Source organism: Vipera berus, assembly GCF_964194415.1.
Source record: "Vipera berus genome assembly, chromosome: Z".
NCBI lineage: Eukaryota > Metazoa > Chordata > Lepidosauria > Squamata > Viperidae > Vipera > Vipera berus.
In genome coordinates this window covers 112607196-112751374 of record NC_138205.1, presented here as the reverse complement: position 1 = coordinate 112751374, position 144179 = coordinate 112607196, and the positions used below count along the sequence as shown (strand labels likewise).

At 39.4% G+C, this 144179-nt stretch overlaps 3 protein-coding genes across 5 annotated transcripts; 1 reads left to right on the top strand and 2 right to left on the bottom strand.

Annotated features, from left to right (window-relative positions):
- Positions 1-34066: 34066 nt before the first annotated feature.
- BAMBI (BMP and activin membrane bound inhibitor) lies at positions 34067-43625 on the bottom strand. Its single transcript, XM_081343008.1, has 3 exons — positions 43204-43625; positions 37418-37705; positions 34067-34861 (listed from the first exon to the last, which is right to left on the bottom strand). The coding sequence occupies exons 1-3, from the start codon at positions 43277-43279 to the stop codon at positions 34443-34445; spliced, it is 783 nt and encodes a 260-aa protein (XP_081199134.1). The 5' UTR covers positions 43280-43625; the 3' UTR covers positions 34067-34442.
- Positions 43626-64248: 20623 nt separating this feature from the next.
- Positions 64249-120298, bottom strand: WAC (WW domain containing adaptor with coiled-coil). 3 transcript variants are annotated; one of them, XM_081345226.1, is made up of 14 exons: positions 120206-120298; positions 119599-119635; positions 117830-118025; positions 94009-94115; positions 92529-92644; positions 92329-92441; positions 90531-90848; positions 87495-87734; positions 76873-76992; positions 70777-70925; positions 69713-69831; positions 67670-67844; positions 65328-65455; positions 64249-64927 (listed from the first exon to the last, which is right to left on the bottom strand). In XM_081345226.1, the coding sequence occupies exons 3-14, from the start codon at positions 117966-117968 to the stop codon at positions 64858-64860; spliced, it is 1794 nt and encodes a 597-aa protein (XP_081201352.1). In that variant the 5' UTR covers positions 117969-118025; positions 119599-119635; positions 120206-120298; the 3' UTR covers positions 64249-64857. The 3 variants fall into 3 exon arrangements, with proteins under 3 accessions (XP_081201352.1, XP_081201351.1, XP_081201353.1); XM_081345225.1 differs by lacking the exon at positions 120206-120298 and adding an exon at positions 119778-120168; XM_081345227.1 differs by lacking the exon at positions 120206-120298 and adding an exon at positions 119816-120168.
- A 3929-nt stretch (positions 120299-124227) lies between these two features.
- LOC308679040 (uncharacterized protein) lies at positions 124228-124572 on the top strand (the record flags this gene model as incomplete). Its single annotated transcript, XM_081346275.1, has 1 exon — positions 124228-124572. The coding sequence occupies one exon, from the start codon at positions 124228-124230 to the stop codon at positions 124570-124572; it is 345 nt and encodes a 114-aa protein (XP_081202401.1).
- Between the last annotated feature and the right edge of the window lie 19607 nt (positions 124573-144179).

Genomic DNA, 144179 nt, shown 5'->3' with positions numbered 1-144179 from the left:
AGAAGACAGCTAATTCTTCTATTCATTAGGCTAGACCACAGGTCTGCAACCCACGGCTCCGGAGCTGCATGCGGCTCTTTCAGCCATCTCCTGCAGCTCCCAGTCTTCTGCCATGTGCAGTCCAAAAAAAAAAAGTGGGACTAAAAAAGTTCAACCAATCAATTAAAATATGCAGGGTAGGTGCATATCTCGCCTTGGCTCCACTCTTCAGTCAAACCCTGTTCTGCACATGCACACATGTACGCGCATGCGCACACGGTTTTTTGCGGCTCCCAGTTTTTCCTTTTGTCAGGGAACCGGTTCTGAGTGGCTCTTTCACTGTTTCAGGTTGCTGACCCCTGGGCTAGACGTACATAGTTCCCTTAACAGTCTCTTGTACAATTTATCCTGCAGACCTCTAATCATCTTAGTTGCTTTTCTCTGCACTCTTTCTATGAACTCAGCATCTTTTTTGTGACCAGAACTGGGTGCAGTATTCCAAGTGTGGCCTCACTAGTGCAGTATAAAGCAGTAGTATGATTTCTTGTTATCTTGATGCTATTCTCTCTGTTGATGCAGCCAAGGATGCATTAGCAGTTTTTGGTAGCTGCAGCACACTGCTAGCTTATAAAGTTATATTTCTTCCACAATTATTATTGTTGAGCCAGGCACTTTCTATTCTATATGCATGCCTTTGATTTTTCCTGCACACATGCAGGACCTTACATTTCTCACCACTGAACTGCATCTAGTTAGCTAGGGCCAGGACTTTTTTTCTCATAGAATGCTCAGAACGGAGTTCTGGTACCTTTTTTGGATGGAACCTTGTAGGGTAGGCAAGCCGGGTTGTATGACATTTGTGAGTTCTGGCACCTTTTTTTTTTTTTACAAAAAAGCACTAAGTAGGGCCCAATGTTCAGTCTGTCAAAATCCTTCTGAATCTTGAGTCTATCCTTCAGTTGTGGGCAATTATCCCCAACTTGATGTTGTCTGCAAATTTGAGCTCTCCTTTTGTCCATTCAACTACTAGATCATTGATGAAGATTGTAATGTATTGGGCTTTGTCTTGTTAAGGGAACACCACGTGGGTTAATTGCTGGAAGGTTGCTTAAGCAGGGAAGCTGGCTAACGGCTCCCAGTTCCTCAGACAACCCGTCTCCAGCGCTGCTATTGGTTGTCTCTTGGGCGGCAATAGGTTGCTTTAAACCTATTGGCCACCACCTAGAGGCCAGGGTATAAATTGCTGCATCTGCAGCCCTGTTTCTCAGTTCAGATCCTGCAAGCAATAAACAATGATCTTTGCTGAACTCACTCGCCTCGCCTCATTATTGAAGCAACAAACCCAGTAAATAACACTGGCGATGAGGATGGGATCCTACTCCTTCAACTGAGCTGAAGAAATCACTAGGGGAGAGGCAGTGCACGCCTGGCAGGAAAAGCAATTCCCCCGCCTATGGTCGGCTAGTACAGCCACGCTAGTGACCACGCTAGGACCAGTCCCTAGGCAACGGAAGAGCAGGATTCAAAAATGCCGAGCACCAGCTCTGAAGACCAGCAGAAATGGCTACGGTCAGAAAGCTGGAAGAATTCAACACAGCTCAGCCAGAAGGGTGTTCTTCATACCTGTCCAGGGACGAGAACTACCTTCGAGCAAACCAGGTCACCAAGAATGGACTGAAGGCCGCCACACTACTTTGTGTGTGCAGCCCAGCAACGTTCGACATAGTGGAGAACCTGTTCGTGCCAATGCCATTGGAGTCCATATCATTCATGGAGTTGAACAAGAAGCTCGAAGACAACTTCCAGCCCAAGCTGTCGATAATCACTTGGCGCTATGCATTCGAGCAAAGAGTCCAGCAACCAGGTGAAACCGCGGCCTAGTACATCACGGCCTTAAGGCAGGCCGCACGCCTGTGCCAGTTCTCCGACGTCGAGGAGAGGCTACGAGACTGGCTTGTTTGTGGTCTCCGCAACCAGAGCTACAGCAGAAGCTGTTCGCCAAAGAGACTCTGTCATTCCCACACACACTGAAGGAAGTCATGATGGATGAAGCCGCTGGCGGAGCCGTATGAGCCATGCAGCCTGCCAAAACTTCACAACATGAAGAAGCCATCCACCACGAGGATGCCAAACACACAGAAGACCCCGAAGACGACACAGAAGTTGACAAGCTACACAGACACCTCGACCAACAGCATCGCAGCAACAAGCAACATGAGGCCACTTACAAGGCAGATCCCTTCCTTAGATGTTCAGGTTGTGGTGGCCACCACCAAGGCTTGGACTGTAGGTTCCAGACAGCCATGTGCCGGGCTTGTGGGAAGATGGGCCACATCGTGTCCGTCTTCAGAGGTCGCCAGAGGAACCGGCCATCGAGTTGCCAGTTGGAAGATCCGACCAGGATAGGTACCAGGGCCCCGGGACTGTATAGCGTGGGGTTTTGCTCCAACCGCAGAAGCATTTGCCGTACCGGGGCTCGTCACCCAATTAAGCCAAAGTATAGACTTCAGGTTGAGCTGCAAATGGTCCCCTGCAAGATGGAACTGGACATGGGCTCTGCTGTTTCTATTATTTCCCTTGAAACATTTAATTTCGTTTGTAGTCACAGTAAGAGATGGGCCAGTCTGAGGCCTTCTGATATTGTACTAACTGATTTTCAAAATGCCAGAGTCGCAATCAAGGGTGAGGCCACACTAGCCGTTAAATTTGAGGGGTTTTCTGGGCACCTGGATGTTGTTGTAGTAGGGGGTCAGCGAACAAGCCTGATCGGGCTCGATTGGTTTGATGCACTAGGCATCCAAGTAACCGGAATCAACCGGACACAAGTCACGAGTCTAGTGACAGTATGCGAGGAATTTGCAGATGTGTTTGATTCAGCTCTGGGGACATACATGGGCCTGCCAATAGCATTTAAACTAGATCCAAATGTAGTGCCAGTCAGGATTAAACCTCGTAGGGTTCTGTTTGTGCTTAAACACAAGATAGACACTGAACTAGATAAACTTGTTGAACAGGGTGTACTGCAGCCAGTAGATGGGGGTGAGTGGGAAACCCCAGTCGTAACACCACTAAAAGCCAATGGGGAAGTTAGAATCTATGCAGATTATAAATGCACGATTAACCGTGCACTCAAACAGCACACATACCCAGTACCACTAGTAAGCCACATCCTGGCATCCTTGCAGGGTGGCACCATTTTTGCAAAATTAGATTTGGCTCAGCCTACCAGCAGCTCCCTGTTGATGAGGCCACAGCCACGGCACAGACAATTGTAACCCACCGGGGGCATTTAAAGTAATGCGCCTGCAGTGTAGCCCTGGGCATTTTTCAGGGCATCATGGAACATACACTCAAGGCATTCCGAGGGTTTGCCCCTATTTTGATGATGTGCTCATCATCGGTGAATCCACTGAGGTGCTAGCAAGGAGGCTCAGAGCCGTCCTGCAAAGGCTGCATGAAGCAGGGCTCAAGCTTAAAAAGATTAAGTGCAGTATTGGAGTTCCCTCAACTGAGTTCTTAGGGTTTCGCATTGATGCTAACGGCATCCACCCTGCTGAATCTAAAGTAAAAGCCATTCAAATAGCACCCAGCCCTAAAACAAAAGGAGAGCTGCAGGCATTCCTAGGCCTCCTAAATTTTTACCACATGTTCCTTCCTAACAAGGCCACAGTGGCAGAGCCGCTACACTGGCTCTTGGATAAAAATGCTACATGGAAGTGGACTAGTGTTCATGAAAAGAGTTTCCAGGAATTGAAGTCCCTTCTATCCATCAGTTCCACTATCACTCATTTCAAAGAGTCAAAGCCCGTTTGCTTAGCATGTGACGCATCCCCGTACAGGGTGGGTGCAGTCTTAAGTCACTTAGAGAGAGATGGAACTCAAGGACGCTGTCCTCCACTGAGTGTAATTATGCTCAAATTGACAAAGAGGCACTGGCCATAGTTGCTGGAGTTAAAAAAATTCCACGACTACTTATATGGCAGGGACTTCATGGTCTTCACAGACCATAAACCGCTATTGGGGTTATTTACTACAGACAGACAGACACCCCACATTTTATCCCCTAGAATGCTTAGATGGTTCATTTTTTAATCAGCCTATACTTTTAAGCTAATTCACAAACCCGACAAGGATATAGGCCATGCAGATGGCCTGAGCAGGCTTCCACTGCCTCAAATTGAACCAGATCTGGCCCCTGCGGCCCATGTTTTGTCCATTCAGGACTTGCTGGAGTTTCCCCTCCACGTGGGGGCAGAATTTCAGGCGTTCCTGAGAGCAAACCTCATTAGGCATGCGACATCAGCTCAATTTCACCCATCTACTAATGGTCAAGCCAAATGTATGGTTCACACCACAAAAGAGTCATTGAGGCATATAGTGACTGGGGACTGGCACCACAGACTGGCCGACTTTTTGCTTTGCCAACATTCCACGCCATGCAGGCTACAGGGAAAAGCCCAGCAGAGCTGCGCTGGGGGAGGCGACTAATCACAAAACTGGACAGGTTGCACCCAGACCGGGTGGCAGCAGAGGCCTCTTGCCCAAAACCCCTGAGGGGGCTGCAAGTGGGTGACAGGGTGTGGGCCAGAAACTACGGGCATGGGAACCTGTGGGTGCCAGGGAAAATCACCAAAACGTCAGGCCCTCTCTCATACCAAGTGGGCCTAGAGGGCGGGTGAGATGTATGTCGCCATATTGATCAGCTTAGGAAGCATTTTCCAGAACGGCCACAAAGCGAGGACTTCATCACAGGTCCTTTTCATGGACCACAAACCAGCAGCCAGGCTGAGCAATTCTTAGACTCTGAGGGCCCAAGCAGCCAGATCAACGAGGAGATAGCCGTAGGGGAGGAAAGCCTGGGAGTGCAACATAGGTCCCCTGAGCAAAAAAGCTGAGCAACAACAAAGCTAGTGGAGGTGACAGTATTCCAGCTGAGCTATTCAAAATCTTAAAAGACGATGCAGTAAAAATGCTACACTCAGTTTGCCAGCAAATTTGGAAAACTCAACAGTCGCCACAGGATTGGAAAAGATCAGTTTACATTCCAATTCCAAAGAAAGGCAGTGCCAAAGAATGTTCAAACTATCACACCATTGCACTCATTTCACATGCTAGTAAATTTATGCTTAAAATCCTACAAGCAGGACTCCAGCGGTATGTGGATCGAGAACTACCAGAAGTACAGGCAGGATTTTGAAGAGGCAGAGGAACTAGAGATCAAATTGCCAACATATGCTGGATCATGGAGAAAGCTAGGGAGTTCCAGAAAAACATCTACTTCTGCTTCATTGACTATGTTAAAGCCTTTCATTGTGTGGATCACAACAAACTGTGGCAAGTTCTTAAAGAGATGGGAGTACCAGACCATCTTATTTGTCTCTTGAGAAACCTATATGCGGGTCAAGAAGCAACAGTGAGAACTGGACATCGAACCACTGATTGGTTCAAAATTGGGAAAGGAGTCCGGCAAGGCTGTATACTGTCGCCCTGCCTATTTAACTTATACGCAGAGCATATCATGAGAAAGGCAGGGCTAAATGAATCAAAAGTTGGAATTAAGATTGCTGGGAGAAATATCAACAACCTAAGATATGCAGATGATACCACTCTAATGGCAGAAAGTGAAGAAGAACTAAAGAGCCTCTTGATGCAGGTGAAGAAGGAGAGTGCAAAACGTGGGTTGAAACTTAACATTAAGAAAACCAAGATCATGGCATCTGGCCCTCTCAATTCCTGGCAAATAGATGGGGAAGAAATGGAGGTAGTGACAGATTTTATTTTCCTGGGCTCCAAGATCACTGCAGATGGGGACTGTAGCCAAGAAATTAAAAGGTGCTTGCTCCTGGGGAAGAAAGCAATGGGAAATCTAGACAGCACACTAAAAAACAGAGACATCACCCTGTCAACAAAAGTGTGTATAGTCAAGGCTATGGTCTTCCCAGTTGCAATGTGTGGCAGTGAAAGTTGGACCTTAAGAAAGGCTGAGCGCCAAAGAATTGAAGCCTTTGAACTATGGTGCTGGAGAAGACTCCTGCGAGTCCCTTGGATTGCAAGGCGATCAAACTAGTCAGTCCTAGAGGAGATCAACCCTGACTGCTCTTTAGAAGGCCAGATCCTGAAGTCAAAACTCAAATACGTTGGCCACCTAATGAGAAGGAAGGACTCACTGGAAAAGAGCCTAATGCTGGGAAAGGTTGAGGGCAAGAGAAGAAGGGGACGACAGAGAATGAGGTGGCTGGGTGGAGTCACTGAAGCAGTAGGCGTGAGCTTAAATGGACCCCAGAAGAAGGTAGATGACAATAAGGCCTGGAGGAACATGGTCCATAGGGTCGCGATGGGTCGTACATGACTTTGCAGCTAACAACAACAACAAGAGTAAAGATGGTGACAGTTCCATAGGTTTATAAGAAAAATAGTACAGGTTGTCCTTGACTTACAACAGTTTGTTTAGTGACTATACCACCCTGAGTCCTTCGGGAGAAGGGCGGTATACAAATTAAATTATTATTATTATTATTATTATTATTATTATTATTATTATTATTATTATTATTATTATTATTATTATTATTATTATTATTATTATTATTATTATTATTATTCAAAGTTACAATGTCACTGAAAAAAGTGACGTATGGCCATTTTTCACACTTAGGACTATTGCAGCATCCCTATGATCATGTGATTTACATTTGGATACTTGACAACTGACTCACAATTTATGCCGGTTGCAGTATTCCAGGCCATGGGATCCCCTTTTGCAACCAAATGACAAGCAGTCAAATTAGTGTGACTAATTTAAGAACTGCAGTGATTCACTTAACAAATGCAACAAGAAAAGTCATAAAATGGGGCAAAGCTCACTTAACAAATTTCTCACTTAGCAACATAAAATTTGGGCTTCATTGTGGTAGTAAGTTGAGGGCTTATACCAAGAAATTACAGGTAGTCCTCAATAATTATGACTAGAGTTTCCATTGCTAACCTAGCTGGTTGTTAAGTGAGTCACCTCTGATTATGCTACCTTTTTTGCTACAGTTGTTAAATGAACCATTGCAGTTCTTAAGTGAATCACATGGTTGTTAAGCGAATCTGGCTACCCCCATTTACTTTGCTTGCCAGAAACTAACAGGGAAGATCACAAGACTGTGAGGCTGTTGCAATCATTGTAAATACATAATGATTGCCAAGTAGCCAAATTTTGATCACCTGATTGTGGGGAATGCTGTGATAGTCAGAAGTGCAAAGGCCAGTCCTAAGCATTTTTTCAGTGCCATTTTAACTTCAATCACTAAATTTATTTTTATTTTTTATTTTAATAATATTTCTATACCGCCCTTCTCCCGCAGGACTCAGGGCGGTGAACAGGGCAAGAATAAAAATACAAATTACAAAAGTTAAAACTAAATTAAATAAATGCCCACATACTAAAATAGATATTTAAAACCTAATAAATAGCCCCCGATCCCCCCATCAGGCCAGGCCAGCTTGTTCAAAAAAGTATGTTTTTAGCTCGCGGCGAAAGGAGCGAAGGTCGGGCGCCGTCCGGAGCTCAACCGGGAGCTGATTCCATAGCTCCGGGGCGCCCACAGAGAAGGATCTCCCCCTGGGGGCCACCAGTCGACATTCTCTGATCTAAATGAATGGTTATAAGTCAAGGAGTACCTGTATTTGTGTGAACAATCAAGAAAATAATTATAAAAGTATTATTTGTCAAAACCAGTCTTGATTTTGTTCCTTTTTGAACAATAATATTGTTGATAGCACACACAGTCAATGAATGAATACAGCAAGCAATTTCCTATTTTCTAGGGAATATTTTCTAGAATATAGTATTTCTATATTCTTGACTTACAGCCACTCTCTTAGCAACTGTTCAAAAGCTACTTACAACCCAGTTCACCCCATAACAAACAATGGGTTTGCTTTATGACTGTAACATTTGTATAATGACCACTGCAAAAAAAATGGTCGTAAAATTGGGGCAATCATGTGATGACCTGCTTTATGACTATCATGACTTATGAACATAATTGGCAGGCTCCATTGCAGTTGTGAGCCAAAGGATACACTAAGTAATCTTCCTGCTTGAAGTGTTAAAATAGGTGTATTATTTGCAAAGCTCCACCCGCTGCCTCGAAGCCTAACCCCAACTGTCTGCAACAGTGTGCCTCTCCAGAGGTTCTGCTGGGACAGAAAGAGTTTGCCTTCAAAGCAGACCTGTGAACCTTGCAAAATATGCTCTTTTTTACATTTCAAAGAAGGAAGATTCACACTGGCACACTTTTCAGAGCCTCTGTTTCACATCGTCCCATCCCTTCCCCTGAGCTTCAGGTGAAATATGGGAAGCTAGGGAAGCTAAGACTGCTGAGATGATGACTGAACAAGAAAGACAGAAAAGTCATGTACACACCCTATAATGAAATCTGTGCATGAACTCCACCTATGAGCATTTCATCAACATTTTCTCCCTTTGGAAATAATTTTTCAGAACAAGTACTTTCAGAAGAATTGGAAGGGTAAAATGTGGAGAATGCATGCATTGCATCAATGATCACCAATTCTCAACATTAGTAACACAATTCACTGTTTTCTCTGTTAACAACACATCGGCAACATGTTTATAATCTTGCTGTTTTATTCAAGATCTCTGACACATAGCCTTTAACATTGCACAGAATTATAGCCAGGAACATGCTATGGGTTATAGCTAAGAGAGTGGAATTGGGACACTGATGGCAGGATGGCATTCTATTGAAAGTTACTCATTCCTTGAGGACTTAGAGATCTTTCTGAATTGGCAGATTGTGGCAGTAAGGAAAGTTGCAATGGGGTTAGAGGCAAAATTCCTCAACTTGACCAGAGGCTCTTTTAACAAATAGCAATCTGGTCTAGCAAAGCTGAATCCATCCAACATTTGGCTTTCAGGTATGTTGTAATAATATGTGAATAATACCTGGTTTCTTGTGAGAAGAATATGTATTTGTGCAAGGTATGGGCTGCTGTGTTTAGTGGTGCAAATACCTCCTCAGTAAGTGAGCACTGAAGCCAGATAGTTCTCCTGCTGGGCTGGTTGCCATCTGTTCATTCATCCAGCTCAAACCCTGAGATTACATCATGCAGCTACTCTAGTATTTCAAAGCAAGCAAAGTTCAAAATCAGATCTGGTTTGCCAGAAGGCACATTTGTGTTCAAAAGTGGGGATTGTTTTTTGTCTCTTTCTTTTCAGAACTTCTGTTGAAAAAGAGGACTTTATTTAGAATAATACATCAGGTCAACACCTGAAAAGCTGATTTAGATGGCTTTTTGACCCAGGAAACTGTTTTGCCATCAGCTTGCAGATCAAAGCAAAACAGACTTTCTGTATTTTCTTCCATGTAGGATTATTGAATTAAAAAGGTTAGATAATGACCATGTGAACTCTTGACTTGGAGAAATTTTGGCAAAGGGAATTGTTCTCAGAAGCAAAACAAAGGACACTTATTTATTTATTAAAAAGGTATACCAAAAAACCGAATAGCCATCCAGATTTTTGCAGATTATTGCATTTAAATTCACCACTCAGATTGAATACCAGAAAAACGTAGGAGGGAGGAGGAAGGACAGAAGGAAGGAAGGAAGGAAGGAAGGAGGGAAGGAAGGAAGGAAGGAAGGAAGGAAGGAAGGAAGGAAGGAAGGAAGGAAGGAAGGAAGGAAGGAAGGAAGGAAGGAAGGAAGGAAGGAAGGAAGGAAGGAAGATACCATTTTTAGCATCTCATATCAATTGGTCAATTACTGCCAGAGCCATAGTATAAACATAAGGATGTGATGCATCTGTTCAGATCACTAAAATCAATATCTTGTTCAAAACACTAATAAATGTAAATATGGTTGCAAACTTCTAAAGAACAAAACCTGAAAGTGTCCCTTGTTTTTACTCTCCTTAAAGCTAGGAAGAGTCCCTTCTGAGACACTTTCTCCACATCAGGCTCAGATTTCATTTATCAAACCATTGTCTAGATTACAGTCTTTCCTCCTGTCTTCCAATGTCAGTTTCCATTACAAAGGGTCAAGCAAGGCAAAGCCAAAAATATTTCTATTTCATTAAAATAGGGTGTCTGCCTATTTCCTGTATATCCCTGCTTTGAGAGATAGTCAAACTTCAGAAAAAGAATGCTGAAAGAATGATGGTTACATGTTATTATTCAGATTTATTTCACATCATTCATCTGAGAACTCACATTAACATACATTGTTGTCTAATTTCATCCTCACAACAATCCTTTCAGCTACAAAGAGATAGCAACTGTCCCTCAGTCACCCAGTGAGGTTCCATGATAGTGAATTGAGTTGTAGGTCTCCCAGTGGTAGTTCATTAATTTAATCTCTAAGCCAAAGAGAAGAAAAACTACCATTAGATAGAATGATACTTTATAGGCTGAACAGTCACATTAAGTAATAGATCTAGGGCAGATTATAGTAGACCAGCATTTATAGATAAAAGAATTGCCATGTATATTTATGGAGGAGGAAAGTTGTGTTGCATGGAAAGCAGGCTGTGTTAAATGAAGATTTACATGCCAGTCTAGTAGGAGAGACAGTTTGTCCTTCGCCTCAGGCAGCAAACTGTCTTCTCCAGCTTAACCAGGAACACGAATGACAGGACTTGTGAACAGACATAAGTTACATAAGTGTAGATTTATGCTAAACATTAGGAAAAGCGTTTTAAGAGTAAGGGCAATTACTTCTGGGAATTCTTCAAGCAGAGCCTGGGAAATCATCTCCTGTAGGGCAAACCTACATGAGAATTTGTAGCAAAATTTGTAGCCAATTTGTTTGGTTAGTTGGAAGGAAGGAAGGAAGGAAGGAAGGAAGGAAGGAAGGAAGGAAGGAAGGAAGGAAGGGGAGGTGATGGCGCAAAGGAAGAAAGGAAAAACTATCATTTTAAGCACCTCTTATGGAAGTATCTGCAGTGTTACTTTCAAGAGGTAAGAATAAGACTATAAAGCATCTACTCAGATCACTATTTTTATTTTTTTTATTTATTTATTTTAATTCCATTTATATCCCGCCCTTCTCCGAAGACTCAGGGCGGCTTACAACTAACATCCCATTCAAAAACTAATAAATTGTAAAGCTAGAAAAATGTTGGAATCACTTAACAAGGGAAAATATTTCCAAATGTTATGCCACATCCCCAAATCCTGGGCACTTTGTATTTTGGCAATAGCATTTCTAGTTCATGCTTTTTGTAAAAATGTGTTTTTTCATACTGGAAGATGGAAATGACTTCTAAGAAACACATCCACATTTTTAAAAGTATGTTATTAGTAGTTCCCCCGTTTATACTTCCAAAAATAGTTTTGCAGCCAAGAAAGCTTCATGCTGTAGGAAATTGCTAATTGCTTGTTGCAAAGCAAGAAAAGGAAAAATCACTGCTATTTTAAATCTAAACAAGCAAAGAAGAAGAAAATCATACACTATAGCAGGGGTGTCAAACTCAATTTCATTGAGGGCCGCATCAGCATTGCGGTTGCCCTCAAGGGGCCAGGTGGGTATGGCCAGGGTGGGCGTGGCCTACTGGGTGGGCATGGCCAGCTCTACATTGTTTGCATCAAGGGCGCCTATGGGGGCCTGGGCAGGAATGGGACAGATCTGAGGGTCTCTGGCAGAAGGAGGGTCTCTGGGCCAGGGCCAAGGCAGTGGGGGCCGTTCCCTCACTGTTTCCAGGATGGCTTCGCAGGCCACATGAAACCACTTCACGAGCCGGATCCGGCCCCCGGGCCTTGTGTTTGACATGTCTGCACTATAGAGATGTTGCCCTAGTGAACTAAGGATCTTGCAGCTTTTTTCTGATTTTTTTTTCACAAATAGTCACTTTACAAGGAAACAAAATCAACAATCAGAACATCAAAATCTTTGAACAGATAGGTTCCAGACAGAGCAAATGTGCAGATTTTCATGTAATTCTAACATTATTAAGTTAGTATTTTATTTATCTTCATACCTGCAGCCACACACATCTCCAAAGACTCTCCAAACTGTGGATATTGGTGCTTCTGAGTTTTAGAAAACAAAGGATGTATATGAATAAGCAGTGGTGTCCACAGGATGGGACCCCAAAAGTCAAGATGGTATCCACACAATGGTGCAATCAAGGCTTCACCTGTATTTTATGTGTATCACATAAAAGAGGTTTTTGTTTTACTATAATCCATAGATGCCTTGGTGGAGATACTAGATATATGTTGCTACACCCAGATATGATAGATGGATCCAGCATTCTCAGTTACACAGATTCTAAAAGGGTTTTTTTGTGGAAGGAAGGAAGGAAGGAAGGAAGGAAGGAAGGAAGGAAGGAAGGAAGGAAGGAAGGAAGGAAGGAAGGAAGGAAGGAAGGAAGGAAGGAAGGAAGGAAAGAAGGAGAGAAAGAAAGAAAGAAAGAAAGAAAGAAAGAAAGAAAGAAAGAAAGAAAGAAAGAAAGAAAGAAAGAAAGAAAGAAAGAAAGAAAGAAAAAGAAAGGAAAGGAAAGGAAAGGAGTTATTATTACCATATACATTGTCATCTTCATATTATACATCTATCTATCTGTCCGTCCGTCTGTCCATCCATCCATCCGTCTCTCCGTCCGTCCGTCTGTCTGTCTGTCTATCTTCAGTTCCTTCTATCCAAGCTATAAGTACTTGGTTATTTGACATTTGCGAATCTTATGTAAGTAGAAAGAAAATAGGAAAGCTGTACAGAAAAGTAGAAAAATTGAAGTTATCATTATCATGTCTATCAGCATCTGCTAATTATCTACACATACACAGGAATACACAGTAATGCGCACTTATATACATCCTCCAACCAGGGTTTGTGTATGTATTTTGACCTATACAATGCCCTCTGTGTCTAAAAGTAGCAAATGTTCTTATTTTCCCTAAAAGCAAATCTTTAAAGTCTAGAGGATCACTGAAAGCCAGATGAAATTGCTCTGGGGGGGATCAGACCAATTAAAACAACTTTTGCCTATGTCAGAGATGGGATTTAGTGCTGGTACAGTTTTAAACACGGCAATTGTTGGTGTGGGGAGGGGAAACCTTCATTCTGCATTTCAGGAACTTGACAGGAGTCTTTGAAGTCTTAAAATTAAAATAGTGAATGTAAAAAAAAATGTTTACGCCATTCCTCCCTTTTCATTTACCTCTCTGAGCTTTTTTTTTTTAAAAAAAAAATTAAGAACCAGTACTTCTTTCTACAGGTTTTCACAAGGAAGATTCTACATTAATTAACTGTAATCTTCAGAGACTGTATTTTCCTCAGAGTTTTAAAAGCTAGCGGGGGGTTGTGCCGAGGCAGAAAGGAGATTATTAAAACTTTAATAATGTGTGCCTTTGAACTTTCCCAAATTCTTTACAATTTTTTCCTCACATCTCTACCCGGGATGTCTGGATTTTTAAAAATACCAATGCCAGTAAATTAAAACTATTTGTTTCTATCTTAAAAGTGGTTGGAAAAAGAGTATCTAGAGTTCCTGAGGATCTTGACAACACTAAGTGCTGCTTCAGACAGCCATATTACATAGCTATGCTCTAGTCCTTGAGTTGGCAGAAAAATATGTCAGTGTAATTGTGCCACCTTATTGCCACTCCTGATGGCAGAACAGCAACATAGCTGTCCTTACAAGCTGATTGGAGACCAGGATAAGGGAAAGGATAGATGGATGGGAAAGCTTTATTTCTTGTACCATCAAACAAGAACAACTGGCAAGAAAACAACCACAGATCACAGGTGCAAAGAAAGAGTTGTGCAGAACAGGGCCATCAGGTGAATTCCATCCTATTTCATCCTATCACCTTCCATTGCCCTTTTGGCCAGAGAGGTAGGTTATGTTTGAGCATGACTTCTGTTCAAAATAACCCCAGTGACAGGTGCGGTGGATGGCACAGAGCGGGGTGTGGTGGAACAAACTGAATCTGAGCAAGTAACAAAGACACAGACTGGTCTAGACTTTCATGGCTGGTATCTGTTGAGCAGTGTTGGCCTTCAAGATTTAGTGACCATTGGGAAATCCTTTGCCTAGACCATGACATAACCGTGAAGTCTAACGCTGCCCAAAATAAATAAATAATGTGAATCATCACTATAGTATATAATGTTGCTAAACTAGCATCTCTCCTAAGTAAGCCAAGTAATTGTAATGCATTATAACAGATACTCATTTGAACTATAGTGATAAGATAGTGGTCCTGGGAGTGTTGGCCAGCAAATGGCAGTTGTATTGTTTGTGGGCAAATCTTCAAACATAAAATTCAAAAACTGAATGAACAGAATGAAAAAAAATATAGCCACATAAAACTTATCAGCCTAAGTAGCAAAAACCATTATTGCAACCAGTGTTGACAAGAACTGGCAACATACATTTGTTAGAACCTGGCTTTTTTTCCTAGCTTATATTGCGTGCAAGCACAGCCCTTGCACCTTTTTGAAAGGTCTAGATCTGTGTTTTAAACATGCCTTTATCACACTTTTGTGTTTAGAAAACATGTCTGCAAGATGTCCACCTAGGAGTTAGTAGGTGCTTTGGAATGATCAGGTATTATGTATGCAGATAATTATTCAGCCAAAATGGTGCTGAGCATCTGTGAGTCTTCCCAGAGGTGCTTTTCCCCCCCCTAAAGACAATTGGACTTTCTTGGGGGGGGGGGTGTTTTCTTTGAAAGTGTTTTGCTTTTCGGTTCAGAACTGAAGACGTTTCTTGGATGAAAAGTAAAATGTTTTAAAGACAAAAATTCAAGAAAGTTCAGTTGCTTTTTCAAAAAACAACAACACCTTTCTAACAACCATGACCTGGATGATTCAGAATCTTCATAGACAACATCTATGTTCTAACAGATCTGGAACACAGGAGGAGAGAGACACATATCTGGGTAGGATCAAACAGTAAAACAGTTCTTTGAATTATGAAACTCCCAAGTAAGTTTCCAAAGGAAGTCCCAAATGTGCTTTTCCAAAAGGCAACTGGAATTTCTTCATTTTTCTCCTTGAAAACAAAAGCGAAATATTTTGAAGGGGAAAAAACCAAGAAAGTCCAGTTGCCTTTTGGAAAAGCACCTTTGGAACAACCATGAACTGGATAATTGAGAATCTCCATAGACATTGAGGATCCTTGTACTGTTTGGTGGTAAATAATAATAATAATAATAATAATAATAATAATAATAATAATAATAACAACAACAACAACAATAACAATAACAACAATAATAATAAAGTTGGAAGGGACCTTGTAGGTCATCTAGTCCAACCGCCTGCTCAGGCAGGTAACCCTATACCATTTCAGACAAATGGTTGTCCAGTCTCTTCTTAAAAACTTCCAGTGTTGGAGCATTCACTGCTTCTGGAGGCAGGTTGTTCCACTGGTTAATTGTTCTAACTGTCAGGAATTTTCTCCTTAGTTCTAGGTTGCTTCTCTCCTTGATTAGTTTCCATCCCTTGTTTCTTGTCCTGCTTTCAGGCACTTTAGAGAATAGCTTAGCTCCCTCTTCTTTGTGGCAGCCCCTGAGATATTGGAACACTGCTATCATGTCCCCCCTCGTTCTTCTCTTCATTAAACTAGACATACCCAATTCCAGCAGCCGTTCCTTATATGTTTTAGCCTCCAGTCCCCTAATCATCTTTGTTGCTCTTCTCTGTACTCTTTCTAGAGTCTCAACATCTTTTTTACATCGTGGTGACCAATTCTATCTAACTGATAGAATTATTATAATGATTTTATAATTTAATACTTGGAGAGAGAAGAAACATGGAATACCATAAAGAGTCCTAAGTTGTTTGGAATAGGACTACTGACCTTTCCAAGCCAGCATGCTTTTACATCATCTCAGTACCCCATTGAAAAAAGTTTTGCAAAATTTTGCCAAGCTCACTATCAGAATCACCAGCTTTGGTTTGGCGCCTTGCCAGCATTCCATCATCAGTGGGAAAGGGAAGGAGGAACAAATAGGCAATTTATTGTATACCTTTATGGCAGGAAATTGGGAGGGGGGAATTGACAGTTGAGGAAGAACAGAGCAGTTTGGAATCCAGTTCGTGCTGGTACACTGGCATCTTCAAGGCCATTTGCCCTAAATGTGTAATTTCACCAGCGCAAACACCTCAGAGTTTCCCATAATATCATGGTGGTGCTGGATTGGCTACACTCAGACGGACCATGGGGAGAGGCTCAGGGAAATCAGGGTTTTAGTTCTGTATTGGCGTGCAGGAATTTTAGATTCCACTTGACTCTTCTGCAATCAGAATCTCTTAGTAAAAGTTCCTTTTCACCTCAAATAGAGGTAAAAGTTTTACTTCCCTAAGAGATCAGACTGGGGCAGGTCTGATACAGTGATTGGAAACATCCAAATTTCCATGTGAAATTTCAAGGTTCTTTCATGAAAACGTGTGAGGTTTTTTCCCCCAAGTATTATTTAAAATTACAATTAGTTTGGGAAAGTGTCCTAATTCTTACCAACACTATGTTTTATGCTCCTGTATTGGAAAGTCTGAGTTTAAATCTGCTACCCATTGCCAACTATAATACATTTAATTGCATCTCCTGACTTCCAAAAGATAGACAACGCCTCACAAGACATCCAGATCATATTGTATGTGTGGTTGCAGAAAGTCTGTTTGAGATCTTCCCCTTTTTTATTTTTAAAAAAGAAATCTTTAAAGAATCTTTAAAATAACCTGATCTCTGTGGCAGCATCCAGAACTGTGCAGTCACTCAAAAGATTGCTGAACCCAGTTTCAGGCACAAAGGTTTTAGAGTATGCTACTTCCTTACTTATTTCATGGTTGTGAAAAATTGAAGCTAGAAAAAGAGAAGACAGTTCCCTGAAATATCTCAGCCATTGGGACAGCACATCACAGACATGTGAAACTCTGTTCACATTCAGACAAGGAGAGGGGAAATGATTGACAGCAGGCGTTCTGTGTTTCATCAGATTTGGGGGGAACTAAACACCATTATGAACAACCATGACGCCAAACTCCCATAACAGCAAACTTGGGAAAATAATCAGGAGATTTAAAATGCTGGTTCTGGAATGTAATTATAGAGTTGGGTTACCACCCATTCATAATTTTTATGCACAGTTCATATTTTGGGAACTCTGCCCAAAGTAAGTAGAAAACTTCATTATAAACAGAGTTTGTTCTCCCTCCTCTCAACCCCCTTCTTGTACATTTTATAGACAGACAACCATTTTTTGGAGAGCTGGAAGTGGTTTGAGAAACATTTCACTTCCTATGGATTAAGATGCATTTCTTTTAGCTAACTGTGGTCTTTGACCAAGCAGGGTTGGCAGGCTTCTCAAGCAATATCTGCAAAATCTATTTACTCAAGCAAAAATGAGATGAGTAAATATTTTATTGTATGTGCTGTGATCTCTCATACCATCTTCAATTCAAAATCTGGAGAGGAAAAAAAGCATTTTCTCTTTCCTTCCAAGTAGTAACTAGCAGGGGAAAAAAGGAAGAGGACAAATGGAATTCTCCTTTATTGGAAGAGGACAATGGAAGGAAAAATTTGCATTGCATAATGCTACAAAATTGTCTGTTGTATTTATAATGGGTTATCACATGTGCTCTAAGATATTGATGATGTTAGACAGAATTCCCCCTTCTATATTTCCATCAGATCTGCTGGCTGTTAAGTTCCATAATTGTAGCCAACCTGGAGAAATTATGACAATTTAAACACATAGGTTGTGAGAAACTGCATGAAACCTTAGCAGCTAGTCTTCCAATACCAATTACAAAATCATCTTGATAATATTTGGCATCAATATAGCATTCAACACTGTATGCATTATCATACAGCACTGCTTGCAACAGCCCAGGAAAGAGCAAATTTAATCTGGCTGTTTGCAGGTATATGAGTCAGCCATAGTGAGTAGATTGCCTTAGGTTACAAACAAGTTCTTAAAAAGGAAACTGGGGGTGTCTTTCTATATAATTTAGATGAGATTTCAGTTTTTGCTCCCTTTATTCAATACCTACTTGAGATGCACATTATCTACTTACTATGGCTAACTCAGACCTATTAAAAAATAGATACTTTTCATTAATATCCCAGCTCTTCTTTTTCTCCTAAAACCTATTCATAGTATTTGTCTCACCACTGAATAAATTTAACAATCATATTGCCAAAATGTTGATTTGCATTGCTAATGCATTTCTTCCTGTATCTCTTCTAAGCCTTATAGAAGACTTATGTAATAGCTTGATAAAATATAAATAAGCTCATAAAAACAATCATATCAAAATCACACAAACAGATAAATATAGCCAGCAGTCTTTTCCTATAATAACCACAATGACTATGGGAATATACCAGCAGATAAGATTCAGTAAAGTTTCTTCTGTTGCTCATCTTGTCCAGCAAGTATTACTCAGAGATATTTTGCTTTTGATTCCGGATGTAATTTATAGCCATCATGATTAGCATTGATTGATTGGTTGGCTGGTTGATTTATGCCCAGAGTTATGCTGCCAAGTGAGATGGGCAGCATATAAAATAAATAAAAAGTCCTAAAATTTTCTATTCAGTTTTTTAATATCATCCAAAGTTGGTGGCCATCATTATATTTAGGGTAGTTACTTCCATAATTTAGACAGAACACTAAAGTGAGAATTTCCCACCATTCCTGATTCTCAATGCAAATTCATGTGGTGGGGGGGGGAGAAAAGGGAGTTTGGGAGTTCTAAGTAGTCCTATCAAACACAGAAATAAATTCCAAATTCATTGCGAAATGGACTGAAAGGCTAAGGAACATAAAGGTCACCTGTACTGAGAATGTGAGAAACTGAAATGAGTATTTTGTGTTAAAAAAAACAAAAACAGAAGGCAGAGAAAGCAAAGGCTTTAGGACAAAAGCTGCCTTGACTTTAATTTTCCTCCAACTGCCTCTAAGATACATGTGTCATCCCATCAGAGGGGAGGGATCTTTAATAAAAGAAATTCTACAGACAACTTTTCTTTGGTCTAGTTGCCAGCAGTCTCCTGGAGGGAATAAATAGGAAGGAAATTAAGACTGATTTCACACTGTTGGAGGAGAATGATCAAACGCAGTAGTGCTCCATTGGTGTGAGCATTGCTTCCTAAATAATTCTTTTGATCCAAAAGTATCCAAAGAAATGGGAGAATTTTTTGGGACTTCCACATGTTAGAAGAATCCATCCAAACATGGTTCTATATTTCAAATGATCAGATAGATCAATAATTGTAACCTAAGGCAAAAAAAAAACCCCTCTTACCTAATTAAGACATAAATCCCCAAAGCTATTCCAAATATAAAGGGTTATGTGGATTAGGGGTTTTTATGCTATGGATTTTTAATGTTGTAAGCTGCCTAGAGACCTTATGTGAGAGCACCCATTTAAATCAGTTTAATAAATAAATAAGATATTTCTTACATAACTCTTGTTTACTGGGCTACTGATTTCAAGGGACAATAAAAACGGAAGAGAAAATACCAATAATAAATTGCAGAAAGAAAGAAAAAAAGATTACTCCTCCCAAGTCTGTTAGGATTTCGAAAGGTCAGACCTGATCCTCTAAGAGAAAGTCAAATTTGAGCATTAGGGATTTAATATTTTCCTTAATGGCAGCACCAATTCCCATGAAGAAGCAATGGTGGTTTTGTCTAGTTCAAAAATGCAAGATGGAGGTGATGCTCATGTCATTATAACTCAGTCAAAGGCTGCTCCATCATCTTTTCACTGGAAGGAAGGGATTTGGGATCTTGAGTTTGTACAACATGCAGAATGCAAGGGTACCACACAGATTCCAATTCTTAAGCTCTTTCTAACTCTTCCTTTCATGTTAATTCACAGTTGGTTGGGGGGTGGGGGTAGGGGGAACCCAACTTCACTGCAGTAATTAAAGGGGAAAACACAACAAACCCAGCTCAAAGATATCAATAAAAGCAGTACATTTTCATTCTAATTGGTGCCCATAGAGGCTTCTAGACCCCTCCTATAACACTCTGCTGGTGTGTGATTTCATTAAATGAATAGCTGACTTGCACAATAATTACAACCTTTCTCTTGCTCAAATTTTCTTTCAAGTTTCCACCTCCCTGGGATGATAGGCTTGTAACCTCTCTCCCACTCAGCCACTCGTCTCCACGTTTCCAATCAAAGGATGCCATGGAGTCATTAAAAACATAGTCTGATGTTATCATGCTCTGAATGGGGGTAATTTGGTACAGAATTAGTAGCTGTGCCTGTCAATTTGAGCTTTATTTCATCTTCCAATCCAGGTGGCAATCTTGATTCCTTAATTTTATGGAAGAAACTCACTCCAAAGGATGAGATGTGAAGTTTCTAATGAATTTTGTTTAAGGAAGAGAAATTAAGCCACCTAAGATAACTACAATTAATGGTATAGCAAATACCAAATGCTATATTTATCTAAAGTCTGTAGACATCATTGCTAAGGTTGCCTTTGCAGGATTAGCCTCCCAGCCAATTTGAAAGAAACAGGATTGTTCCTGCTGCTAGTAAATGTTAACCATTTTCAAAGGCATAAATCTTATTCCTTTTTTGGCTGCTCTGACCATTGACTTCTTCACATGACTTCTTCTCAACCAAATTTTGCTTTCCCCTTTCTCTTTTTACCCTTCTAGTGAAGCCTTCCTTACCCATTGGAACATTTCTCCTTCTGTTTTTCCTTCTTTCTGCCATTTCTACTGGAAGAATGGATGCCGAAAGACGAAATGCCAAACCAAAACAATATCAATTGTGTTTCAGGAATGAGAACAACCATTTTATTTTCTCATGCTGAAGCAAGAGAAGAAGATGCTGAAGTTACCACCATACCTCAAATCAAGCTAATAAAACATTTACAGCAGCTAAACTCACGTGTGTGTATATAGTGTACTCAACAGCATGCATGGGAAGAGAGGTGCAAGAAATCAAGGATGATAAAAGCATCACAAAGCAAGTCACATCATAGTCTACATATAAAAGAAAAACTTCCAGCCCAATGCCACAAGTCCTTTTTTCCCCTTCAAATGAAAGCAACAATTTTGTGCAGAAGTCCACATATGCCTGGCTACAAGTTCTGTCTCCTTCCTATATAAGTTCCTATCCCATATGGCAGTGTTTCCAACCTTGGTCACTTTAAAACATGTGGACTTCAACTCCCAGAAATCCCCAGATCGCCTTGCTGGCTAGAGAATTCTGGGAGGTAGGGTCCACATACCTTCAAGTTGCCACGGTTGAAAAACACTGCAATAGGGACTCATCTAATCTGTTTCTGACTGTAACATCGTAAATCCCAAACAAGCATAGTTGGGGCTATAGATGCCATTCCTGAAAAGTTGGCTTTCAACAAGTAGAGTAAGTTTTCTTAATATTAAGAAAAGACTATCTGATTGATTGATTGATTTGACTGATTGATTGATTGACTTTTGCAGAGAATATTTGAATGTACATTCCAAACTCTGTGAAAAATCAATAGCACATGGTTCTCTGGCATTTTTGAGATTCACTGTCAAGCTGTGTTTTTAGTCTGGGTCCAATGGCTTCTGAATCTTGTTAATATTGCACAGAAAGAAAAGAAATATTTTGCATTGGAATGAGCTTTTGAGGCAATGTAGTAGGTTAATGTAATTTACAGATGCAGGAAATACCAAACCAATACACACACACACACACACACACACACTATATATATATATCACATTGTTTTGGAAATGAAAACGTCTGTTTTATTTTCTAGTACTGAGGCAAAAGAAGGAGATGCTGAAATACATATACACACCAACTCAAGGTGATGCAACAGTGGTAGCAAAAGTAAAGGACAGTGCTGGGAAAAATTTAAACCCAAATTATTATTTTTTTCTGCTTGAACTAACCACTTGCTTCTTTCTAAAACAGTTTCACTTCTGCTGTCATCACTCCCCTCCGCTAATTAGCTTGCATCTGTTTTGCAGTTTGAAATTTACAACACTTGCCTGCTCTAGCTATGGTAGTTTGCATCTAGCACTAAACATGTGTTAGTGTTTACTACAGACAAGGTCTGAATGCTTTTGACTTCCAACAGCATGCCTTTCATGTCCCCAGCAAGAGAACATTTATGAGAAAAGCCTGGGTTTGTTAAAAATGGTGGAAAGTGGATCCATTTAGATGCCATCACATGACTGCAGCTTGGCTACATGTGAGCAACTAACAGCAGTATCTGACTGTTTCATTGCCACTGGAAAGCAAATCTGTAGGAGATTCTGCAAAATATCTTCTGGAAAAATTACAAGAACAAATGATCAAAGTGAGGTATTAAATTCTGAGTTAACACTAGATAAAATAGCCCTGCTCCGAGTTTCTGCACCATTGCTGGAAATGAAGGAGGTACGGTCTGGAGGGCACATGGTTGGGGAACATTGATGTAAGAAAATACAGCCCAATTTTTTGGACAGCTATTGTTATCAGTGTTGTTGGTATTAGTATTATGTGTCTATGGCAAATGATTGTTTTGCTTTACCGATTTCTTAGGACATAGGTCTCCTGATAGAAATACGTATCTAAAATTTCAGGGCCAGATTATGTGGGGAGATTTAGCCACAGTTTTTCCAGTCTTAATCATATAAATGACAATGTGGGTGCAATTTTTTCTATTGGTCTCTCATTTGTAAAGAAGCTGATATTCAGCCTATATAATTTTGTTAAATTAACATTAGATTAAAATTATCATATTTAGAAGTCAGGTTAGCATGTTATATATAATTCATGCCTTGTAACTAAGTCCATCATTATTTAAAACTTACTTCAATGATTTAATAAGTTCTAGTGTTTTGTTGTTGTTTTTTTAAGGGACGCGGTGGCTCAGCGGGTTAGGACGCTGAGCTTGTCGATCAGAAGGTCGGCAGTTTGGCGGGTCGAATCCCGAGTGCCGCATAGCAGAGTGAGCGCCTGTTACTTGTCCCAGCTTCTGCCAACCTAGCAGTTCGAAAGCACGTAAAAATGCAAGTAGAAAAATAGGGACCACTACGGTGGGAAGGTAACAGCGCTCCGTGCGCCTTTGGCGTCTAGTCATGCCGGCCACATGACCACGGAGACGTCCTCGGACAAGCACTGGCTCTTCGGCTTTGAAACGGAGATGAGCACCGGCCCCTAGAGTCGGAAACGACTAGCACGCATGTGCGGGGGAACCTTTACCTTTACCTTTTAGTGTTTTTTTTAAGGAATGAACAAATAAAACCAAACTCCTTCAAATAAAACCAAACTTCTAGTAATCTTATTGAAATATTTGTGTTATTTTCTTAGTCAGCAATGCCTTCTTCTAGAATTTGGATGTCTTGGTCTAACCCACAATCCTGGGATTCCTGGAAAACTCCCACCCAGGTGCTCATCTCTCCCAATCCTGCTTAGCTTTTCAAAGTCAGCAATCCCTCCTCATAACAAACAAACAAAAGTCATAATTTGTGCCTGTGTGTCCCTATCTAAATCAGTCCTTGAGTTCCAACACATTTCAGGATAACTGAGTAGTAGCTTTTGCTTTTAAAAAATGTATTTCTACAAAGGCAAGCTACTTCTACATTTTAGATTTTGGAAGCAGCCGGTTACTTTCTCCAAATCCATCTCCAAATTTCAGGAGATTCAGAGATCAACAGGAAAGTGAGAAGGCTGTTTGTCTTGGGTGGGGCACTTGCTCTCTTTCTTTCCTAGTGGAGTTGCCCCCATCAAGTTCACAGTCAAACTATACATATGGTAGATATGTTGTGAAAGATGCCATGGTGTCACTTCATTTTATCTGAATGAAAGCCAGTTTGGTCTAGTGGTTAAGGCACCAGACTAAAAAGCAGAAGATTCAAGTTCCACGTTAGCGATGAAAAGCCAACTGGGTGACATTGGGCCAGTAGTGTTCCAATATCTCAGGGGCTGCCACAGAGAAGAGGAAGTCAAGCTATTCTCCAAAGCACCTGAAGGCAGGACAAGAAGCAACAGATGGAAACTAATCAAGGAGAGAAGCAACCTAGAAGTAAGGAGAAACTTCCTAACATTTAGAACAATTAATCAGTGGAACAAGCTGCCTCCAGAAGCTGTGAATGCTCCAACATTGGAAGTTTTTAAGAAGAGCCTGAACAGCCACTTGTCTGAAATGGTATAGGGCCGTGGTGGCGAACCTATGGCACGCATGCCACAGGTGGCACACAGAGCCCTCTTTGTGGGCACGCACGTTGTTGCCCCAGTCCTAGGCCTTCAGCTAGTTTTTATAAAACCTTTCCACTTTAGGCTTCCACTACCGTGTGCAAAAAAAAAAAAGGTCCGATCAATTTCAATTTTTCGCGGGGAAAAAAAAGAACTCGCAAAGTTGGAATTGATTGATTGAACTTTTTAGTCCCACCCAGTCTGCCATTACCACCTTAGCCATGCCCCCCATAGGCCACACCCACCCAATGGGCCACGCCCACCTGGCACCCGATGATACATAAGAGGGTTTTGGGTTGCAGTTTGGGCACTTGGTCTCTAAAAGGTTCGCCATCACTGGTATAGGGTTTCCTGCCTGAGCAGAGGGTTGGACTATAAGACTTGCAAGGTCTCTTCAGTTATTTATTCTGTAACTCAGCCCATCTCACCTCACAGGATTGTTCTGTGAAAATAGCAGGAAGGGTGTTAAATATGTTCACCACCTTGAGTTATCTGTAAAAAATAATACAGGCAGGATGCAAACAAACAAAATCTATGGTTTTCCCCCACACGCCCAGAGAAGAGAACCTGCATCAGGTTGTCTGTCCCACGAAAAAAATCCCTCCAAGGAGACCAAAGGTTCATTTAACTACAGAAGACAGGCTGCTCGTGAATTACTCTAGTATGAATAAGATTATATGCTGTGGACAGAAGCTCTTAGAACTAAGTTATTTAATATGTGAATAATTTATTACATGCAGCAAAACCTCTTGCCCTTCATTTGACTATGGTCTTCTCTTGCTTGGTTCTATTTTCAGTTGCCCTCCATCTTTAATGAGTGAATGCCTGGATCCCCCCATTTATTTTTATTTATTTTTACTGGTAGACAAAGAACAGAAATACTCTCAGCAAGAATTGCTGATGTGTCTCTTCAGCTTCCTGTTCTCTCTCTCATTATCCTGTATTTACTTTTTCCATGTTGCTTTATAGAAGCATATTCATTTTCATAATTGCCTTGCCATGCCATTTTTCTCCTCTTTTCCTTAAATAAACATGCAATATTTCATTTTCCTGAAATGATGCTTAACATTTTTAGGAATCTACTTCTAATTTACTTACAACTGGGGTTTGGCCAGATACGGAGCAGGGTGGATATGCCTTTTGGATGATAGAATAGCATTGTTATTTAATCTTCTCAAACATCTTTCTTCTTCATATGAATTTAATGGACTGATTAAATATGCATGTTTTGTTTATGAACAAAGCAGAAACAACTTTTCTTGGGAAGTTTTAAAGGAGACATTCTTTCTCTTCTTTTAAAGTTTTTGCTGGTAGATGGGGACATCCATGGGAAAGGGTCAAAATCTGCACAATGGCAGATGTGATGTTGTGGTTGAATTCTTGTCCCTGCAATCCACGCTGAACTTCTTATCCAGGTAAAACTTCATTCACCATGCTGCGCCTGCCATCTGGCAGATTTTGGCCTCTCCATGGACATCTCTGTAGAAGATACTGAATATATTAAAATTTTAATTTGCAAAATGTTACCTAATTATGAAGAAATATGTTCTCATTGGTCAAAAATATTTATATAGGAAAGAATATGGGAAGATGACATGAACTAGACCAAACTCAATCTACTTGGTGACTTAAGTATAGGTTTGATATATAAATACACATTATTGGAAGTGATCTCTTGTTCTTCATTTTGCCCAGCTAAATTCTTTCATCCACTCTCAGTATCTCCATTCTTTTTTTTTAAGATTTTATTGGTTTTTATAGGGTTGGGAAAAGGGGTGAGAAGGTAGGGATTATGGTTAGGGTACAGGGAAGGTTTGGGTAAGGGTTGGGGTTTCCCCCAATAACACTGAATATTTGGCAAACAGCATATTGTCTCGGTAAATATATATATAAAAATGAGAATAATAAAGCTAATGATTGATAATAATAAGGATAGTAAATTATCATAAACAATGTTAAGTTTTCAATCCATAGGATTTTTCTTACTAAAATGAAATCAAAATTCCATATCACATTCTTTTCTCTGTAATTCGTTCATCTAGCCATTGATAAAATTTATTCCAAGTTCTATAGTAAACTGAATGCTCTTTCTCTTTAATCTCTAAAGTTAATCTATCCATTCTGCACATCTAATATTTTTTTAATTAATACTTCTTCAGTCGGTAAATTTTCATTTTTCCAATATTGGGCATACATAATTCTTACTGCTGTTAGTATATGTAATATTAAATATCCGCTTTCCTTATCATAGTTGGGACCTATCATTCCTAACAAAAAACAATTCTGGCTTAAATTCTATTTGTTTTTAGTCATCTTCTTCAACCATAAATGTATCTTAAGCCAGAACCTTTTAGCTTTAGGACATGTCCACCAGATATGATAATAAGTACCTGGTCTTTGGTTGCATTTCCAACAAACATTTGAAGTATTTTTAAACATTTTCGCTAATCTCACTGGTGTCATGTGCCATCTATAAAACATTTTATACAGATTTTATTTATATGATATTGCTGTAGTTAGTCTAATATTTCTGTCCCATAATTTTTCCCATTCTTCAAGCTCTATAGTATGTCCATTTTTTGCCCATGTTATCATTGTTTCTTTAACTTGTTCTTCCTCCATCTTTAAATTAAGCAGAAATTTATAGAGTTTTTAAATCAGCTTTTCATCTGTTTTTAACAATATAAGATCAAATTCTGTCTGTTCCTTGTAGAGCCCCATTGTTTTCACGTCTTTGTCATATCTTGTTTGGATTTGTAGGTATGACCACCATGCTTGGTCAATACCTTGTTGTTTTAAGTCTTGTCTAGATTTCAATCTTCCTTCATAGTCCAGTAAGTCTTTGTATGTTACGAGTTTATCATAGTTAATTAAGTTTGGGTAAACAAAGGCTTCCCTCTTGAAATGTTCATTATTGTAGTACACTAAATTTACTTTTAAACAATAAAGTTATGCCACTGAGGGATTTCCCATGACAAGAAATATGGGGTTTCCAAACCTTGTGTTTGGACCCTAGTTGGCTAGTCTATGGATCACACCAAATCACATTAGGTTGAGCTCCAAATGATCAAATCAGGATCCAGACAATATTCTAGATCTGTGGTGGCCTATGGCATGCATGCCACAGGTGGCACGCAGAGCCCTCTCTGTGGGCACACACGCCATCGCCCCAGTCCTAGGCTTTCAGTTGGGTTTTATAAAACCTTTTCACTTTAGGCCGCCGCCGCTATGTGCAAAAAAAAAAAGGTTCAATCAATCAATTTCAACTTCTCACGGGGGGGGGGAAAGATCTCGCAAACTTGGAATTGATTGATTGAACTTTTTAGTCCCACCCAGCCTGCCATTACCACCGCAGCCCCGCCCACCCAATGGATCACAACCACCCATTGGGCCACAACCACCAAAGGGCCACACTCACCCGCCACCTGATGATACATAAGTGGGTTTTGGGTCGCAGTTTGGGCACTCAGTCTCTAAAAGGTTCGCCATCACTGTTCTAGATACAGTACACACCTTTCTTACAGTATCTGCCCTGATTCACAAAAGTGCAGTATGACTACAATAGGACATTTGCTACCAGTCCCCTTTAAATGTTGAAATTATCATTGGGGAAAGTGCCTGCAGGTCAGTCCTGACTCCTGACAACTGCATGGATAAGTCCTTGCACGTTTCTTGGCAATATTTTCAGAATTAGCTGCTTTTACCTTTGTGTTCTGGTGGCTGAGAAAGATGGCTGGCCCAAAGTTACCATCATTTGGTTTTGATTCTAAGGCAGGATTAGCACTTGCAACCCCCCAATTTCTAGCTTAGAGCCCTTAACCTAGTGGTTCTTAAACTGGTGGTAATTACCCCCAAGAGGTAATGTAGGCTTATCATGGGGTTAATGGAACAAGTTGTAATTACTTGTCTGTGAGTGCACCAACAAGTCTGAGACTTCAGCTGCTGGGTATAACTACAGAAAATGGGGTAATGATGTTATTCAAGACTGGGGAAAAGGTGTAAACATGTGGTCATTAATATGTAAGCAGTTATGTTTTGATCCTGAATCACATGAGAAATTAAACACTGTAGAATAACCTAATTCTGAAAATAGCAGGAGGAAATGCTTTACTGAAATGTTTGACTAAACAGGAGGCCAATACTTTAGATTGGTTGGTGTTTAATGATTGTTTTAATGCTTTTGAGAAATTGCACACTGAAGATACCTGCCTAGAGTTTGCACTTTACAATATACATCACTGAAATATGTACTATTCAAACGATATGGAACAGATGCTTTTGCATCCCCAGAGAGACTTGTAATGTTAGGATCCTTAAGACCTGTGGTGCTTGAACCGGTACCAATAATTCAATTTTACATTATTATTGATTATGTGCCACCGAGTATTGCTCCTAGCAACACATAAATTTTCCCTGATATGAGTTTCCTAATCTGTTCTTTCAGGTCTTCCAATGATGCACCCTGTACCTGAGTCTATTCACCTGGTTGTCCTCTTCTTCTCTTTCTTTCTATCTTTTCCAGCATTACAGCTTGGATTTCATATGGTAGTTAAATGATGGTTAGTATTAATTACATCTCTGTGAATTCTAGAATGAAAATTTTGAGTATCCAGGCATGAAGAAACAATGTGTTGGGCGTTAAGAACTGTGAAATAACTTAAAATTTTAAAATGAAATTATTTCATCTGGAAATATTTTGTGTTTACCTCCTCCCCAAATAATGTTTAAAAAGGAATGGAGATTGGATTTTTTCCCCCTGTGTGTCAGCATTATAAAAAGTGTGAAGTTTCTGCAATTCATATTACTTAGTCTTGTCCCAGGTTTCCTGGTCAAGTCATGGAGGATGCTGGCATGCCATACAAACAGATCAGTACAATAAGTTTTTGCCTACCTGTGCTGGAAAGTGTTATCAGGGGTGGTTAAAAAAATCAAGGTGGCAGTCAAAATTCATCAATTGAAGCTCTGCCTGTTTCTGATCTTTATTGCACTAATGGTGCCCCATTAAGCTGTCCTGATTTCTTGCACCATCCATTTGATTATCTGTGGGGTCCTTGGTGCTCTCTGAGCTTGACTGTTTTCTTGCAGACATTTCATTACCCAGCTAGCACTGACATTACCTAGTTGGGTAGTGAAATGTCTGCAAGAAAACAACCAAGCACAGACAGATGAAGGACACCACAGTTTAATCCTTAGCTACAGATATTCTCTTGGTAATGGCTTACTTTACAGAGATCTTCAGCTGGCACTTATTTTATTAATCAAATTTATACACACACCCCCATCTCTCTCTATATATATAAAAGATTCCAGGCAATTTACAATTAAAAATCTATAAAATCCACCTAATGGTCCACACAAAAATAAACAAAGTTAAAAACACAGAGAAAAAGCCCCCTATTTAGTTGCTGCCAATTTGGTATGTTACAATCTTTGTATACCAATGGGAAGCAATATACTGGCTAGTAGTCCAACGGGCACAGAGTAATCCACTTTGAATGACTGAAGCAAGAATTGGACACTAGCATTATACACCTCTGCTTGTGAAACGTTTTGGTTCATTAAAAACCTAAGGAGCCTGTTGAGTGGCAATAATTCACTGCCGATAGCCATGGAAAATAGCCAGTAAATCAAAGTTGCATAAATCTTAGGAAGGGCTCTGTGGAAAAGTATACCACTCCACAGATGGTAGTAAGCAAAGTAGCTATTTCAGAGGAAGTTTGAATACATTTAGAGGGGGGAAAGACAACTGACAAGATAGCTGAACTATTAGCTGTGTTAGGTATCCCTTGTTATTCGCAGCGGAGAGGAGAAAGAGGGTTCCCACATGCTTGCTGGGACCACATTTAAAGAAAGCTATTCAAATAAGTATTCCATTAGCATATCTGCTCTCATTTAGTACCTATATACATCCATGTACAGCTCCTATCATTTCATAAGACAAGACAAATACAGGCAATCCTCATTTAGCGGTCATAACTGAGAACAAGTCAGTCATTAAGTGAAGCAATTTCTAAATGAAACTGAAACAGTGCATACTTTAATTTTCTTCATTTTACAGGGCTGAATCCTGAAGTTCAGTTGGAGAAAACCACTGACTACTATTCTTCAACATGAGTTTCAGGACATGAATGTTGGCTTTGGACTATTTTATTGAAGACAATTCTAAGTATTCTCTAATTGTTCTAGTCTTGAGTTTGGCTTTCCAAACTGACAGTTTTACCCACTTTCTTCTAAACAGCACTTGTTTCTAAATGTGTTTTTTTTTAAAAAAAAATTATTAGTCCACACACTGCATAGGTGACACTTCATCTGCTCTTATACCTCTATCCTCTCTTTAATTTGTCCTTCCTTCCTTCCCTTCCTGTTAGCTTACAGCAGATAGTTAAGTATGTACATAGTCTCTACTGTGCCTACACTATTCTAGCACTAGAGCCTGTAAACATTCTCTCTCTCCTTTTTTCTGTGTGTGTTTGTACACTCATACTTGGAACGTAAGTTACCTTGAAATGTTTTATTTTGAATAGCAAGTATAAGTACTTAAAATAAAATTTTACCACTAATAATAATCCTGGAAGATTTATCTAACAAAATGCCTTTCAGTCTACGTTTTGGAGGACAAAGGTTTTGTGTTCAATAGCCTGCAAGAAGGGGAGAGAAAAAAAAACTTAAGCTGGGATGGGGGCAGCTCTCACTCCTTTGTCCTAAAACAAGGAAAAACAGAAACTCCACCTTGAAGCTTTCATGCACTGATGCTGATCCTTTACAAGAGAATTAATCTGGACTGAATTTATTGGCTTTGGCAGCTGTAAACACTGGAATACCAAGAGCCAGCCAGCCCCAGATTCGCCACCCAGATAAGTCTGCCCAGCGCCCCAGCTACCAAAGGAGGCTGGTTATTTTCAACCTCCTTGCTCAGCTTGTAATCACTCAGTGTTGTATTGAAACCAGATTTACTGGCCCTTTTGAGGAGGGGAGCTTTGTGATTTCCACAGCAGACACAGTTGGAATTTTCAGAAGAAGGTCAGCCACCCCCACCTCACCCCACAACATACACAGGATAGGGGCTTTTTAGCAGAACCAGTTAGGCAGGAGTGAAGAAGAGACAGACAATTGCTGAAGAACCTGGAATTGGAAGACACAAGTATTGTTGCTTTGGAAAGGAAAAACACAAAAATGAAAATAAGAGGTAGAATTGAGAAAGGGCCACTAAGAAGACATGCAGTTACGCTCATTTGCAAGCAAGTCACAAGGAGCTCAGTAGGGGGAAAAATGTTTTTCAAGCTCTGGAATGTAGTTTCTTTGCTGAGATACCCAGTTCCTGGATATGAAAATTCACTCATTGCATGCAATGTCTAGCACTGTTATATATCAGTTCAGCTTAACTTTGGGGAAAGTATATAAGAGAGCAATTCAATAGATTAGATCGAACTCATGATTACCTCCCATTTTATGCACTCAGTCTGTATTTAAGAAAAGTTTTGCTGTATACTGTTTTAGACCATAGGACATCTTGTTTGATCTTAGCTTTCCTATGGTAAATTTTTAAATGATTAAAAATCAGCTTCCACGCCTTCTGTGGATCTGCAGAACCCATGGATACAATTATTATCCAAACCACACAATTTGTTTTTTAAGGCCAATGAAAAGCCAGGGAAGCATATGGTATCATTTCCCACCAACCTCTTCTTCATATTGTTATGCAGCCCTTGTGCATAACAGCATAGCTTTTTCAAGCTTCTTTTGATCTAAATGCAGAAACAGGCATTTAGAGATGGACCACAGCACCTGTAAGAGATCTTTGAAGGACTCAGACAAAAATCTGATGGGAGGAATTGCCCAAGATCTGGAAATCTGTGACACTAACAATGTAAACTTCTTGGTACTGTGTTTTTTAAATTTTTCCAAAAACATTTAAAATGACTTAACGTTGCCTCTATGTACTTTGGGATTTTTAATAGGTTGATTCGTCTCATTTTTAATGTTGGTTTATGTTGATTTTACCCATGCCTCTGTATAGTACCTTTCTTTCAAATATATACTGCTCAAAAAAAATAAAGGGAACACTTAAACAACACAATGTACTGTATTTAGTAGTAGGATGTCTTATTTTCTGTTCCCTTTATTTTTTTGAGCAGTATATTTTAAGCAATACTAATAAGTAAAATAAAAAATAAAAATCCACCTCCAGTTCCCAAATTTAATTATTTTCTCCACAGCTGGCAGTTCTGCTCAGGAATTGTAGCAAACCAAAATGATGAGGGCAAAGGCTGCCGCCATTACCTTTCTGGGACAGCTAGGTAAGGCATGGTATTTGGATAGTGAATATTGTCGTACACATTTGATGATTCTCTTCCCCCTCTTTCCCATGCACACTTATGGGGATGGGGAATCTGCGGCCCTCCAAGTATTGCTAAAGTGGGACTCCCAACCGCTCTAATTAGCTCAGCCAAGGAAACCTCTTCAGGATTATCCATTCTCTGGCTGAAAACTGAGTCCCACAGCTAATTCTAGAGCTTTCTCCATGTTCAAAAGATGCAAGATTGTTTGCGTTTCCAGACTACACAGTGACATGATGTTCCAAAAGGCACCTTATTTTATATTCAGTTTTCTACAGGTGCTATTGCTGGTGTCAAAACTGTAGAAAGAATAGCAAGATTGCAATAATCTGCCGACCTATCTAAAAGGAAAAGCCAATGAAATAAGATGGCAGGGCCTGCCCTACTCGGAGCAAAAGATTCTCCTGACTCGAGGCCATGCAGCTCACATAATTTGTCCTGTTCTGCCAAAAGTAAAGTAGGCTTTGAGCCACTTCTACCTATAAACATAGTCAGACCATAAAACCCAGGTTGTATTGTCATAAAACCAAGCAATAAAGCTGTTCCAAGATAAAATCCGGAGCAATTCTCTCTCGTTCTGGGGGTATGAAAAATCCATGAACAACAAGCCTAATTTTCTTCCTGACTTACAGACTTTTTATATACCGTAAGTCTTGACTGATGGCTTGCAAGCCAGATCCTGCCATAGAAATGCTTTTAATAAGTGTTCTTGCATTACAGTAATTGTGTCATCTGTAGTCTGGAAAAAAGGAATCCTGCTCATCTCTCTCTGAACAATCCTTATTTCGGTTTTGGCCCACAATTCATTCAAGGAAGATTATTTTTAGTCTGGTATCATGCAGCAGCTAGGTGCACACAACCATTTTAACATAAAATGGAGTTATGCAGTTTGTGGTTTAGCATGCTATGGAAACTAGGTTATGTTATATATTTGGGTTGGTGAATAGAGCGGTTGTATCAACCTAAATTGTTTCATGGTTGTCTGTGTTAATGCATGGGGGGGGAGAGGAGAAGTTCTATTAGCTTAGTCTTGATCTTACCACACAAGTTACTCTTTAACCATATAGTTATATGTAAACTCACACTAATCATGAGCATTTTTTCCAATATCCATTAACCTTTCCTGAGAAGCATTGCTAAAGATCCAAGACTGTTCAATAACTTGGATTTTTTATTTTATTTTGGAGAGTAGAATCTATCCAATTTAATCCTAGAGATGTCCTAGAAATCTTAGGAATTATATTTCTTCAACATTAGAATGTGCATTCAGTATGATGCAGAAATTGTAATATTTATCTTCCAAGCTATACATAACGTAGTAGAATGAATTCATCCATCTTTATAGCCAGAAAATCAGTGACTGACAGAAGAAAACTCCTTAGATCATTCTAAAAAGAGGATGCACATTAATTTATGTGGTCTTACCAAGTCGAATAGCTGAGTTTATCTGCCACAAACCATATCAAAGATGAGTTGAAAATCTATATGGAAACTGTACGCTCAAGTACCTGTTCCCTAGTGCGATATTTCACCCACAATACTACAAAATAAGTTTCAGGCAAAATATATATCTATATATTTGTGTGGTTTTTTAAAAAAATCTTTACATCAGAATGTGCATACCATTTAATAGTATAATTATTCTCCCATTTCCCTACAGCTCAGACAACGGTGGTAACAGCATGTACAAGTTCTCAAATTGGCTTTCATAATGTTAAAACAATACATCAGGTGTATTTACTCTGTGCAAATAAGATCTCTTTTGGAATCCTTCAGAAGACAAATCCGATGTTCCATCTGCAGACGTCCTTTTTTTCTTCTTTTGACTAATGACTGTAGGCTTCCCTGCCAACCCCATATAAAGTGCTCCTGTCCAGCAGAACCCAACAGCCTTTGAAAAAAAAATTCCTAGTAATTTAAAGGACAACACATACATATTGATATTTTAAAAAAGCAAAAAATAAGTGATCACACAAATTCCAGCTTTCCATGCCCTCCATACATGCCCCAGTGGACTAGTGAAAGTATTCTGTCATTACTGAGATCCGGCTGTCGCATCTTCTCACAGGTCATGCAACAGTTCTCAAGACCAGTGACAGGCACCATGCATTCCAAGTCTAGCTTGGCCATTTGTCCTTTTTTGGAATGATGTCCATGGAAGCTGTAGTGTAACCGTGAGAGCATCTGTTGCCGCTGGTCCTGCAGTTGTTTGTTTTCGCTTCGGAGCATACGCAATGCCAGCATGATGAGAAGCACCAAGATCAGTCCACCTGCGATGGGGACAGCAATGACAGCAGCCCTGAACCACAATTCCTTTGAGGAGGTAAGCTCCTGAACTTTAGTGAGGAGGTTTCGGCTGTTGTCATGTTGGTATCTGCTCCCTTGTCCTGCAAAGAAAGAAGGGGGGGAATTTAAAGATGGGAAATTTAAAAACTAGTAAGCCACATCGTTCAATAAATGTTCTAGAAAAAAATCCATTGTTACTCCCCATCATTTGAAATCATAAGATATTACAGGAGATACTTGATTTATGACAGCAACGGAGCCTACTCACTGCAGCCTCAAGTTTTAAAGCAAGTCATTCCATTTTATGACCCTGTTTTTGCGGCAGTTGTTAAATGAATCACTGTGATTGTTAGACAAATGTTGTGGTCATTAAGTGAACCCATTGTTCTCTATGGGGCATTTTTGCCGAAAACCAGAAGTAATTCATTTTAAAAAAATCATAAACTGCCGTCCCATGAATAAATATGGGCCAGCTATCAAGCACTCAAAATGCAGTCACATGACCACAGGGACATAACTTTGGAATGTGTGAGTATTTTGGGGAAGGGGGCCCATCATAACTTCCACTGGTCGTAACTCAAGGAATACCTGTAAAGATTTCCCTCTATAATTTGTGTACTAACCAAAACTTGATGAACCTAAAGCTTTATTGTACGACTCCAGAAATACTAGTGGGGGGGGGGTGTTTGCTGCATCCCAGGCTGTCCTATTTGAACAACAATGCACCCCTGTAAGCAGAATTATAGCAAATTGAAAGGAGAGGGGACTTCAGTTCCATCCTCTCCAATAAATTATAGATATACCTTACTGAAATTCAAACAAATTATGTACCTAAAACAAATGTGCTTATTAGAGATGCAACAACTAGCTGGAGCAACTTGATCTCTTCTGCACAAGCAAGAAACCCAACATAGTTTAGTGAGTCTGTACAAGTTACCGTCTCAGCCTGATTTGATTAGAATGATAAATTAAATATGTGAAATGCTTTGCAAATTAAGAATGCTTTAGATCGTATTTTAGAAGAACTTGAACATGACACTACAAAGTATTTTAGCAGTGATTCTTTAACTATAAATAATTATATACAGCATAAAAGCACAAAAGGAATTGAAAATCCCTAGAATTATTTGTTTGGAGCTTATAGTAAAGCTTTATAGTAGATTATTACATTTTATTTTCTATAAACTAGCACAAGTATAGATTTGTGTCTCTTCAAAATTAAAAGGTTCAGCATTTTCCTAATTAAATTAAGCTTTTGCTTTATCAGCCCAAAGACAACCAATTATGACTACTGGTATTAAGATTTTTTAAAACAAAAATGAGAGTTTCTATATGATTTATATAGTTCAGGACTGAAATAAAATTAAAGAAGATCTAATTGTCACAGAGAATATCTACAGTATGTGGTTCCTAAGTTGACACCAAATTGATGACAGATGATCAAAATAATAAATATATCACATAATTTAGTTAACAGGAAACAAAAAGCCTCGATTTTGCTGAACTCAGCAGCTCATGGGTACAATATTAAATTCAGTAATATCAAGAATACAGTTTCACACTCTTTTCCCAACCGGATATATTTTAGTTTGTGATTTCCTTCATGATATAAAGTAAAACAACATAATGTAACCCATATGAAAATCCAGACATTTAGAGAACAGAATATGCAATTGAGGAAAATAATCACTAAATTTGAAACAATTAAGAGGCATCCTTGAGGACTGCAGTTCAACTAATGTATTCTTCCATTTATCAAAACATTGCTTATGATGCTGGGGATACAGCATCAATTAAACGGATATCCCAGTAGCTATGAACTTCCTCGGAGGGACGCGGTGGCTCAGTGGGTTAGGACGCTGAGCTTGTCGATCAGAAGGTCGGCAGTTTGGCGGGTCAAATCCCGAGTGCCGCGTAACAGAGTGAGCGCCTGTTACTCATCCCAGCTTCTGCCAACCTAGCAGTTGGAAAGCACGTAAAAGTGCAAGTAGAAAAATAGGGACCACTACGGTGGGAAGGTAACAGCGTTCCGTGCGCCTTTGGTGTCTAGTCATGCCGGCCACATGACCACGGAGACGTCCTCGGACAAGCGCTGGCTCTTCGGCTTTGAAACGGAGATGAGCACCGGCCCCTAGAGTCGGAAACGACTAGCACGCATGTGCGGGGGAACCTTTACCTTTACCTTTTTATGAACTTCCTCAATCTGCAGAGCATCAACAGAGTTGCCCTACAAGGTCTGTTGAGTCAAAGGAATTATTTGTGTATTGTTTTCCTATCTCTGATCTGTTTCAGCACTGATTAGTACAAGGAACTGAGCTTCATCATTATAAAAGTAAAATTTTGGTTATTTCCTTTTCATTAACCTTTACACATACTATAATTAATTTTAGTCTAATAGTTTATTTTACCCAGTCTATAATGCACCACATTGTGATGAAAGCAAGCACTCCACCCAAGACATGGATCCTCTGGCAAAATGCCAGGTGAGATACAAATAAAAAAGCAAGCTTTGTGTCTGATGCAAATGCAGATGTAAAAAAATTTTGGCAAAGGTTTTCCTGCCACATGCTTCCTTCTCCACTTTGCTTAAGCCTAAAATCATTAGTAGGCTAACAAGATCTTGTCTGCTGCCAATACAGGATAAGAATGTGACTTACCCAATGGGTCACCTCTGGAAGTAGACAGAACATCATAGAGGCCTCTGTAATTGCACATATCCTCATGACAACACTCCAGCGTGGGTATGGCAGTGCCAGAGTGGTTTTGGGCTATGTCAACTTGACAAATATCCAGGGTGCTTGCAAAGGAGTCCAAGCAACCATGAGTCAGTGGAGAATGGCTGTTTTGTGGGTCAAGTAGTCTAGAGAAGCAAGCACTGAGCTCCGATTTGCACATATAGCCTGTTGCAACACAATGTGCAGCATCACAGTAGCATCTGATTTCACCTGTTACAAAATAAAAAGCAAAGCTCTTTAGCCAACAGGTATTTGACTTTTATAGAAGTCTTTGCCAGGGATTGAGTATTTATTGCATTCAATGCAGAAATGTTAGGGAAAGTGTGTACAGCAATAGAGTAGCATAATTTGATCATTATGAGCCATCAATCCTAGGACCACATGGATAATAGCAATCTATCCCTAACCAGTTGTTTTAAGTGTCCCAAGGTGAAAGTAGCATAACTGTTCTCTTTGAAACACTTCTGGGTCAATTTATACCAGCATGGTACTTTCTTGGTCAACAAAATTAATGGTTCTGAGAGTTGTAATCCCAGAGCAACTAAAGGGGAAGACTTGTGTGGTTTGAGCAGGATGTTAGAACTTCAAGATACTATAATTAGATTTCAGTTTTTCCACCGTAAAATAAGCCATCTATTATTGGCATACCAGCATGAATTAATGATGGTCAACAATTAGACCATCTGCTAATGGCTGCCAAGTATTTGAGGCATTCTTATGGAGCTCCATGGAAAACAGACTGATACTAATGTGAATTAACATACAAATACTAGGCAAAGTATAAAGAAGCTGATATATCAATAATATTTGCTATTTCCAAACAATAGAATCTGTGACATACAGATAAACCACCCAATCAAACAATGGGACAAAGAACTTGACACAAATAGTGCCAGAATAATGAGGGGCTTTAAGAAAAGAATTTAAGGGTTTCTAATAACACTACAAACATACACATATACTCCAGGTGTTGAACAGCAGTAGCAGCTTAAGCTCTCACGGCAATTACATATAGAGACCAAGTTACTTATAGTATGTCTTACAAAACAGATTCTCCACGTCAAAAAAATCTGTTAAGCAGCCATTTATTAACACTCAGTATTTCTGTCTGAGCATAGGATTGCATTCCGACTGCTTATTATTTCTGTCGCTTTGCTCCATAGCATCCAGCATTAATTCTAAGATCCATTAGATTAATTTCAAATATGACAATATTTTATTACTGAAGGCACCAGGCTAGGAGACCGTACTCCTGTCTTAAGCATAAAAGCCATTTTGGGCCAATCACTTTCTCTTTACCCATCCCATATCACAGGGTGGTTGTTGTTGTTGAAAAAACAGGAAAAGGAAGAATATTAGTTTTAGTTATGTTCTCCACCTTGAGTTATTTATAAAAATAACAAAGGTGGGATTAAAAAATTACATACACACAATGGACACTGCATTCCTCACAACTATATGACAAATGAAAAAATACTAAAATAGAGACAAAACCTACAATCATCTTTCTGCACTTAACTGAGAACTTTGCCCCTAAGGAGATATTGAGAAATTCATCCATGAGACAAAAAGAGAAGCATTAGATTCAGCAGAGAATCTTGTTTTAAAGAGGATTTTCTCATGTAGAAGTGCTTTTTACAACATTTTAAAACAGGAAATTTTGTTTACAATTGTAGTTTCCACTTGCCAAAATCAACTTCCTTCGATGGAAGGAAGGATGCAATGGTAAAATTAAACTTTCCTCTACCGCCACCAGCTCCTCATTCACTCAACCCATCATGTGGTCAAAAAAGGTAAACACTTAACCTGAAAAACCTCTGCTCTTGGACTAAAAGAAAAACGAACAGGAAACCACAAAGATTTCTAAAGGAAGTTAAAAAAGAAGTTTCCTTCATAAAAACATCTTCGTTTCATAGTCTTTAAAAATGAGGTTCATTCTATTACACACAGAAACGTTTCGCTTTTAAAAATATATTAGCTTAAATCTGAAAAAATGTATGAAAGGAAGTTGGAAGGAAACTGGTTTATTCTCAACTTTGAGAAATTATCGTTATAGAAAGAAGTATATGTTTTTCTTAACCTTTAAAATCAACCATAAAGACATCCAATACATTTTATTCAAAAAAAGGTTTAGAATTCTATTTTCCAAAGCAATTTGGAAATTACAATGCACACATCCATGCACATCTTACTAGAGAGAGAGAAAAAATACTTCAGCGGACCTATTCTTTTAGGAGTAGATGTCATATCAAGTCCACTGAGTTTTAAGCATTGTGTACACTTGTGTGTTTCATGCTCCAAAGTTCAAAAACAACTAGCATTTGGAGAGCTATTTTGACAGAAAACATTTCACCTCTCCTTTGCCTGGAAATGTTCATTTGGTAAGCAAAACAAACATTAAGGTTCTTCACTCAAATGGATAAATGTGACAAGAAAAAAAATAGAAAAATGAAAATGGAAGGTTGTATACAACATGGGTGATAGTTAAAATTATCAGATTTTGTTAGTGATGTTCTGAGGCTGAAGTCCAATTTTCCTAAACTTACCTTGATCTTTCTTTCTCTCAAAGTTTTGTTATCCCAATTTTGCATTCCCACTTTTTAAAAGGTCATTGAAGCAAATGTTATCTAACAAGACAACTGAACATCTTACACTGACAATTCATGAATATAACAACATTTGAGAAATTATACAAGAGCCCTCTTCCACAAGCTGTCTCAGAAAGTAACATGCAGACCCCTGTTCCTGTTTTAACAGCTTTTATGACCTTGTTTGAAAATCTTATCTGTTCTCTTGATCCAAAATTGGCTCTTAAACAAAACCTGATAGAGCAGTCATCAAGTTATTACAGTTCCGTTTTAATTAGACTCATGCTTTCACATTTTTTAAAAACCTTAAAACCTTTCCAATAGAAAAGAGCAGAGTTTTGTAATATTGTAATTTTATTTTTATTTTTTATTTTTTTTTTTTGGGGGGGGGTAGTTATTTCTATCAATTCATAAAAATACTTTCTGAAATATGCAAAAGGCCAGAAAGGGTATTTGATATTTTCAAAGTGAACAATGCCTTTCTGTTCACCTCGTCTTTCTTGTTACTGTATGTAGTTATTAAAGAAAAATGTCTGCTTTTAGTCAAGGTGGCTTCAGGAGAGACTGCAGACTTCTCTTAAAAGCGTTTGAAGTCGACAGCAGCCAGAAGTCTGTGATCCCCTAATTATATCATTATCAGGCACATAGTTTCAGTATCTGCAACTGTACATTATTCCCAGTCACTCCATTCTTAGTCTCTCTTTGATGGGGCCAGAAAACTTCCCTCTGCTGGCTTCAAGGGCTGTTATTTGGGGTTAATTACACCCTTCTTTCCAAAATAAATAAATACTATAGCACATCAACCCTGTGCTTGCTTATCCTTTAACCTCCTCTCCATGAAACATGGCAATTATGGGAAACGTCAACTTTCCCATTCTCTCCTCTCCCCAGCTTGAACAGTACCTTTTATTTCTAAAATGGGAGGGAGGAGAGAAAAAACATTTTGTGCTGACTGTAGTAGGAACACCCCAAAAGTCTGAACTTTTGCGATTGTCTAAGAAACAATTTGCCCTTAAATGCTACCAGCATCACAAAATCGCTGAGTGGTGTGCAGTTAATTTGTTTCAAGTTAAGCCTGTGGCTAGCCAACATCAAGGAAACTGGTAAGGGATGGTAGTCTGGAAAAGGCTGGATCTGCACATTGTACTGCTTTGTGGTTGTGCCATAAACAACCATTTATGGCATAAATCCTTGGCAGGCAGGTTTTCCCCTAAGCCAAAAACAAAGCAAATTATGTCTGACTACAAGCCTGGATCTAGGTGGTTTTTAGATGGATCTGCCCTTGGCGCCCCCCACTCTTCCAGAGAAGCCTGAAACAGAAGCGTGCAGGATCGGGCCTTCTCCCCAGCTCCTCCTCAACGGCAGGAATCTCTTGCTCAGCTTGCTTTGGGAGGTGAAAATGGGACTCGCGTCTCAGCTCCAAAGAGCTACTAAAAAAGTTCCAAAGCGCACCAAAGATGGCCTAAGCAAAACATTTTGACAACCGCTTGCCCCGAAGGTTGTTTCGCATCAATGAAGCCGGGGGCGAGGAGGGAGGAAGCCACGCGGGAGGCGGAGAGGGAGCGCAGGAAATCCAAGCCTCGCCACCACTTCCAAGAACAGGCGAGCTTGTTCTGGCCTGCGCGCCTCGGCCCGGGAAGAAACCCGACACCCGCACAAAGCCTTGGCAGCGCTCTTCAAAGGCCCCGCTGGGCCCAGCACATGCAACTCGCCAGCCGGGGAGGGAGAGGCCGGCCAAGGGGAGAGGAACAGCCCCGGGGAAGTGGCGAGGTTGGACGGCTGGCGGGGTGCTACTGGGCTTACCCGCTGCGAAAGCGGCCTACACTGGCAACCCCGCATGGACCGGTAAGAGCCACTGAAGGGCGGCAACGCACTGAGCAGTCCCTTTCGTAAGACCCTTCTCCAGAGCGACCTCTCGCCCTCAACGTTTGTGGCTTGCGAAGGGGAGAGGCGGGAGGCCGGCTCCTCCGGATCTTCCCTGCCTCAGAGCTTTTCAAGTCGCCGCACTGCTCCGCCCGCCACTTAGCAGGACTTCTCGCCAGGGAGCGCGGCTGGGTTCGCCGGGTCCCGCTAGACAAGGCGGCAGTTCTGCAGCCTTGGGGGATCCCGTGGCGCTACACGGTTGCGCGCTTCTTCGCATGCATCCTCGAGAACAAGTCCTGTTGCGCGCCCAGAATTGGAAGTTAAGGCCGCAGCCTTGGAAGCTCTTAGCTGGCTTTAGAAGTCCCCCAAGGTTGGACAGGACTACACAGGAGGCAAGACCAAGACCTTCCCGCACTTAAATTACAACCCAGAACCGGAGATGCGGGTGGAGCCTGATTTCAGATCTCCAGGACTCCTCTCCCTCCGCCCTACATATCAGCGTGGCCAGTTTCTCGGGGACGCCTCTTTGATCGTACTCAAAATGCCCGCCACCTCCCCAGTCAACTCCCTATGATCTTCCCAGTCGCTTTTTGAAGTTCTTCTGTGGAAGCGACCGTCGGGCAAGCGCATCCTAAGCCTTCGCTGTCCATTTCCTTCTCTCTCCAGGGGTTGCCCTACGTCCGAGCGCCTTTTTCAGAATTGCCGCTTTAGAGAGAAAGTACCTGTCATGTGGGCGCGTGCAGAGCGCTTGAAAACCCCCAGTGTTGGGCAGGTTCGTCGGACGAAGGCACCGCCACTGCTCTGGCACGCAGGACCCCGGTTACCTTCACTCATCACAATTAGTCCAATTCTCAGGATTCGCACCGCGCACCAAACTAAATACGAACCATACCGATTGCGTTCCCACCATGCGCTGAACGATGAAAAACCGTAAGTTTAAAAACACGTTGGGCATGGTGGGAAATGCAGACTCCACTCTGGACCGCGATTCACCCGCTGGTCGGCGAGCTACGCACGGCCCCTAAAGACCGAGCGGTACATCGACCCTCAGCCACCCACTTCTCTCGTTAGCACCCAGTCCGCAAGCGCGTTTCTTTCCCCCTGTTCTTTTCGCTCCAAGAACGACCCCGCCACGAACCCTCGACGCTCCGAACCTTGACCCAGACTAGGAAAAATAGGCACCTCCACCCCCGCGCGATCGGGGGAGGTTCCCTTGTACGCCTCGTCCTTCCGAAGTACCCCGGCGCTGGAGCTCACCTTTGGTCAATAGGATGGCCATGGCGCACAGCTCCAGTTGTAGCCAGATGAAGAAGAAACTGGAGTGACGCTCCATTGAAGACCCTTCTGTCTGGCTTTTTTTTTTGCCGCCGGACGTACCGAGATCGCTTCACCTTGCGACACCGCAAGGAAGGGCTCCGATCGGACAACGCATCGACCCTTCCTAAGAACGAACCGCCTTCTCGCGTCGGCCGTCCTGCAGTCCTAGATCCCAGCAGGGCCCGACGGACCCTGGTAATGCCGGACTGGCGAGGAAGCCCCTTCAGCTGCAACCACACCGGGCGCGCGGAGAACCGATCCTCCGGCCGCTGCAGCGCTCTGTCCCGCGCAGACCTTGTTCCTCGCCACTTTCCTAAAGCCAGCGCGCAGGGTAGACAGTACGGCGTCCCCACTCCCCTTTACGCCCGGTTCTTGCTCTGTAAATAATGCGGCCGCCCCGCTGCCTGACCCCACCTCGGTCCGCCCTCGCCCCGCCCACAGCCATTGTCGTAGGCGGGGCCGCGGTGGCGCTCAAACTAGTGGAGCTTGGCGATGGAAGGGTGGAAAGGCTGATTCTGGAAGAAGGACCGTTCTTACTCGCTTTCTTCTGGGTTTTTAGGGTCGGAATTAGCCGTGCAATTTCAACGAACGGTTCGCATTCTGGGAAATGCACGCTGTGTCCTTTTTTTGGTTTGCATTGTTCTTAACTTGGGGGGGGTCAGAATCCCCCTGCGCGCCAAGTTCTGTGCCAGGAATGCCTGCTTCCGACGAAATAAAGCTCGCGGATAGGTTGCTCCTAGGTTTTTATGGCCTAGAAACCCATAAAATGAAATGAGAGATCACAAGGGGGGGGGCTATGTGGCCAAGAGAACTAAAGGGGAGAGGGAGATGGGATGAAGAAGTGGTTTGGCGGGGAGCAGCCACCTTGAGAAGTTCAACCTATGCCTTCCCTTCCCAGGAAAGGCGACAGGAGCTTCCCCTCCGTGCGTCCTTCGCTTAACGATCAATAAAGCCTCGTCAGACGGACTGTTTGACCAGTAGGAGCCTGACCACTCCTTCGGATATAGCTGCTCAGGGAGTAGCCGACAGAAGACAGTTACTGAAAATTAGCAAATGCAAAAGCAGCAGGCGCCAGCAGGGCGACGCAGACAGAGACTGACGCTCAATTATACCTCCAACAGCCCCAGCAAACACGCAGCCTGGGCCTGATCAATATCAGCCCCAAAGCGATCTTCTTACTGAGTTGCTAATTCATGTATTAGAGAACTCTCATGAAACAGGCAGGCGGGATTTTCGGTCTTTCTTTGTGCAATTGTTTCTCTAACAATTTTGGATTTGCAATGTTTCAATAAAGGTAAAGGTAAAGGTTCCCCCGCACATGTGTGCTAGTCGTTTCCGACTCTAGGGGCCGGTGCTCATCTCCGTTTCATAGCCGAAGAGCCAGCGCTTGTCTGAGGACATCTCCGTGGTCATGTGGCCGGCATGACTAGACGCCAAAGGCGCACGGAACGCTGTTACCTTCCCACCGTAGTGGTCCCTATTTTTCTACTTGCATTTTTACATGCTTTCGAACTGCTAGGTGGGCAGAAGCTGGGACGAGTAACAGGCGCTCACTCTGCTACGCGGCACTCGGGATTCGACCCGCCAAACTGCCGACCTTCCGATCGACAAGCTCAGCGTCCTAATTGTGCATAGGCAGGCAAATGTAGGCAAGCACATCTACTTCTGATTTTAAAAAATGAAACAAAATTCTGTATCTCTTTATTGCGCTTATCTTTATGTTTTATTGATTTAATTGCAATTTCTTTGATTATTGTGAACTGGACAGAATCATTTGGTCAGCATATAAAGTTAAATGATTATTATTACGTCTATTGCAATTCTCAGATTTCCCTGAGTTTTATTCCAGAAATGTATTTACCGAGTGTTGGGAATCTCGCTGGGGTACGGTGTGATAGTTATATATATATTTATTAAATTTATATGCTGCCGTCTTGCTATCAAAGTAATAGCGTGGCTTACAAGACAATAAAATCAAAAATATACCAACATTAAAATTAATAGGTATTGGATCAAACTAGGAACTGGTACACGAGAAGTATGGTGATGAGATCTCCTCATTTCATCAAAACAAGACTCTTTTCATTACAGTTACAATGATGGAAGGATCAGTGATCTGATTAATAGAGCATGCAGCTACGTATGTGCTTCCCAGTCAGTTTTTGACTCTTGCTGATTGCCTGGACGAGTCCCTGCAGTTTTCTTGGCAAGTGATTTGCCATCGCCTCCTTCATTAGAATTGGGAGAAAGTGACTGCCCCATGTTCATCCAGCTGTCTTCATGTTCAGGAAACATGGTTCTTGTCGTCTAAGCCAGTGCCTTAACCAGGGGTCGGCAACTTTAAACACTCAAAGAGCCACTTGGACCCATTTCCCAGAGGGGGAAAAAACATGGGAGCTGCAAAACTCTGAGCGCGCGCACGCAAGGGGGAAAACTTGATTGAAGAGTTTAATTAAAAAGAAATAGAGGCTGCTGTGCATGAGTTCTCTCTCTTTCTCCCTCTCCCTCCTTCCCTCCCTCCCCCCCCCCTCTCCAATCTTCTGCTCACCTGGCAAGCTGGCTTCACACTGTTCTGGACAAGCTGACACACATTCTTATTGGGCTGGCTCTCCTGCCCTGCTTTCTGCTGCTTCTGCTTCCTGTGGAGATGCAGCAAAAGCAGGAGACCCGCCCAATAACCTTGTCAGCTTCTCGGAGAACAGCGTGAGTTACAGAGAGAGAGAGAGAGAGAGAGAGAAGGGAAGCACAAGTGCCTCTCTCTCTGTGTGTCTCTCTCTGAAAATGGCTGGGAGCCGCAGGAGAAGGCTGAAAGAGCCGCATGCGGCTCCAGAGCCGCGGGTTGCCAACTCATGACCTTAACCATTATACCAGACCGGCTCTTTCATGATCGACAAAAGGGAAAGGGGTTCTTGGATAGCATGACTGTGACCATCATCTTGACTTTAAATTATCTGTATGGAGGTCCTGATCCTTCCATTCATTCCTTCCCTGCAACCCTCTTATATTCAACGATAAAGAAATCCAAAGTATTTTTATTTATTTATGCAATTTATCTAAATGTAGGATGGGTTTTAGGTGGCTGACAGATATTGGTATTGCATCGAACGTTGTCATAGATGCTTTGGAATATAAGCATTTTTGGGGTGCTTCAAATAAGTTTCTGATGCCCCCATTCTCATCCTGTCCTTGATCTCTGATAGAATACAGTCAAAAGGAAATCAAAACTTCATATGCAAATATTCACTGAGTTAGTGCAATAAAATCTTTGAAAGAGGCTTGCTTCTTCAACTTTTTTTAAAACAACATCTAAACTGAGATTATAATTGTCCATAAAGCTGTGCTGAACAGATCTTAATCCCTACAATGAATCTTATAATCAGTTTCAGGATAAAAGGGAATAAATGTGACATGTCACTGATATACGATGGATTTTCTCTCCACAATATAGACATCCACCAGATAACCAAAAAGGCATTTTTTTACAATAAAATTTTATATTTTTCAAGTTATATTACATTTCACATACATTTTGTCACTTGGGCTCATTTCAGTGTTCTGTCAACTAATCTAGAAGAAAGATACAGGAAATTCCCTTAATGGACCACTGATGTCTCTGTAATGGTGGCCAAGAATAATTATTTAACTTGTTGCCATCCATTATGCATCTTACAGAGACATTTGTTGTATGCTGATGCATCTATTACTATTCATTATTACTGTTACCATTCATTATTTCTTGACAATGAAGTACACCAGCAAGCAGTAAGTTGACTAGAAATATTTAATATTTTTATTTTAAATCTTATTCCCAGGTACCTGAATTGGCTGTTCAAAGCCTTTTTAAGCAATATATGTTAATTGCTTTAATTTGATTAGGTATTGTGATACGGCTCAGATTAGGAAACAAATCAGTTTAATTCCCTTTATTAATTTTGCACATACCTTTTGATGTCATCCCTAAATATTTAAGAATATTGACATTCAATCCATGAGAATATCCCTCAAATCTCTCCTCCTTTGAAATAATTTCTTCCGTGAATTCTTTTTCATCAGTTGTTTTTTAACCTGGCATTAAATCTGATCCATAACCAGAGAAGATCTTGATGGGAAGATCTGTGCAGCACCTGATCTCTAAATCACATGCCACATTATTGCAGCCCATGTTATTGCAGCCCATTCATACTCCCCTTTAAAAATAGAAATCTCTTACAATCTGTCTTGCTTCTACCTGAGGAACAGGTAGAAGATGAAAGAGTAGACCATTTTATCAGCCTTTCTTGATATCAGTTTAGCACTAGGAGAACACAAGTGAAAACTGGAAATTTTGCGTGTACAATATTCTCTTGTATTAGAAGTCCATACCAGCTTCAAAGGGAAAATGAGTAGCTGTCATTGAAAGAGGTATTACATTCCTGGCATTGCCGAGAGGGTCTTTCCTTTGTTTTAACCTCGCTGTATGTTGTATTGCAACATCACACTCAGATTACATCAACTATTGTATCTAGTTGATTCAAATTAGATTTTTTGAAAACAATCGAGTCGACAAATAATGTCCCTTCCACTCTCTGTTCTGAAATTATATTTCTGTAGCCTGTATATTAGACTTAGCATAGATGAACAGTTGATAAGATAAGAAAAAGCATTTCCATACCATTCTTTTTAATCCTTGTTAACCAAACCAGTTTAAAACAATCATCTCCTATAGAGTCTCCCCAGTTGATCTGATCTGATAGGGGTGACATTCTTTGGGTCCAATTAAGCAATGCCATCTCTCAGGACCCCCTTTTCTGTAGCAGTACCCCTGCCGTGTAGAAAGAGGTTCCCTCCGTCTCCCTCCAAAACTGTGTAGACCTGACTTTTCATCCAGGCCTTTGGGGAGGGAGAGTAAGATCTCGTTTCATTCCATCTTGTTTTATTTTCCCCCCTCTTTTATTGGTTTATTGTAATTTCTTTGTTTTGAGTTTCGATTATTGTGAGGCCCCCTAAGAATTTTTATTACTAGTTCTTAAGAAAGCAAATTAGAAATCAGGGTCCAGCACATATCAAACGGATATATCTTGCATTGATAGAAATTGATTCAGAAACAGAACTGGTTAAAGATTGTATGATAAAATGGGCCCAGAACATCCAAGAAGTTATTACAATGGATACGTGGGAAAAGATCTGGGTGAGGAACGTAAAATTTACACAAGCTCAAAACTTAAGAGAGAACTTTTATAAAATGTTTTATAGATGGCATTTAGATCCTAAAAAGCTTGCAAGTATGTATCCGAGCTATCAGCCAAAATGCTGGAGGTGTGGTGGTGAAGATGCAACATATTTTCACATATGGTGGACTTGTAAAAAGGTCAAGGCTTTTTGGATAAAAATTTGGTGGAATATGCAGAAGATCTTCAAGCAAAAGATAAAGTTTTGTCCGCAATTCTTTTTGTTGGGTATAATTACAGATGCTACTGTTGTGGACACTAAGTTGATGTTAAATTTAATTACAGCAGCAAGACTTTTAATAGGTCAGTATTGGAAGAAGGAGGAACTGCCGACTATAGAAGAATGGACTTTAAAGGTTTCTGACCTGGCAGAAATGGCAAAGATCTCGGCTTATTTGAAAGATCATTCGCAAGAACGCTATATTATGGAGTGGAAAAAATGGATTGAATATATCCAGAAGAAATATGGGACTAAAAAGTTTCATTTAGCATTTGAATAAGTCTTCCTTTCTATTTTCTTTTTTTTCTATATGAAATATTAGTATTGTCTGTAGTTATCTTATATGAGCTAGAGAGTGATAGATTTGAGAATTTATTGTTGGTAGCATATGGATGTTTATGATTGTTCTTTGTTTTTATACCCTGTACTTAGCTCTGGGAAGTTGGGGGGGGGAGGGGGGAAAGGGGGGGGGAGGGGTAGGGAGGGATTGGTAGGGGAGGGGGAGGGGGGATTGTTAAAGATAAAATGTATTTTAAAACTTTTCAATAAAAAAAGAATTTTTATTACTTTCCCCAATAGTATGTTATAGTGAATATAAAAAACAGGTGAAGCTGGACTGCACCAATGTGGCTGTCATCTTGAATGTTTTGATCACATCCTACTGATGTCCACACATATCTCATAGAACTTCAAAGGCTATCTAAAGTTTACACTTTTTTCTCCTCTTCCAGGGCCTTGCAAAGTGCCTTACAAGGAACCAGAATTGCATCTAGAATTTTAGCATGGAGAATATACTTGCAAGTTTCCTCCTCCTAAAATCTTTGCAAGCAGACGGATGCTTAGGCATATACACCAATGCAGGGCTTTTCAACCAGTGGTATGGGTACCACCTGTGGTACATTGGCACGTGGCAGGTGGCACGCGAACATCCTAGAAAAGTAGCAGGGGAGGGGAATGAGCTGAACCGGTGGCAGCACCGCACAAGCCTGAGCGAGAGAAGGATGGAGCTGCAGGGTTGTCAGGGCTCAGCGAAAGCACCAGGATCAGTGCTTCTTCAGGGCTGTCAGGGCTCAATGGAAATGCCAGGATCAGCGCCTGGCTCCAGCTGGAGCTCAGCACTGATCCTGGCACTTCTGAGCCCAGAAGAAGCACCGATCTGCTGGAATGTTGCAGCATCTCCAGGGTCTTGTGATTTACATTCAGATGCTTGGCAACTGATTCATATTTATGATGGTTACAGTGTCCCAGGGTCATGTGAAGTGACCAAAACCTGCTGCAACCACCCAGAAGATGGGGGGAATAAAAACCAAACACCCCACCCACCCCACCCCCGCTGCCAATCCTCAACAGAAATGCTCACAAAAATGAAAACCTCGGACAGGAGGAAGAGCACCGCCGGGCGGGCAGGCAGGTGTGTTGCTCGACTGTGGCTTGGGGGGCACTTTTTTCAGTGCCATTGTAACTTCGAACAGTCACGAAGCAAACTGTTGTAAGTCACTTTTTTCCCTTTTTTTGGGTCACCAAGTTTTTGACACCTTGCTAGGCAACTGGTGGTACTCGGATGTTGCCATATCCTAAAAGTGGTCCAATGGGTGAAAAGGTTGAAAAGCCTTACACCAATGCATTTAGATATTTATTTTATCTATGCCTCCTATGATTGAACAATACTGAATTATCTATAAGTTGGTGGCAAAACATTTTGACCCTCCCAGCTTACGTCCATCTCTATTCTGCTTTGGTGGAGCATCTGGTTTTGGGTTAGGTAGCACTTCCCACTGCCAGAAGCCCCTGACTATGGCTTCTCCTTCTTTATTATAGTGGGAAGAGACATGGATTCTCCCAGCTTGAACAATTTATTTAGCAGTAAGCTGAGCCTTATGATAAGATCAGCAATAGATCCACTGATCTACATGTTGCCTGAAGACATTCCTTTCTATGACTCCTCCCAGCAATTTAGTTTTTTTTTTCTTTTAATTCACAGATCTATAAAAGTGTTGCCTTAACATTGATGTGATCCAGGCAAGTTTCCAGGCAAATTCCTGGGTTAGGTTGCCTAGAGCAGTGTTTCTCAATTTAAGCAATTTTAAGAGGTGTTGATTTAAATTCCCAGAATTCCCCAGCTAGAGTGCTATGGAATTCTGGGAGCTGAAGTGCACACATTTTAAAGTTTTCAAAGTTGGGGAACACTGCCCTAGATAATCTTCAAGGCTACATCCAGTCTTTACATCCTATAACCTTATGACTATAGCAGCAGTGCCCAAACTTTCAGGTTCTGCGGCCCAGTGGCAGAGGTGGCATGGGGGGAGGGAATGGTTTCACGTGCACACATTGCTTGTGCAAATGCGGGTTTGCATGCTTCTTGTGCTTGCCCACTGCTTGCATGACACAGTTCCCAACAGGCCGGGTCCCGGCTCCAGGCTGTGGCCTGGGGGTTGGGGACCTCTGGACTAGAGAATGAAGCAAATATATATTTCTATTTGTAGAAATGGAATGAAACAACTTTTAAATATTAACTTTTTTCTTACCATTTGTTTTTCTGATAAGGATCTCCAGGCTTACGAAATACACTGAGCTGCTTTATATATGATAACTAATGCTAGAATAATCTACACTTATTCAAACTTTTCATTAAAGGTTTGGGAGAGTATGCTTAGGAAATATGCATCAGTGTCAAAATTAACTCCCCATCTAAAAAAAGTAAGTCTGATGCTAATTTTAACTTAATTTGGAAACCATTTACTTCATAGACATAAATATCTTTCTCAAAGGTGCTTTTTCAAAAGGCAACTGGACTGCATTCAACCCAACATTCAGTTTCTTTGAATATAAGACTTTAAACTCCAAATTCTGTCTAACTGGTCATAGAGTTAAGGAGGAATATTTCAAATTAAAAACACATTCTTGTCAATTCCTATTATTTTGACTAAAAGTTCTTTTCATTGTATATGTTTTGTGTACCTCTGACTCAACAATATTGGCATTAATTCTTAAAATACCAAATAGATATGTGGTTGTATTTCTTCCCATTTAACACTGCTAGTAACAATAACAGAAGAATGATTTTCCTTCTTTTAACATTATGCAAATTATTGTGCAATTTTGTACAACTTTAATATATTCTCTTTTTATTTTTCCCTTCCACTTTTTCCCCTTTTATTCTTTTATTTTCAGTAGTTTAAAATGCAAACATAAAAAGAGGCCCACTTAGATTTATGGAAAACAAAATTTGAGTTTCTGCCCAGGAACGTTGATAGCCCAAACTCAAGCTGCACAAAAGGCAGAATTTGATACAGCAAAGGCACAAATACAAGATAACATGGGCATCTATGTACCCTTATCCCAGACACATCACAAGCACCAAACTGGAGATGGAGGATAAACAATGAGCACTCTGGCCCTGTTCACCACCTCTCAAAGAAGGCAGATTTCAAGAAGATCCCTGAATGAGCAGGTCTCACCTGGCTGTTGTGTTCTTCCAGCTGAGCGGAGTGTACCCAGAGGCTCTTTGTAGCCACCTGCTCAGCCAGCCTCACAGCAACAAAGCCCTCACCTCTAAGTAGTGAGAACACTTCTTGTTTTTGTCCTTTGAAATCTATTGCAGAGAGGATTTGCTCACTGTTTTATTGCGACTGCCATTACCGTATGGACTACCATTCTGCAGCCAACCCATGGATATAGAAGATAGCAATCAAGTTTATAAACTATTATAAGGACAGCAAATGATTGCTGCTGGCCCCATCCAGTGTGGCATTCTCTGGCACACCCAGGCCAAACAGAGGCCTCTGGGCACTGTGCTGTGGTTCCCTGGTCGGTATTTAAGACACGTTGCCCACAATTCAGTGAGTCACAGATAACCATCAAGACTAGTTACTATTGATAGCCCCGTCTTCCTTGCATTTGACTAATCCTCTTCTAAAACATTCACAGTGTCTGGTGGTAGCAAATCCCACAGTTAAATATGCATTGTGTAAAGATGTTTATCGGATCACTTCTGTCTAGCTATTGAAAAGGGCCATTCAGACTTCCCCTGCAGTGAGGACAGATGCCAATAATCGATCAAACTTTTCTGCAGCTTCTTTGTCTTTCCTGAGTACATGTTTAATGTCCCGTACTTCAACAATCTGAATATCTCCTTGCCTAGCCGGTTTCCTGGTTGAAATATTTCTAAAGCTTCCTTTTTCTTTTTTCTTTTTCTTTTTGTCAAATGCTCCTATGTCTTTCTACATGTTTTACTGTATGCTCTTGTTTCTTTTGTTAGTTTCTGTATGCTCTTTTTTATTATTATTTTTCTGGTTTGTGCAAAGCTTTGAGGGAAGCTGCCCTGCCTCTAATTCAGGTAGTCTCCAACTTTCCACCATGTTTCTATTACTAAGCAAGGCAGTTGTTAACTGAGTTGCTTCCGATTTTAAGACCTTTTATGCCATGGTTTGTAAGCGAATCATTGGAGTTGTTAAGTGAACATGTGATTGTTAAGTAAATCCGACTTCCGTCATTGACCTTGTCAGAAACTGACGGGTAAAGTTGCAAATGATAATCATGACTCTGGTGGACTGCAACTGCCATAAATATATGCTAAATGCCTGAATTTTTACCCTCTGATGGTAGAGTTGCTATGATAGCCATAAGTACAAGAACTGGTCTCATCACTTTTTTAAGTACTGTGTAATTTTAAACAATCACTAAACAGATGGTTGTAAGTTTAGGACTACCGTACAATGTTTCTCAACTTTGGCAGCTTGAAGATGTGTGGCATTCAACTCCCATTCAAATCCTAGCAGGATTTCTGGGTGTTAAAAGTTCATGCAATTTTAAGTTGTCAAGGTTGAGAAACACTGCTATCTAATAGCTTCCCTCTCTTCTCTCTTTTTTAGCAAGGAAATTATACAAAGACATAAGAATGAAAAGGGGCTGATAGATCCACGTTCAGAGCCAATAATCTTTTTAAAGACAATTGGACAAAACTTTACAAATCATTTGATATAGTGTGCTTATAAATGTATGTATAGTCTCAGACAAGACAAAATCTGTAAATAATTTTCTCCATATATTCACCAAAATACATATCCATAGTTGTCTTGTTATTCCACATTGATTAAGGGAGGGGAAGAAATAACACTAACATGATCAAAGCCTACCCTTTGTGTGTGCGGGTGACAACACACAAAACAGGGAGGGCTTCAATTTGCTGCCCTCTGCCATTTTTAGAACAGAGACTCCGCCTGACAGAAGATGCACACCCAAATCCTACAGCTTCTCCCTAAAGGGCATCTCTTCATTTGTGATCGTTGTTGTTATTAGAATCTCTTATTTTACTTCTGTTCTCAAGACAATAGCTTTATCTCCTCCTAGATCTTATTTTTAACCTGCTGCTTTTTGTGCTGCAAAATACCAATGACTTGGAAAAAAATAAAATAACAAACAACTAAAAAAAAAGCCACTGCACAGTTATTCTTTCTATCATAACCCAAGCCAGGTGGCATCTTAGGATACTAAACTGTAATGAACCAGGACTGGGGGCTGGATTAGGGAGAAGAAGAAAAATGTCTTGGAAAAGACAATGGCAAACTATCTCCACAGTTGCTAAGAAAACTACAATGTACCCCCCAAAAAATACCCCACTCAATTTGAAGATTTTACTTTGGTGATGAAATATTTAATACACATCACTGACAGTTGTCACCACATTTTTCCACCTTTCAATGAAGATTATAATAGCAAGATCAACAGACAAAAAAAGGAAAAAGAGAGCCAGCTTGCTTTAGTGGTTAAGGCACCAAGCTAGAAAGAAGGAGACTGTGAGATCACGTTCTTCCTTAAGCCAGGAGTAGATCTCTCTGGACCCAACTCACCTCAAGGGTTGTTGTGGGGAGATAGGAGGAGGAAAGTGTGTTGGATATGTTTGCCGCCTTGAGTTATATTAAAAAATGTTCCCTTTTTTGTTAAGATCATAAGAACACCTTATGACAATTTGCTTACTAGCTACTTCTGAATGCTGCCATTCACCATGTCAGAACTGTGAACACAGACATTTCCTTGCAGTGGTGGTCAAGGATGGGGCTTACTTATTATTTAATTATTATTCATTTTGATTTAGAAATAAACTCCCTTGTTTTGTTATTCATAAATCTGTCCTCACTCTATTCCAGCACCAATCTATTAACAGGGCTACTTCTAGGGCACTTTTCAAAGGACCCTAAACTTTCAGAAGGTGCTATAGAGACCATGTCCTGACTGGCCCACAGACACAGAGCACCTCAATTCGTGAAGGAATTCAGTGAGTGGAGTGGCCCAATCTAAGACACCAGTCAGACCTAAAAGAAAACCTACTTTGAAGGAACCTGGGCAAGGTTTGACTTGAGCATGTTCCAACTAACACAATCCTAGTGCAATGTTACCAAGTTACTCAATGCACCCAGAAACCCAGTATTTTATTTTTCTATAGCCTTCAATATTTCATCCCATAACTGGGGGAAAAGATTAGGACCTTTTCATTGCTCCTCCAGGCAACCTCAGGACAAAAAGAAACTTTTTTTAAGTGAGGGGGAAGGTCTTATTCAACAGGTAATCAGGTAGATAACGTATCCAATGGGAATCTGACCAAAGGACTGAATATGCATAAGTACAATGATTAAAATATATGAATATAAGTAATGCGATTTCCCCGTGGGGGAATCTGCCTCACACAGTAAAACAGTTGCTTTGATAATGATTTATATCTTATCTGGAAGCAAGACTCTTTGTTATTTCGGAACATCTACAGAAACCCTTGTAAAGAAAGGAAGGAATAAATGTTTGTGGAGTCAACAAAGGAAGGATTGTAGTTCTTCAAGAAGAGAAATGGAAATCTCTGGTGCACTTCCGCCATCTAGTGGATTCTAGAAAAAGGTGAACTGATGGCATGGACACAGCAAACTGCTGTAAGAGCTTCTCCTAATAACATCTCTTGTTTTAAATACTAGCCCATTTTTCACACACACAGTTTTATTTCTAACATTACAGCCTTCTGCTACTGGTTAGAGTCTTCAACGTATAGAAAAATCTCTGGGACATCACTAATCAGTACTGTCCACATTCTGTACCACCTTGCATCCCATGAAAAAGCCAAAAGTTTATAGCTATCTATAGATGAATTCATTTCTAAAAATCTTGGGTCTATCAACATAACCTGCTCTCAGCTAAGGCAATACAGATCATCCTCGACCATTCGAGGTTACAACAGAACTGAAAAAAGTGACTTATGACCATCTTCAAACTTACAACTGTTGCAGCACCCCCATGATCAGTTTATCCCCTTTTGCAACCTTCTGACATGCAAAGTCAATGGGGAAGCCGTAACCAAACAGGTTACTGATTTAACAACTGCAGTGATTCGCTTAACAAATATGCTAAGAAAAGTTGTAAAATGGGGCAAAACTCCCTTAACAAATTTTTCATTTAGCAAAATAAATTGTTGTTATTGTTGTTGTTGTTGTTGTTGTTGTTTTGGAATCAGCAAAAATATCTGTACATTTTTTAAAGCAACCATGCAAAAATGGAAAACAGTCCTAGATGGTTACAAATGCCTAGGCATAGTGGAAGCTGATAACATCTTGAATGGAAAAGTCAGAGTCAATGCAAAAGGAATACATCAGGAGAGTCCGCAAAATATTAAAATCAAAGCTGAATGCTGGAAACATAATTAAAGCCATTAATACATGGGCAGTCCCAGTGATACACTACCCAGCTGGAATTATCAACTGGACTTTGGCTGAACTGGAAAACCTAGACCGGAAAACGTGTAAACTTTTGAATATGCACCATGGTCTATACCCAGGAAGTGACATCGACAGGTTGTACCTGCCAAGAAAAATAGGGAGCAAAGGGCTATTGCAAATCCACCAAACCATAGAAGAAGAAAAACGAAGTTTGAGTGACTATATGAATCAAAGTACAGAAAAATTGCTGCAGGCTGTGAAAACAGAGAGCATTATAAAAATAACAGAAATAAAGACAGAATATAAGGAAAAATGGCTGGATGACAGATTAAATAGATGGAAAACCAAAGCTTTGCATGGACAGCATTTGAAAAACATTGAAGGAAAATGTGATAACAACGTGACATGGGCATGGCTTAAGATGAGAACCATCCAGAAAGAAACGGAAGGCTTAATACTGGCTGCTCAAGAAAAAGCACTACAAACTAATGCTATGAAAGCAAAGATACAAAAATCCACTGACAATCCAAACTGCCAACTTTGCAATAACAAAGTTGAAACTGTTTCACATCTAATATGTGAGTGCAGCAAAATCACACAAACTGATTACAAAGCTAGATATGACCAAGTTGCTAAATTAATCCACTGGGCATTGTGTAAAAAATATGACTTGCCTGTGTCCGAAAGGTCGTGGGAACATAGGGTGGGAAAAGTTATTGAGAATGAGAGGGTGAAGATCTTGTGGGACTTTCAAATACAAACAGATCGCCATTTGGAACACAACACGACAGATATCGCAGTTGTAGAGAACCGAAGCGTACAGCTGATTGATATCGCTGTATCAGGAGATGCCAGAGTCAAAGAAAAAGAACTGGAAAAAATTACAAAATATCACTACCTGGCCATCGAAACTGTGTGATTATGGATGAAATGTGTAACAGTGCAAAATTTTGCAAAATACATCAAGAAACTGCAGCTTCCTGTAATAACTCCAGCAATGCTACAAAAAACTGCGCTACTCAGAACATCTTACAATTTAAGGAGGTTGATAAGTAGGATGCTGGCAGCAACCCATGTCAACCATCAGCGCCACTCAGTTTGAATGTTCAGTTGACTGGGGCTCATGTTTAATGAATAAAATAATAATAATAATAAAGTTGAAAGGGACCTTAGAGGTTATCTAGTCCAACCCCCTTCTTAGGAAGGAAACCCTATACCATTTCAAACAAATGGCTGTTCAGTCTCTTCTTTAAAAAGTTCCAGTGTTGGAGCATTCACTGCTTCTGGAGGCAGGTTGTACCACTGGTTAATTGTTCTGTCAGGAAGTTTCTCCTTAGCTCTAGGTTGCTTCTCTCCTTGATTAGTTTCTATCCATTATTTTCCATTGCTTCTTGTCCTGCCTTCAGGCGCTTTGGTGAATAGCTTGACTCGCTCTTCTTTGTGGCAATCCCTGAGATATTGGAACACTGCTATCATGTCACTCCTTGTCCTTCTCTTCATTAAACTAGACATACCTAATTCCAGCAACTGTTCCTTATATATATTTAGCCTCCAGTCCCCTAATCATCTTTGTTGCTCTTCTCTGTACTCTTTCTAGAGTCTCAACATCTTTTTTACATAGTGGTGACCAAAACTGGATGCAGTATTCCAAGTGTGGCCTTACCAAGGCATTGTAAAGTGGTATTAATGCTTCACATGATCTTGATTCTATTCCTCTGTTAATGCAGCCTAGCACTGTGTTGGCTTTTTTGGCAGCTGCAGCACACTGCTGGCTTATATTTAAGTGATTGTCCACTCTCACAGTTACTACTATTGAGCAAGGTACCACCTATGCTATACCTGTACATTTGGTTTTTCTTGCCTATTGTAGAACCTTACTTTTTTCCATCTGTTGCTTCTTGTCCTGCTTTCAGGTGCTTTGGAAAATAGCTTGACTCCTTCTTCTTTGTGGCAGCCCCTGAGATATTGGAACACTGCTATCATGTCACCCCTTGCCCTTCTGTTCATTAAACTTGACATACCCAATTCCAGCAACCATTCCTTATATGTTTTAGCCTCCAGTTCCCTAATCATCTTTGTTGCTCTTCTTTGTACTTTTTCTAGAGCCTCAGCATCTTTTTTACACCGTGGTGACCAAAACTGTATGCAGTATTCCAGGTGTGGCCTTAGCAAGGCATTGTAAAGTGGTATTAATATTTCACGTGATCTTGATTCTTTCCCTGTTAATTCAGCCTAGCACTGTGTTGGCTTTTTTGGCATCTGCAGCACACTGCTGGCTCATATTTAAGTGATTGTTCACTAGGACTCCAAGATCCCTATCACACTTACTACTATTGAGCAAAGTACCACCTATACTATACCTGTACATTTGGTTTTTCTTGCCTATTGTAGAACCTTACTTTTTTCACCACTGAATTTCATTTTGTTAGATAGCGCCCAGTGTTCAAGTCAGTCCAGATCCTCCTGTATCTTAAGCCTATCTTCTGGAGTATTGGCTATTCCTGCCAACTTGGTGTCGTCTGCACATTTGATGAGTTCCCCATCTATCCCCTCATCCAAATCGTTGATGATGATGTTGAAGAGCACTGGGCTTAGAACAGAGTCCTGGAGTACCCCACTACACACTTCCCTCCATAGAGATGCAGTTCCATTGAGGACCACACACTGAGTATGGCCGGTCAGTCAGCTACGAATCCATCTGGTGGATTCATCTAACCCACTTTTTTCTATCTTATCAAATAGTAGGTTGTGATCTACTTTATCAAATGCCTTACTAAACCAACAGTCTCTTGCAAACATCAAATTGCTGAAATGGCTGGGCAAGAATATTTTTAAACAGAAAAATATCCAGCAGGTTTGACTTAGGACCATTGGATAGCCTTTACCAGTGCAAAAATTGAGCAGCTATTTTATGGTTAAATAGGAAGTTCCCTACCTCAAGAGAATGTGTGCATGTAGAACACAGTACAGAAGATACATACCTGATTCAACTGCCAATTATGTCACAATAAGGGCCCAATATTTATACTTTTTTATTGCAGCTGATGCTCATTGTTTTTTTCATATAGTCAACTGAATAATTAATAAAACTATATTGTATGATAGCAGTGCTTTTAACAGACTTCTAATGAATTAATGATTAGTTGTGACCATTGATAGACATAGGAATTAATTAGATATATAGCTCATTTTTCATTCAGGAATGCAAGGTGATACACATAGCTCTTCTATTTCACACACACACACACACACACACACACACACAGTCCTATACAGTACTTGCGTTATGAATGTCCATACTATTGCCTTGGAATCTCCACCTTTTGAACCACTACAGGTCCATCTCTCTGTTGTTACATGCAAAATCATGCAATCAATTATAAACCAATTGATTATTCACCTTACTCAAATTTACAGCTTTTTCATTATAAAAATATTGGGACTACATGAACAAAAGTAATCGTGTGTCCTCTTTGCTGATTATGTAAAATTGTTTAATTGCTGAAAACTTGCTTTGTAAAATAACACTGACCATGTCTTTGGTCATCCATTTAGCAACTTCAGATTTCAGTTAAAAAATGTTCAGTTTTGCATATTGGAAAACAAAACCAGAATGTAAGGATAGGTTATTTATTTATTTATTTAAATTCCATTTATATCCCGCCCTTCTCCGAAGACTCAGGGCGGCTTACAAGCTTAGCAGTAGCCTTCATTCTATGTATATGCCTGCTTATTAGGGCTTTCACACACACCCCAAGCGGCATTATTACAGGTGGTATTGATCTAGTACAGTGTCCATGGACTGGTACTGGTCCGCGGCCCATTGGGAGCCAGGCCATGCAAGTGGTGGGCAAGCATGCGAAGCTTCATTTGCATATGTGCAGGACTACTTTGCATGCATGAAACCATCCCCCCCCCCCAATTGCTGCTGCTACTGCGGCTTCAGCTGCCAGTCCATGCAGCCAGAAAGGTTGGGCACCACTCACTTTAGTAGACAACCCTTCTCTTTAAGAACCTGGGTGTACTCATCCCCAATCATTTATGTTCTAAAGTTCATTATAACAGCACTGCTAAAAACCACTAACATTGTGGACTTAATTCTATGATTTTTTTTACTGGAAATATTGTATTGCTCGTTAGAGCTTATAAAACATACATTAGGCCAATCCTGGAATACTGTTCAAGTGTCTGGAATCCTTACCATATATCGGACATTAATACAATCAAGCAAATTCAGAAGTACAAGAGAAGTCTTGGATTCTTCTGTCCATAATAGAATACTTTATGCTACTAGGCTTGAAGTTCTTAAGTTTGTAGAGTTTAGAATTGACACTCGCAGTCAAAACGTAGGTATTGTATAGAAAATTGTACGTAATGGAAATGACCTTTTAGTTTTAATCATAATGCAACACATGTGAACAACCACTTTAAACTTCGATTTTTGCAACAGAATTCAGTCTAGAATATCTTACCTGATTCAGTTGTATCAGCCATTATTTTAATTCTAAATTAACTTCTGTGGTCTTCACTCTATATTTAAGAGGTCCCTAAGGGAGCATGTGTAAGTGCACTGGCATGTCTATCATCGCTGTCACATTGATTTTGTTTGAATTTGTAATTTTTGCTTGACGAATAAAACAAATACACCTGGCAATTCCTGGGATTTCCAGATAGTATCAGCCTTCCTTTTTTTTGCTAGGTTACAACTTTCCATCTAGTATAGATATGCTAGCTAGGCAGAGATTAAGTTTATGTTAGAAAGGCAGATCATGATTCCTTTGGTACTGTGTATTACTGGGCATTAATTTTAATGATAATTAATACAATGGTATGTAAAAATGATCTAGGGAGACAGGAGGAAGCAGCTGTTAGATAAATGGGGCATGACAGAGGAAGAGAGTTGGAAGGGACCTTTGAGGTCTTCTAGTACAAAACCTCCTGCTCAAGCACTCAGAGGCCCCCTCTAGTTTCCTGGGCTATAAAGGGGAACGGGAAGAGAGGCACTTTCAGATTTCTGTTAATTTTACAATAAGGATAGAGTAATTTTGGGTGTGCTTCTTGTCTAGATTACCTTGATATTAAAGTAATAAAATAATAAATGAAATGAAGCACTACATAATAAAGGACAAAAGGCTGTCCCACAGAAACTGATGCAGCCGGGAAACTAATTTTAATTCACAGAGCAGTTGGACAAAAATTCAATTCTACATTTTTAAAAGCTACCTGAAACCTATCAGTTCTTTTATCTTGAGCATGCCTGTGCAGGATTCAGGAAATTGAAACAGGATCTTGCCTTAAAATCAATGCTTGACAGCTTGTGACATTTGACAGTCTGTCCCTAGTCTGCTTATTCAGGTATTCCAATGGTGCATCCATCACTACTGTAACCTTTCTTTAGATTGTCATCTTTCCTTTTACCATTCCCAGTATTACAGGCTTCCCCAGGAAGCTCTGTATTGAAAGGTAAAGGTATCCCCTGTCCAGTCATCTCCAACTCTACGGGGAAGTGCTGAAGTCAGTTTCTTAGCTGAGGGAGCCATCCTTGTCCAAAGACAATTTCCATGGTCATGTGGCCAGCATGGCTGTATGTCAAGACACATGGAACACTGCTAGGTATTTACAAAATATATAATTATAGTAAGACAGTGGAGGGGCTTCCTTTGATTGGGCAAGTGTGATATCTTAAGGACAATTGAGGGGCCTGGAAATGTTGGGCTAGCTAAATAGGAATTGGTCAAATATCATTGACAATATCAAAAACTTTTCAAACTTGACAGATACATTTTCTAATCTACGATGAAATCCACAAAACCAACATTAAATAAAAAATAAATAATTGTAATCTGAGATGACAATTGCCAGGAACTTTGGTCACCACCTGAAATTATGAGCTTTTGGACAGGAACACAAATTTGTGATATTAAGTGATTTTGCCTGAGATTTTGAACATTTTTAAATATTAAAAAGTTATTTGTACTACTAGATAGTGCAAGACATGCAATCTGAATCAGTTTGAGAGCTAGTTTTTGTTTGACAGTTCACTTACCAAAAATCATAATCACAATACAACAATAAAATTTAAGAAAATAAAAAGTGCTGTTTAACAAACAGAGGAATTCCCAATTTGTGACTCCTTAAAATATTTTAAATTAGTATTTTTTTAGAAAAATAAAGATGGAATAGAGCAGTTTTCCTGAACATGATGTATTCCTGCCTCTTGATGGACTGCCTTTCAGAATAAAAAATTAACATTTTTCTAGTTAATATCAATTACATGAAATTTTGATTGGCATACTTGTTCAAGAGAACAGAACAAATCAACAAAACTTTAGAATGGGAAAACTCCTCTTTGCCCTGTGAATCTACTCAAGATCCACAAAGGACAGAACAGCACAAAGAAGCTGACCCATAAACACTGTACACTTCTTTATTGAAACACCAGAATTCAGTGTATTAAACTCTATTTTAACTACATTAATATTTCCATAACTTATATAAATTATTTCTTACTAATCTGTTATACTGTTGCATTATCACCCACCTAGACACACTTTTAATTTTATAAATCAACCACTTTCAATTTTCATAAAACAAACATGATGTTATGAACAGATCAGGTTATACATAATACATTTTAAGCTCTTAAAATAAGAAAGTGATTGCAGATTAGTAAACAGTGCTAAAAATAAGTTTGTTTCTTTGTTTTACAAAAATAGCTTTTTCTTTTCTGGCTTTAAAACTTTTGGAAATATTACATCTTCTTTGAGGTCTCTATCAAGAGAAATCATTTTATAGAGTGCTTTCATTTTACAGTGTTTTATCAAGAAGACAAAAAGGTAAGACAACAGATTTACAAGCAAATGGAAGAGGCATACATAAATAAGCAGGATTCTGTTTTTCTGAGACAGATGCATCTGTGAATGAATTTTAAGTCAATACATCAGCAGTGGCACAGCTGGTTTGCAAGCTGGCCATTTTTCCGCATGACCTAAAGTTCTAAAGAGACAGACTTTAGGAATGTATGAAGACTTAAACAACAGTAATTATTAACTTTTTTGGAAAAAAAACCCAAATTTATTTTGTAGTAGCAATAGTTTCTTTTTTATTTTTTTAATATACTTTAGGAAACAATATACAAAGCTGAGCTTTCCCACCATTTTCAAACAGTGAGACACTCCAATTACACAAAGTCAGCGTTTTGTGATGGCTAAGAACAGCAGTCAGCACCAGACTTGAACAGTTAGCTACAACACAAACATCCTTTCAAATGAAAAGTCATAATAGCAAGACAGGTAAAAACCAGGAGTTAACATATGACAACTGTTGGGAGGTGTCACTGATCCTTGTTGAATGTCATTAAATATTTTATACACAATTACATTTTTTTTAAACAAAACTTCCTGTGAGGACTTATTTTTAATTAAGTAAAAAAGTATTCAACAAGAACAGCTTTGATGAAGAATCTCCAAACAGTCTAAATTGTAATATGTTATCGATCAAGGAAAAGAAAACCAGTGGTTTTTTGTTTGTTTCTTTGTTTGAAAACATGTTTATTACAACAGATACAATTCACATCTGACTAGCTTTTTCCTTCTTTCCCTCCCACAACTATGTTGACATGTTCATTGGGCTATTTCCTTATAATCTGAGAAAGGGATGTACCTTCAAACACATATGCCCAGTAGTAGTATCAGTCCATTCTTTCAGGTGCAAATGGAAATACATTTCAATAATTTATACAAACAAGTGGGTTATGCTCAATCACTGCAATTTTAAGCTACTGTACACAGGAATGAAAAGATTATAGAAAAGTGCCATAGCAACAGTGCCTTATGAAAGGAAGAAATTAGAAGTTTTTTTAAAAAAAAAAACTAATAAAATCAGATCTAGGAATTTAAAAGGAAAATGAACACAGAAAATTAAAAACACTGCTCTGTAAAACAGAAATGGAAAAGCACTGCTGTTGATTAGGTGCAAGTGTGGAAACAGTTGTTTCATGATATTTTGTACATTACCCTAACTGTTTCAAACTGTTGCAGCTTTGAGACATAGATCACCTGGTGCTTGCATTGTATTTCAGGAAATGCAAGATTTCTGAACGATAAATTAACTAAAAAAGAGAGCTAATTTTGCAGACAGGTTTACATGTAAAAGGCTAGGTATTTAGCCATCTCAGCATTGATTAGTTTTGGATGTCTAAGCTCTGATACACATGGCTTCCCATGGCTTCACTCTACAAAACATATTTACAACGTGAAGAATACATCTACAAGAAATCTACATTTCAAGGGTTTTACAAATCACCTTGTATTTTTCCCCCCCAATGACTTCCTTCCTTTCCCCTTTCCCATGTTATTTTGTATTGCCCAACTCAACGGTCCAAAGTCTACTCAAATGCAGCTGAAAAAAGTTAAGACTGGGCAACTAGTTTTACAGTCTTGTACTTAAAACCCATGTGCAATTATTCAATATTTCACACCATGAAGGAATTCTGATTCTTTAGTTTTTCAAGTTCTTTAATTTGTTGTCTCAAAAAGAGTATCCTATAAAAGAAAATAATATAATTAGCATCTGAGATTCCAAATTGATTCTTCAGTAAGCAGTTATTCTGTGATAAACTTGTTTATATGGGTTTTTTTAACTTTTTTTAAAAAGGATAAAATTCTTGGGCCTGGAAATGATTGACCTACCTTAATGGTACACATAATGGACTAAATTATTGTTCAAGATCCGGAGCACACAAGGGTACCTTCAGTAGTTCAATGGCTGTGGAGGGAGGTATTATGCCTGTTTCAGTCAGCATCATCCTGGTGTTAAATTTTAACAGTTCCTAGCCCTTGACTGTGCACTAGGGAATCATCCTCCTACATTTATATAAAAGTTGTACAAACAAACATAACTGAAAATTTAGCAAATCAAAAAAATGCACCCAAAATGAATTACCTTTGCTCGCGCAAAGTTGCTTGAATTTCACATACTCGAACTAAAGATCTTAAGTTTTTTAATTCAGTACAAGTTTCAGACATATGGACACTTCCTGTATTATGAGCTTCTTCACGTAATCTTGATGCCTAAAAAATTAAAAGGAACTATTCAAAAATTTATTTCATTTCTAGATAATGCTGAATGAGAACTAGAATCTAAAAATAAGAGCATACAAAGCCCTAAACTGCTGTGTTAAGGTTAATTATACTACCATATTAATTATACTACCATACTCTAATACTACTCTAACCTGCCAATTGGGGTTGACTCTGGGGCTATTAAAACATGATTAACTTATTAACATAAAGCAATCACAATAATATTCCTACCAAGCAAGATGTTCTTCAATGTTAATAAATAAATAAAATGTTGTTTTATGTGGTATTTATAGTTGGAAATCAAGGATGTATAGAATATATATTACTCAAACCTCTAGGACTAATGATAGGACAACTACATATTGAAAAGGAAGGTTTGAACCCAATAACCTACCTTGCCATTTTCCGAATGAACCACCTTCATAATTGCCAAGTTGTACTGCCAGAAAGAAAATCTCTTTTCCTACCCCCCTCTGAATTTAAGCAATCCTCTCATGACATAAAATTTTCAATTCTTTGTAAGTTTGGGATTGTCAGAGAATTTAGTCGATTCAATCCAATCCCCTGATCAGTCAATAAATCCAAATTAAAGTATTAGTGACAGATCACTGTCCATCCTCTCAGTATATTCAGGAAAGGTTCCTTACCTCCTTCCTGAGTAACTGGATATAGTGTTAAAATGCTCTTAAAGAAAACTTAGATAGGAAGTTCTTAAGAAATGAGAAACTAAACGTTGGGATAAAATCATATATGTCCTTCTTCTAGAAGATAGCAATTTGAGCCTTTCAGATATAGTCCACATATTTCCAAAAGTAAACTTTTCAGAATAGTAAGTAATTTGCTATGATCCAGGAATGTTCTGGTTCCATGGTATAACAAATTAATCTCAGAACATCCAAATCAATGTTTCCTGGAATATTCTGGGAGATGTATACACATCTAACTAAAAAGCACAGTTGTAAACTATTCTAGTTGAGAAAAAGGAGAAAAAACAGAAAAAGAACATGGTGCTTATTGAAAAACCTAAAAGCTTACTAAACATATAAAAACAAAACAAGATAATATTCATGCAATAAAGAAAAGAGGGTTAAACTAAGTCAACAAGAAAGAGCAAAGGCACATGCATCTACCCAAACTAGATAACATCATCAGTTTTGTTTGTTTCTGTTTTGTGAAAGTTTAGCCAATTATTATTTAATTAATCTTATTTAAGTAAATTATAGCTTAGCATTACAAATAAACCCAGCAATTATATGATTCTATATCAGTGGCCCAGTATGGGTCTAAGATTAACCAGATTTTATTTTATATCTGGATTATTCCAACCGACCTACTGTGCTGACATATGCTGCTCATTCAATTCTGCTTAGTTTCTCCTGCCAGTGAAAAAGATTCCCAAACCATACATGGACTACTTAGCATTAAGTCCATGTAAAATTACAGATTGGTTATCATGATCAATCTTCCCCTACAGCCTCACAATGTGAAGCAGAGGACCATTGACAGAAGATCTGGAAATATATTAGTGTTACCTGGATCATCTGCATCACATATAAGTTAATAAATGTCTACGTAAACAGAGTTAGAATGAAAACAACAGTTAACAACTGTAGGTTATATAGTATTTTTTTTTTTAAAAAAAAAACTACTTCTGCTGCTTTTATAGCCTGTTTCTTCCCACCCAAAGAAATTATGCTAATCTTTCTCTCTTTCTAAAATTATGGAAAATATTAATGAAAAATGCTTACTAAATATTATCAGATACAAGTAGTCCTTGAGTTACAGTTCATTTAGTGAACATTCAAAGTTATAACAGCACTGAAAAAAGTAATTTATGACCATTTTTTGTAATTTTGATCATGGCCATTTGATGAAAATTAAGATGCTTGGCAACTGACTCATATTTATGATGTTTGCAGTGCCCTGGGGTCATGTGATCACCTTTTATGACCTTCTGACAATCAAAGTCAATGGGGAAACCAGATTCAGTTAACAACCATGATAGTAACTTAACTGTGGTGATTCACTTAATAACCATGGCAAGAAAGGTCTTAAAATGGAGCAAAACTCATTTAACAATTGTTTTGCTTAGTAACAGAAATTTTGGGGTTATCTGTGGTTGTAAGTCGACAACTACTTGTACACAAACTTTCTAATAAACTGATTTACAACACACAAGAAAACCACTGAATATATAATCACCTGTTTTTCTGCATGATCTGCAGGCCATCCTTGGACATGCTTTATAAGATTCTCATTGAAATGGCCTGCCAGTGTAGGAGTTAATGAACATGTAGGCCGTCCAGATGCATTCTGTGGTGCTGTTGCGTTTGAAGCACTTGTATTGGAGGTATGATTTGGACCAGGAGATGGACTACTATAAGAAAAAGAATGAACTGTGTCACTGTCACATTAAATTCATACAATTTTCAAATCTTCTATGTCTAATATATTTCTTTTTCCTACTACTTTGCCAGCCACTAATGGATATGCTTGTCGATCAGAAGGTCGGCAGTTTGGTGGGTCGAATCCCGAGTGCCGCGTAGCAGAGTGAGTGCCTGTTACTTGTCCCAGCTTCTGCCAACCTAGCAGCTTGAAAGCACGTAAAAATGCAAGTAGAAAAATAGGGACCACTACGGTGGGAAGGTAACAGCGTTCCGTGCGCCTTTGGCGTCTAGTCATGCCGGCCACATGACCACGGAGACGTCCTCAGACAAACGCTGGCTCTTCGGCTTTGAAATGGAGATGAGCACCGTCCCCTAGAGTTGGAAACGACTAGCTCACACGTGCGGGGGAACCTTTACTTTTACTGGATATGCATTTATATTAATATATATATAATTACCCAAACCTTTTTTAAAATTTATGCAGGTTATACTGAATTATTTCAATAATCACTGACAAAATTTTAGTAATTGTTGATTTTAAACACTGACTATCCTTACAGAATCACCAAAGGACCAAAAGTTATTCGATTACATGTGTATTTTATACATTGCTTTCCATAAATCTTTCATTCGAATAGCTGAATAGTTTTTTATTTATACCATTTAGAGCTTTTTGAATTAGAGTGGCATAGCAATCACAATAATCCTTAGACTTATATACCGTTCCATAATGCTTTACATCCCTAAGTGGTTTACAAAGTCAGTATATTGCTCCCAACAATCTGGGCCCTTATTTTACCGACTCTGGAAGGATGAGTCAAACTTGAGTTGGTCAGGATCAAACTCCTGGCTGTGAGCAGAGTTAGCCTGCAATGCTGAATTCTATCCACTGAGCCACCACGACATAGAAATATTGATAATAAAAGAAACAGAAACAGCAGCCAAAAAAAGCAGTTTTAGAAAACTATCTGGACTTACTTTTACATATAAGAAAAAAACAATATTACCACCTATCAAATTGCTGTTTCTCTGAAGGGTACATATTTACTATTGTTAACTCCAGCATCCACCTTCTTCCTCTGAGAAAGAGTTGGGAGAAGGTAAAACATGTGGCTTAGTAAGACGTGTAGTTTCTTTGAAATGTATTTAAGTCAAATTGTCTCTTAGGCTGTACAACAAAGTTTGTGTCCTGAGTTACTTTAGACCCAGTTTACTATAGAATGAAGATGGGAATTATTTTCATAAAAATCAAGGGAATTTTTGGGAAAAATCTTTCTCTATAATGTTTTAAAAATCTTACATATAGCTCTCTGATATTTTCAGCTATTTAGTTGTTCAAACAAAAGTGGAATCTAAACATTTATTCTACTGCTTAGAAACAAATGAAATGGTTCTTATGAATTTGATAATTCAGTGTACTTTCCTTCTGAATTTTACAATTAGCAATATTTGGGCTCAGGAAAATGTTTTTGATTCTGATTCAAATGTTTAATATAAGACTGCGCAAAGCACTTAGACAAATTCATTTGTTTACTGGACCCCCTTGTATTCTTCCAGCCAACTTATGTCATGTAAGAAAAACATTAACAGATATTGGTGGTTAAGATTGCAAATTTAGCAATATGATTATTAGTCTGCAGGAGAGATATTTCTTCTAAGAAACAAGAATAATTCAATAAAATAAGAAAATATAACATCTACAATTATTATTTTTGCAATGCATAATTCAAACCTTAATTTAAAAACCCTGAGTAAGATGTGTAGATGAGAAAGTATGCCATCAAAAGGAGTATATAATATAATCAACATTTCTAGTACAATGCACCATGAAATCAATACTTAATTAATTTAAATTTACCTTGAACGCTGAAGACTTCGAGGAGAAGCAGGTTCATGACCTTGTGGTTTATCAGCAATCACAGGTTGCTGAGACGTTGACTGTAAAACTGGTCCTTGCTTAATACCTGAAGTAGTAACCTGAAGTTCAAAACTTGATTAGATACCCACATTTGTTCAAACAGCTATAATCAACAGACTGTCCTTCATCAATATTTATGCCAGAATAAAATAAACCCTACTGTTATATAATCTTGGGACTATTGTTAAATTAATAACAAAATAAAACTTGCCCTGAGATGGTCTGGCTCCTTCTGATAAAAGCAATCCTGATAAATGAAGCTAGAGCTGAATGTTTAATACTATGATTTTTTGGTTGCTATAGTAAGGTAACTTCTATTTAGCTCTCTTTGGCGGTATACTGGGAATACAAGAGCCTTAGGAACTTGTGAACATTCAATCCCTAATTAAGATCTATTTGGTCTGAATCGTTACTGATTCAATATCACCTAGAGAAGCTTCATGAGCCCAAAAAGCAGTCAGCTGGAGTCTATATTACAATCTTGCCACAGTTCACCTATTCAAATGCCAGACACATGACTGCATCTTTTGTTGCTCATGTTAAAAATCAACACATAAATAGGAATACACTAAAAATAAATAAAGTTAGTTTTTTCATCCTTCAGAGACCAATTCATACAGTTAAGATTAGCTGGGAAAATATCTTAAAATATTTCAGTATTTTATTTTATACAAGAAATATTAGAACATAGAAGGCACTAAAATATCATTGAGAATGTTTAAAATCTGCAGATGACATTATGGTAAAACTTTTAAGAAGAGAAATATTTCAAGATCTGGACACAATGGACTGAAATTAATAGGATGAAATTTAATAGAGGGAAATATAAAGTCCTGCACTGGAATAAGAAGTATTAAATGCATATGCATACAATGTGGAAGACCAACTGAGCAACTTTTTAAAAAAGGTTTTGAGTGTCCTTGTCAACTACAAATATAAACTACCACGTGATGATTTATAATTCTATGAACATACTGGAGACTAACAATAACATTAAAAGTCACCTTTGGCTGTGATGATACAGGAGGTGTACTAATCAAAGGTTTCAAAGGAACTGTGTTAGTCTGAGGCGTGCTTATTCTTGGAGATACATATGATCTTGGTGATGAAGCATCGGATGTTAAAGACATTGGGGACTGATTAGATGGCTGAGCTGTGAATTAAATCATAACAGTGATTTATTGCTTATTGACTGAGTATTTTAAAAGAAACAGCATTCGTATGACAAGTCAGGCAACCCTATAAATAAATTTGCTGCTGTAATTAACATAAATAAGGTCAAAGCAGGCATTACTCCCTCCCATTTATTATGATCACAGACCAGCAAATTTACTGCATCAAAGAATGAAAATCTTACATTGACAAGGCACACACAACTATTTGCGCTGCAACAATAAGTAGGATTTAGGAAGAACTAGACAACTCATGCCCTGTTCAGTCATTGTTTCAGAGTTATTTTCTTAACTAAGCAAAGAAACAGAATGCTCAAGGGTGGGCAAAAAAGCAGTGGGAGAGGGAGAGATTTTTTGTCGGCTCCCCTTGTGAGGAAGCTGGCAGGGAGCATCAGAAACCTTCCTTCCTTTCCTTCCTAATCTCTTCTCCCTTGAATTCCTGCTGGTTCTCTTTTGTTTGTGGAAAGCTTGCAGGGTGAAGGTCAGTGGGGAAGCCAGCATGAAGTTGCAAGGCTGCTGCTGGATGGGAAGAAATGAGGACTGCAAGACTGGGAAATTGTCTCAGAACATTGAAAATGAAGATCACCTGATCAGCAGCCTATAGCACTGAAGCAGCCACAACCTCCCCAAATTCCATTCCCTCAGAAGTCATGTATCCCAGATTTTATAAGTTAAGTTAGTCCATTTGGGATATCTCAGCTGAAAAATTATTATCCTGTGATGCATTGTTTCAACCAGTTTAAAAGTCATGACAACAAATGCTTTAGTAGTATATATGTAATTTGTTTTCCACAGAGTTTTTGGAAACAAGAGGTACATAAATTGCAGCAAATGAATAAGCAAACAAATGCATGCACTGATCTACAGTTAGCTTTTTATGAGAGCAATCTCCATAATTTTAACCTAAAAAACTAAGAACCGCACACAATGAATAAAAATCAAATTTCTCCTTGCATACTAACCATATTTAGAAAATACAGCTACACAAAACATTCTGTGCCCAAAACACTGTGCAGTGTCTGTACCAAGATTGAAAATCTGGGCACAAACCTGAAATACAGGTTTATTTATGATGACAATTAAACCCAAAATTTCTAATATTAAGCAAGACAATTGTTAGGTGAGTTTTGTCCCATTTTACAACTTTTCTTGCCACAGTTGCTAAGTAAATCACTAGAGTTGTTAATAACAGTTAAGTGAATCTAATTTTTCCACTGACTTTACTTGTAAATCACAAAAAGTGATCACATGACCCAGGGACAACGCAACCATCATAAATATGAGCCGATTGCCAAGAGTCCAAATTCTGATTATGTGACCATGGAAATGTTGCAACAGTTATAAGTGTGAAAACAGTCATCAGTCACTTTTTTAAGTGCCATTGTAACTTTGAATGATCACTAGGTTGTAAATTGAGGATGGTTAAAATAAGGGCTTCTTCTGCCTCCTCTGCTTATCTTGATCTAAGACCCTTACCTGGTAAATTTGTATTTCCCTCTAGTTTTGATACAAATCAAGCATTACAACTGAATATTTGGGATAAGATAAACATGACTAGGGCTTGACTTCAGTTATTATTTGACCTACTGAAATCCTGGCAATTATTGAGATTTCTGTACTTAATGCTACAAGATATGTATGTATGTATGTATGTATGTATGTATGTATGTATGTATGTATGTAAAATAACAACCCATTTATTTATGAAAATCTTAACAATATGGGATAATCTGGTTAAACTATAGTGGATACTTTTAATGGGAAGATTAAGATGAATCTCCTATATTTTTATTGCTAAGCATCAACTCAGCCCTGTAAATATTATTTTAATACTCTTCTCAAACTGAACAACAAAACAAATCTGATATATTTCTCAAGTGCTTCTTGGAAATTTGTTGAGCTAAAGTTTAATTATTTAGTTGAGCTGGTGCAGATGTTATTATTGCCAGTTCTGTTTCACAGTAGTTTTAGTCCTGAACAAATTCTAAAATGAAATATTTTAAAGAAAATGATAAATCTGATAATAATTTTAAGATTTGTAGAATAATGAACTTAAATTTTTCTGGTAAACCTGTGTAGAAATCACTTTAATAATTAATTCTATTATTTTAAAATGAGATTGATATGAAGAAAATTTCTTAACATAACATAAATTAGATACAATCTTTTATATATGCAGGTATAATTGCCTAAAAATGGACATCTACATAGAAATAGTAATTCACATGGCTGAACCAGCTACAACTGCCAACTCAGGACTGAAATAAATGGGTAGATAAGGCTTTTAATCAATTTTTCTGTGTTAAGTATAGCTATATTCCTAGTATTTGATATCTATGAAAATATGCAGAAATATGAATTTCTAGGGCATAAAGATTGATTAATATAGTGGTCATACAAAATTGGGAGGACAAATCTACAACTGATTTACAGCAACAGATCACTTTTGTGTCCACATTTAGGTTTTGGGGCAGAATGGCGTGCATGTGCTTTTTTTGCCAAAACGGCAAGGCGAAAACTTTTCATTGATAAAATCAAAATATTTTCAAATTATTCTGTTTACAATGTGACTTTCTAGGACTCTCTATTCTTTAATATTGTGGTTACTAATCTTAAAACTATATTGTTAATACTGTTGTGTATACTTTATATATACATAGGTAGTCTTCAGTTAATAACTTCTCATTGAAAGTTGTGATTGTGCTGAATAAGTGGCATTTATTATTGGCCCTCCATGTTCTAACTGCTGCTGTGCTCCCATAGTCACTGGTCATGATCCAGGCATTTGGCAACCAGTTAATACTTACAATGGTCACAGTATTCCATGGTCATGTCATCACCATTTGTGACCTTCCCTGCCAACTTCCCACAAGCAAAGTCAATCTGGAAATTGGCAAGGAAGGTAGTAAGTTATTCCTGTTTTTTCTCCTGAGGAACCCCACTATAGAGTATGACATCCCAGAGATCTCTTTCTCCATAGCACACACTCATTCTACAGCACCCCCGGCACCTATGCAGCACAGCAGCAACCCCTCCTGAAATACACTCACTACAGCAATCCTGCACCTCACTCTGTAGTACTCACCTACCAATAAGTCTGCTTGCCAGCTCCCTAGGACTTGCAACTTCCTGTCAGCTTTTCTATTAACTTTGCTTTTGGGAAGGCAGCAGTTAGTCACAAATTAGTTCCACTTAACAACTCACAACCCTCACAACTGTTGGCAGCAGGGATGGCTGCGACTGACATTGTTAAGCATGATATAGCACTTTACAACTGTATCACTTAGAACAAAATTCCAGTCCCAATTACTTTCATTAAGCAAATGCTACCTGCATGTTGTTTTCTATTAATTAGATAAATATAATAAAAACTACCCAATCCAAGGTACTAGAAGCAACTGAAAATATAAATGCAGTGGTTTTTTTTGTCATAGAACAAATGGAACGGTGTTCTGGCACCTTTTTTTTTTTTTGAAGGGAAGAACCGGCTCGTTCTAAGCTGCCAGTACGAGTAAAGCTCTGACTCAGTAAAAGGAAGCTGCCCAGGGAAATCGAGGGCATCGAAGGTCAACCCGGAAACACTTCCATGACCCCGAAAGCAGACCCTCTTCTCTGCCTTGGTTCATGGGGCTCCCCCTGCCGCCACCGCCTGTCCTCACCCCTGTGTTGGGAACCAAGACTGACTCCTGGAGTGAATCTCTTTGAGGGACCAGGCGCGCTCCCAAAGCAGCAGGGCCACTGCCGCCTTGGTCACTCTGGCTCTGGAGGAAGCCTCTGTGTCATCAGAGGCGGAGGAGAACGAGGTGGCAGAAGACATCCCGGCTCCGAACAAGCGGCCTCTCAAAAGCTGCGGCAATGGCGTCCATTAGCTGACGCTGCTCAAGTGATCTGTGCCTCAGAAATTCCCTGAAGCGGTTCTTCCCCTCCCCTCCCCCTCAGTAAAAGCCTTTCAAATGGAGCCAGAGCTGTGCGTGAGTTCTGGCACCTTTTTCTTTTTAACAAAAAAAGCACTGTATAAATGCATTTTTTTACTTCAGTAACTTGACTTTAAACTGAATCACCAGGTTGCATAGACCTTTGAACAGATATATTTTTCATATGCCACCAGCCCTTTGAGGTAGTCTTAAACCTCAAGATTATGAATATTAGTGCCATTTATATTATGATGTTAGAGTAACAGAACCTTGCAAGCCTCTCTCCTTTTACATTCCAGGGAACTAGAGTGGGATAACTAGTTCTCCGTCCGCTGTCTGGGCTGAGTCCTTCCTCCTGCCTCTCAAGGTTACTCACACAGCACATTACACATGCAGAGCAAGCCTTGGTTTGAATGTTGAAGGATTTCTAATGATAACCAAGAATTCACCTATAACACAGACCCAAGATGGGATACACATCTTCACAAGCAGGGTGTGGCTGTTGGTCACAGAGATTACCCAACTGCTCCTTCTTAGAAATAATCTGGTACGTTTAAAACTAGAGGCAGAACTTCAGAAGTTATGAATTGAGGCTCAGAAAAGCAGATGCCAAGAAGTTCACATATATAATATTTGGGAATTTCCAAGAAGTTGGAATAGTCCAGTTATCTGAAGTGAACCTCTAGTATATTCTATTTCTGGCAGAAAAGGGTAAAGCAGGTAACTAAGAAGTTGCACGAAGGTTAATTTTGTTGTACTAAGACAAACTTTTAAGTCTAATATTCTTATTCCTATTTAAAATTAAAAGTTTTCTTATTTGTGAACGAAGTATATAGAAAATGTCTTCTCTAGAAATTATTTTGTATTTGATAATGTTAATTTGAAATACCTAGTAGTTCTCTTTAAGGTTGCATGGTCACAAAGTATGAGGCATTTATAACCAATTAGGGCCATCTAGTGGCCTGCTCTGTTCTTTGAATTTATTTTATCCCTAATTGTTAAATCATTCAACAAGATTAATAGGGTGTTATATGTTGGTGGAGCAGTGGGCTAATGCCTCCTTAAGTAACACCAGCTGCCTGCAATTAGTGCAGGTTCGCATCCCACCAGGCTCAAGGTTGACTCAGCCTTCCATCCTTCCGAGATAGGTAAAATGAGGGACCCAGATTGTTGGGGGCAATAAGCTGACTTTGTAATAATGCTGCTGGGGGGGGGCAAAAGCCCTAATAAGCAGGCATATGCATAGAATGAAGGCTATTGCTAAGCACATTGGTTTGTGCTTAAATTGTAAGCCGCCCTGAGTCTTCAGAGAAGGACGGGATATAAATGGGATTAAAATAAAAATAAAAAATAAAAATAAACTCAAAGTACTTTAGTACAAAGCAGAAATCTAATCTTAAAAAAAAAAACTTGGTGTGCCTTTGAGTCAGTCTTGATTCTTGCCAATTGCCTGCAAAAGTCCATGAAGATTTCTTGCCTATGTTTTCCAAAGTGGTTTGCCACTACTTTCTTCCTAGGCTGAGAATATTTGACTAGCTCAAAATCACCCAGCTGGCTTTGTGCATAAGGTAGAACCAGAATTCACAATCCCCTGGTTTCTAGCCTGGGCCTTTACATTAAAATGACTCTGTTCATTATTTGACAGTGTTCCCTGTCAAAATACTATATGAAACAAAAAAGGTAATAAATAATATAATCACAAATGCCAATCAAGCCAAACAATGGTAATTTAGCTATCAGTAGCAAATCAGCAGGACAATCATTAGGAAAAAATTTTACACAAAATTTTATACTGTTATCTTTTCCATTATTGAATAGGGATGCTATAATATTCCATTACTGAATATGGATGCTATAAGAGCATTGATCAACTCACACAATTTGCCTCAGATAAACATACATATATACATACAGGTTTTCTTTTCATTATTTTGGTAATTATAGTTCATTGGTCAAGCTCACATGAAATACAAGACAACTTCAGAAAGACAGCAACAAGAAGTGTCCAAATTACCTTGTGTAGAAAGCTGTGTTGCTTGAGTAATCAGAGAACTTATATTAAAAGATGGTCCAGCAGTGAGAATTTTATGAAGAATGGACTGCAGAGAAGCTTGTGTCACAGCAGCTGTAAGAACTAACATACAAAGATTATCAAATTGTTGTTTCCTAAACCAAAGCAAATTAAAGTGTTTTATACATTTATGAAAAAACTTAGCAACTGAATATATAGATACAATGGTTTTCCCTCTCCTTCTGAAAGCTTTGGTATACATACCACTACATGGAAATGTCAGATTGGTTTTTCCAGTCAGTAAGAGAACTTGGTTCTCCCTCTGGTGATCTTCACATATCATCTGCCTCTTTTACTCTTTGTTATTCCCCAAAATTAGATATTCATTATTATTAAGATTCATTAATTTCCAGAAGGATGCACACATGGGCAATCTTTAATGACCGCTTGTTCAATGACTGTTCAAAGATACCAAAGCACTGAACAAGTGGTATTTATCACCAGTTCTCAAAGTTATGGCCATCGCAGCACCCCTGCAGTTACATGATTGTGATTCAGGTATTTGGCAACTGGTGTACAATTTTGATGATTGCAGCATCCCAGTCATGTGATGTATGAATGCCTTATTGTCATGTGATTGCCAATTGTGACCTTCACTGACGGCTTCCAACAAGCAAAGTCAATGGGGAAGCTGGAAGGAAGTTACAACTTGAGACCACATGATATCATGCTTAACACTGCATGATTCACTTAACTATTGCAACTGGAACCACCATTAAGTTAGAGCAGTCATGCGATTTTTTTTTGTTTTATGATCACATTACTTAGCAATACAATTCCCAGTTCAAATTATGATTGTAAACTATCTGTTTCTATATTTAGAAATAAGTCCTAATGAATTCAATGGTATTTATTCCCAGGTAAATAACTCCAATCTCTTAATTTATGAAACGAACACATTGGTATCAGATATTCCTTATCTAAAATACTATTTCATGACCAGGTTTCTTATTAAACTGATTTCAAACAATCCACTATACAAAGAAAATGTACATAGACCATTCTACAACTCAAAAGTTAAAAAACCTGACCTGGTTTTAGCAATGAATCAGATGCACATACAGTCATGGCCGAAATTGTTGGCACCCCAGAAATTTTTCCAGAAAATCAAGTATTTCTCACAGAAAAGTATTGCAGGAACACATGTTTTGCTATACACAGGTTTATTCCCTTTGTGTGTATTGGAACACAAAAAAAAGGGAGGAAAAAAAGCAAATTGGACATAATGTCAAACAAAACTCCAAAAACAGGCCGGACAAAATTATTGGCACCCTTAACTTAATATTTGGTTGCACACCCTTTGGAAAAAATAACTGAAATCAGTCACTTCCTATAACCATCAATAAGCTTCTTACACCTCTCACCCGGAATTTTGGACTACTCTTCCTTTGCAAACTGCTCCAGGTCTCTCTTATTGGAAGGGCGCCTTTTCCCAACAGCAATTTTAAGATCTCTCCACAGGTGTTCAATGGGATTCAGATCTGGACTCATTGCTGGCCACTTCAGAACTCTCCAGCGCTTTCTTGCCATCCATTTCTGGGTGCTTTTTGACGTATGTTTGGGGTCATTGTCCTGCTGGAAGACCCAAGATCTCGGACGCAAACCCAGCTTTCTGACACTGGGCTCTACAGTGCGACCCAAAATCCTTTGGTAATCCTCAGATTTCATGATGCCTTGCACACATTCAAGGCACCCAGTGCCACAGGCAGCAAAACAACCTCAAAACATCATTGAACCTCCACCATATTTCACTGTAGGTACTGTGATCTTTTCTTTGTAGGCCTCATTTCATTTTCAGTAAACAGTAGAATGATGTGCTTTACCAAAAAGCTCTATCTTGGTCTCATCTGTCCACAAGACATTTTCCCAGAAGGATTTTGGCTTACTCAAGTACATTTTGGCAAACTCTAATCTTCCTTTTTAATGTCTCTGTGTCAGCAGTGGGGTCCTCCTGGGTCTCCTGCCATAGCGTTTCATTTCATTTAAATGTCGACGGATAGTTTGCGCTGACACTGATGCTCCCTGAGCCTGCAGGACAGCTTGCATTCCTTTGGAACTTGTTTGGGGCTGCATATCCACCATCCGGACTATCCTGCGTTGCAACCTTTCATCAATCTTTCTCTTCCGTCCACGACCAGGGAGATTCGCTACAGTGCCATGGGTTGCAAACTTCTTGATAATGTTGCACACTGTGGACAAAGGCAAATCTAGATCTCTGGAGATGGACTTGTAACCTTGAGATTGTTGATATTTGTCCACAATTTTGGTTCTCAAAATCCTCAGTTCTCTTCTCCTCTTTCTGTTGTCCATGCTTCGTGTGGCACACACAGACACACAATGCAAAGACTAAGTGAACTTCTCTCCTTTTTATCTGCTTTCAGGTGTGATTTTTATATTGCCCACACCTTTTACTTGCCCCAAGTGAGTTTAAAGGAGCATCACATGCTTGAAACAATCTTATTTATCCACAATTTTGAAAGGGTGCCAATAATTTTGTCCAGCCCATTTTTTGGAGTTTTGTTTGACATTATGTCCAATTTGCTTTTTTTCCTCCCTTGTTGTGTTCCAATACACACAAAGGGAATAAACCTGTGTATAGCAAAACATGTGTTCCTGCAATACTTTTCTGTGAGAAATACTTGATTTTCTGGAAAAATTTCTGGGGTGCCAACAATTTTGGCCATGACTGTATAAGAAATACAAGGTTCCTACCCCAATATCAGCGAAAGAATAGGGTGTTTATAAACAGAGCAAATATATAGGTAATATTTCTACACTTCCTGATCCTCATTTGCAAATGCTGCTCTCTGCACTATTTTAAAGTCATATGCTCTCAGTCATTCTCTGAATGAAAAAATCATTTAACAAAATGATCCCAACACCTTCCCAATGATGAAAAGTGTAAGAATCTTTTTAGGAAGAATTAAGCGAATAGAATAATAACAGAATAACAAACTTGACTTCCGGTGGCGACGCAACGCCGAAGACAGCCGTCTCCGGGCTGTCCGCTCCGCAGCTGTGTTTATTCCATCGAAAACAGCGCCGATCAGCTGTTTAGGTGGATCTGAAGCCCCCTCCTCGGGAGAAGAGGAGGGGGTGAGGCCCCAGGTAGGGGTTGAGCTCTCCGGGGCCGCCTGAGCTGAAAGTTTGGGCGGCTGAAGGATCGAGCCCCCCCGAAGCCTGGGTTAGCTCCAAGCTGCGCAGCGTCTCTGCTCCGTGATTTTTGGAGCAGAGCCAGGCGTTAGCAACCACCCCTGCCAGAAGGAAAGACTCTTGAGTATCAAGGTGCAGGCAGAGCGGTACAGGAGGTCAAGGTGAAGTGGACTTTTATCTTTACTCTCTAGCTCAATGGATTTTATAGCTTTAAAGTGAAAGTGCGCAACAAGTGAAAGTGGGAAAAGATGGCGGCTAAAACTTCCAAAGCTCTTCGGAGTGCGGGGGCTTCCCCGGTGCAACAGACTTCGTTACAAGCTTTGCTTCCTCCTGCACCTCCTCCGGCATTGACGCTTAAGGATTTACAAGATGCCTTTGAAAAGCATTCGCAATTAATGTCAGATATGATGGATGAAAAGATGGAAAAGCTGGAGGAGAAATTGGAGAAATTGGAGGAGAAGATGGAAGAGAAGTTTAGTGCAACGAGGGTAGACATTTTGTCTACAATTGAAAGTGTGGCTGAATGTGTGCAACGTTTGGATGAAAAAGTGGAGGATCTTAGTCAAAAGAACTCTATATTAGAAGTAAAGGTATTAGAGAATGAAAATATAAGGGACAAAATGGACGGAGAATTGAGCCTTGTTCAGTACCATCAGATGCAGTATGCTATTAGAATCAGGGGCTTAAAAGAGAATCCTAAAGAAGATTTAAAGCAGCTGATCTCTGAGGCTTTGGAAGCGGTATTGGGCCAGCCAGCATCTGAAATTGAGGGAAGTATGGATAAAATCTTTCGCGTAAATTCATGGATTGCAAGACAGAGGAAGCTACCTAGAGATGTGGTGGTCTACTTTACAAAGAGAGCAATTAGAGATGAAGTTATTCAAGCTGCTTACGATACTAAATTTGTGGTTGCTGAGCAAGAAGTCCTGGTTTTAAAAGAGATTCCTCCAAAGATTTTAAGGAGAAGGAAAGATTTTGCATTCCTTGCACAGGAACTTAAGAAATGTGATATCAAGTTTAGATGGGAGATTCCAGTCGGAATGGTGGTGATGCACGAAGGTAAAAGACATCGTCTGGCTACTGTGACTCAGGCACATGATTTTTACAGCAATGTGTTAAAAGCAACCCCCCTATCACTTCTGGAAGCTGCAAAGGGATATGGCGAGGGAAAGCCTCAAGATGCTGAAGGTAGACAGACAGAGGAGAATGGTGCTGGAGGGGATCAAGTTACAGTTTCATCGGCTGCTGCTGGAGAGCAGAGGATGACGCGTGCCGCCTTAAGACGAGCGAGACAAGAGCAAGAGCAACACCAGCAGAAAGTTATGGAACCTCCAAAGCGTACTTACAGTGAAGCTGTGGGAGGGGCGCGGCCCAAAGAAGTTACAGGGGTCATTGCAGACGTGCTCCAAAAGCTTCGGGACGCCAAGAATGGCGACTAAATTTCTAACTTGGAATGTTAACTTTCTTTCTCACCACAGAAGAGAAAGAAAGTTTTTCAATATTTAAAACAATTTAAGACTGATGTTATTTGTTTGCAAGAAACGCATATTAGGGTTATGGACCAAAAGTACTTATCGAACTCAAGGTTGGGTACGCAATTTGTTGCTTCTGCGATGAACAAGAAAAATGGAGTGGTTGTCTACGTTAAAAGTACTCTAACAGCGGAATTAATTGAAGTAGATAAGCAAGGAAGATATGTTATGATAGATTTGCTGCTAGAAGGTAAAAAAACGCTTTTAGTTGGATTGTATGCTCCTAATCAACAACAAGCTGACTTTTTTAACTTACTACACACAAAGGTTACCCAATTGGATTATAAATCTTTTATTTTTATGGGAGATTGGAATGGTGTCCTAGACGTACAGATGGACAAAGCTGTTTTTTTAAGCGTGTCCCGAGTCATGCTAGATTGCCTAAATCTTTTTTTGAAATGAAGGATGATTTGGAATTGCGAGACATTTGGCGCGATACACATCTACATGAAAAGGATTATACTTTTTTTTCTGATAGACATCAATCTTTTTCTAGGATTGACTTTATTTTATTGACCAATGACTTTTTTTCTAGGATTAAGAAGGTAAAGATCTGTGCAAGAACTATTTCTGACCATAGTCCAGTTTGGTTAGAGATCAACAAGGACAATAGGGATAGGCGCTCTTGGCGCGTAAATGAGAACTTGTTTAGAAATCAGAGAAATGTGGAAGAATGTAAACAGCAGATGAAGGATTTCTTTGAAATTAATATGAATAAGGATACCTCTATGGACATGGTTTGGGATGCTAGCAAGGCCTACATGAGAGGGGTGTTGATATATATGAACAATAAATACAGACGTACTTTGGAAGTCAGAAGTAAAGAACTGGAGAATGAAATTAGGGAAAAAGAAAAGGCCCTAATTTTGAACCCATTGGATGTGAAGATTAAGGAGGTCATTAACCTATTAAGAGGACAATTTGATAAGTTGATGGCTGACCAAGTGGCAACTAATTTACGGTTTGCTAGGCATAATACTTTTTGCAATGCTAATAAGCCAGGCAGATGGCTAGCCTACAGGTTAAGGAAAAAGCAAAGGGCTTCTAATATAGATAAAATTGAATATAAGGGAAAGGTTGTGTTTCAACAGGATCTTATTAAGGAAGCCTTTGTGGATTTTTATTCTAAACTATATGCTAAGGAGAAGATTAATGAAACAGACATTGATGTATATTTGAAGAATGCTAGCATCCCGGTTCTTACGCAAGAACAAAAGGAGGAGCTTAATCAATTGATAACAGAAGAAGAAATTCTTATAGCAATTAAGGAACTGAAGGTGGATAAAGCGCCAGGTACGGATGGTCTGACTGCGGCTTATTACAAAAATCTACAATTGGAGCTGATAAAGCCGTTAAAGGAATTGTTTCAGACAATTCAGAGGGGGGGAAAGGTGCCTCCGTCTTGGAGAACTGCTTTTATTTCTTTGATTCCGAAGGAAGATCAAGATGCTACTCAAGTAAAAAACTATAGACCGATATCACTTTTAAATACAGACTACAAGATATTTGCTAAGGTGTTAGCTAATAGACTGATGAGGGTTCTGCAACAGGTGATTCATGGGGATCAAACCGGGTTTATTAGTGGTAGACAAATGAAAAATAATGTGAGGCATATAGTTGATGTGGTGGAGTTTTTGGAAAGGAACAACCAGATCCCTGCGGCACTAATTTTTCTAGATGCTGAAAAAGCTTTTGATCAATTGAATTGGCAATTTTTGATGAAAGTTTTAGATAAAATGAATTTTGGGGATAAATTTTTGCAACCAATTAGGGCATTATATCAAAAACAAACTGCCCGAATAATAGTTAACAATAGTTTGACTGAAGTATGCAATATTGAAAAGGGCACAAGACAAGGGTGTCCGTTATCACCTTTATTATTTGTTTTAACATTGGAGATATTATTGGTAAAAATACGGAATTCGAAAAAAATTAAGGGTATTCAAATTAGAGATCAGGATTATAGACTGAGGGCGTTTGCAGACGATCTGGTTGTTACGGTGACTCAGCCAGAAAACTCTGTTGTGGACCTGATGGAGATAATAATGCAATATGGGAAGGTTTCTGGATTTAAGGTTAATGCACAAAAAACTAAAATTTTGGCCAAAAATATGACAGTAACGCAAAAGGCCCTTTTAGAAGGATTAACTGGATTTGAGATTGTTAAAAGGGTCAAATATTTGGGGGTGTATTTGTCACCCTCTAATACAAAGTTATATAAATATAACTATGAAAAGTTATGGGGAAAAAATCAAAAAGAACTGGAGAGCTGGGAAAAACTGCAATTGTCTTTGTTGGGAAGAATTGCAGCAGTGAAAATGAATGTCCTGCCTAAATTTTTATTTTTATTTCAAATGATACCGGTCCTTAAAAAAGATTCTAATTTGGAAGAATGGCAACGGGGTATCAATAAATTTGTCTGGCCACGAGTTAAACTTAAGATTATGCAGGATACTCGTGAAAGAGGTGGCCTTAAAATGCCTAATCTTAAATTATATTACGAAGCTGCTGCGTTATCAGGAATAAGTGATTGGATTAATTTGACACAAGAGAGATTATTAAATCTTGAGGGCCATGACTTGTTATTTGGCTGGCATGCATATTTGTTGTATGATAAGAAGGTAGATAATGTGTTTAAAGTGCATATTTTAAGACAGGCATTGTTGAGAGTTTGGAAGAAGTATAGACATAAGCTAGATTACAAGATGCCGTTGTGGGCAATCCCAAAACACGCAATAGAAAACATAAATGTTGGCTTCAAACATGATGTGACTACGTATAAGGAGATTTTAAGTTTGGAAAGAAATGTCTGGTGTTTGAAGCCGTACAATCTCTTGCGAGATGAGAAGATCGTACAAACTTGGTTTCAATATACTGTTACGGGCCAGGTGGAAAGAAGTTCAGAAAACTGGTTTTGCAATGACTGATGAAAATTTGATAAAGCAAATTAGAAACCAGGGTCCAGCACATATTAAACGGATATATCTTGCATTGATAGAAATTGATTCAGAAACAGAACTTGTTAAAGACTGTATGATAAAATGGGCTCAGAATATTCAAGAAGTTATTACAATGGACACGTGGGAAAAGATCTGGGTGAGGAACGTAAAATTCACGCAAGCCCAAAACCTAAGAGAGAACTTTTATAAAATGTTTTATAGATGGCATCTAGACCCTAAAAAGCTTGCAAGTATGTATCCGAATTATCAGCCTAAATGTTGGAGGTGTGGAGGCGAAGACGCAACGTATTTTCATATATGGTGGACCTGCAAAAAGGTTAAGGCTTTTTGGATAAAAATTTGGTGGAATATGCAGAAGATCTTTAAGCAAAGGATAAAGTTTTGTCCGCAACTGTTTTTGTTGGGCATAATTACAGAAGCTACTGTGGTGGACGTTAAGTTGATGCTGAACTTAATCACAGCAGCAAGACTCTTAATAGGTCAATATTGGAAAAAGGAGGAACTGCCGACTATAGAAGAATGGACTCTAAAGGTTTCTGACCTGGCGGAAATGGCAAAGATTTCGGCTTACCTGAAAGATCATTCGCAAGAACGTTATATTATGGAGTGGAAAAAGTGGATTGATTATATCCAGAACAAATATGGGACTAAGAAATTTCATTTAGCATTTGAGTAAGTTTCCTTTTCTTTTCTGTTTTCTTTTCTTTTTATATGTAATATTAATATTGCTTGTAATTATTTTATATGAGCTAGAGGGTGATAGAATTAATAGTTTATTGTTGTTAGCATATGGATGCTTATGATTGTTCTTTGTTCTTATACCCTGTATTTAGCTCTGGGAAGTCGGGGGGGGGGAGAGGGGGGAATGGGTGGGAGGGATAGGGAGGGTTAGGTAGGGGTGGGGGGAGGGGGGGATTGTTAAAGTTAAAATGTACCGTAAAACTTTTCAATAAAAAAAACAAACTTGAAGGTCTTCTAGTCCAATCTTTTGCTCGAACAGGAAACTCTATACCATTTCAGACAAATGGCTGTCCAATCTCTTCTTAAAAACATCCAGTGTTGGAACACCCACCACTTCTGTAAGCAAGTCATCCCACTGATCTAACTGTCAGGAAAATTTCCTTAGTTCTAGGTTGATTTCTCCTTGTTTTATTTCCATCCACTGTTTCTTGACTCCCTCTTCTTTGTGGTAGCCCCTTGATATTGGAACACTGCTATCATATTACCCCTAATCCTTCTTTTCATTAAACTAGACATAACCAATTCCTGCAACCATTCTTTGTATGTTTTTAGCCTCCAGTCCCCCAATCATCTTTGTTGTTGCTCTTCTCTGTACACTTTCTAGAGTCTCAACATCTTTTTTACATACTGGATGCAGAAAGGAACTAAGTCTTTAAGAGACAAAGAATAGGAAGATGTGTTTTCTGAAAGATAATCAAAAATAGGATTGCAAAAAGGGAAACTAGAGATGAAGTTATACAAGCTGCTTATGATACTAAAGTTATGATTGCTAATCAAGAAGTTTTGGTCTTAAAAGAAATTCCTCCAAAGATTCTAAGGAGAAGGAAGGATTTTACATTTCTTGTGCAAGAGCTCAAGCAACGAGATATAAGGTTCAGATGGGAGATCCCAGTGGGGTTGATGGTGACGCACGAAGGTAAAAAGTACCGTTTGGTTACTGTGATGCAAGCGCGTGATTTCTACAATAATGTTTTAAATGCAACGCCATTAACACTTTTGGAAGCTGGAAAGGGATCTGGAGAAGGAGTGCATCAAGAGGCCGAAGATGGTCAGATAGAAGACAACGGTGTTGGAGGAGATCAAGATACAACCTCGTTGGATGAATCTATAAAACAGAGGGTGACGCGTGCTGCTGCAAAACGATCTAAGAAGAGAAAGTAGCAGGAATCGCAGAAGTCTTTGGAACTTTTACGATATAGTCAAGTAGTCAAGTAGGGGAGGGGGGAAAAGATTTGGGTGTAGACGCAATATATTTCTATATTTGGTGGTTTTGTGGAAAGGGTGAGCTTTTTTGGATTAAAGTTCAAGTTTTGTTTGCAATTTTTTTTTTTCTTTTTTGTTGTGTTTGGAATAATTATAGATGTGGTACTGGAAGAGGAACGGTCGATTACAGAAGAGTTGACTTTAAAGTTTTTTGATTTGGGATCCTTGGTTAATTTGGAAAATTATTTGTAAGAATGTTATATCATGGAATGGATAAAATGGATGGAGTTTATTTAGGATAAGTATAGGGTTGAGAAGGGTTTTTTTTTTCTTTTTCCTTTTTTTTGTTTTTAATATATGTTTAATACTATTAAGGTTTGTTTCATTCTATATAAGCTAGAGAGTGTCCTTTTCTTATTCTAGTTTTTTTATATATATATATTTAATATTGTTAAGGTTTGTTTTATCCTATATAAGCTAGAGAGTGATGGATTTTAGAATTTATAGTTGTTAGTATATGGCTGCTTAGGTTTGCTTTTTTTTATATATATATACCTTGTATTCAGCTCTGGGAAGTAGGGGGGGGGAGGGCGGGAGGTAGGGGGGGGAGGAGGGAGGGGGGAGGAGGGGAGGTAGGGGGGGAGGAGGGAGGGGGAAGGGGGGTTTTTCAAGGGAAAATTGTATTTTAAAACTTTTCAATAAAAAAAAAAAAATAAAAAAAAAATAGGATTCAACTTTTAAGTTTCTGTTTCCTTTCATACAATTCCTCTGGAAATATTCGATTCAAAATCTGTTTCCAGATACTATAGACCACTATCTTAAGAAATACACAATATAATTAACCAGAAATTACCCTCTACAAATTTCTAACAATATATTAATCTTATTCCATTTTTAATACTGTATCTTCTTATAAAAGTAGAATTCCTCAATCAATACATTTGGATAATTTATAAAAATTATAAAACCAACCTACCTTCATTTATTTTGGATATATCCACGCTAGAATTATTAAGCTGCAAGGTGGCTTGAAGAGCAGGCAGTAACTGTCGAAGGAGATTTGGATCCTGAAGTAATGGAGGAATTGGCGATTGTGAGACAGGTGAAACAGGGACAGTAGAAGCAGATGAAGCTGGTGCAGAAGGTAGATTTAATCCAGAAGCAGATGATGTTGAAGGAGTTGTACAGGTATGGGATAGAGACTTGTCCAAAGATTCTGAAAATGAAAAAAGAAGTTGCTTTTCCCCAAAACACTGCTCTCACCTGCCATGTATCATTTGATGAGACATGACCAAAACTTTTAGTATACATAAAATATGAGGTTTTTATTTTATTGAATATTTTGCTCTTTTGCCTTATGAAAATTTATAAATCTCTTGGTTTTACATGAGTGGCATGGTGGCCTAGTGGTAAAGACACTCGCCTCTCACTTGGAAAGTTGAGAGTTCAATCCTAGGTAGAGGCAGATGTTTCCCTCCTAGGGCAGAAAGAAACATCGTTCTTTCAAGGTCTGAGAGCCAAAACGTAACAGGAAAAATTGGAGGAACTGAAGGACAGAAAGGAAAGGGGGACATGACTGAAACCTTTAAATATATTAAGGGTGTGAGTAAGGTTCTAGAAGGCAGTCAATGAATTCTTGTAATTATGTGTTGTTTTGCATTGGTCTAAGTACCTTAAATACTACATCCAATTTTGGTCACATAACTGCCCAGCTAGTACTGAGCTTTAAAGAATAATAATAATCAGTAAGTAGTTGACTAGTACACATCTTTAACTATAAAACACCTAACATTATAAACCAATTACAGAAAAGTATAGACAAAAATGTGATATATGAATAAACATCTTTCTGCATTTAGCCACCTCATTTCCACTACATGGGACCCACTCATTTATCAAAGAAGGCATTAACTAATTTCCTGCTACAAAGATAAAATAAGATTAATGGCTTCTGAACAAGGCAAGATATAAAGCCAATCATTAACAATGGCTTCGTATCTTGATATATTCAAAAACTAGTAAATCTAAACTTTTTGTTCTCAGATCTTATCTACTGGAAAACAACCTGCTATATTTGTATGCTAATGTAAAAGTACTATTATTATTAGAAATGGCTGAAAATTCAACACATTTACAAATGTCCAAATTTAGCGCAACTTCCATAAACTAGAATCAGCTAACACACTTAAAATAAATATATAAATAAATAAAATAAAGCAAAGATGATGCATAAATTTCTAAGTTATGAACATAAAGGACATAAACCAAAATATTTTTGGCTTTGAAGATAAGAATTCAAGTCAGACTATTAAATCTATATAACTTTGGAATAAAGAGGGGAAAAATAGGGGAAAAACAAACTTGTTGATCTTTCTCCTTCCCCATTAAGGCCTGAAATCAAATTCTCCATTTCTGCCCTCCAATTTTGATCCATTTTAACCACCTCATTTGCCAAATTTACTATACATCTTACCATGATGAGTGACCACCAGGTTGAAGGAAGCAAGCAAAGAAAAATTTTCTCTGATCAACCAGAGCACATTTCCTTTAAACTGCCAGCAGGAACAGAAGGTGGGTCTCAAGGACTCAACTGCTGCGGTAGGCCATTTGCTGCACGTGTTGTTCTCTAACCAGCTGAAGTTTTTTTTTAATTATTTTTCAGCAGAAGCTAAGTCCTTGGAAAGCGTTTTGCTGCTGACTGACTCCCTTTAGGACCCAGCTAGGACTCCTCCTATCAGACCAACAGCAAAAAGCTTTCCAAGGACCCGGCTTCTGTTTCAGCTGGCACTTATAGTGAATGTTGTGCTCTAGCTGACCATTGCTTGCTTCCTTTCCTCTATTCTTCAGTCTGGCAATCATTCATTGAGGTAAGTAACTCACAGATTTTTGTCACCTTCTTTCCAGATTGGTTAAAATCAAGATTGGAAGGTAGAAATAAAAAGTTTAGTTCAGTATCTAAGAGTGGGAGGGAGGGGAGAGATTTACTTTCTCTACAGATTTTTTCTGTATTCTTTATTAAGAAATGTGGGTTTCTTGGAGAGGGAAAGGATTAAATAAGGAAAATTATTTTGGGAAGATCATCCTGAAGCTGTCATTTCTATATGCAGGCAGCTGGCTTAGCTAGAAAGAACCAGGAGACATTTGCAGTCTCCAAACTTATCAAGGAGGTTCAGCCCACAATCATGGCTTGCTTGGAAGGCTCTCTGACATTGAAATATTGCACTAGGCCCTAAGCTAGCTGGGTTGTTCTTCCCTGCTAAGCTGCTTTTGGCTTTGTAAAGCTTTTTGTTGCTTGTCCACCTCCTTTATGAGCCCCCACCACCACCCCACCCATGAGGCAACCCATCCTCCTCTTAACAACTCACGTTTGTGTTAACAGGAGCATTTGGGAGAACAAGGGTTGGGAGTTGTTAAGTGAGGCTATCTCACTTCATTGCCATCCACACTTGTGACCATAATGGGGAGGCTCCAGAATATGCAGAGCATATTCTGTATTATTGAGCTATTGTGCTTTTTCACAAGCTTTCACAAATTTCCAGAAATGTTGAAATCAAAGAGAATGAAAAGACAACTGTAATATGACTAATGGGAAAAATAAAATTCATAATAGCACTCAAAATATTATCTAGAAACATAGATTTTTACTCATGTGGATTTTTCCTAGCCACCCTTCCATGAAACTCTGTGTTATACTTAAAAATGTGTCTTGAAAATGAAGATGTCCTTTGAAACTTATCACATGATCTCTGTATCATATCACATTACATGCATATGAGCAGACTGAAGAAATGAGGAATGCCAAGAAGTCTTTTGCTCATACAGAATACCTCTAATACTGAAATTCCTAGAAATTATGGCATATGAGTTTTACTATGTACTAAAATGCACACACAAAAATACAGTTTGTAGTTAATGGAAAGCTTCAGGTTTCCTATTAAGACAGAGCAGATGATTGTTTTTAAAGATACATGTTTTAGTCCCCATATTCAACACAAAATAGATTAATACACACCTGACAAACTTTTTCTCTCTGTTTTTTGTGAAGGGATGGAAGAGGTGGGTGTAGGCAGTTTTGATAAAGAAGATGCCCCATTTGCATCAAATGATTTCTTTGGCTGATGATCTGACTGTAGAGAAAATGGACTAGGAGGAACAGAACTTGGCGTAGTAGAAGGGTGAACCACTGTTTTGATGGGATGTTGTACTGGGGTAGAACTACTGTGAGTTTCTGTCCTTGGCAGTCTGTAGTCTCTATCATTGTGTCTACTTGTCTGAGACAAAATATTCTGTGGAAGCATATTAGCGGCATCACTGGAATGCTTCTCTTCCACTTTATCATTCACAAAGTTGAAATGAGAAACAGAAAACACCAAGTTAGTTCTTTATTAACATATTGCATTTACTATTGTTTTTTCTATTCCAGCATCAACAGATTAGTATACAATAATTTAAAAAAATAGTACTTAAACATTGCTTAAACCAAAATGAAGTTCTGCAACATCCCCATTATCAAAAAATACTAAAGAAGTTTGAATATTTCAGCAGAAGGCTAGATATCTATGAATATTTTTAAGAACTTGAAATTCAATAGGTTGAGTTTTAAAAATCTACAGGTAGTCCTCAACTTACAACGATTGGGACTAGAATTTCTGTCACTAAGTCAGTGTGGTTGTAAAGGATATACAGCTAGTAGTTGGCTGAGTGCATCAACTGATGATTGCTGTCCTGCTTTCCCTGCTGTGGTTAGTAAATGTGAAGAGAGTACCAACCCCTGGGCATCAAGCCTTCGTAAGGCAAGGAATTATCCCCAACTCCAGTTTTCAAAGACAGCACAAATTTAGCCACCTTGGAAAGGGGGGGGGAGGTTTGTGGGGACAGCACAGTTTTAGCCACTTTGGAAAGCTGTCCTGTCTTCAGAAGCCTCCGTTTCAATATCCAAACTAATTAAAGCTGTGTTGTCTTTGCAGGCCTTTCCTCACCCTCCACTTACAAAGTGGCTAAAGCTAGGCTATCTTTGCACATCTTTCTGAAAACAGTGCATTTGTAAGAACTGTTTTCCAGAAGCTAGGTCCAAAATGTAGACAGCAAAAGCAGAGGGGCCCAGGGTGCAAAAGGCAAAAGGTTGTTGTAGGGAACTGGGAAAGAAGGCAGTTGGGCAAACAAATGCTTGTTGGCACTTTCTGGGAGCGAAGGAATCCTTGCTGGCTTCTTTGCTGGGGTGCATCACGTGGGGCTGGGAAGTGATGGAAGCTGGGCAAATAATGCTTGCTGGTGCCTGCTGAGGCTTCCTGGGGTAGGGTAAGCAGTGCAGAGCCACGTGTTTCAGGGCTGTTTGCCTCCTTGAAATCCACGGTCCAGGTCAACCAAAAGGGTAGAGATGGGGGAGGGAGAGAGACAAGGCAGAGCTGGAACACCCCTGTGGCCGAAAGTGCAGGAAAGTTGCTAAACACCTGCGCTTTGATTAAGTAACTGCAGGGCCACTGCAAAGGCTGTAACCTCAGGACCCATTTTTTTCAGCACCATTGTAATTTCAAACAGTTGATGACTGAATGGTCGTAAGTCAAGGACTACCCATATATAATTTGTATTGTCATTACTATCACAGCACAGTAATACAAACAAAAAAAATTTATTTTCTTCTATTGATATACAATGTATAGTTTTCAGTAACCATATCAGATAACTAAATGTTCAGGGAGAAAGAAAGACATAAATTAAAGCATGACAAATTTATAAAATGTGGTCAACTGAAGAAAAAGAATTTCAAAAAGAGCATGCACAGGAATATTATTGCGTTAAAATAGACGTACTTCCACTAGCAAACCCACTAGCAGCAGTCGCTTGCATCACCTCTCTTCTGTAATCTCTATCTTTTGGAAAACTGTTGACAGACATTTTGCTTGCTTCTTTTTGTCTCTGCTCTCTGGTGTAAAAAAGAAATTAATTAATTAAAATGAAACAATTTGGTAAGTTTACGATTCTACAATTTATGTTTATATTAATTATTTACCTTTCAAGCCATTCTTTTGGTTTTTCCCACTGTGAAACTTCTGTTCGGCAGTTATAGTAATATTTTTTGCCAGAAGAACTAATGTGCTCAGACCAGTCATCTGCAGAATCATAAGACTTTAAAAAAAAACAATGCAATCAACCTGATGGATTTCAGAAATATCAACTTCTCAGTTTTGAACATTAACACACATTTCATTGAAAATATTCCTTTCAGAAAAATATCAGTAAAGCACAAAGCAAGAGACGTGGTGGCACAGTAGTTAGAATGCAGTATTGCAGGCTAATTGTGTTGACCTCAGATTGCCAGGAGTTTGGCAACGGATTATGCTGACTCTATAAACCGCTTAAAGTGGGTTGTAAAGCACTGGGAAGTGGTATATAAGTCTAAATGCTATTGCTATTGCTATTTTATACTATAATTTCTAACAGGCCTCAGCTCAACCCAAGCAAGATGAAGTGGCTTTGGATATTTGGATTTTCTTCCATTTGTTGGCCTTGAATGAAGAGGCTTTGCCTTAGACAGACCTAGTGCATAATTTGGGAATTACAGATCCTGCTCAAAGAAAAAGGTAGCAGCTGTGGCTAGGAGGGCTTTTGCATACTTATGTGTCAGCTGAGCTTATTCCTGGACTGGGGGAGTGGGGCTTCTCACTGTCACTCATGCCCTCATTACCTCTCACTTAGATTACTGCAATGTACTCCACTGCTCAATGTCAGTGCTTCTGGGTGCAGTTCAAGGTGCTAGATGTCACCTTTAAAGCCGTTCCTGACTTCGGGCTGGTTACTTGAGAAACTGTTTCGTAAATTATTTTACTGATACAATCCAATCAGGCAGGATGGGCATGCTTCAGATTCCATGGGCCAAAGAATGTCAGTTTACAGGACCTAAAAGCTTTTTCTGCCTTAGCGCCCAGCTTATGGAACATTCTATCTCTGAACATCAGGATGGCCCTAACACTGCTGGCCTTTCATAAGACCCTGAAGAGTTGGTTCTGTACTTAGGCCTGAGGTGCTGAAGATGTGCAAGGACTAGGTTCTTGGTTAGGCTAGCAATTTCGGTTGATGCTGCTTGATTGCTATGCATATTTTTGTAATGTTTATTTTTTTTTATTTTAATTTATTGAAATGGGCAACCATATAAAGTGGGTAGATGGGTGGATAATCAGATTTAGAAACCATAACTGGTTTAACAACATAATTCAACAGCTTTCAAATAGTAACAGAGAATTTAGTTTCCCTTAAGAGTACTAAACTAGTGCTAAATACAATGACATCAAAAATTCTATTATTAAACTTTGCATATGTTTTGAACTGAAATACTGAATTTATCTAGAACAGAAATTACTTAGAACATAGTATATGCAATTTTGTTTGCTTCTATTAATTGTAATTATCCAGAATTTCTTGAAAAGGGAAGCAAATTGTATGCAAAATATAATAAAACAACTTGATTGAGCAAATTCAATATAAGTACTTACTGCATCAGATGTTTTGCTTGGATTATTACTAGGATTAGAAGAATGTGAATTTGAGCTATGAAGAGCACTGTGGTTATGAGAGTTTTCTTGTGGAGAATAACTGGTCCCTAGAAAACAATGGTTTATGTTATTTCTCAATTATTTAATTTCAACATATTTTAATTTACCTTGGTGCAGAAAGGCACCATCATATCTCTTTCACACACACACACACACACACACATACTCTGTTCTGTATCAATTTGCCACTGAAAAATATAGCTATTAATATTTTCTAGAGTTTCTGAACTGAAAAATAAAATACAAAAAATAAAATTATTTTATATATGTAAAAATCAGTAATAAAACTGCCCAAGAAAAAAGTTCAATCAGAACAGAATTCAAAATTTCCATGAGAGTTAAACAAGCTTTCTAAAATATTACTTGAATAATATGCTAAAGTATAACAACCATGAAATTCACAATGAAAGTTTCTACCATCCATCTATCCTTCCATCCATCCATCCAAACAATACCTCCAAACTCCCAGCCCTCAAGAGACAAAGAGGCAGTTCAGGAAGGTATCATGTTCAGTGGTATTGGTAATCACAGAGTATCAGTTAAGATTAGGAGACTATATTCCACCCATGCCAAGTCCCGAGGACAATAATCTACTTGAGTGACCAATGCCATTTCATCCTTTGTGATTTTAATTTAAATTGTGACTGGCAGAGTTCTCAATAATCTGTGTGCTCTGGCAGTCTCTGAAGTTGAATCACCATCCTTTTCTCAACAATACAAGTAGCCCTTAATTTACAACAACTGGTCACTTAATGAATGTTGGAGGTTACAACAGTTACCTCAAAAGGTACTTACAATGCAGCCCCAAAGTTACGCCCACTGCAGCACCCTTGCGATGGTTTGCACTTATGACAACCACAGTGATGCAGCAGTGCCTCCATGCCTATTCCTCCCCCTCCCCCAGGGTCCCCACAGGCAATGGGCCTACTTGGTCACCTCACTGGGTTCCACATACTCCTCCCCACCCTTGGTCACCGATTGCTCACTTATTTTTTGAAGATCTTCAGAGATCAGGTTGGAATAGGGAAGGAGGGCAGGCCACTCCATTACTGGGCCAGATGGCACACTCCCACAAGAGGCTGTCTTGTTCTGAGTGGAAAATAACGCTGGCCAAGATGTGTTTTCTTTTCCTCGCTAAATGGTAAGGAATCCAAGACTGTCTGGTGAGAAAGGGAAAACTGGCAGGATTTCTTCTCGCTGCTAGCACTTGCTTCAACTCCACCAGCACTAATGAAGTTCTTGGTTTTCCTTTTCCTGCCAGGAGTGACCCGTCCTCCTTCCCTCCCTGAGCTCCTGATTTCTGGAGATCTTAAAATGATAAGTGTGTTATTTTGACAGGGCGGGGTGGGGTGAAGGCCCAAGGAGCTGTGGGGACTCCCAAGCGGCAGAAAGCAGGTAACTCAGGGTGAGGGAGGCCTTGGGAGGCCCACTTCAAGTAGGTTTGTGTCTGCACTGAAGTCCCAGTGCCTCCCACATCCAAGGCACCCCATGCTCCTCTTAACATCCCACATGTTCGTTTATTGTGTTGGGGATAGCAGGGATGGAAGGATTATTAATGAGGTGGTTTACTTAATGACCCCCTCTCAATTTTCAACTGTAATGGACAGGGTCCATTATAGTCATAATTTGAAGACTACCTGTATTCCCGGGAGAGGATAGATTGGAGAAAGAAGTTATTAAAAATTTACGGATGCAGAGAAAATTTCTTCAAGAGGGAACACAATTATCTATTTTAAAACTATTCTATCCTTCAGAAAAGCAGTGACAGTTTTACTGATCTAAATACTCATACTCTGCCTGCCTTCTGAATTGAGTCTGGAAGGATGTGGGTTCATGACAAAAGTTGTAGAGCTGATTCTACAGAGAATCCTGTCCATTTCCTTAGGCAAAATAACCTCAAAAGCCTTGCTTACTACATTCGTTTCTATCCAGTTGGCAGTCTTTCCAGAATAAATATCAAATACTTTAGCCATCAAGACACCCATATAATTATACAATGGTCATTAGGATTTTTGTAAAAGGAAGATTGGAGATAGGGAAATTACATACTATCCTTTTGCTCTACTGAGATTCCCAACCATTTATGATATATAGTGCTATAACTATATCCAGGTCTTAAATGAAGAAAAATCCTGAACTTTTAAGTTTAGATTTTTTTATAACAAACCAATTGACTTGAAAGTTTGGGTTTTTTTTAACTTTAAGGCAGCTACTTCCCTAACCATGCTGCCACCCTCCACGTTTCAATTGCTTTCAACCTGCCTCCAATTCCTCCTTTTTTCCCCTCATCAGAGATCTTAAAATAGCAGTTGATATCAGTTCAAGCTCAATTCTAATGCAGTACCAACAGTTTTCTTTACATCTTTGCAGACATCAGTTTATCCAATTTCATAATAGAATTATAGAATTTTCTACACATACATACTGCCCCAATTTAGCTTTGTAACGTTCAATACTCAATTTATTGGGACAGAGTAGCATATTTACTGTTTTTATTTAGATACGCTATAAATATCAGTGACTCATTTTTAAAATTTCCTCAAAATACAAGCTGCTTTTGTTTCTGCAGCACAAAGCAAACATCTACATTCTTTTCCCAAGTATACTTATTTAGGTTGTTAGATGTCACTATGGAAGTCTTGCGTATTCACAAAATGGCTGATATAGTACTGATTTAGGGGGGGGGAATGGAAGATGAAGAAAAGGGGAGACAAATCAAATGGATAAAATTTAATCATTAAAAACTTGGCTAAGAACTGAATAAAAAGCAGAAGTAGGACAAACCCCAAAATGTCATGGGAAAATTTGGCTGCAACTTTTGGCAGGAATGTAAAGAAGATGCCCCTGCTAAATATTTCTGGTAAGTAAAGTATAGTCAGAGAAATAAATTCCATCCTATTAAGAAACAGAAATGAAGACGTATCTAAATAACTCAGTTGTGTTTGCCATTTTTGTAATGCATTGGTATCCATCATTGCATATGTCTGTAGCAAATGAAAGTTCCAAACAATACTTGAAGAAACAACTCGAATGATCTAGAACAGCAAGGAAAAACACTTCAACACTCAAAAAAGGATGAAAAAATATCCTTTTTACAAGATGAGATGATGTGTAAATATGACCAATAGATGAAAAAGCCAAAACCAAGTAATATAAAAGATGATTTGGTCTGCTTGAAATCAGAAAAAAAAATCAGAAAAAAAATCAAATATCAAGGGCCCCACAGGAAGAAGAAAAAGAATCTGAGTATAATATAGTATAATAACTAGCATTTCATGATAGGAAAAACTAACGAAAAAAAGCTAACATCAAGATAGAAGGGAATTCCTTAAAAAAGAGAAAACAAAAGCACAATTTAGACCTGGGGTATTAAAATGGTGGCCCGCGGACTGGATACATCATGTACAGGCCACGTCCACCCATCTCCGCAAAGGCAAAAAAACATTGTGATAGATCACAATATGTCACGTGACACGATCGAGTTTGACACCCATGATTTAGGCCATTCCAATGAAGAAAAAACAAAGAATGGCAGAATCTACCTGTGTGGTTTTACACAAAGGATCTTAAAACAAAATCACTGTCACACATAAACCACTAAGAAACACTAAATATATAAATGCATAGATGGTACAGTAGTTTAATAAATAATTATTATTACCCAGAAAAGAGAAGCAAATACCTGGCCAGGAAGAAATGTTTAAACATTATATAAAGGCTTAAAATTAACCCACAGAAGGGAGCAGCTCATCCCAATATTAATCTTTTAAAGGCATGCTCAAAAATGTCTGCAACTATCTATTTGTTTTTGATAGTATCAGGATATTCCTCTTTATAAAACTAATTAAGTGTAAAGGAAAACCTCTCAGTGATATAAATGCAGAAATTATGACACGAAGCTGATAAAATCATTCAGAGATTGGGCTCCTGCATTTGTGTACAAATTGCCTCCTGCACTTCAACCAGTATAACCAATTTATATACAGTCAGCCTTTTGTTTCAGTTTCTTTCCTCTATCAGTTATTATTTAGCTTTCATAGGAAGAAAGTGGTTCAAATGGGTTGGCTGTTTTATTAATTAAATGTTTGCTGCCCATGTAATTGCAATATGGCCAGTATACCAATCCAAGTAAAGATGGATGGATGGTTGATTGGATGGATGGACGGATGGATGAACAGACCAACTAACTCACACACACTCAAAGATGGGGAAGAAGGGAGCAGAATATAAGGGGGAGATGGGAGCTGCTATTAATTAATCCACCATCTCCAGTGTGGTACTTTCCCATAGGGGGCACAGTGTGGAAGTACCACACTGGAGGTGGTTGATTAACCTTAAATCAACTGGCAAAGCCATGTCTTCAGACTCTTTTTTGAAAGTCAGAAGAGTGGGAGTCCTTCTCACCTCAGGGGGCCATGTCCAGGGCCATGGCAGAGAAGGCTCTTCTCCTGAACCTCACCATCATTCCTTGACTGATGGGATATGCTGCATGCCTCCTCTGCCAGCACAGAATTTGTTTCATAGGGAAATGACTTGTTTCTCAAGTAACCTAGACCTAGACCCATGCCATGCAGGGCTTTATAGGTAATAACCAAGACCCTGAATTGCACCTGAAGCAAACCAGCAGCCAGTGCAATTTACGGAAAGCAGTGAAACACAGGGCACTCAAGGGGTACCAAAGACTGCCCACATCACTGTACTCTGCACCAGTTGAAGCTTCCCAATGCTTTTCAAAGCTAGCCTCAGGTAGACCACGTTAAATAACTGAACACAGGGACTTCTGATCCAGGAAAAACCACAAGCGGCGCGTAACTCAAAATTGTGCAAGGCTCTCCTACCAATTCCGCTGCCATGAGGCTTGACAGATGCCCCACCCCTCTGACTAACATGGCACCTGCTTTCCAGCTCCGGCACATTTCTCTATGGTCGCAGAGCTGGATAGCTTGCCCCATGACCGCCCAGATGTCCTCATTTACCTACGGCAGCACCTGCTGCCGGCATCAACTTCCCTCCGTCCAGTGCGCTCCCACAGAGTGGGCCTACTCAGGGTGCCTCCGATCAGAGAATGTCGATTGGTGGCCCCCAGGGGGAGGGCGTTCTCTGTGGGCGCCCCGGAACTTTGGAATCGGTTGCCGGTTGAGCTCCGGATGGCTCCCTCCAGCGCGATTTAAAAACTTATTTATTTGAACAATCTGGCCTGGTCTGATGGGTTTGGGGTTGGATTTAGTTTTAACACAGTTTTATTATTGTATTATATTGGGCATAATTATTTCTTTTTAACTCTTTTTTAACTTTTGTATTTACATTTTGATATTTATTGCCCTGTACACCGCCCTGAGTCCTTCGGGAGAAGGGCGGTATAAAAATTTAATTATTATTATTATTATTATTATTATTAATAATAATAATAATAATAATAATAATAATAATAATAATAATAATTTTCTTTGCTTATCTGATTTCCATCTTCATCGCATTCCTCCGTTGAGTTCCTCCACCACAGTCCAGAAACAAAAGAAGTTTGTGGGACCAAAAAAAGTCAATCAATTCCAACTTCTTGGGGAAAAAAATCTTGCCAAGTTGGAAATGATTAAACTTTTTTTTTTAGTCCTACAAACTTCTTTAGTTTGTGGGACTGCACATAGCGATGGAGAAATGCAACGGAGAAATGCAACAGAGCTGGAAATCAGGTAAGCAAAGAAATGCTTGGGGGGGGCGGAGACAGCTGTCAGTGCAGGCGGCTGTGTGAATGGGCTTCTCTGTATCACAAAACCTCTCACCCAGTGTCTGTGGGGGCTCCTCAGAGCCATTGGAGGTCCTGGAGGGACAGCCGAAGTTGCAGGCATCCCAGAGAACCTACATGAGCGGCGGCCCGTGTTGGAGATCCGGAGAAAAGCCCGATGCAAGCAGACCGGGGAGAAGGAGGCCAGTAATGGCTGACACGAGGATCTGACAGAGGGACAGAACTAGTATCGACTTAGTGGAACAACAGTGGAACGGAGCTGACGAAAAGTAATTCCAAGATTTTTACATTTAAAAAGTGAAAGGGTTAGGGATGTCTTCAAGCCCTTCTAGTCAGAGGTCCATTGATGACATGCTACAAAGGGAAAGGTCAAATTCCTTTAAAGATTTACAAGCCCTTCTGCAAAATATGCAAGAAGCAATGACTAAGAACCATGAAGAGATGAAGAAAGAGATAGGTCAAGTGAAAAATGATACTGGTGAGCTCAAGGAAAAAATACAAGTGATTGATGGTAAATTTGAGGGGATTCAACAACAATTAATAAAAAATGAGCAAAGATTACAGGAAATGGAAATAAGAATGGAGAAGGAGGAGAAGAAAGTAGAGGACTTAAGTGAAACACTAATCCGGGCGAACAGAGAGCTCGAAACAACAGTGATCTTCCTGGAAGCAGAGAAAGCCGCCCACTATCTGCACTTTCAAAATGTTAAGGGAGAAAAAGGTGAAGACTTGAGGAACATGATGGTGGACTTACTGGCGAAGGCATTAGGCATAGGAAAAGATGAAATGTTGGCGGAAATTGATGAGACGTATAGGGTCCAAACTAATTATGCGAGGAGACATAATCTTCCAAAAGTACATGTGAGATTGGTTAAAAAATCAACCTGGGATGAACCACTACATAGATCAAGAGAGGAGCCACTAGACTATGGAGGACAACAAATAACAATTCTCAAATACCTAAAAGAATGAGGGATTTGAGACGAGGCTACCAATTTTTGACATCGAAACTGATTAGATATAATGTGAACTTTAGATGGCTAACTCCAGAAGCATTCTAGTTACGTGGCAAGATAGAAGGTATAGATTAGACTTGATAGACAAGGCATAAGACTTTTATAAGCTCCACTTTAACAATGAAGATGAAGTAGAAGACCAAGATGGAGGGGACATAAGAGAAAGGGATGCAAGACAGATAGATGGCTATAGTAGGGAAGATACTAGGAACAGAGGATAGAGGAAATAAATCTGGAGAGACTACAGAGAAATATGAAGGCAGAGACAAAGAAACAAGAGAGATCTGCACAACGAGAATCACAAGACCCAGATATAAGTAAAATAAAGGGAGAAGAATGCAGGACTTTGTCACTGAATATTAATGGTTTAAACTCGCCAATGAAAAGACGAAAAATCTTTAATAAACTTATTTGTCAAAAATTAGATATAATTGCAATTTAGGAAGTTCACATAAAAGAACAACAAAAATACCTGTTAGATCAGCCAAAATTAAGAAATATATTTGTATCATTAGATCAACAAAAAAGAGGGGGTTGGTATTATATGTGAATGAGAAACTGGTAGCTAAACAAATTTATAGATAGAGAAGGTAGAATATTGATAGTTGAGGTAGAAATAAACCATAAGAAAGTAGTGATAGTAGAAATATATGCCCTGAATGGAAACCAAGAAGTTTTTTAAAATGTTACATAGTAAGATAAGTGATATAGATTACGATGAGATCTGTGTGCTAAGAGGCTTTAATGCTATTATTGATAATAACTTGGACTACAAGGGTAACAAGACCAGGAAAAGGAAAAGAAGAACACTACCAATATCCTTTTTTAAAATTGGCCAAAGATCTAAAACATTCAGGACATATGGAGAGAAAGGAATCGTGAGGCTAGACCAGGGGTAGGCAACCTCGGCTCTTTTATGACTCATGGACTTCAACTCCCAGAATTCCTGAGTCTGACTCAGCAATTCTGGGAGTTGAAGTCCATGAGTCATAAAAGAGCCGAGGTTGCCTACCCCTGGGCTAGACAGTATACATACTATTCTAATCGACATAGCTCGTGGTCTAGGATTGACATAGTATGGATGTCAAGGGAAATTAATTCTGAAGTTGAAGATGTGTGTATAGAGACAAGCACCTGGGCAGACCACAATCCTGTGAAATTTAGCTGGAAAGGGTACAAAAAACATCTAGATGGACTATACAAAGATCAATATTAAAAGAAGATGACTTCAGATTAAAGATGGAGAGAGAATTGGACTTCTTTTTTACAGAAAATAAAGCCGAAGACACCTCTGTCCAAAATCATTGGGACACAGCTAAGGCAATTATGAGAGGAGTAGCTATAGCATATATGGCGAAAAAGAATAAGGAGAAAAAACAACAGAAAATGTTAGAAGGGGAATACAAAAGATTAGAAACAATACTCCAACAAGAACCACAAAACAAGAATGTAAAACAACAAATGGACTTAATTAAACGTAAACTTAACCTCTTAGAAAAAGAAAAATTAGCACAACAGAAAAGACGTATAAAACAGAACTTCTTCGAAAATGCAAACAAACCTGGTCAATGGCTTGCACACAAATTGAAAAACAAAAGGAGAAAAATTGGATTAGTAAATTACGAGATGACAAAGGGAGAATACACTATCAAGAAGAGGAGAGAAAAAAATATAGCCCAGGAATTTTATGAGAAATTAGATAAGGAAGATAGCCAGGAAAATGAGGAGAAAGCAGAGGAATGTTTCAAAAAAAGCAACACTACCAAAAGTTACGGAGGAAATTAAAAATATGTTTAATGAAGAAATTAGGATGTCAGAGGTGATTACGGCCATTAATAAACAAAAAAATAACAAAGCATCGGGTCCTGACGGCCTCCTGATAGAAATCTATAAGGAACAACAAAACATTTTAGGACAACCTTTATTGGATGTGTTTAACGCGGTCCTGGATGAAGCAAAAACCCCAGTCATGGTCAGAGGTGAATATTGTCCTGATCCCAAAAGATAACACAGACCATACATCAATTCAAAACTACAGACCAATATCTTTACTTAATTCTGACTATAAGATATTTACAATTATAGCTGAGCGATTAAAAAGGTTTTTAAATGATTTTATACATGTGGATCAGAACGGATTTCTAGCCAAAAGACAAACTAAGCACAACATTAGGATAATATTGGACACCCTAGAATATTACGAAATACATAGTGGACAAAAAATGGCATTATTATTCCTAGATGCCCAGAAGGCCTTTGATAACGTTAAGTGGCCATTTATACATCAACAACTTAGGTATATGGATATGGGTGAAAAATTTATAAATATAATAAGGGCAATATATACTAAACAGGAAGCTAAAATAATAATAAATGGGGAAGCAACCAGGAAATTTCAAATACAAAAAGGAACACGACAAGGATGCCCTTTATCCCCATTACTATTTATACTGATGCTAGAGGTCCTAACGAGGATAATTAGAAATGAACCACATATAAAAGGATTAGAAATTAAAAAAGAAATTTTTAAACTTCAAGTATTTGCGGACCATTTGGTCTTTATCATGGAGGATCTACAACAATCGGTACCCAAATTGTTGGAAGAACTAGATAAATATGGAGAAGCCTCTGGGCTGAAAATAAATAAGGGTAAAACTAAAATGATTGTTAAAAATATGACGAATAAACAGAAAGAAAACTTGGCTAGGATTATGGATATACAAATAGTTAAAAAGATAAACTATCTAGGAATTACTATTACGGCCAGATGCACTTCAATCAAAGAAAACAATTACGATAAAATAGTGAAACAAATAAAAGAAGACCTGGAAAGATGGGGAAATTTGAGCCTTTCATTGTTAGGGAGAATTGCTGTCGTAAAAATGAATGTACTACCTAAAATAATAATAATAATAAATTATTAAAAAATTAATTATTATTATTATTATTATTAAATTATTATTATTAATAATAATAATAATAATAATAATAATAATAATAATAATAATAATAATAATAATAATAATTTTATTTGTATAATCCTATTCCTGTTCCAAAATATTCCTATACAACTTGATCAAAAAATTTTTGGGAACCTGAACAAATTGACATTAAATTTTATATGGCAAGGGAAAAAATCGAGGATTAAAATGAAACATCTGCAGGATGTTAAAGAAAATGGGGGTTTTGGACTGGGAAACATATTATCACGCAGCGGCGTTAACCTGGATTAGAGAATGGATAATTTTAAAAAATAAGATTAACTTTAGAAGGCCATGATCTGCATTTAGGCTGGCACGCATTCCTATGGAATGAGAAACAAGGGCTATATCAACATTTTCAAAACCATCGGATTAGACAAGCGCAACTTAAAATTTGGAATAAAATTAGAAAACAAAATTACATTAAAGTACCAGTCTGGTTGTCCACCCTTGAAGCAATAGTTTACCCAAATTTGTTTAATTTGGAAAATAGCACTACATACAAAGATATTACGAATGAAGTGGGAGAATTGAAATCTAGACAGGAACTAGAATTGGAATAGTGGGCTTAACTACAGATACAAACAAGATATGGGAAAGATAAAGAGTGGGGGATAAATATTCAAGAAACTGCATTGGATAAAATTTTATTGGGGCCAGATGAGAAACAAATAACGAAATTGTGTAATTTGCTATTGGGGTACAAAGTGTTTGAGGAACAAGTTAAAGAACCAATGCTGATATGGGCTAAAAATTTGGGACATGGCATAGATTTTGACATTTGGCAAACTCTCTGGGATAAAAATAAAAAGATAATGCTGGCCTCAGCTTATAAAGAAAATTTATATAAAATGATTTACCGGTGGCATCTCCCCCCAGCACGATTAGCCAAAATGTACAAGACAATATCCCCTAGCTGCTGGAAGTGTTCTGAACAATTAGGTACTTATTTTCATGTTTGGTGGTCCTGTAATAAGACGCAAAAGTATTGGCAAAGGATTCGGATATGGTTAGAAGAAATATCAGGACGGAGTGTAGATTGTAGACCAGAATTTTTCCTACTAGGCATAACAAAAGAGAAATATACCAAAGAAGAGTTATATATAATGATACACATCATCACAGCAACGAGAATGATATTCACCCAGAAATGGAAAAACAGTGAAATACCGGACGAGAGTGAAGTGATAAATAAAATTTGGGCGTGGGCAGAAATGGACAAGTTAACTTTGGAAATTAAAAATAAAGATCAGTCAGATTACTACAAAATTTGGAATAGGTTTTACCTATGGTGGGAACAGAAAGGAAGGTCTCAACAGAAATATACAGGATGCTGATTTCACATATTACTAGAATAGGGTGGTTGATAAGATTGAATATTGTATAATTGTATATAAATGATATGTAAATAAAGTGTATAAGGTAAAGGTAAAGGTTCCCCCGCACATGCGTGCTAGTCGTTTCCAACTCTAGGGGACGGTGCTCATCTGCATTTCAAAGCCAAAGAGCCAGCGTTTGTCCGAGGACATCTCCGTGGTCATGTGGCCGGCATGACTAGACACCAAAGGCGCATGGAACGCTGTTACCTTCCCACCGTAGTGGTCCCTATTTTTCTACTTGCATTTTTACGTGCTTTCCAACTGCTAGGTTGGCAGAAGCTGGGACGAGTAACAGGCGCTCACTCTGTATATATATATATATATATATTTATTGAAAAGTTTTAAAATACATTTTATCTTTAACAATCCCCCCCTCCCCCTCCCCAACCTGTCCCTCCCTACCCCTCCCCCCCTCCCCGACTTCCCAGAGCTAAGTACAGGGTATAAAAACAAAGAACAGGCGCTCACTCTGTTACGCAGCACTCGGGATTCAACCCGCCAAACTGCCGACCTTCTGATCGACAAGCTCATTGTCCTAACCCACTGAGCCACCGCATCCCTATAAAGTGTATATATGTATATAAAACACAAAAATGATGTAAGACAAGAAGGAATGTCAGACTGTTAACACCTTGTCCAGAGTTTTAAATAATAAAATTTGCAATAGTTTTTTTTTTAAAAAAAGAAATGCTTGGGGGAAGTGAGGGCATTTGGGTGGTGGTTCTGCGGTTCTGTGGCCACAGAGAAATGCAACAGAGATGGAAAGCAGGTGCCAAGATAAAGCCCCTAAAGGCACCAGGCACTGAAATGGGTCTGTCACTTTACAGCAGCTGCAAGGCCCGCCGGAGGAAAGGCTGGCATCTACCGACACAGTAAACATGGCTGCATTCCGGCTGGCAGGGAAGGGACAGCCAATATGGGCATTGAAAGCAGGACAGCCACTCCATCCCCAACCCTCAGGTGCTCTATCTGCTATTTTGGCCCAGGGCTGCCGCCTCCCTGCTCACCTCTCGGACAGGCCAAGCAAGGCCAGGCCAATAAGGCAGCGCCCCAGAAACCCAGAGGCAAAGGACCCCCACTCCACCCAGAGGAGCATCGGTCTGGCTGCCCCTGGCTCGGTGCCCTTCCTGCCACCACCAGCACAGCTGCCCACAACTGCAGGAGCTGGCCTGGCATGGAAGGGGATGTGCACCCCCACCCACCCCAAACTCTGTCATACAGTACCTTTACCATACTGTATTTGGTCTGCCACCACACTGACATTGCCCCATCATCACCGCGCTGCATCTCCACCCCATACACAGGCCCCGCCCCCGCATGCTCGCCAGGGGTAAGACCTACCCCAAAAATAAACCCTAGTGCAGGGGTAGGCAACCTCGGCTCTTTTATGACTCATGGACTTCAACTCCCAGAATGCTGACTCAGGAATTCTGGGAGTTGAAGTCCATGAGTCATAAAAGAGCCGAGGTTGCCTACCCCTGCCCTAGTGCTTATTTCAGAGCCCAAAAGAAAATAAGACCGAGTCTTATTTTCAGGGAAACACGGTAAGCAGCAGGGAGGGTGGCATACTAGCAATAATCCTAACTGATCCCATGAGCCTAGCTTCAGAAACAGGGTCTCACAATTAGAGGCTTGGGAAACAAGACTCCTGAAGGCCAAACAAGAGTTTCTGATGACCACTAGAACCCTGCCTGAGGTCTCAGCTCGAGCCAATCCTAAACTCGGCTGGAAACATCTTCAGAGAAGAACTGTCTCCTTGGGTGTCAACAAGGTCTCAGTGATGCAAGCCAGGTTGGCTCATTCCTCCTCAATTAGATCTTGAATAAAGGGAGTCTTGCTGTTAACTAACCTGGCACTCATCAGCAGCAGAAGCTCTAGGCCATCATGGGTATGCTGTGTAGGGACTAGGAATGAGCTCAGAGGGCCAGAACATACCACTAATATTACACATGTAATAAAAGTAGCAAACAACAATACAACAATACTGCCTCTTGGCACAGGAATGGACACAAGTGCTACATAAGACAAATCTATGCAAAAGAGCCACGGCCTCTACTTGCTCTTTCAGCAGGAGTTGAGAATCCAGAGAACCCCCAAGTGTGCACTGACTCTGTCTGGGAAAGTATAATCTCATGCTGAGTAAAGGAGAATCTTCAGGTCTTTTATATTTTAATGGGGGGGGGGGTTAAATGTTTGAAAAACCAGAGCCACTTAATTTTGCAGGGTTGAGCTGAAGAAGCCTGTTATCTCCCATCCAAACATCACAGCTTCAAGGCATAAAAATTTTTGTCATTTGTATTCATTTAAATATTCAAAAACCACTACTACAGAACACTGCTTCATCTGTATTAAATTTGCTTTTTAAAATTTCATCAGTTATCAAAATTTTCCATTTAACCTCTTCTTTGGAGCATAAAATCCAAAAACGTGAACAAGAAAGCAGTTACCACACTTTTACCTGAAAAGTATACATGTAGTGCTCGACTTATGACCACAATTGAACTCCAAATTTATGCTGCCAAATGAGACAGTTAAGTGAGTTTTGCCCCATTTTACAACCTTTTTGCCACATTTGTTAAGTGAATCACTGCAGTAAATCTGGCTTCCCCATTGACTTTGCTTGTCAGGTTGCAAAAAGTGATCACATGACCTCCAGAGGGACCTCCAGGGGGGTCATGCAACCATCATAGATATGAGCCAGTTGCAAATTGTCTGAATTTTAATCATGTGGCTGTGGGGAAGCTGTCATAAATGTAAAAAATTGTAATAAGTCACTTTTTGTGCCCTTGTAGCTTTGAATGGTCATTAAACAAATGGTTGTAAGTCGAGGACTGTACGCTCAAAATGCCAGTATTCAGGAAAAAGCAATATAACCCCAAATGTGATGTCTATAAATGCTCATTCAAACAACATACTTCAGAATCATTTTATGGAGGCATAAAAGTTCGATTACAGGCAGACTTCATCTCAAGCAACTTCTCTATTAATATAACTTGCTTTAAAACTGCCAAGTATGGATATGAATGTTCTATCAACTTGGGTTTTTGTTTTGTTTTTTTTGGAAATAAAGATTTGCATTATTTTATTCACAAGGCTGTTTGCATCAACTTTGAAATGTAAGCAAAATCTTATATTAATCACTAACAGTTTTTAACTTAAAAAATCAACTATATCATAAACACTAGAATTATTATTAACACTGAAAAACACTACCCACTTCCTTAGCCAATGGCTTACAGGAGCAATAGAGAGCAATGTCATTACTATGTCAGAGACACCTCACTATAAAAGTCCTGATGGCTCAACCCAATGATTTCATATAATTAATAAACACTCAGCTGGATGAACTTCTCATATAGCCTGGATATTTTTGATTGTTTTATCTGCTTGCTGGTGCAATCCAACAGAACAACATATAATGCCACATCTGCCACATCCCTACAAGGCAGGCCAGATAAATACCATAGTTAATGTTTTCAAAAGCAGTGAAGTAATCCAAACAACTAAAATATCATCATCCAATTTTTAATGATGATTAGCTAATACAATTCGGGCTCATATTCCAATTATGGCTATTTATATTTAAAGGCATATAGTATATTTTGTGCTTCTTTTAACAAGGCTCTCCACCAGCAAAAAAATTGCAATTCAATAAAGCTAATGGACATAATGCTTTCTTGGACATAATGCTATAGTATAGTAGAAAGATAATTTTTATACTAGGTGAAAAAAAGGTAGGAAAGGTGAAGAAAAGATGACCAGCAAGCAAGTGGATGGATTCAGTTATAGTGTTAATAACTGCACCCTTCAAAGATCTGAAGGATGTTAGGGATAAATCATAATGGATAAAATCTATGTTTGTCAAGAGCCAACAATTACTTGTTGGCATGTAATCAATCAAATTGCACTTTTATTACTTATGCAGCAATAGCAGCACCATCTTCTCTTGTAGGGCTAGTAATACTTCAATGTTTAGGTTTTTCAATCACCCACCCCCCCCCTTAATCATGAGTCTCAAAGAGCTGATACCAGAGTGAATCAATGTGGGAGGAGCTATACTATGCTGTAATAATACAACCTGGTACCATCCAGATGCACACACCACATGAAACTCAAAACACTATAGCTCAGTGTTATTTGCAATCAGGACAGCAATTATTACTATGGATTTTTTCTCTTTTTTCACTGTTACTGTCGTAAACATATCAACAAATCATGGCTGTGAGAGAATCTAGCCTAAATTCTCTGTCATTTGCATTTTAGCTACCAGCGTTCTCATTCCATCACTTTCAAAGCCCAAGAATTTGAAGAGGTTCTATCATAAAAGAGTGCCCAAGAACCCTCATATGGATAGCCAGTCATTTCCTTATCTCCTATAGATCCGATTTCCAATAGATATGTACTTAAATCTTCACAGAATTGAACCTGAACAAATGTTTTTCCATTCTGTCTGAATTTTAATTAGCGCGTAATGACATGCAAATGAAATGCATTTATTAAGAGAAGCCAAGGAGAATGATTTCTAAGTATTCATATAGTTTTATGCTCCTTGTATTCCATGTGATACACTGGAATTAGAAGCCGCACATATATGCTGCATTACAGTTGTTTTATATATTCCAGATTAACCACTTCTGCAATTAAATGTATCAAGATTCAATTTCCTGAAATTTTATTTTAGCTCAATCTTTATCTCTATTTGTTAAATTTATTTGCCCCTATCTCACAATAAGGCTACTTACAATAAAAATGGAGAAATGAAAAGAAGTATAAACATAACAGTGAATAAGAATAAACAATGAAACAATAAACAATAGAATAAACAATGAAAAAGAAAACAATGAGAAAACAGTAATATTAGAATAAAAGATGGGCAGGTGGGGGAGCAGGGAAGCAAGGGAGGGTGCTATCAATCTAGTAGCCACCTTCAGTGTGATACTCTCCTATTGGGTCCCCGGGCCAACTGGCAAAACTAGGCATTCAGGCTTTTATCGAAGGAGATGAGGATGAAAGCTGATCTCACATTGGAGGGTAGGATGTTCCAAAGGACAAATGCTATAGCAGAAAAGACTCTTCTGAATCCCAGGAGTTGGAATTCTTTGACCAACAGGATCCACAGTAGTTCCTCTCTGCCGACCCTTTATATATAGGATAGGCCATTTATCTTTCACACTGTCCTAAAGGGTCTTTTTACTGCCAATCAGAACTGATCAGCCCACTTATTCTTCTTAATTATTAAACTACAAAAGACATGAATAGGAGATCTCCCAATCTAGTGGTCACTATAAATTCTGGCTAGGTTAAATCAGTGTTACAGACATGCAAAAGAAATCCATGAGTCTGAGAGGTATTTTCTCTTTATGTAATTTTTTTATCTGTACCTGTCATAAACCAAAATTAATGTCAGAGATCAAAGATGACGCATTTACAGTTCAAAACTAGTGGGGAATACTTAATGCCACATTTAAAACAAGTTCTGCTACCTATATAACGGTCGCATTCCCGTCCCAGCACTAAAATCTAATACAATGGGAGTAGGACTAGAAGATCTTCAAGGTCCCTTCCAGAATACTGTATGATTTAATCAATTCCAAAAAAATCCAAGATAAAAAAGATTCTTAAGCACTAAAACAGGTAATGATCATTTTAGAGAAACTCTTCAAACCGCAAATCTGGTCTTTCAAGGGGAATGTAATTTCACTGAGAACCAAAAGACTCATCTTGATCAGCTAGTTTTACAGTCCAAAGCATTGTTGCATGATCTTAATTTTTATTCATCTCCAAATCACCTCTAGACAACTATTTAAAAATTCAGTATACTTAAAATTGTTTCTATGTGGAAAACAAAGAAATGGCCTGCGGCACAGTTCCCCAACCCCCAGGCTGTGGCCTACTACCAGCCTGCAGCCTGTTCGAAACTGGGCCGCGTGAGCGATGGGTAAACATGCACGCGTAAAGCTCCACTCAATGACTGTGCGCCCTTGCACTCATGCACAAAGCTCCACTTGCACAAGAAGAGGGCACCTGAGTGGAGGGCACCTGTGCTCATGTGTGAAGTTACCCTCACGTGAGGCGAGGGCACTTACATGCAAACCTCCATTTGCGCGAATGGAGCTTTGTGCAGAAGCACAAACACCCTTCGCTGAATTGCCCTCGGCTTGCACAAGTGGAGTTTCATGCATGAGTGCAAGGGTTTACCACTCACACATGTAGCTCCATTTGCACAAGCAGAGGGTGCACATGTGCACCGCTCACACCAATGGACCTGTGTACACTCATGCACCTGCCAGTAACACACCAGACCACCAAGGTGAAAATGTTGGGGACCGCTGGTCTGGGGCACTCACTGGTAAAACTGTGATATAAATCTCCACATAACTTCCCCCAGTGTTCAGTAATTGCTCAACAATATTGGAGAAAAACTGATATCTGAAAGCATCTTTCAAACACCAAAATGCGAAATGAAAAGTGATCAACACTTGTGAACCAATCCTGCCAGGCCTGCAACAGGCTTTTAAGCCATACCTGATTAAAGAGATCCAGAATTACACTACTGCACCATTTGAACGAGAGTACAAAAGTTGGCTTGAAACTTTAAAAGTTAGCTAAAAAAACTAAGATCATGGTATCATCACTTTCTGACAAATAGAAGGGAAAGAAATGGAAGAAGTTGACTATTTTATTTTCTTGGGCACCAAGATCACACAGTGACGACAGTCATGAAATTAAGACACTTGCTCCTCAGTAGGAAAGATACTGCAAAAACAGCCACTTGTCTGAAATGGTACAGGGTTTCCTGCCTGAGCAGGGGGTTGGACTAGATGACCTCCAAGGTCCCTTCCAACTTATTATTATTATATTAAAAAGCAGAGATATCACGTTGCCAGCAAAGGTCTTCATAGTCAAAGCTATGGTTTTCCCAGTAGTAATGTATGGCTATGAGAGCTGGACCATAAGAAAGGCTGAACTTTGAAGAACTGATGCTTTCAAATTGTGGTGCTAGTATAGACTCATAGGGTCTCTGAACTGCAAGATCAAATCAGTCAATCCTAAAGGAAATCAATCTGTTTCTTGAAAGGACAACTTCTGAAGCTAAACTCAAAAATGCTTTGGCCACCTAATAAGAAGAGAGAACTCATTGGAAAAGACTTTAAAGTTAGGAAAGATTGAGGGCAAAAGGAGAAGGGGACAGCAGAGAATGAGATGGTTAGTCTCATTGATACAATGAACATGAGACAATGGAGGACAGGGGAGCCTGGCATGCTATGGTCTATGGGAATCAGACACGACTTAGCAATTGAATAAAATTATTTCAATGAAATCTAGAAGAGTTCAACTCAAGGACAAATGCTTGCCACTCCAATCTTCCTCCAGTAACATTACATAACTTTTCCAAGAACAGTTAACTATGTGAGTTTCTGCTTGCTGAACATTAACCTCAAGAGAGTCATTTTATTTTATTTTTACTTTTCTCAATATCCAAGTTTCACAACTGTATATTACTACTGGGAAAACTATTTTGATTTTTTTTCTTGCAATTGAATGTCATATTATTTTTTATTTTGTGTTTGAATTTGGCATTGCCTTCCTCTATTTTATTAACTTTATTTTTGTAGCCCATTGTCCACCTCTATTCATGAAGCCCTGAAAGCATAGCATATCCATTAGGACTATATTCCCACAATCACCTCTCTAATTTCAGTCATCTACTACAATATTCCAAAGCACTTATTTCCTTAAGTCAGATCAAAATGTGAATTGTAATGTATCAAAATAACAAATTCTAAAGCTACTGTCTAGAATTGGAATACTTTGTTTAGAATGTTTCTCCAAATCAAATTATACTAAATTGATTGACATTTTAAGTAATGTCTAAGCACATTTATAGGATTGTAGTATTGACCTTTAAAATCCTCAATGACTTCACCAAGCAAACTTAATAACTGTTTTTCCCAATATAATATCTTTTATGTGAAAACTTCATACAATCCACCTTTATCAAGTCAGCCCTGAATTACTAAAATAGCCTTGCCAAAGTTAGTACTGGGAAAATATGAATTAGAACTTATCCCAGCAATTAAGAGCATATTAATATAGTATTGAATTCTAGCATATTTAGAGGATACCAGTTTTTAGATGTTATTCTAGAGAATATAATTTATTTTTAAAATTACTAAGCATTCACTACTATTTTAAATGAATATATATACTATATTAATGACTACAGGAAATGTTATAATACTGAATATATTCAGTTCTGTAAATGAAATTGTTTAATTTCAAAGCAGAGTAGAAACTTCTTACTATAGAAGGTTATAAAGGGGTTGAGGTATAAACAAATTTATTAAATTTCCATGCTGCCCACCTCCTCTACAAGATGACTCTAGGTGACTTAAAATTATAGAAACAAACAAAAATAGTTAAAATACTAAAATGAACCAATATTAAAATATTAAAAACTGTGCTAAAACCATGCCCACAAGAGCCAAGAAACAGATGGGACTGGGATGGGATCTTCTTACCCCGTCAGCAACCTCCAGTGTTTTGAAACCATTTCGGAAAGCCAAAAGAGAGGGGGCAGTTCTCACCTTCAGTGGAAGAATGCTCCACAATATCAGATAACATTCAAACTAAATTAATCTGCCATATAAAAAGATTTCTACATGTATCTGTCCCTATCCTGTACAGTAATGACTGGGAAAGACTGAAGAGAGAGGAAAAAAAGAGCATTCCCCATCCCTGGTATTTGGTATCTCTGGTTCAATCCAATGAATCAGCCATGCCCATTATGTAGCCCCCAAAAGGTTATCTGGGAGAATGCAATTTTAACAGCTAAAACTTTGAAGAAAAACTCAAATATGTTCCTTCCCTTTAAAGTAAATGGTAACGGAAAACAGAAATATTCTTACGGTTAGATGAACTGACATGTTAGTCATTTTATTTTTTTAAAGTCTCACTGTGAATGTTAATAAAAGTTTGGACTTATTGGTAAATAAATTGTATGGTTTTCTTCTGAAATAAAAACTCTTATTGATTCAAAAACTAGAAGCAAAGTTTAATTTATTGCACAGATGATTTTAATTTTATTTTTATCTTAATTTCTGTACTTATTATGTTTTGTTGTTAGCCGCCCTGAGTCCTTCGGGAGATAGGGCGGGATATAAATCCCATCAATAAATAAATAAATAAATAAATAAATAAATAAATAAATAAATAAATAAATAAATAAATAAATAAAAAAATAAAAAAATAAAAAATAAATAAATAAATAAATAAATAAATAAATAAATAAATAGGACAATATGCCCACATTACTTAAAGAAAATATTAACAGCATTAACTTTGATAATGTATAATATATGATATGATATATATGATATGATATGAGATATGAGATATGAGATGATATATGATATGATACTATCTGCAATCTAGATGCTAGATTTATTTTTACCAAACTTATCTTTTTATCCTGGCTCTGATGAGCAAATGAAAAGACCTAACAATGAAATTAAGCTACACTTGTATCTGAGCAAGTATATTGGCTTACACATGATATTTACAGAGAATCAGTAAAAATAAAAGAAATTGAAGTACTGCTCAGAGGGAGATAATTTGACTTTATTTTAGTCTCCACAACATTTTGGGTACAGTTTTAAAATTCTTTAAATTGAGCTGCATTATAGATATACAAAATATAGTATTAGTTTAGAAATTGAATTTCAAGTATGAAAAGCTAATTTAAAAACTCAGTCCTAAATAATTTAAAGTTCCTTTACTATTCAATTATACATTAAATTCTACTGTTGCTTGGAATTATTATAAAGTCTCTGCTACCCAGCTAAAGAACACGTCAATTAAAAATATTCTGATTTCTTATTTAACCATTTACATTTAATATAATATTTAGAACTTAGAACACTGGAAGGAATGCTTTTATTAAAATAATTAAGTTATGAAAAGTTACACAAAAATCCTTTTTTCCACTTGTAGCATTTTACCATATATTTGATGATACCATACCCATGGTCTAAAGGCAATACCGACAATTTTTTTTCTTTATCGACGAACCATTTTCAGAGTCTTCAGAAAAAAATGGACAGAATTACTTGCCAGATTGCTTTTACCCAATTCATGTAACAACGAATTATTGATGTATTCAAACACTAGGGAGTATGCTCAAAATATATTTTTAGAATGGAAAAAGTAATCAGGTTAGATAGCAAAACTGCTGTAATTAAAGAAAAGAAGGAATCCAGATGTTTCCACTTGGAAACCGCCTATGGACTTTATGCTTAAAACAGAAAAAAAGAAACTATGATTTTAGATTTTGACAATTAAATTTGATTTTATCAAATTTGATCATTACATACCTAAAGCTTGAAGATGTAACTGTATTCTGTAGTCTACTGCACCAAAAAAGTTGGAAGTTACTGTTTTTTCTCTTTTGCTTTGCACCCTTTCCCTTCTTTCTTTCCCTATTCTCTTATCATCTTCCCTCTTGTATCTCTTTAATCAAAATGTATTTTTTTAATCACAATTACAATCTTTGCAAATTATTTCCACTACAAATAATGAAATATCCCTTACCTGAATATATGTAGAATATATTTATCAAACCCAGATGTAAAAGAACTACTATTAAATTATATCGAAAACTTTATGTACATAAAGTGTTCCTGGAAATATTTCTGAATTTGTAAAGCGCAACACCAACAAGCCAATGTGTAAGATTGTTTTAATGTATAACACTAACAAATCTGGTTTAATTTATCCAATTCATAAAAACCCACTATACAGTATCTGACAATATAACCCTACTCTTGAATTTTTCTATAACCCTGAATATTTGAATATAGATGAGAAAAAAATCCTTCAGAGTTGAATGGAGGTTCTATGTTAAGACTTACAAGTTACAATATTCAGTCAACTACATTACTGAATGTCCAGGTCCATATGAAGACATAGTTTCCTGGAAGCTATGAAATACCATATTAATATTTACCTGTTTTTAATATTTTTAAGCTGCTCAGAGTTGTATCTATACAAGATAGGCAGCACACAATTCTAATAAATAAATAAATATCTTGGATAGGAATCTTTCACAAGTATGATTTTATTTATAGTTCTAAGGTAAAGAGAAATAAAGCTTATTATTTCCAAGGAAGATTGCCATAGAATATCTAGTGTTATGCCACTGAAAGTATATTCAAGTTTCTAAATTCTAAAATCTTTTAAAATTCTTACCTATAAGACTCATTTAAAAACCATTATTCTCATTTCCTTTTTATTTTTTCACTCTTTTGTTTTCCTGCTTTCTATACCCTAAGAAGTATGTATAAATCTCTATTCTGGGAGGGGGAAAAACCCAGTAGTTTATACAAACAAGAAAAATTGTGTAAATTACTTGAGCAGATTCACCTTAGCTTAAGTGGTCCACTAGTGGAAAGCCACTAATTTACAGAATCCCAAGCTAAGCCTACCCTCTTATTTAACTAGCTTTACATGATATTTTTACAATGATCTTAAATAGGAACTGAGACATATTTGAAAATATTTCAGATATAACCATTTCTAAGAATAAATTAGCAAAAGCTTATATTTCCAATAAGAATTATATTATAAAATGAAGTATATGTACAATGTTTCTAATTTTCGGATTAACAGTAATGAGCTGCCTTTTTTTGACATACATATAAGCAACTTGAATTAAATTTTGCTTAAGCATAAAATACCATAATGCTTTAATGAAGCAATAAGGTTTAAAAATAGCAATTAATAGTTTGATCGAAGAATTCAGAAAACCTAGTAAGAACAAAAACCCCTATCTAGATCACTGCATACAGTACAGAACGCTGCCAAGTATCTACACACAAAACCAAGCCTAATGATTAAAAGGGCTCTGTAAAGTTTTCTTTACTTGCGAATTGTTAAAGCAGCAGGCTGAACCGGCCCATGTAATGAACTTACCATATTTCTCTCAGGTAAGACACCTTCATATACCAAGCTATCAGCAACTCTGTAGCCTGCTTTCGCATTAAAAAAATTTGGGGTCCTTTGTGCTCTCTGAGCTTGGTTGTTTTCCTGCAGTTATTTGCTAGTACTAGTTTGGTAATGGAACATCTGCAAGAGAACAGCCAAGCTCAGAGACTTCTACCCTGAGCTACAAATATTCTCTTCTATTGATGGCAAAAAATATCCGAAGCTTCCCCAAATAATAGTTAGCATGCTTTTTAAACTACCATTTGTAAAAAGCTTTTCAGATAGCCAGTGCTATTTTTATATGTTGGCTAGTATTAGCTGTAATGTGCTAATCTTATCTTGCTACTGGATTTAGCTAATTTTCAAAGGAATTCTATAAAAGTAGTAATTTAAGAATACTAAACATATATGCACAAAAATAAGATGATTTCAAAGAAAACACTTCAACTTGCCAGGCCATATGTTTCTTATATATAAAAAGCCAATAATCTTATGATAAAGGTAAAGAAAATACTATGAAAAGAACTATTAAAAATCTATTTCATTGTTATGCAGTACATATGTATTTTATGTAGTATTGTGCCAAGCTGAAATAATGGTGAGGCAAAATTATTTAAATATTAAAAATCATAGTTGAATCAAAGGTTAAAGGAAACTCACCACCATCCCTCTCTCTAACTCTATGAGTATGAATGGTTTTAGCTTTATTGTGTCCACTATTGTCACTGTATTTGTTTTCAGGACTATCGGATCGCCGCAACATTTTATTTGGCGGTGAAGGGTCTGTGGCGTCTCGCATCTTGTCATGCCGGTGATCACCACCACTGGGGTGACTCTTTGACGTGTACTTAAGAGCCTGTAAGAAATTTAAACAAAATTAAGTTGTGGCATTATACCTAGAATTTACAACTAACATTTTTATTATCTAGTTTTTTATATACTATCTGACATTTAAAGTATATACGTAAGCATATTCTAAATTAGTATTGTTCTTGGACACAATCTCTATGTTATATCACCAAGTTTTTCAAACAACTCAATTCAAAACAATTCAAAAATAGTTTGCATTGCAGCTGTCCAAAGCAATCTGCAGATCTACTTAACAAGTTATCCAGAAAATGACCCAATACAAATTCTGGAGGTTTGATTTTTATTTTTTGTTAATGACCTCTAACACTGATCAGTGGAATCTATTCAAAATAATGCATTTAAAATCCTGATTCTTAATCAAGAGACAGTGATCTGTACACTATCTTTAACACACTGTAACATATTGGAGAATATGTTCACACATCTAGCTATTTAAGACAGCAAACTTTTCAAACATGGATGATCTTCTCTTTAAAACACAAACTACAGATTAATAAATAACTGTTCATTTTTTAATTCCTAGATGATACTGCACTAAGAGGCATTTCATGATACCTTGTCTCTATCAAAAGCTTATTTTAGTTTATCCAAGTATTTAAGTATTTCTGCTTAATTTTAATCAATAAGATCTCATTTGTGAAGACAGCAATTATGTATTTCCAGAAATGTAATTTCTTCAGACTACAGATTCAATAAATTCTCAAACACTACCTGTAGGTACATAGCAACTGCTGCACCTGTACTTTCCTAGCAAAACCACTTTAAGTTGTATTGAGTGCAACCTAGAAAGCAGCTTTAGTTAGCAGCTCTTCATCTCAATAGTTTTGGAGTATAGGTCTTTTGCCTAGTGGATGTTTACAGAGGTTAGGTTGTTATCTAGTACAGCCTCCAAATATTAAGCTCTGCTTGATACCTGACAGTACTTTAAGAGTCAAGTAATTATTTTCATTACATTTTTGGCTAGTGGTGGAGCAAAAGGGAAGGGAGAAAAGCAAAGTACAAGCCAAAGTTGTGGCACACTCTCCCAGGAGTCTCCAACATCTGCTGGAATACCTCCACCACCCCAAATTTACAAGGTCTTTATGAATAGGAGGATTGAAGAACTAGAATTCCCTACGGCCTTTTTTCGCTATGGGTCAGGGGCCCAGGGTCCTTTATTGTTTTAGGGGAGAGTTCCTATAAGCAGCTGCCCTTGTTAGACTTCAGCGGAGCTGCCTTAGCGCCATCCCACCGGTTTCCTTAGGAGAAAAAAACAATGCCGTCTTCCCGCCCCACACTGGGCCTAGCGCTTCGTTTCCCGGCCCCGCCAGGCCCCTACCGCCGCCTCCCTCAGGCGCACCGCGCTTGGCGAAGGAAACCAGCCGCAGCCGCCCCCTCCTTCCCCGGCCGGCCAGCCGGCCGCGCGCGGAGCGAAGCTAAGGGAAGGGGCGGCTCGTGCGCGGCCTGCAGCGGCGGCCGAGGCCTGCGCTCGAGTAGTTTAGCTCGCCCTCCCACACTTTAGTTGTTGCCGCCGCAGGGCCTCTCAATGTGGGGACTGCGGCGGGCGAAGAAATCGGTACCTGGTAGGGCTGCGAGTCCCCCTTGCGGTCGTGACAGCTGGAAGAGAAAAAAAGAGAGACGGACAGAAACGTAACGTTAGCGAGCGACCGTTACTGGCGGTTGGCATCGAGCAGCCGGGGGGGGGGGAAGAGCGACATAGGCGCAGTCGGGGAGGGCGGGACGGGAAAGGGGTATTTACCCATCATTGAGTCTTTGCTGTTTCCTCGCATACATTACCATCAATGCCCGGCCTGTGAGAGAGAGACTGAGGGGATCAGGAGGGCGCGGCCGGGCCACGGGCGCCGCCGAGGGGGGAAGGGGAAGCAGCACTCCGACCGGGGACGGGGAAGAGGAGGGGAAGGGAGGGAGGAGGGGCGGCTCAGGCAGCTCGGCTGTGGGAGGAAGCGGCGCTCACGGGCCCATCTCCTCTCCACACCCGCGAGGAGAGGCAGCGCCGCCGATCACGCACACAGAGGAGCGCGGAAGACGACGACGTCCCCGCCGCCCCCGCGGTCCGCCTTCGCTCGCCCGCCGCTGCCGCCTCCCCCCCCTCCCTCAGCCACTGCTCCCAACACTACCGCCGTCCGATTACATCCGGGAAACTGGGACGCCACCGCCTTCGCTTACCGTCGGCTGTGGTCGGCTCTTTCCGACCAAACTCCTCCCCTATGATTTTTTTTTTAATAACAACCTTCCTCTTTCTTAGGCCTAAGCCCCGCCTACCTCCCCTCTCAGATTCTGAGAGCCTCTCTTCCGAGAGTCATCGGCCGTTTCCGTTCAATGCCGGAAATCCCTTGCTGTGAAAGATAAAGCCTGCGCGCTCGGTCTCTGGGCTCCCGATTCAGAGTCGGAAAATATCGTACATTTCCGTCAAGCCGACAGCCCTCGCTTTGATGAGTCCTCGGGTTTTCCCGATGCTAGGTGTTTCCGACTTGGTCCCCATATCTGATGTTACTTCGGTTATTTCCGTAAATAAAACGAGGAACGTGTCCGATCGGCACTTTTCGTGACTTCTAAAAGCAACTCCCGATAACGTTCCAAGTGCCGCGAGCAATCCCTGGCCACCGATTGGCTGAGGCCTTTTCTCTCTCATCCGCTCCCTAACTTTAAACGCGTTACCTGCTGGAAAAGACGCAGAGCTTTTACTTCGCGTGCAAGGCGGAACTTAACGAGGTCGGAGATAGTTGCAGCTTGGCTGAGGCTGGTCTTTACCAGTAAACCACTTTGGTAGGAATTTGGCTTTATTTTCTCATTCTAACCTAGGACCTTTCTCTGCGGTCTGTTCTCTCTAAGCTTTTTGTAGCCTCTGGGAAAACCGCCTGGAACGAGATTGAAAAGGAGTCTGGAACGCAGTCGTGTTGAAAAGTAGGTGCTGTGGATTGCAGTAATATTTGTGGGAGAACAGGCATAACTTTGCGTTGGACTGCAACTCACATCATCCTGAGCCACCTTGATGCCTCTGTAAGGCGGGAGTTGTAATCCAAGAAGTTTTTGACGCACGAATATTTCAAGTACCGGGGCTCCTGAATGTTGGCGAGGTTTCTGGCGAAACGCCCCTAAAGAGGCGCTGAACGCCGGCCGCCCCGCGCATAAGCGCGGGGAGGATGAACCGTGCACCTGGCTGGGTCCCAGATGGAAGTTTGCTTTGGGAAAGGGCGCGCAAGCAGAAGCTCGCGGCGTCGCTAATTTCAGCAGTGCGCAGGCGCGGAAATGAAGTTTCTCAGCTGCGCCTGGCGCCGGAGCTCGTGCGAGGTTTCTCCCGGCTCCTCCGAGATGCAAGGTGGCCATTTCGCGAAACGCTTCCGAAGAGTCGGTCCACTGCAGCGGCCGAGGGTGGCAATCAAGCTATTCTGGAAGGCCGGCGGGGTGTTCTGGGTCCCAGAGGCTAAGAGGGAGGCTGGCTTGTCGGTGTTTGCAGCTGATGGCAAGCAAAGACCCTTGTCTTTTGCTCTCTTGACAGGAAAATTGGAGGCTAGAGGGAAAAGGGCAGTTGTGGACCCATCCTTACTTATGTCAGTGGCCAGAAAAGGAGGGACGCTACATTTCTGGATCCTGAACTTGCCAAAATGATTACACCTTCCAAACTAAATCATTTTCCCCTGTTTGCTTCACCTTGCTCAAAAATAGTCAGAAAAATAGGCAAAATTAAAAGTAGCTCCTGTGGATGGAAAATTCAGTAATGCCATGGCAAAAACAGGTAGTCATCCACTTAACAACAGTTCATCTAGTGTCAGTTTAAAGTTACAACAGCACTGAAAAAGGTGACTTATTATTGTGCAGCAGCACAAACATACTTAGGGGCCCCTAGAATAGTTCATGTTTCACTACTATTGTGCAAATTGTATTGTTACTAGTTTGTCTCAGATCCAATTTTAGGTATTTAATTATCACCTTTAATGTGGCATGTGTCCAGGTTACCTGAAAAATTGTCTCACCCCATTTGGGTACCAAAGAATTGCAGTTGGCAGGGTCCAGGAAAAGACCTTTTCTGCTGTGGCTCCTTTCCTTCCCCCCCCCCCCAACTTTGGAATATCATGCCCCACGAGGTAAGATCCACTCCCATCCTCTTGGCCTTCCAAAAAAGCCTGAAAACCTTTCTTTGTCAACTGGGTTGAGGCCCTGATGGAGGTGACCCACTTTGGAAGTGGATAGTACACTAGTATAAGATCTCACTTTCACCCCATCTACACATTGGTTTTTATTCTGTTTACAAATTGTTAGAAACATTTTTAAAAAGTTACACAAAAAAATAAAAACAACCAAAGAAACAAAGAGGGCAGAGAAATCAACTTAGACGTTTAATTCACTCACACCAAAGGCCTATGAAACACCAGTGGGCCCTTTGACTTTCAGGAAGGAGGTTATTGGTCAGCCTTATCAATCATCTCTAGAGAATGCTTGATAGGAAAGGATGACTGAAGGATTCCTCAGACACATAGGTGTGCTCAAATCAAGGGAAATTGTTTAATTCCAGAATAAATCACTTTCTTTGGGACATTCTGCCATAATGTTTCAGAATGAATCTTGAGACTGCTTTGGAGTTTGGGTAAAATAAAAGCCAGTCTCAAGTAGGATGAGATAGTATGCATCTCTCACCTCTTCCTCTTAACATCTACCAGCATGTAATATCTTATCCCCCCCCAAGGGCTACCTATGGTCCACAGTCTCAGAGAGAGAGATCTGTTTTCCAGAGATTTGAGGATATAGTTGTATTTAATAGCCAGCATAAAGCTACAGAAAATTACCATTTTCTTGAGCATAGGTTCTCCTCAGGGCTGCGTCCTAAGTCCGCTGCAGTTCACCCTCTTTACCCATGGTACTGTTGTGCTAAGTTTGCCACCAACCATATTGTGAAGTTTGCAGATGATACAACAGTAGTGGGCCTTATTCATGATGACAATGTGTATGCTTACCGCAAGGAGGTTGAGGTTTTGGTGAACTGGTGTAAGGAAAACAGCCTAGCTTTAAACATTGGAAAAACCAAAGAGATCATTGTCAATTTCAGAAAAGGCAAGCACAGCCACACTTCTCTGTGCATTAATAATTCACCTGTGGAGATGGTTACCAGCATCAAATTCCTGGGTGTGCAGCTGATGAGTAGGCTGGCTTGGTCGCCCAACAGCGAGACACTGGTGAAGCGGGCACAGCAGCCCCTGCATTTTCTGTATCGCATGAGAAAAGCACATCTTCCTTCCCCTGTCCTTACCACTCTCTACAGAGGAATGATTGAGAGCATCCTGCCATACAGCATCACAGTCTGGTCTGGAAGCATCACTGCTTCAGACAGGAAGGCGGTGCAGAGAGTGGTGAGGATGGCCGAAAAGATCATTGGCAGTTCCCTCCCTCCCATCCAGGACATAGCACAGAAGTGTTGCTTGAGCAGGGTTCATAAGATTATCTGGGACACTACACATCCTCTTCACAACCTGTTTTCCTTGTTACCTTCTGGGAGGAGGATTCATGATATCCATAGCAGAATCCATCCAGATTCAGCCATAGTTTCATTCCATACAGTATTAAGCTTGTGAACTCTCAAGCTTCCTCCTTCTGTTATATATTCAAGATGGATAGTATTTAATATTTATTTGTTATGTATATGTAAATTTCATTTTTGATGTGTGCTGTTGTGCCCACAGTAAGAAAATGACAATAAAGGTTATCTTAGAACAGTTCAGTGACTATTAATATGCAAAGATGATGATTCCATAAAAACACATAAAGGCTTTATTGGGCAAGAGGACAAGTAATGGAGAAAATGTTTCTTTTCATTGCTTTGCTTGTTTACATTATTTTCTGCTTATTATATGTCAAGAAGCACTTAATTGCATTCTTATACTCATGCAAAATTGGTTACATTGGTAACAGTTCAGATTGCAGACTTAAATATGAATTGCTAAATTAATGCGGAAACACCTTGGACATCAGATTTAAAGCAGAAATGGGATTCCTGGAAATTTCTAAAACTGGTTTCATCCATCAGCTTTTAATTCAGTTTGTCTTCACATTAAACTATATGTGTACAATGTAGAATTGCTAAGATAACAGCTATTCTTTCTTTTCTTCCTCAAATGAATTTAGGAAATTGGTGGGGATATAGCCACCAGTAGAAGAAAGGACACTTGTCTCCCAAGTAGGATAAAGTTAGCAGGATGACAAAGCAGGGAGCTGTTCTCCAGGGCTGCAATAATGAACTTGTGAAGTATATGGAAGACTTATGCATTCAGAAAAAAGAAGTAGACCAGCAAATTGGAAAACTGGTAGAAGACAAGACTAAGATTCAATATGAAATTGAAGTGTTAACCAAACAACTGGAAAATGTATGTGAAAGTTTAATTTGGAAAAATACCATACAAAAGAAGCTTGATAACATTCTTTCTGAAGCAGTATTCACATATGACAAGATTTTGGACAGTTCTAAAATTTTGCTAAATGTTTTGAAAAAAGAAATAGAGAATTTAGACAAAAATGATAGCATTGAAAAAGCAATTCAGTGACTCACCATGACATATTTGGACTCTAACCAAACCAATGTTAATACTGGCAAACAAATTATTTAAGAAATGCCATTTTCTGTTTTTCTATTATTTGCTTTACTAAGTGATCTATTAATGGGTATGGAAAGTAGTTCTCAAATAATACGTAGAAATAAAGCATCTGAAAATTCTCTCAAGTTACTGAAAATGAAAGGCTACTCAAGTCCCAATTTCCAGAATTTATTATTTGTCAGATAAAAAGAGGGAAATCAAATGTTTTTATTTAGTTAAAATAAGATGTAATTCAGATGCTGATACTATGGATTAGTGCATTAAAGAAAAGTAGTTTGGGGGGAACATATTACCAGCTATGATCAGAGCAATGTCCAACCCAAGTTTTGGAAGTGAAAGCAACATGTAGTATATAAATGCTTGTAGTTCTCATAGAATTGGTTTTGTGGGGATGACATACATCATTGCTAGAAGTCTTCCTCTATTATTCCTCTAGAAGTGGCAAGGCATTTAACTGTACTCCTTAATAATTATCCTATAAGTCAGACATCTCAAACTCACGACATCACGAGACATATCGGGACTGTTTTGCCATTGCTGGCAATGGGGTGGGTGCGGCTTCCAAATGACGCGTCCGGTCCATGGGCTGGCAGTTTGACACCCCTGCTATAAGTCTTATACCCAGTATATACTTATAAGTTTTGTTCCCAATAAATATGCAGAGGTGTAAATTGAGAATGTAAAGTGGAAGAGCAGTCCATTTTTCTCTTTCCACATTTGATTTATCTTATCCTGGTGGATCACTGTTCACTTTTTGTTCTGTGAAGAAGGATATGCCCAAATATTGGCTAGGTCGCTAGAGAAGGCTTTGCAAAGTGGAAGGATTGCAAAATAACTTTCTTAGTTTGATTAATGCCGGGCCATGTTTAGTGTGTGATCTAAATTGGACCAATTTGGCTTTGTTTGATAGGTGTGAACCAAGTTGTTAAGATTTATAAACCATGCTTAATGGTTTACTGCAATATGGGAATATAGCAAATTTATTTTATTTATTTATTTATTTAATTGGATTTATATACCGCCCTTTCCCGCAGGACTCAGGGTGGTTTACAGGGTATTTAAAACAAGAAATACAAAAGTTAAAAACAATTAAAAATAATTACAACAGTCCCTGAAAAAGTAAAAAAACCCAATTAAAATTAAAATTAAAATTCTCAGCCTGGGCCAGAGAGCTCGAAGAGCCAGGTCTTCAGGTCCCGGCGGAATGAACAGAGGTCGGGGGCAGTCCTCAGCTCCACGGGCAGCTGGTTCCAAAGGGCAGGCGCACCCACTGAGAAGGCCCTCCCCCTGGGTGTTACCCGCCGGCAATCTTTTACCGGCGGCACCCTGAGAAGTCCCTCTCTGTGGGAGCGCACTGGACGAAGGGAGCTTGATGCCGGCAGCAGGTGTTCCCTCAGATATCCCGGACCCAAGCCATTTAGGGCTTTATAGGTCATTACCAGCACCTTGAATCTCACCCGGAGGGCAACCGGAAGCCAATGCAGCTCGCGGAGTAGAGGTGTTACATGGGAGTATCGGGAAACCCCCATCACAACTTGCGCGGCTGCATTCTGCACCAGCTGAAGCCTCCGAGTGGTCCTCAAGGGCAGCCCCATGTAGAGAGCGTTGCAGTAGTCTAAACGGGAGGTCACGAGCGCATGAGTGACTGTGCGTAGGGCATCTCGGTCCAGGGAGGGTCGCAACTGGCGCACCAGGCGAACCTGAGCAAAAGCCCACCTGGTCACGGCTCCTATGTGGTCTTCAAAATTGAGCCGGGAGTCAAGGAGGACGCCCAAGTTGCAAGCCCTAAACGGGGGGTAACACCTCACCCCCCCATCGTTAAAGGTGGAATGGTCTGGTTAACCCGAGATGCCGATACGCACAGCCACTCAGTCTTGGCAGGATTGAGACGAAGCCTGTTTCTCCCCATCCAGACCTGGACCGCCTCCAGGCAACGGGACATCACGGCGAGGGCATCGCTGGGTTGGTTCGGGGTGGAAAGAAAAAGTTGGGTATCATCAGCGTACTGATGATACCCCACCCCGAAACCACGAATGATCTCACCCAGCGGCTTCATGTAGATGTTGAACAGGAGGGGCCTGGATGTGCAACAGTTTAATAAAGAAACTGTTTATTTATTAAATTTATATCTAATCTTTATTTTGTACAACTCCTACTCAGCCAGCTTTTGTGTCTACTACCGGACTAAAACAGTCACCCTATTTCTAATCCAGTATCTTAACCCCCCACACCATATTGGCCTTTTTGCCTTCAAAACATCAACTTACTGTATAGATTAAATGAAGCAATTTAATAACTGTTGGTTTTATTTTCCATTTCTAAAACTCTGCTTATAATAAAATGCTAGTAACAAGGATATGTTATGCCTGTGATGCCAATCTGAAAATGCTTGGTTGAGCTGAGTTTTAGGGTAATATTAAAGCACTGAGCCTTTAGGATTTAAATTTATCATTTTCACTCACTGTATTTTATAAAACTAATGTGATAATTCCTGGTATTATTTGAAAAAAGATACAAACATTTGTAAGCCAAATTTAGCCACCCTGTAAACACACTCTGAGAATGCACAGCTTACATAAATAAGTGTAGTAATAAAATGTCCTTATTCATAAGTATTCTGGTATTCACTCCTGGAAGTTTGAAAAATTAGGCTAACAATTTTATTAACCAAACAAAGTTATGTAAAGGTTGCTGCATTTGATTATGGCAGCTGTTGAACATCCAGAAAGGAAAGTTTGCATACAACTCCAGTTTTCTCACTTCTTGAAAAGTATAAGTTATAAATGCCTATGTCCCATCACAGCTCTTTTCAAAGATAAATGTTTTGGTCTGTATATATTTAATTGGCAATAGAGTGGCCAGATTTAAAAAAAAGATCATTTTAGCACAGGTGAATGGCAGCTGTTCTATTGTACAGTTCTTAGAGTGATGTATGCATAGCGTTCAATGAAGACTACTTTTAGATTGGAAGGGATTATATTGCAGTCATGGATTGTACCTGAAAATATTTTTTTTCTTTGTCCTTTCGTTTGTACATCAGAATCTGCATTTGTATCTAACATTTGTATGTAGGAGATTTACGTACACTTTCTGGTGGAAAGAATAGACTGCAATTTAGATTTAAAACAACATTGGAACAAATAATTATAAAATAAAAAAATATTGTAAGATACAGCTGGAATCAGCTTTGGAAATAGCTACTGTATGTTAGCCTGCAAAAGAAGCAGGTGTTTGTTTTAATAGTCCAAATAGACGTACTTTCATAGTCCCACAGATTACAAAAAAACACTTTTTGTGCACATCTAGTACATTCCATGGCCTGTGAATTATACAGGATAATGCGCTTTCCCTCGGCAGATCTTGATGAGCAGGAGTATTTGCAGAAATCTTTTTCTACAAATCTTAAAAGTAGATTCTTTTTAGGATATATATATTGATCACTGGAAACAATTCTGCATGCCTGCTTCTTATACATCCATATACTATTGTTGCATCTAATTGTGTCAACCATTTTTAATATCCAGAAAACCAAGTAATTCTGAAAGTTTTATATGGTTTTCCTGCAAATTTCTGTGGCCTGTGAGAATTTTTTAAAAATAAAAATCTACCTTAATATGGTCTCTTTGGAAACTTTCTTTAGACATAAATACTAATTGGCTCTATTCTTTTTAAATTGTTATCACATTTTCCCAAGTATACATTAATTTTTGTAAAGTTTTCTTGCTTAGTAATTAACAGGCTCTTTCTCTCTTCCATATGTGCAGGATTAACGTGGATTATGGAACTTCAAAGAGGCCTTTTTAAAAAAAATGCTAGCCTCCATCTTTGCATTATAAAATTTGCTAGGATATGAAAGGAAAGTGTAGCAGAGGGAAGTACAATGCGCTGAAATGCATAAGACCTTGAAAAATGAAGATGTTTAGTTTGAATAATGGGTATCGAACAGAAAGATGATAAATTACCTTCCTAATATCAACTTTTCTGTAAGAATCCAGAATGATTAAGATTTTTTGTGGATGAACAGCTCCAGTCGTACAGATTTTAATGTCCCCACATTATTTCAATGTTTGTGTCTATGCTATGAAACAGAAAAAGATCAGGTGGTACAATCCTATTTAGGATAAAAAAAATGAGGGCTTGTGTAGGGTAGCCAGAGGAGGAGATGGAAGGCCCTAAATTTATTCCCAGTGGGAGTGAAATAACTGCCATGGTGAAATGTAGGTATGTTAGAGCAGTTCTTTGCTGATCTTCAAAAAAATGATTAGTACTTGGATGGGAGACCATCAGGAAATCCCTTTATTTTAGCCATATGGGGAAGTTATCAGACAAAGGCAGTAGTAACACATTTTGAGTCAAAACCCCCATGTGTGCATCTTCCTGAAATCACCAGAAATTGAGCCCCTTACAAAGGAAGCCAAACTTCCTTTTCAAACATGGCAATTTTGGATGGGTGGACTTCAACTTCCAGGATTCCCCAGCCAGCACGCTAGACACTTGGCTGTCCCCTGGAATGTCCTGATTTGCTCTCCAATGTTAATGGGACATGTACCAAAGCTATAGCCTGTATAAAGAGAGAACTTCAACAAAGTTGTTCTTTCAGTGTATCTTTTCCTCAACTGAAGAAGGAAACAGTAAGGCTAAAGAGATAGATAGTAGGATCAGCAGAAGGCAAGGTGCCCACAAATTTCTGAATCTGGTAGCCGGGATGTTCAACTTAGCCCAGTCATCCTCCAGAGGTCCATTAGTGCCAGCTAATGATTGCATAATGTTGGCTGGGAATTTTAGCAGTTGCAATCTTGAGATGGACTCTATGTTAGAATTTATAAGGTAAAGGTTCCCCCGCACATGCATGCTAGTCGTTTCCGACTCTTGGAGCTCATCTCCATTTCAAAGCCGAAGAGCCAGCGTTTGTCCGAGGACGTCTCCGTGGTCATGTGGCCGGCATGACTAGACGCCAAAGGCGCACGGAACGCTGTTACCTTCCCACCGTAGTGGTCCCTATTTTTCTACTTGCATTTTTACATGCTTTCAAACTGCTAGGTTGGCAGAAGCTGGGATGAGTAACAGGCGCTCTGTTATGCGGCACTCGGGATTCTATATATATATAAAAATGGAGCATCTGTGCCACTGATACCCTGTATACATCTCAGTCACTGATAATATGTTATTTCTGGCTAGGCTGAACTTCAAAGTCCTGTTTATTTATTTATATTCTGCCTTTATTATTTTTATAAATAAATGACAAACACAATAGTCCGTCCTATTTTCAATGTGTTATTAAGCAATAGGTAAAAGGTAAAGGTTCCCCCGCACATGCGTGCTAGTCGTTTCCGACTCTTGGGGCCGGTGCTTATCTCCATTTCAAAGCCGAAGAGCCAGCGCTTGTCTGAGGACGTCTCCATGGTCATGTGGCCGGCATGACTAGATGCCAAAGGCACACAGAACGCTGTTACCTTCCCACCGTAGTGGTCCCTATTTTTCTACTCTGTTACACGGCACTCGGGATTCGACCCGCCAAACTGCCGACCTTCTGATCGACAAGCTCAGCATCCTAACCCACTGAGCCACCGCATCCCTTTATTAAGCAATAATCAGTACTAATTTAAGATGGGAGTAGTAACTATTCAATACCCGTGACCTTGTTAGACAAGATGAAAGAAGAGACCAGGGACACGTTCTTTTTCAGTTTAAACAAGAGAGACTTGACTTTTAACATTTTCCCAATGAAATGAATGAATGCTTAATTAGACAGGGATGATCCTTCCAGCCTTTTGCACCCTGTACTGCTATCTCGGAATCAACAGGAAGGCAAGTTCATTATGAAATCCTGGCCAGTCTCCTCAAAGTTGACACTTGTGTGAGGTCAGCACATAGGCTCCAAAGCTCAGCACTGCTTCTTTTTCTCTTCTCATATATCAAACTAATTCCTCTGATGGCTGCTGCAGTTCAGATCTTACTGGCTTGTGGACAAGGATCTGAAGGAAGGAAACAGGGTCACTGGAATTCCTTCTCTGAAAAAGAGAAGAGGCAGAAAAAAAATCACACCCATATCAGTATTGGAGTTTCTCATTTTAAGAGATTGTGATTAGGCACTGGGATATTGTTCAATTAATTCACCAATGTTAAAATGTGGAAGAGAGGTTTTTGTTGTTGTTAGAAGACTTGTGAGACCTATTTAGAAAGAAATTGCCATGGAGAAAAGCTAGCTGTGTGTGTGCTGACTAAGTGTCAACACAATACAGATAGTCCTTGACTTACAACGCTTTGTTTAGTGACCATTCAAAGTTACAACAGCACTGAAAAAAGTGACTTATGATCATTTTTCACACTTATGACCCTGGCAGCATGCCCAAGATCACGTGGCAAAATTCAGATGCTTGACAACTGACATATTTATGACGGTTGCCATGTCTAGGATCATGTGATCATCTTTTGTGACTTTCTGATAAAATCAATGGGGAATCCAACAACCGTCTCACTAACTTAAAAACTACAGTGATTCACTTAACTGTGGCAAGAAAGGTCATAAAATGGAGCAGAAAATTCGCTTAACAAATGTGTCACTTAGCAACAGAAATTTTGGGCTCAATTGTGGTTGTAACTTGGGGACTTCCTGTATTTTCCTCCATTCTAGTCTCTTCCAGAAACGTTGCTCTACAATTCTCAGCCGTTCCTACCAACTACATTTGTCCTAAGCAGATTAACTTGTATTCAGATAACATGCTAAGCCAAAAGGCATGTGGATAACAGCCTCCATTTTGGTCTTGCAAAAGCAAGAGATAAAATCTATGTCAAGAGCAGGTTTGTACACATTCACAATTGTCATCACTTCAGATGACACCTTAGTTTTCAGAGAAACTTCCAACACTGGTTAATAGGCTGGAGGTTATGAGCAAAAAAGATATTGGTGCCTGAATTCTCCTTAATGTTTTCCTGTGGTTTAATCTTCATGTAATACTGAATCTACATGAATATTATATGGTAGTCTATTAAAAGATAAGGCAGACCAAAATATAAGGGAACAAAAATCACACCTACAGTGCAAGAAGCAATTAAAGATTAACACTGAAGCCCATAGGTGGAAAGCTGGGTGGGATATGGAAGCAGAGGAATCTCTTGTTTTAGCTGACAGAATCCCAGACCCTTGTAGCTTAGCAAAGATTACTGTACATCGCACTTCATTATTTGGGTTTGTGTGATGCATGGTTTGGGTGACCTCTGTGTTTTATCCCATTTAAAGAGCTTATAAATAGCACACGATAATTAGGTTTAGCTCTTGGATAAAAACATTCTTATTTTCATTCCCTGCTCGCAGGTGTCTGTCAAAAATGTTTCTAAGCAAACAACATTTCTAAACAAACATTGTAATAGGTGCTAACTGTGTATACGCTGAAGATTCATATGATCCATTCAAATGCCACTAGGTTTACATTATTTGCAAAGCCATGGTTTGCATAACCATGATGTATTTAATAAACCATGGCTTATTAAATACACCATAATAGTTTACACTGTGATTTCCCACAGATTGTGAGTCCTATCACATATTAAGCTGGCAACTGGTTTACGAAACACAAGGCCTAGCTATGCATATGCTGACTGGAGAATTCTGGGAATTGAAGTCCATAAATCTTAACTGTTATCAAGTTTGAAAAACATGACCTTAGAGCAGGGATGTCAAACTCAATTTCATTGAGGGCCACATCAGCATTGCGGTTGCCCTCAGGGGGCCGGGTGGGTATGGCCTGGGTGGGCGTGGGCTACTGGGTGGCGTGGCTAGAGTGTGTGTGGCCTACTAGGTGGGCATGGCCAGCTCTACATCGTTCGCATCAAGGGTGTCTATGGGGGCCTGGGCAGGAGTGGGACAGATCTGAGGGTCTCTGGCAGAAGGAGGGTCTCTGGCCCAGGGCCAAGGCAGTGGGGGCCGTTCCCTCACTGTTTCCAGGATGGTTTCGCGGGCCACATGAAACCACTTCGCGGGCCGGATCTGGCCCCCAGGCCTTGTGTTTGACATGTCTGCCTTAGAGCAATTGGTAAAATCAGCCATAAAAATAGAAGTGGGGAAAAAATCTAAACCCACTCCTTACTAGGATGTGCAGTGGCAAGACCAAAATTAATTTGCTCTCCAACGTATCTCACTCTGCTTTGCAAATCTGAGTATTTTGTCCTTTTCTGAAAGCAGATTCAAACTGAGAATAAAATTGGCCAAAGATTAGGGTTTACAGTCAAGTGCCTTAGAGAAGAGGGCTTTACTCCTCTTCTCTAAAGGATCCATTTTTGCAGAGAACCAAAAGTGATTTTTTTAAAAAAGGGTAATAGCTATTTTGTACTTTTTTTTAGTGGAAAGTGATGTCACATCACAAATTTGCCCATGGAAAACTAAATCATCATTTTCTCAATGAACTCATTTTTCAGAGTTTGCAAGACACAACCACATAGATCAGGAGTGTCAAACTGCCGGCCCGTGGGCCAATTTCATCATACTGAAGCCGCACCCAACCCATTGCCAGCAATGCAAAAAGAGTTGTGATACGTCACGACACATCACATGACATGGCAAGTTTGACACCCGTGACATAGATTATCTGACCACACAGTTATCCTGATTTTTAAGGTTAAGGATATTTCCAGGCAGAAACTGACTTTGTCCCTCTTCATCCATACAACAGCTTCACCCTAGAACCATCACTAAAAAAGCGCAACAACGAATGTTCTTCCTGGGTCAACTCCAGAAGTTCAAACTGCCCCAGGAGCTGTTGATACAGTTTTACAGAGGAATTATTGAGTCTGTCATTTGTATTTTTGTAACTGTCTGATTTGGTGCAGCAACCAAACAGGATAGGTACAGGCTTTAACGGACAGTTAAGACTGCAGAAAGAACAATTGCAATCAGCCTGCCTTCCATAGAAGACCTATACACTGTGTGGGTCAGAAGGAGAGCTGTGAAAATGCACCCCCACACACACACACACATCCTGGACATAAACTGTTTCAACTTCTCCCCTCAGGTTGACAGTATAGGGCAGGCATATCAAACTCTCAACGTCACGTGACATCGCGTGATGTATCATGACTTTTTTCCCATTGCCGGCAATGGGGTGGGCGTGGTTTTGGCACGACACATCTGGCCCGCGGGCTAGGAGTTTGACATGCCTGGTATAGGGCATTGAAGGCCAAAACAACTACCGTAGATACAGAGATAGTTTTTTTCCTTTGTGCCATCATTCTGCTGAATACCTAATTCTTATAGTGTGGTCTAAACCCTATGTATATTTACCCATGTAATATGTTTATAGTATCATTATTTACTCTTATTATTATCTACTCTACTCTCCCCCTTTATTGGTATTATTACTATGTTGACAAAGATTATTATTCTGTTGCTTTGCATATATATTGAGTTCTTCTCTACCGGAGACAAATTCTTTGTGTGTCAAATCACACTTGGCCAAATAAAGTTCAGTTCAACAGTCCAAGTGAGCATTTTACTACGGTTCCTGGAATCAGGGAGAATGAGGAACAATAGGGAGCTGGATAATGGGAGAAGTAAAAGATGGGAAATCATACGTGCGCTTTCACAATACAGGAAGAAAAAAAAGTCATTGCTCTGAAAAATAGGGGAAGGTGGGAAGGCACAATAGCATCCTGTGGGAGGAAATTCAGGTTACAGGAAATTACTGACTCTTCAGCTTGAGAAGAATCACAGAATGGAAGAGTTAGAAGACCACTGAGGCCAGTTGTTTAGTGCAACATCCCTGACAAAGGTGTTGGTTAAATGCATCCAATGAAGGAGAGTCCCTCTGAGGGAATCCAGATTAGGATTTTTTCCTGATGTCCAGCTGTAGTCTATTTCCTGGTCATTTAAACATAGTCTTTCTTCTGTCTTCTGGAAACTATGATCTGTTCTGCCCCACCTTCTATCTGAGAACCCTTCAGATACTTAAAAAGATCTACCAAGGGTCTTGTAGTCTTCTCTAAACATATCCAATTCTTTCAACCATTCTGTGTTATATTTTTCTTTCTTCTAAGACCTTTATCTCCTTGTTTCGCCTCTTCTGGATACAGTCCTTCCTTAATCCATTCCTAAAAACATAGCGCTTGTAACTGGACACAATATTCTAGTGTGGCCTGACTGAAGCATTGTGTGGAAATGAATAATTACTGTTCTTGCTCTTGATGCTACAGAAACATCCAGGATTGCATCTTCTATTTCTGTAGCATCTTATGGTTCAAATTTATCTTGAGATACATCAAGACACAGGTTCTTTCTGCAGATACTGCTGCAGAACCAGAAAGTCTCAGGATCCCTTAAATATTGTATTTATACCATTTCCACTGGAGCAGAAGCAGCAGGTTAACTGCCTTAGCTTGGGAATACCTCCAGAAGCCTCATAACATCATAAGGAAGTGATGGTTATCCCAGATTGATGCATCTATTATGCGTGGATGGGGCCTCAGGGAGACAGATGAAAACTTAATTCTATTCATTTTTTCCATTCCGCGCATAATTACATATATATAAATTGATGATATGCCCCGCTCTTAATTTATGATGGGAACAGCAAGACTGGCAGTTGCACCAAGTCTTCTGGTTGGTAGCATAAATGTTAATAAAGATTCATAGTCAAATTTGCACTTTGCATAAAGATATTTCATCCCCCTTAAAAAAAATCATCTACCTGTCTTCATTCTGTGGGTTGCAAGCTTGACCTCAAAACTTCCTGTGTGGCTTCTGATTTCCCACACATTTCTGACAACGCTTCTTGTTCAGTGCCAACTCCCTGAGCTGGTCTAATTTACAAACAACCACTTTCTTTGGGCTGAAACAGGCTTTTAAAATGTAAGAATTGTATGAATGACTCATGCTGTGCTTGCTTCAAATCGGTAGATAGTTTTGCTTTTCCTTATTGAACTTCCTCACCACCACCTTTCTGAACAACGAGTACAAAATAAATAGCTGCAGCTGCCTTCCAAAAACTTTCTTGAGAGGACCTCTTCTTCCGTCAGGGTCACAGCCACACTTCATTTTTTACATTTGATTTTCTACAAAATCAAAGCCAGGTTTCTTCCTGAAAGCTTAACTCTTCTCTCTCCAGATTCTTCATCATCTCTTGACTACATGTCTCCACATTCTGGTATTTCTCCTCTCTTGACAGTGAATTAGGTATTGAGAAATGCCAGAGAATAAGAATGCTGTATAAATAAAGAGAGGTGACTATCATTTTAATGAAGATGATGGAGGCGGTATGGTATATTCATCCTTGTCTGCAGGATATTCATCCTTTTCTTTTGTTCTTCCATTATTGTCAAATCCCAAACACATGGTAATTCTTCCAAACTGGGTTCTTGTTTCATGCCTTTAGACAAAATCTTGCCATACTGAAGACTCTACTATTTGCATCTACACTATACTTTGAACCATTAGGGAAGGGCTGTTTTCACGCCTTTTTCTCACACGTAATGTATTGGGCCTTGTTTTACTGAGTGTACCACGTGGGTTTGAATGCTGGAAGGTTGCTTAAGCAAGGAGCTGGCTAACGGCTCCCAGCTCCTCAGACAACCAGTCTCTGGAGCTGCCATTGGCTGCCTCTAGGGCGGCAATAGGTTGCTTTAAACCTATTGGCCGCCACCTAGAGGCCAGGGTATAAATAGCTGCACTCGGAGCCCTGTTTCCCAGTTCAGTTCCTGCTCTGCAATAAAAGCATGTTCCTGCCTGAACTCACTCACCTCCTCTCTTCATTCAAGCAAAGAACCCAGCACACAACACATAACATCCTAGATGAGATGCATCTTATTCCTCTAGAATGCAACTACCCCTTTCCTGGGGATCCATCTCCTCACCACATTCAATCACATCTATTTTATTGTTTCTGGAGACAAAGGTGAGGCAAAATGGGATTCATCTGGAATCACTAAAGGATTCAGGTTCTTATAGACCTGTAATAATAAACTAGTAATAGGTGGGATACCGGAAGAGGTTGCGTGAAACAGATAGGTCTTATGCATATCCACCAAATATGTTGTTCTCAAAACGGTAGTTTTTAAACTGAAAGAAAACAAGGACTACTTACATGACTAAAAAGTAATCATGTTAACTGTACTCATTTTTAATGAAATGCAATTAATTGGCCTTTACTCAATGGCCAATTAATTGGCCTGTACTTAATGGCCAAATCTAATCTTTGACTTTGCAAATCTGCCCACACCAGTATACAATATATTGTATGAGGAAAACTTCATTAATCTGTAGTAGCCAAAAAGTAGAAGTTGTTGTCGGTTGGAAAAGGTGCTTCCTGATTGCTTCTGATTTTTGACACTCTTGCATTAAATGGAACGAATAAAAACAGCTCAGGAACAGCAATGATTGCAGCAATTAATCACATTGGAAAACTAGCAGTTTACAGTAATGGCGCAGCTCTTAGAAAAGCTATTACCAGCATCCCTGTGGCCTTTTCCTGCATGTAACTCTCCATTATTTTTTCAATATAAAAGAGAGCCATGACTCTTCTGAAATAGGTTTGTTATGTCTTGTGTTTTTTTCCCCTCATGTGCCAGGTTTGATCGTTCGCATCTCAAACTTAACTTGGAAAAAAACCTGACTGAATCCTGAGAAACTTGATGTATGTCTTTCAGTGCTTTTTTAAAAAAAATACCCTGTACTTTTGGCCCATATTTTGGGATCAGTAGAGAGTGCCTGAGGAGGGAATACAAATAGAAACGTCTCACCCTCTTTTTCCTAAACCTTCCCTGCGTGGCCCACCTCCGGGGCTGCAATTCAGCAACAGAAAGATAGAATTACAATAGCACAATTTCAGTTTGTTTGTAGGTCGGCTAGAAATTCTATTTTTCTGCTGCTGAATTGCTCCCATCTATGAAGTTTCATATGATTTATCCTTCTACAGGTAATCCTCGCTTACCAACTGCCTCACTCAGTGACCATTCTAAGCTATAACTGCTAAATAAATAACTGCAATCAATCATCTCTCAATCACACAATCATCATTTATTTACTTTACAACCAGTGTGCAGTTTTCACTTGCAGGGTTAATATTGTACAGTATGGAAGACAGTAGTAAAATCATACATACACTGTGTCAGACATGTCAAACACAAGGCCCGGGGGCCAGATCCGGCCCACGAAGTGGTTTCATGCGGCCCGCGAAGCCATCCTGGAAACAGTGAGGGAACGTCCCCCACTGCCTTGGCCCTGGCCCAGAGACCCTCCTTCTGCCAGAGACCCTCAGATCTGTCCCACTCCTGCCCAGGCCCGCATATGCACCCTTGATGCAAACGATGTAGAGCTGGCCATGCCCACCCAGTAGGCCATACGCACTCTAGCCACGCCCACCCAGTAGGCCACGCCCACCCTGGCCATACCCACCCGGCCCCCTGAGGGCAACCACAATGCTGATGCGGCCCTCAATGAAATTGAGTTTGACACCCCTGCACTGTGTTAAGCTGATTATTTAAATTAGCAACCGTATCACTTTGCTTAACAATTGAACAGAAGTAAGATCATAAACCCAGTTGTGGTCATGTGCTTTTCCACTTAGTCTACATGGCACTTAGAAACCAAATTGCCAGCCTCAGTTGCGGTTGCTAAATGAGGATTATATCCAGTGGTGGGATTCAGCCACTTTGGCAGAACCGGTAGCTAATTTTTTGTTGCCCAGAATGGACTTTCAGAAGTGGCATCCACACAGAGAACTGGTTGTTTACACATTTGAATCCCACCACTGACTATATCTGTGTTTGTATATAGTGTCTATCATGTGTGATGTTTTCGGTTGCAATGACTACCAGTATGTGGCTGGTTTAACTTTACCAAAAATCTTCAGATGTTCCGAGATGGATTTTGCCCTACTTTTTCAACTGCTAGTTGAATCCAGGGACTAGTGCACTTTTGATGACTAAATGCATTAGCTTTAGGAGTTATCCAGATACGGGTGCTTGCAAGGTGAGACACAGGTAGTCCTTGCTTAACAAGGGCTATCTGTATTCTTGTTGTAATGGTTACTGTTGTGACTATGACTATAACAATAGTTGAACAAGTGAGTACTTGTTCAGCAATGGTTCAAAGTTGTGAACATTTACAATGGTTGCAGTGTCCCCGTGTGGTTGCCATTTGTGACCTTTCTTTCTGGCTTTTCACAAGCAAAGTCTGTAGGGAAGCTGGCAGAGAAGGTCCCAAGTCATTCTGGTAAGTTCTTTCACCTTCCTGAACAATGTGCCATTTCCTTCTTTAGTCCCTGCAGTGCGCTCTTCTTCCGTCAGCCTCCATAACACACTGCAGCACCCCACTCTGCAAACTCTGCATTGCACCCCCCAGAGCCTCCTCTTTACCCCCTGTGGCACCCCTGTTCTCCTTATTTGAAACTCCTGCTTAATAACCTGTGCATTTTGGGTTTATAGTAACAATGGGGATTCCCTGGATTGCCATTGCTAAGCCATACATTCACGTGACATTGTGTTTTACAACTGTATCACTTAGTGAGTGCAATCCTAACTATGGTTGTTACCCAAGGACTACCTGCACAGGGAATAGGGGTTTTTTAGATGCAAAGAATGTCAAGGTTAAAAAAAGAGTTGAGCATGCATTGTTCTCATCCATTATTCTTGAGGCAATCTTTGCACACGTAGCATACCCAAACCTCATCTAGAGATAGGTGAGGCTTTCTGCCCCCTTTTTATGGAGAAACCCTACCACCTATGAAGCAATGTCACTTCATTCTCAGATAAAACATCAGGGTAGGGGACCCACTGAAGCAGGAGAGTCCCCTTTCACTTTTCTAGATTTTTCTCGCCCCATATGATCAATAATCTGCTAAATAAAGGATGCGACGAGGTGTTGAAGAGGTGTGTCAGCTGCCATGTGGGCAGATGGCTGTTGGGATGGAGGTGCTGACACCTCAACCGGTGCTTCCCCTGCCACTTGCCATGCCTGCCAACAAACTGTGCCATCCTGCACATAAACCCTCTCAGAGCATGTGTGAATCCACGGAGCTGTAACACGAAAGTCAGTGGGCTACTGCTGCACAGAGTAATACCACAATACTTTGATCATCAAAAACCATTTTCATATTCTTAATTGCCTGTTGTACATAGCAGTACTGTACTTGTGCCATAACAGAAATCTATTCTATATAGTAAAATCATCCTTAATGGTGACATCTTTAAATAGTTCAGATCTTTTGTCTTATCTCTTATTTGTGTAACCAATGTGATATAGTGCTTAAGATACTGGAACAGGAGCAGGAAACTGCTAGTCCTGACTCAGATATAGAAGCCACCTTGGTGACTTTGGGCTGGCCATACTGTCTTACCCCTTGGAAGACAAAGGCAAGGGTGAACCACTTCCAAAAGCCTTGCCAAGAAAACTGCAGGGTCCGGGAATCGAGACACATTTGAAGGTGTGCACGCACCCATGCGCGTGCGCACAGGCGCACACACACATACACATATTCCATATCAGTATAATGTGGTTAGTTTTATTTCTTTGCCAATACAGGTTGTCTTCAACTTAAAACAATTCATTTAGCAACTGTTTGAAGATACAGTGGCACTGAAAAAGTGACTTACAGCCAATCTTCACACTTACTACCAATATAGCATCCCCACAATCATGTGATCAAAATTCAAGCGTATCTATTTATGACAATTACAGCATTCTGAGGTCTGGTGATCACCATTTGTGACCTTCCCAGACAGCTTCTGATGAGCAAAGTCAACGGGAGAAACCAAATTCACTTAAGTGAACCATGTGATTCACTTAACACCTGCAGTGTTTTGCTTAACCGCAATATCACAAAAGGTTGCAAAAATCAGGCATGTCTCACTTAACAACTGCCTTGCTTTGTAATGGATATTCCCAGTTGTGGTCATTTAGTCAAGGGTTACCTTATATATATAAGGTGGTAGTGGTATCATTATTTTTTATTATTGACATTTTGATTGGCTCACTGAGCAGAACATCTATTTCTTAAACAGGATATTTTCAAGCAACCATCTGTGTTAAATCTAATTAGACCAGAGGGATAATTTCTTTTTCACTGCAATGTATTGTTTTCTGTAGCAAAATATGCCTAATTAGAGTAAATACAATAATGTCTGCAGTAAATTAAGTTCCACGTTTGGAAGCACAGATGGAATTGTTTGCACTTCTCCCTTCACCAAAAATTGCTGAATTTTCCATAGTGAAAGCAGAGAAACTGAACACTTGGCTTATTTTGAGGTATTTATTCAGCATGCAGCATTGCTAATTTGCAAGCAAGAGAACTCTGATTGGAGAGTTCCCTTGCAATCACGAGAGTGGGAACCGAGATTTGTTTGTAATGATTCTAGTAATTCATTATATAAATTTATACTTCTGCAATAGAATTTATAGAAATGCTTTTTGAGGCAATGTACAAGTAGCATTTGACTCATAAGTGGTCACTGGTCAGGAGATGATATACCGTAGTTGAATAGATTTTTTTTTAAAGTGGGCACATGATTTTTCTAGATTGTCTATTGGATTGTCCTATTGTTGTATTATTATTATTGCCATTAGCCATCCAGAATTGTGTTTCACAAGATGGGTGGCCATGTAAATATTTTAAATTAATAAAATAAATATTATAAATATTATAATAATTTATTATAATATTTATTTATTAGAAGTATAATTTATAGAAGTCTTCTATCTCATTCTATGTCTCTGCAGAACTATGTGAACTTTCCCTTTCTCAGAGTAAAGCAGGCTTTGAATGTGAGACTTTTGGATGTTGGTTCTTCGATCCAAAGCCCCTTTCATTGCTTAAACTATACACATTCCAAAAGGAAAAGTAGAGGAGAATTCCTCAGGCTGTCTCTCTCTGTATGATCATCATCCTTAACACCACAATCTCTGGCTTACACCTGAAGAAAACCTGCACATTTCTCTAGGTGCATAACGGAAGAGTGAACATTTGGTGGTTTGATGGCTCCATTTTGGTGGCTGAGACATGTTGGAGGTAAAACACAGATGCAAAGTGGTCATGGTATTAAATTTATCTTGGACTATACATTTTTTAAAAAAAACTACTGTCATTCAGCCAAACACAGTCGCTTGCTTCATTTGTTGCTCTAAACCAGGGGTCTTCAAATTCGGCCCTTTTATGACTCATGGACTTCAACTCCCAGAATTCCTCAGCCAACATGTCATTTTCCATAGGTTATTGAATAAACCAAAACTGGGCCCACACAATACCCAAACCATCCATGTTTCCATTTAATGTGTTACATGAAATTTGCCATTCAGATTTGAGACCTTCTATCTACATCATAGGGATGCGGTGGCTCAGTGGGTTAGGACGCTGAGCTTGTCGATCAGAAGGTCGGCAGTTTGGCGGGTCGAATCCCGAGTGCCGCGTAACAGAGTGAGCGCCTGTTACTCGTCCCAGCTTCTGCCCACCTAGCAGTTCGAAAGCACGTAAAAATGCAAGTAGAAAAATAGGGACCACTACGGTGGGAAGGTAACAGCGTTCCGTGCGCCTTTGGCGTCTAGTCATGCCGGCCACATGACCACGAAGACGTCCTCGGACAAGCGCTGGCTCTTCGGCTTTGAAACGGAGATGAGCACTGGCCCCTAGAGTCGGAAACGACTAGCACGCATGTGCGGGGGAACCTTTACCTTTACCTTTATCTACATCATGGAGGTTGGGAATGGATCCCAGAGGAAGAGAGAATATCGATGTGCAGCAACTGCATGTTTTTGCCCTCTGTGTCTTATTTTACTTCTAGAGCAGGCATGTCAAACTGCCAGCCTGTGGGCTGGATGCGTCACGCCGAAACCATGCCCACCCCATTGCCAGCAATGGGGGGAAAGTTGTGATACGTCGCGCGACTTCACATTACATCGTGAGTTTGACATGCCTGCTCTAGAGGGACTTTCTATTCTCTACCTTTAGTATTCTTAAAAGTGAAATGCCAAGACAACTCGTAAGGAATTGATATCCCCAATTCCTATCGTTATACACTAGAATCACTAGCTTTCTCAGCAGTTATTATCTCTGAGTAATAATTAAATTGTTGAACAAGCCATAGTGGTTTAAGTCAAAGATAATTAAATCACAGAATCGCACCTTTGAGGATCAGGTGCTGGAGGCAATGGAGAATGAACACAGAACATAGAAGAGTAAAGTTGGAAGAGACCTTGGAAATTTTCTAATCCAACCCCCTGCTCAAGCAGGAAAGAAAGTTATTTTATTTATTAATCAAATTTAAATACCACTCATCTCACTCTCAGAGTGACCGTGGGAAGTTCACAGAAAGAAAATATTATCGTCTGACTGCTGAGATTTAAAAACACTTGACATATAAGGAGACTGAAGATCTGTAATGGTGTGTGAGAATAAAATGGGGAGAATGGTGCCAGAGACACTACCTAAGGCAGTGGTCCCTAACTTTTCCAGCTTGGCAGACTAGCAAGGGGGGGGGAAGGGGACAGTTCTGTGTGAGCAGCATGTGTGCCCATCAGTACTCACCGCTTGCACAAATGGAACTTTGCGCACAAGCACGAGCACCTGCTGCTTGCGCAAATGGAACTGTGTGCATTTCCCCACTTGCCTGCCGCTTGCACAGCCTGATTCCGAATGGGCCATGGCCCTTACTGGGCTGCAGCCCAGGGGTTGGAGACCCTTGGCCGAGGGAACAGTCAGATAGGAGAGAACATAGTCTGCAGTTCAATAATGGACAGGAAAAGAAACCCAGAAGAGACTCTGCCTAATTTCTTGGGGTGTAAAGGAGACAGGGGAAGAATTGTACTGTCAGCCTTGAAAGATTCTGTTAATATAACCTTGCAATAAGTAGCTAATCTGATCCTGTTTTCTATCCAGTCTACCTGGTGTGGCTGACAATGATGGACCCTTATGTGATTCAGCGAGCTGCAGTCTTAACTAATACTTCCCACAATGCTCTGAAAAGAGGTCTCATTTGCCTGTGATGCAAAGCTTGCAAAGTCAGGGTTAAAAAAAAATACAGAAGATGCAAATTCTGTTTCAAGCATGCTCACTTTACATCTTTCCCTGACAGATTGAATTATTAATCCCTCTCTTCTCCAGTGCAAACTCACAGTTTTAATGAGTGTAGTGAAGGAATGGAATGTGTCTAAGAATAATCCTGTAAGGGTACAGCCAGTGGTGACCCCCCTGGAACAATAGTTCTATCACCTGGAATTGCATTGTGGGGGAAGGATGTTATTAAGGCTGAGTTTACCTATCAGTAAGATGCTAATGTTAAACTTGATTTGATTCTGTTTGTTTACTTCTTTACTTTTTCATGGCTGAACCTAACGCACATTTCATTAGCTTATTGGGCAACCTATTGTGTGAAATCCCCAAATGGATTAACTAGTTAACAGGGGCAAAGCTTTTAGGTGAAAAGAGCCCAACGTAAAGAAAAAAAGCCATGGCAGTTTTTAACTTGTAACAATATCACTGAATAAAGCAGCAGATGGCGCTAAAATATCTTGAATCTGCTTGGGTGCAATGTGGAAGGGAAAAAAAACACCATTCACTTCTCTTACTGGATTTGAAGGA

What these genes read in the sequence shown, in the direction of transcription:
- BAMBI (XM_081343008.1), bottom strand. Translation starts at nt 43,279, where the DNA reads ATGGAGCGTCACTCCAGTTTCTTCTTCATCTGGCTACAACTGGAGCTG. An exon ending in GGCCATCCTATTGACCAAAG is followed by an intron (nt 37,706 to 43,203) that starts GTGAGCTCCAGC and finishes ATTTTGTAACAG; the next exon opens with GTGAAATCAGATGCTACTGT. An exon ending in TTCCAGAGGTGACCCATTGG is followed by an intron (nt 34,862 to 37,417) that starts GTAAGTCACATT and finishes CTTTCTTTGCAG; the next exon opens with GACAAGGGAGCAGATACCAA.
- WAC (XM_081345225.1), bottom strand. Translation starts at nt 119,818, where the DNA reads ATGGTAATGTATGCGAGGAAACAGCAAAGACTCAATGATGG. An exon ending in GGGACTCGCAGCCCTACCAG is followed by an intron (nt 118,026 to 119,598) that starts GTACCGATTTCT and finishes AATTTCTTACAG; the next exon opens with GCTCTTAAGTACACGTCAAA. An exon ending in AGTTAGAGAGAGGGATGGTG is followed by an intron (nt 94,116 to 117,829) that starts GTGAGTTTCCTT and finishes ATTGTTTTCTAG; the next exon opens with GGACCAGTTATTCTCCACAA.